The sequence below is a fragment of the Pocillopora damicornis genome, chromosome 1 (genome assembly GCF_964200805.1).
Source record: "Pocillopora damicornis chromosome 1, jaPocDami1.2, whole genome shotgun sequence".
Lineage (NCBI taxonomy): Eukaryota > Metazoa > Cnidaria > Anthozoa > Scleractinia > Pocilloporidae > Pocillopora > Pocillopora damicornis.
Window position 1 is genome coordinate 19,183,950 of NC_142670.1, and position 135,530 is coordinate 19,319,479.

A 135,530-nucleotide genomic window follows, 5' to 3' on the forward strand; every position below is an offset into this window, starting at 1 on the left:
AGCATTACACGAGGGCTTCACGTTGGTTAGTTGATGTGAGGCCGCGTAAGCAAATAATATATAACCCACGTTTTGAGCGCGAAACCAAACTGGTGAGATTGTAGTTGAACAGTAATTCTCAGTATTTTGCAATTTCCAATCAACTCGCAAAACAAGAATACCAGCAGAACTAAAGCTTTGTCAACTGGAGGAAATTGTAATAATTCAAGTTCGTGGAGAGAGGGTTTTGAGTGAAAATAGCCTGGAAAGAAAGAGACAAAGCGACCAAAGAAAGCAAGAAGTAAAAGGCGTGAAGCGAGTCGAGTAAAACGAATATCTAGCGAGGAGAAAATGCGAGAAGGAAATACAAAGACGCTTCAGAAAACAGACTGAAAAGAGGTCATCAACATAGAGAAGCGAACTATAAAAGATCCGACAAAGAAGAGGAGGTAAGTCGTGTCTTCTCTGGGTTTTCTCTTACGCTAAGGACCAGAAAAATTCCAGCCTTTTTTTACCAATCGTCGAATAATACTAGCTTCAGTAAATATATGATTCAAATCACGTTTCGGTAAAACAGTGACTTTGGCATTCATCGCTGTAAAACCTCGCGCCGGTTCATCCCTAGAATAACATTTCAAAGTTTTCCTATTCTTCAAGTTATTTCTTGTCCTATCGTTTGGAATGTTTATACAGTCGTGGTGTTAAGAGAAAAGAATATATCTAACGGATTTTGTTTTGCCTAGAAAGTTTTCAAATAGGAACGAACGGCGTAAGCAAGTCTCTAAAATTGATAGTCATCACATTTTGAAGGAAGCGTCCTAGGTCAGTGATCGTGTAATTAAACAGGTTCCTGGCAATTTGAGTTTACGAAATCGCTTGTAAGCACACGTAATCAATGAGGATTTTCTATGTTTTGGAATGTTTGAACGTATTTTTTTCATTTGTAGCCTTGACCCTAACGCAGTTTACTACTTTTACTTGGGGATTGTCGATCCTTTTATTTTAATTCATTAATTAAGTTGACTTTTCTTGACACTTAAGGGCCATCGTGTTTACATGATAAACAAAGTAATACATGGTTGCTTGTAGATATGTATTATTCTCTATTTATCGCGTTGTCTCATGGTAAATATCTCGGTCAGTGGTGTGGTACGGAACCTTGTTTTTTCTGCTCGGATTTATGACCCTCTTCGTGCTTGGACCATAAATACGAGCAGAAAAACAAAGTCCGTAGCTTGGTGTGCGGACCACTATCAGAGGTGAGAGGTATCTGCATTTGTTTGAAAAACCGATGTTACATTTAAAGTAGCAATTACTAGGAAACCGCAAAAGAAAATACCGTGGCGTACGAAGAATCTGTTAAAGGTCTGATAACCAGTGCAACGCACGTGTTGAGATAATATCAAAATAGTTACGAATTTGCATTTCTTGCAGCTGTACTATCTTGCGAGGCTTTAGGAGTAGAAGATCCAAACATCATACCTGACGTCCAAATCACTGCAAGTTCCAATTACCTCAGCTATTATCCACAAAAAGGACGGCTCAATGGAGACAGCGGTTGGTGTCAGCAGTCTTCTAGAATCACCGATGACTATATACAGGTTGATATTGGAGCAGGACGCACAGTATGCGGAGTCGCCACGCAAGGAAAGGCAAACGGATCGTTTATAAAAAGCTACAGGCTCTCCTTTTCCACCGATGGTACCAGTTGGACTGCATATAAAGAGCAAAACGTCGAAAAGATATGAAACGTGACGGCCAGGTATTTTCTGTGTGCATGCGCAGGCTGAGGGAGGATTTACCGGTTGGGAATAGTTAAAATTGACGTAAGAATAATAAATAACCTTCAGGATAAAGGGTAATCTCGGTTTTCTCTAAAATTTTGAGTTTTTCCGTTTTCTCAAAGTGATAACAGATCTTGTCCTCTTCTCCATCAAAAACATGTGGAAAGGTGGTCCGGTTCTGCTGTGTCCACAGCGACTGAAATATGTCTGTCTATGGAAACACTTGTTAGCCGTTACGTTTCCGCAAAGGAAACAAAGGTTTCGGCAACACTTACGTAACCAGAATTTTGGTTTTTCGTCCAGTGACATCAGCTAAGGGATTCAATGAGATCTTAATACAGATTTAGTAAACAAACTGTATCAGGGAAGGAGCAATCTCTTTGAAGCAGCTTAACTGAGAATAAAGTTCCCCTTATGATTAAGTGGTTTTTTTTTTCATTGCAGATCTTTGAAGCGAATTCAGACTTGAATACCATTATAAAACACACACTGAATAACCCAGTCCAAGCAAGATACCTTCGATTTTATCCGGTAACCTTTTCTCAGTACCCTTGTATGAGGATCGAAGTGTTCGTGCAGTAAATGAGAAAATCAACAACAGGGCAATTTTTCTGCATGAACCCTCCTTAGTCTTGCATAACGGAATGGTAAAAGTGTTGGTGGATGCTTTAAAGAGGCCAGACATGGCCTAACTGTGGAAGTAATGGACTGGTTAGAGTGCCAGAACATGCTGCACCAATCTTAAAATTCTGATTTTAAAATATTGTCTCGGGTCCGTTAAGTTAACGGAACTTTCGTGGAACAGGCCCCTCGACCCGATCCGAATGTGTGCATAAGATAGAAGTCGCGTGTACTTTTCATATTTTTTGTTGTATGTTAATCTTACGTAAACATGAGAATGCCCTTGTCAGCTCAAATAACATATTTTGTATTTGCTTTAAAATTTGTTCACCCAAGCCGGTGATTTCTTACGATTCTTTCGTAAAAATGTATACCCTGGTCGTTTCAAAAAAGGATCAACGAAAATATGTTGGTAAATAGACACAATTCTCAGTTTCAGTGATTAGAACGGGTTAGAAACATAAACATGGTAGGTTTGGACCAATGAATGGTTCTAGTCATGTTCTATTATGTTTTATGCCCTTGAAAATAAATCTATTTTGACTCGCTTTAATGACTGATATTAATCTGTTAAGAAAGTCTCAAAGATGGCCGGCAGTCAAGTGTGTACGAAAGACAGAACGTGTAAGTTTGTCTTACTGCATTTACAATAATCATCATCAAGGCTACCAACTTCTGTATTTTTTTCAAAACAACCCGCTCCTAATCAATTTTAATCATCTGCCGGCGCTATCACTCGCTGTCATGAACCTAAATTATACTGAATAATTGGCGATCCCACCTGAAGGAGTTGGAAAAAATATTTTTAGGCGTAAGAGACAATTCAGCTCTTTGAAATGGAGTAAAAACTAAGGAAAAAGAAAACATGGGATATGCAAAAACCCGGATGACATAGTTGTTCAGAAAGCGATTAACACTGATCTAGGATTGAAAGTTACACTTGACTGTGATCTCCCTTGTGTAACGTCTATATTATGCTAACATTTTCAGAGGTTGCATCTTAGTTGCAACAAAAGTACTTACTTTATTAGGAAGATCAAAAACGCAAGCTGTTGCACAATTTCCCAAGAGGCCATTTCTTTGAAGTCTTGGAAGTCTTTAGTAAACCATGAGATAAAAGATAAATATACTATGTTACATAAGCAAAAAACTGTGTAATGATAGCTACAATAATATACTATGGCCAAAATTAAATAATGCAACTTTAACAGGTTGTGTTCAAAAATTAGTCTGTTCACAAATGTGTTCATGAAACGTTCTGTGTTAATCTTTGGGCGGAGGCAAGCCTTGCACGTAAATTATATTGCTGGGGTTTAGGCTTCGGCAGAGTTTTATTTAACGAATGATGGCTTAGAGCCTTAGCTCCACTAATTTCTTATCCTGCATATGCGTGATATCCTTGACATTCAATGGAACTGAAATATAACGCCGCTTGTAACATGTTTAAAAAGTTCTGCACTGTGTTTAGATCGCTTTTATACGCAACTCTGTACGCGAATTGGCCTCTGCTCAGGTGATCCTCCATGATGAATCTGACATGTGTGTTGTATACAGCCCTTTCAAGAGCTCTAGCAATCACCAGTGTTACATTGATTCCCAGGAAATCACCATTCTTCTTAGGTACGTCAACCTTATGTACTGAATGGCCTGATGTTCGCTCTTTTCCAAGATTCAGGCCAGGAATGAGTTGACAGGGAAAGATTCCACACATAAGAGATAACTGTAGTTAGTAGTTCCGCGTGTTCTTTTAAAAAACCAAAAAGGAATTTCGTCTGGGCCGGTTGCCGTTTTCTTCAGATTAGACAGAGTGCTCTAGACAAGTCCCGCAGGGATTGTTGGAGCCTTGACATCTGGATCAATGTGAACATCAACTGGTTGAATGTAGTTATTGTCATTGCATATATTTTGCCGAAGTACTCGTTTAACTGATTAAGTGACTCATGATCTAAGGTAATAAGGGCTGCATTCCTTCGCTGCGATACCAGATGAACGCCTTTCCACTATTGCCTCGAGCCGATCACACCCTGTTTATGTCGCTTTCTGTTCTCACTGATCACATCCAAAATCCTCTTATTCAACTCTTTCAGCTGAGCTTCATCGGACACCCTCGATTTCGACCTCAACATGGCTTTAACAAAAGGGGTCATCCAGGCAGGGTCACGTGATGACATAGTGACTACCCTTACTGGCATACACCTATCCAAGTGACCCCGTATGGTTACCTCCACTTTGTTCACCGCCTCATTTACATTCTTGGTATCAAGTACCTCTGGCCAGTCCTCTTCAACCTAAGCCATGAACAAATCCTGTTTCCTATGTAGATGTCTGTCCCGGGTGTGAACTTTACGACACACAGGGCAAAGTTTAGATCTTGCTGGCAAAATCACACCTCGATGATCCGATTTTGTTGACACATAAAGAGGATAACACCTTGTAAACAAATCGGGCCGGTGCGTTAAACAGTTATCCAAATGTAAATCGCCAGGCGTCGGGAAATCAACCAGTGCATACCAGCCAGACAATTGTTGTAATCCATCCATGTCCAACTGATTGAAATCTCCGCCCAGAACAATGACGGTTTGTGGGTGGGCGTCAAGTACATTATCCGTGTAGTCAATAAGATAGTTCATTAGATCGTTCTCTGCATAATTATGTTTAGGCGGGTCATAAATTTCACATGAATATTTTCACATGATAATTCATAAAACGCACGAATCAGTTGAGTGAAATTTATTTTTGTACAAAAACGTGAGAGTGTAAAGTTAAGCTTTTTTTTTATAATTTAATTTCAACTAATTTTGCCCCCTGTCAATTTTTTAAGAGTCTTATCTACACAAGAGCTCTCTATGTACAAACATTTATTCGCGATCTTCATTTCTAACGTATTTTATCAATAACATTGTTTAGGAAGAATTTTTTTTTGTCAGTGGCGAAAAGAAGACTAAACATCACATCCTGTATGAGACATTTCCATCGAAACATAAGAGGTAAATTAATTTAGTCTGCTCCTTGTCTTGGTGACGTAGGTTGAGATCCTACGTGGAGGATAGTATTGAAAACCATTGTGACTTGCTTTAATTATTGATTGTGATGTAATTTTAAGAGCAATACAGGATAAACATCATTTCACTCAAGCGAGAACTGCGATGGAGAGAGACTTATCGTTGAGAGAAGAACATGTCGTATGGGGTAAGTTGATGGGAAAAGTACTCGTAGATGTACTAGATATTATCAACTGGGCGCTTGGAAGGCTTCAAACCACATTAACTTCCTTTATCGTTTACTTTCAAGTCATCAAATAAATCGTGTTTGCCTAGTGGCGCTCACATCTCGTCAAGACCTACACTAACTTCTTTTTTTTTTCTTTTTGAGTGGGTCTTTCTTTAAAATCGAAAACTTAACTGTCTCTTGATGCTTTAAAATCTTATGGCACATTTTTAAGCGCTTTCAGTTTTGCAAATGCTAGCGATTATACAATCCCTTGTGTTAATAGTTAATCGTTAAGAGCAGCAGTTTTTACTGTTTCTTGGTTTCAAACGTTAACGCTTGAATTCATACTTCATTAATAAAGTGTAACATCATTTGGTGTCCAAATAAAGCAGAATTGCGCTATGAACTTGGCACTGAAGAAAGTTTTACGTTGTTTTTTACTTATACAATACACAGAGAAAATTAATTTCCAGCGCATTCGTCTCTTTGCTTAAATTTGAAACCAAAACTTGAATTGCGTTTGTATTAGAGCTCTTTCTTCTTTGTCCAATTTGTACCAAAATTTGCACATAACACCACGAGTTTGGCCTCACCTTTTAAAAACTTTATCTTAAAAGCAAATTAAATAATTCTGTTGACCGTACAGCTTTTTCCTTTTCGTCGCATCAGTACCAAAATGTACTCATTACACCTTAAGTTTGATCTCATCCTTCTAAAAATCCTTATTTTGAAAGCAAAATTAGAGAATTCCGTGACATTACAGCTCTTTCCTCTATGTCGAATTTGTGAAAACAATTACACGTTACACGTAAAGGCTGTCTTCAACCTTTTCAATACTTCATTTTGAATCTACAACTAAAGAATTCTGTCTGCAGTAACGTTTTAAGTTCTTTGTGCTATTTGTGACAACATTTACACATTACACATTGACTTTAAGCTTTTGAATTCTTTATTTTGAAACCAAAACCAAATAATTCTGTTGCAGTATAGCTCTTTCTTCTCTGTCCGATTTGTGACCAACTTTACACATTGCACATTGACTCTAAGCTTTTGAATTCTTTATTTTGAAACCAAAACCAAATAATTCTGAACAGCCAAATAGTTCTTTAGAACTCTGGCCATGCGATGCATGACAGATGAACTCAAAACAAATCTGTATTATAAAATTAGCAAACCAGTTTTTAAAAAATTTCTGATCAGGAATATAATTCCTCAGAAGTAGCCCTGTCAACCAAACTTATGCAAATTGATGGATTCCCAACTTCAATAAACTCGCAGCTTTGGCAAAAGACGTTAGTATTTTTTCTGTTAATCTATTTTTTGGAATAACTTCCAGGAAAATTCACCTCCAAATCACTCCAAGTTAGTCTCCTGTAGAGATTCAGAGAGAATAGAATAGAGAGTAGAGATTACATTCAGGACTCAACCTTGAAGGATTCAAGTTTCAGAAATCGTCGCTATAATTCTTTTCAGTAAAAGGTGAATTTGAATCATCAATTCATAGAAAATTGAAATTCTTTTAAGTTAATATTGACCCGAGAAGTTTATAAATCATTCGCCTTTGGCTCGTGAGTTACAAACATTTCTGGTGTTCTCCAAAAATCCTGCGTGGGTCATAACGACGGTAAACGGAGAGAAAGAGCGGTGTATTTTCAAAAGATACTTCAATCGCCGTTCAAGTTGTACTCCAATCGCGTAGAACCTCTCGCCGTATTTGCATTTGTAGTTAGATTACCATAGCAACTTCTGGCAGGAGATCTGGTGAATTCACCAGGGAATAAATCAAACCACAAACAACGTTTTTATTCTCCTAATTTTATTTTTAGATAAGGCTCTTCTCGAAGACGGTAGAATTGACACCAACTGATTCTTGAGCGACTAAATCCTGCCCTTAAACGGACAGTGAAAATTTTGAAGGGGGTAAGTTTCTAAAGAATGTTTCAATGTTATGTTGTATTGTAAGCAATACTATAGTACTGTATTATTTATTGTTAGTATACCTACAGTTGACAATGCAAGTATCATAAGTTTCCCGTTTTGTTATATTGACTTTTTCTTCTGTAAGCATTATGATTGTCTAGTTATGTAGACATTTAAAACAATGTTTAGAACTTGTCAGAACAAGCATAAGAAAATGCCAGAACTTATTGAATGCGATGCATACAATCCATTTTAGGGTGCAAATCGTTTGAGTCTGCCGTACCTGTTTTTAATTTTGTTTTGTTTTGTTTTTTTGTTTTATTATCAAACTTTCTTCTTTGTCAAATTTATTTCATAATCAAAGCCTTCCTCAGTTAAACTTCTTTATAAATCAACTCTCGCTGTTCGCTGGAGAGTATTTTTTTTTGTTTCCAGGTGACACATACCAAGATGCAGGTTCTCACAAAGTTACAAACAGTGTTCGTGATCTTGTGGCTGGCCGATCAATTTTCTAGAATAGCATCTCAGACGTGTAGCGGCGATAACTCTGTTTATGGCTATATGCTGCGTGGAAACATCTTCAAAACCATACAGACGGCACTCCCGTTTGAGTGTTCCCAGGATTGTGAGGGTGACGTCAGATGTCAAAGCTTTAATTACGTCATTTCAAAAAATACATGCGAGTTGAATGATCGTACGAAGAAAGCCAGACCTGCAGACTTTTTGCCGAGTTCTGAACGATACTATTATGAAAAATCAAAAAATAGAGGTAATTTCAAACACTTTAGTGTCAGGCAAGTACCATATTGTTGACTCCTGTGAGGCGCGACTAATACAGGTTATAAGGTAAAACCTCCCTTTCATAATAAACAATTATCCCACTCACGCTTGTTGGATATGAGATCAAAGATAGCCAGCGACGCCGTTAGAGCCGTACAGTCTGTAATTATTTCATATCCAGCAAACGTGGGTGGAATAACTGTTTCATTAGCTAAACATCCCAAGTATAGAAAAATCTTGCCAGATTTATTTTGTGAAAATGAACACAATGTCACAATGTACAAATTATGGTATAAAGGTTCATAACCCTTGATGGCTAAGCCAATGAAAACGCATTTACCTCAATGATCCAGTTTTCAATAAAAAGTTAGTTATAACCTGAGTAAAAAGTAATAACCCAGGACAATAACACACCCTGACATAACCCTTGAACTTGATATGACGCAGATGTTTGTCCCCCATATTGAAAAAAAGAGCAATGGAGAGCGAAGGAATATCAGCTGACGACCATGGATATTCAATGATAAAATATTAAAACAGCCATGAGTATCATTCCTGCCTGACAGACCAATGAAAATTACCCCGGACAACTAAAAATACACGATAAAAATGTTGTCTACTTGCTCGTCTTGCGATGCAAGTTCCCTTATGGAAAGTAAAGTTTAAAAACCATCTCTCTTGGATGAGCTTCACCACATGCTTTTAAGCAAAATTACCTCCTTTCATTTAATCTTATTTTATTTCATCATTTCTACACAGCTGCTCTTGGCTCTATTCCTGAACTTCCTGCTAAAAACTGTAGGGAAATCAAGCTGAGTGAAGGAGAGCAAACCGTTAGCGGCAAATACTGGTATTATAATCCCTGGACGGACACGGCAACGTTTGCCTACTGTTACATGAAAACGGAAGGTAACTTATAGTTTATATAAGCCTCTGATTTCAAATCTTTTTAAAACCTAGACTGGCTAAACTAAAGCTTAATTTATTCAAAGTCTCCTATCTACCACAACGAAATGAAAAACAATAATTTCGAAGAGGAAACTTTGTGGCCACCTGAAATTTTCGAGGGAAAAGGAGAAATTTATTCATCTAGAGCTACGAGAATTTTGTGTGACTAAATTTGTCAAATTTCAGATAGTCTAATACTTGAACAGGCAAACTTTAGAGACTTGATAAGACAACATATTTTAACTGTTTTCTCTTGTTATTTGTTTTTAAGATATATCTCATGTAGCACTAAGACTTCGCCCCCGGTGAAAACCGAGAGCATGGACTCGTCTTTGAATGCATTGAGTATGCGTGCATTTGAAAAAAGGGATAGAATTAGTGAATGGCGGGGTTTCCGCTTTCTACAGTAACATGACGTCACACTTCTCCATCCTTTTCGTACATTCGGTTTTACCTCGGTTATAAAATAAAAGCAACTAAGTGGGGAAAGATACCAATTCAAATACCTTTTAAATTAGCAATACTTACTAAGGAATACGGCCCGCGTCCTTGAATGATCATAGCGCAGATACTAACTGAGATATCTGTACTGAGTATTATTGACATAACATGACTGGTACGTGCTTCGTCCAATACCATGGGATATTTGGTATCTTATGATTATCTTCAATAATATTATCAATAATTTTTTTTTCGCCTTACTTATAAACCATAAAAAGTGACATTTGACGGTAACGGGACGTTACACTTTTTCCCTTTTATATCTTTGGTTTTATCTCGGCTTTACAATAAAGAGCAACTAAGAGCGATACGATATACGGGTACTACATGGTTGAAGAACAAGTACAAAAACATTACCTATTTTAATTATTTTCCGCGTTTTTTAAAAACAATTCACCTCTTTCTAGATGTTGATGAGTGTGAATACGACTTGTACTATTGTGAGGCCAATAGCTACTGCAGCAATACAGTGGGTTCATATATTTGCACAAGTGACCGTAAGTATTGCCTAGAACAGCAGTGAATTCAAGTGAACATGAACCATTGATTTCCCAATTGCTCTGGTACAAAATGATATATTAAGCAGCAACACAAAGACATGAACCCTCGATCTTTTTACCTTTTTTGTTAAAGCTTTCGTTCAATTTCTCACTTAGCCTTCCGCAAATTAGTTAAATCTCGTCTGCCGGATAGGTCAAATGAGAAAGATAGCAGTCAAAGTTATTCATAGATTAGGGGAATGACCAACGAGAAGCTTGGAGGGGTTTGAAATTAATGCATTCGTACAGAATGTTAGATATTTCATATTCTTCCCACTTAAGATCAAGATACGTCTGTGGGGGCCGGTTATTTAAAAAAAGTCGTTGTTCAACAGAACCGCATCCTAATCAATCCTTAACTTCGCTGAACCTTTTATCGGAACGTTTATATTTGTGAACAGTGTCAAAAGGGCCGAGAGCTAAGGGTGGAAGAACATTCATTTCATTGAATCAACCCTCTTATAGGGAAAGCCTTACGCCCACTGATTGCATAACACCGTGGTTTGGGTTAGATCTCGTGTAAAAGACCGGCCTTATAAGTCTTGGCTTCTTAAATAAGTACAGCTTACTTTAATTTCTAGGCGTCAAAAGATGCGGAAAAGGAGTTTTGTCCACCCCTTATAACTACATTGCAGGGAGGATAATTACTACTTAGATTTAGTGCCGTCAGATTATAACGTGGTTTTTTACCAACAGGTGGCCTCGCATCATCGAGCATTCTGAACAACGCACCAAAATACTACATTGGCACTCTTTCGTCTTACCTAGACTCAGTCCTGACTAACCTTTCCTCGAGTAGATTCGTTAGATGTTATCACGCCAAGACAGATGGCTGGGATTCAACAACATTTCATTCGAAATGTGATGGAAAGGGACCCACTGTTTCCATTATTCAAGTCGGTAACTACACATTTGGTGGATATGCCGACGTGTCCTGGCAAAGTATGAATTTCTAGTCAGTTATTAACTATTCACCAAATAGGAGGCGGCTAGATAAACAAAGTTCTCTATTTGGCGCGGAAATATGCACGGATATTTGTCCGCCGACATTATCCGTTCTAAGATGCTCACATTTTCCTTAAAGCGAAACTTGAGAAAGCTGTTAGGTGTGGGGGAAGGGGGGGTTAGAGTCTCCCGTTTCCTGTACCATGTTCTCCCTCCTCCCCTACTTTTGAGCTCCTTTGCCTCCCGACTCCCACCCTTTATTGTGTTACTCCCGTCTTCAGGTGAATGAAGAGGATCAGAAACCCGGGTTAACTTTTAAACTGTACCAAAAATTAACATTCTTGTTCATTTCTGGATAGATATGAGATACCACGACACATGTGTCAAGTGTCGTGCTATCTCATGACCTCTGACGTAATCGAATTCAAGGGATTTCCAAATTTACCAGAAGTAATGCTGTTTTTCCAACCCGAGTCCAAAATTTACGTTTTCTTGCTCCCAAAATTTTCTTTTAAGCATTGGTGGATGTTAAATGGGAATTTTAAAACTTTGCTAGATAAGTGTTTTTAACTGAATGATACCCAGTAATAAACAACAAACTATTGCCTTCTTTATTTCTGCTCTTGCCTCCCGCCCTCATATAGATCCCCAGCTTCCCGCCCCTTGTTCTCCTGCTTCCCGTCCTCTCCCAACCCTTGTTCTCCTGGGTTCCAGCCTCCCTTTCCCTCTCCACTGTGAAAAAAAAACAGATAGTGTCCATGGACAGATATCCGTGCATATTTTCGCGCCAAACAGACGCTATTGTTTTTATTATCCTTCAAGTACTTTGCAACACGCGTAAAAAAAAAATGTTTATGAACTGCTTACTGTTTGCTGCCAATAACGAAATAGGTGTTGTGAGAGGTATGTAGTTTTCCTCCGTTTATAGCGCTAATGAGACGGCGGGCATAGTAAAGTAGTGTCGAATATTGATGGAATCAGAATTTTTTTTTTTTTGTGACAAGCGTACTCGTTCAATCAGCTTAAATCCTTTTAAATAGCTGAAAATGGTGGATGGCACGGCATGGAGTCCGAAAACAAAAGGCCAAGACGAGGCCTGACAGGGAAAAGTAGAGTTTAGCAAATTCTAAATTTAAAGCATTCGGCAGCTTTGGTGGAAACTAAAGTAATTGTCTCTCTGTTACAAAATCATATGGCGAAGAGATTTCCAAAATGCGATTGAAGCAGCTACAGGAACTAAGATTAAAAATATTTGAAGACCTAAAGCACTCTTTAATGGGCCGCTGCAAACAGAGGAAAATTATGCACAGCTTAAAGTAAAAGCGTTGTACAACAAACAATCTTTGAAGAATTAATCTCGAGACCATTACGAAAAAAACGACGGGAAGAAAGCCGGTCCATTTCAAGATAAAAACAAAGTTGTTAGTTACCTACTATTCAGTAAGATGCAATGACCGAGGTTAACGCCCCTGGCAAAGACGAAGGGGGTTGGGGAGGAGGACTATCGCTCTATGAGTAAACTGCAAAGACCCTCAGGAGACACTGTCTACCATCTTACATCACTAAGCTTTCCTCTAAAAAATTTCTCTGGCTGCAGATTCTTCTGGGTACACATCAGCTGCCAAAGCCTTCATTTTCTCGCTTTACAACGCGCATGGTTATAAACCTGTTAAACTAGCTCAGTACCGGTATGCAATCTACCGCTGCAGTAGCTATGGACCAACGTTTGGGGGTTATCAAGGGCGACATGACTTCCAGCTACGAAATAACGCTGGAAACATTCAAAATTCCTTCACCACATGTGGGTCTACTTACGCCGTCCCTACTGGTTACACTGCGTTCGCCAAGTGCGTATTCTTTTCAGGGAGTGAACTATTTACCCCTACTGATCTGGAGGTATTCTACGAGATAACATCTTAGTTGCAAGATTATTAAGAGGATATGATTAGGAAAAAAGGTAAAGAAGGAGTGTTGATAAAAACTCTGTAAATAGCCTTCATAAAACCCAATATAATTGGAGCTATTATAACAACGATTCTCGGTCTGAGCTTTGGAGACCTGTTTCGCCACTATTCTTTGGGTATATTAACGAGAGATATAATTTAAGCCAAGCCAAAAAGGCGGAGCTCGCGATGTAGTAACTCACATGTCTTATCAATGAAATTACTGAGCCCCAACGGAATGGTAGAATTAGGGACGCGCACTTCCTGTAGCAGCTAGATACAAATTGATTCATCCCAGCATTTTTATATCAATGTAAATCTTCAATTATTTAAATAATTCTTGTAGTAACTCACATGTCTTATCAATGAAATTACTGAGCCCCAACAGAATGGTAGAATTAGGGACGCGCACTTCCTGTAGCAGCTAGATACAAATTGATTGATCCCAGCATTTTTATAGCAATGTAAATCTTCAATTATTTAAATAATTCTTGTATGCGCTTTTGGCAAATTTAAACAATGATGCTAAAATGATTTGGAATGTACCTTTATTCTTGTTTAATATGTATTGACTACATGATACCTATTTAGTTTTAATTTGAGTCACGAATATTCGTATTTTCTATCATCCGCCTCACGATTATCTGGACTATTCAACCCAGTAACTGATAACTGAGGTTCGACTGTAGCACCAAATTTTCACTTTGTTTGGATAGTGTTGGTGCATCTAGTATATTAAAGAATCATACGTCGACGTTACGTATTTATCCTTTTATAGTTTTTTTAAACTAGTTTTCAAACAAGGAATAATCTAAGTACTTCAAAAACAAGACTTACTCCTCATATAAACACCCAAGCCTCGCTCATGAACCAGAGAAAATGAAACAAATGTATTGCATAGCTCCTGGAAACGGTAGTTTTTTTTCCAGAAAAAAAATCACTCGAGATGATGCTGTATTCACCGCGCAAACACCTCAACCCTCATACAAGGGAAATTATCAAAGGTGACGGGATGAAAGCGAACCTTGCGTGGACTGGGTTATGCACGGTGTTCAAGTCTGAATTCGCTTGGAAAATCTGCAAGCACAAAATTAAATTCAGACATCACATGTCACGCGTGATGGCCTACACAAAAATTTGGCAGATTTGTTTTATCATACTAATTAAACATCATTTTTCATCTTAAGGGAAGTCAGTCATACATCACCCAGAATCACCCTCCCCTCCCCCTCTACAGCAACTCTCTTAATTTACGCCTCATGAAACCACGGACGTTGAGAGCAGATTCCTTTCGGAGGCAGTCAGTGACGATTTCATCGATATAACTTCTCGTTGAGTTGCTGAGTAATATTTCCAATGTTAGATATCTGAACAAATGGCTTCTCGTTGGTAGAAAGGAAGCACGGCTCTAGGTCACTTTTGCCGTTTTTTTTAAATTTTTTTTTAGATTGTTTGTCATAGAAATTATAGAATGAATACCACTCATCATATCAGTCAGTTAGTGTTTGTGGTATGATTGGTCAAAATAGCGCACCGAATTGCACTAAATTTCCCACTAAATTCTAAAGTTTGTTAGAGTTGATATCTCCCAACCTCCATTTGAACCCAGAAATGTAAAAAAAAATCTTAGTTACCTCCTTTTATTGGTATGTATTGTGACTACTGGAACCTCGTTTTTTCGCACGATCTTATGACCCAAGCGCGAAGCAAGGATGAAAAGACAATTATTATATCTCAGGTTCAAATAGAGGGGAAAGATTTTAATCTAAACAATTTTTAAATTTAGAGGGTTGTACTATTGAATACGGCCCACTTAATTGACTGATCATAGCGCACACACTAACTGAGATATATAACACTGAGTATTATTACCATGATATGACTGATACGTGTTTCGTCCAGTACTGTAGGATTGTAAGTATTTTATAATCATCTTCAATAACATCAACGAGCTTTTTTTCGCGCAATTTATAAACATAAACTGACATGTGACTGTCATAAATTCATCTTCTAAGGATGATTTGCACACCAAACAAATAAATTAAACGGGCCAGAGAAGATTAAAGTAGAATTATTTCAAACCTTGTCAATGTTTTGTTCCTGATATACACTCCAGCTGCTTTCATCATAAGAGAAAGAAGGCTTGTAGCTTTTGACGAATGACCCATTTTTCTTCCCTTGCGTTGCGATTGCGCAGACAGTGTGAAGTGCTCCCATATCAACTTGTATGTAATCGTCGGTGATTGCAGTAGTTTTCTGACACCAACCTTTTACTCCATTAAGCCGTCCCATGAGCGGATAATAACTTAGATAATAAGAACTTGCGGTAATTTGGGCTTCAGGTATCTTGTGTGGATCTTCTGCTCCTACGAGGGCAAAAACTGTTGAGAGATACAAAAAATACGAGGTTTTGACGCATCAAATCTCAGATGGAAACGTAACTGAAGTCTATTAATCTTGCCTATAAGAGCTCACGACTTTCTCTCCCAGTAGTCATAACGAATGAATTTATCCTGACGGTATCATTACAACTTCAAGACACGGCGACGAGAAGAAAGAAAATGATATCAATTTACGGAATATCATCTCAAAGTTTTGACGATATATGTTAACTGTGTAAAAATCGCTAACAACATATTTAAAAGAAGAAATTGATAGCTTTTTGGTGAAAAATCCCTTTTAGCTGTACAGACTTACAGCTTTTTTGTGATGCATCTCTTTCAGCAATTAAGATATACCTCAAGATATTTAGGACCTATAGTTATTTTATCACCCTCACCTTTTAGGGACCTAGAGCTGTTCCGTGGCGTATTGCCTCAAATATACAATATAACACACTCATAGCCATTTGCATGGCCCTTTTCGTGACGCTACAATACCTTTTTAATTGTGTGAAGTGAACTGGTTTAAGTACTGATAAGTGACTACCTCTGATTTTCCACTTTCTCACGTAAAACCTAGTTTCATCTTGGACAAAATCGTCAGGTTTCTCTTTCTTAGTTCTGTCATTCAGCTCACATATTTTACCAGTTATGACGTAAATGTAGCTCTGACATGCGACTTCGTTGTTGCAAAACACCAGACATTCGTACAGGTCTTGCACCCTTTTTGTTTTACAGGTGTGACCCTTAAGAGCCTTTTCACTCACAGATTGCTCAGCTGAGTTTCCATCACTGAGGGATCAGTGATGAGGAAGTAAAAGAAATACAGTGCTGGAAAAACATCTGCCTTGAATTGAGTAATACTGCAATGGTTAAGTAAATCAGTTTCAGGAATTGAGAAGGACTATAGACAATTCTTTGAGAGGAATGATTTTGTTTCACGGAACTGGAGAAAGTGATCCATTGCTACGCTGAAGTTATATACTGCGTAGCTAAGAAAAAAATATCCCTGAGCTGCTGTGGAATTTTTCCCAATTGAGATAACGAGAAAATATCGCTGAAAACTTGCAGTCTTTGCAATAATCGTCAATTATCTCAGTTACCTTAATATTGCACAATACCGCACTACGGACGATTTGATGACTCAGTGATTTTTGATTATAAGTCTTTACTATGAGGAAATTTTTCTGTTCGGATTAATAAATATGTTTACGAAATTCTCAGTAAATTGCCATGTATCGGCATCATAACAATCTACAATACATTAACAGTTAAGAATCATGGATCAATCAAGTTAAAAAAACCTGTTGATTCTCACGAACAGTGGCGAATTGAGCTGACAACTTTGACATGTAAATTCATTGCTGGATCGAAAACCCTTGGTCTTTTCAAGGTACCAGTAGCTTTTAGAAAAACTCGGCCTGCTCTAGAATTTAAACTGAAATAAGAGTATGTAATAAAAGCTTCATCATTTATTCATTTATACCTCCGAGAAATCTTTCAAGAAGGACTGCCCACATCGACAATTACCCTCAGATATTTGTGAAATTGCAACTGTTTAATTATAAAAGTAAAGTTGCTCTGGTAACATAGAAGCTCTGGAATAGCTTGGAAACAATATGCTAAATGGATTCAGAAAAAAAATAAACTTAAACAGCACAAGAAATGCGACTTGCAAAACTAAAATAGTGTTTCAGACACATTTAGATTTGTAGCACTCGGGAGGTAAGCATTACATGTATTCGAGTTACGTTTTTATCTCACAAAATCGAAAAGTTTTGCCAGCCCTAGGTCATCACATGTACGTGTGAGAAGATTTGGTACAGTACAAGGACATATCAGCAATGAAAATAAAACCGGGCAGTCTTCAGAGATTTCTTTTTTAGCTTATCCCCTGCCCTTTCAGCTGGGCTTCTAGAATAATCACCCCCATCAAAATGGGACCTTAGAAAAGTGTCAAATCAATCCACCCTGATAGAAAGTTCTTAAGTTGAGTGTAAATTTTTCCTTTTTCTTCCCCATTATTATCTTTAGAATTCACGCGCACTCAAGGCAGCTTTTTGTACATGCTAAAGGTGGCTCTTGCACTCATCAACTTGCGTTGACATTACGACCAAGTTTTCTGGGCTTAATAAGCTACCAAAGTTATTGCGTTATGGGGCTGTGAAGTCAGCACGCTTCGAGCGTGCTTCGAGCTCCGAAGAGACTATATAAAGCAGTTTCACGTCAGGGCATCGGAAAGAACTTTTATTTATCAATTATAAATGGTGATAATTTTAATGCAGTCTAATTGCATATTATTAGCACGAAATAGCTTCACTTTATAATGGATAGTCTTAATGTATGTAGTAAGTCAAAGAAAAATATCCTACCTAAGCGATAAGTTAGTATCCTTTCGTGATTGTTTTTATTTAGTTTTCACAACAGGGAAGTTTTTTAGTGCTAAAGTACCTGACGCACTTTTTTAATTAGCAGCCTTACATCGCTGTATATTCTACATACTCATGCCGCTACAATTGGCTTAAACTACGAAAATTATCAAAAATTACTGAAATGAGTTTGTCTCAACACAATTTTACTGCAATGTCTTAGGTAGGGGAAAGTTCTGAGTTACCCGTTGCTCCCCCTCTCCACCTCCTCCCGCATGGAGATAGCTTTTCCTCGAGGTAATAACATACAAATCTTATGCTTAAGGTTGGCTTTAGGGCATGAGCCTAAAAGATCTACATGGCATATATCTGTTTCTAGCCAAGGTAGGGCGTCGGAATAATCCATCACATGTACTAGACGTAAGGCGTGCGTTAATATACGTCAGTGAATATCTCCCCCCCTCCCATTCCATTATGAAAATATTGCAAAGCTTATTTACTGATTACACTACGTAAAAATCAATACGCTCTATTACAAAAAAGGTGGCACTACAATTTAATCCAAAACAGTACATCTCTGATAAATAATGACCGCTCTCTAATGAACAAGCTTTTCATAAGGAAAATGAAACAAGCTTTTTCTAATTCATGGAGTTGCTTTGACAATAACAACACCATCGTTTTGCATCTAGTAGAAAAAAAAACACTTCTCATGCATCTATATTTACTGCGCAAACACTTCGATCCTCATGCAAGGGTACTGAACAAAGGTGACAGGAAAGAAGCGAATGTATCTTGCTTGGACTGGACTATTCAGTGTGTGTTGTACAATGGTATTCAAGTCGGAATTCGCTTGGAAGATCTGTAAAATAATGAAACATAATCCCTTCATATCATATGTCAGCTAACTAGTCAAGTCGCCCGAAAGTCATCTCGCCTGAAATATTTAGTCATGTCGCCCGAAGTCCTTTGTCATGTCAGCCTTAGAACTATTTTGGTGTAATAAAAAAAATCGGGCGACATGACTCTGGTTTCGGGCGACTTGACCGTTTGGCCTTAATTCAAACTGTAATGGCTTAGAAAAAGTATTCAAATTGTCTTTTTCCTGTAATTTTTGGGCCTAACAGATTGGTTTTGTCATCAGTTCGAGAAGGGAGGCACAAACAACCCGAAATCACTCTCCCCTCCCTCTTTACCAACTCCCTTAAATTTCTCCTCATTGAGCTCCAACAGAGAAACTTTCATCTATAGTCCGATTTTCATTGTTACGATGATCATGATTTTCATTGCTAGGAAGTTATTAGAAATTGTTTCCTCTCATAGACATCTCAAAATTTTCCAAAATAAGAAGCATTGAAGGCGTAAAACCGAAGAGCACAAAATATTCCGAGGCTATTTCAGTATTATCAATGAAACTTTGTTCGTTCAATTTGCCGTCAAAGCTGACAGCAGGCCAGTGACAGGACACAAATTGATAAATTACAGATAATCACACATATCATCATCACCCATATTAGGAAATATAACTGAATTGAACAGGTAAGGGAAGATTAAAGTGGAACTTTTTCAAACCTTTTCAATCAGTTGATCCTGATATACATTCCAACTGATTTCATCAACAGAAAACGACAACTTGTAGCTTTTAACAAAAGAACCATCTTTCTTCCCTTGCGTCGCCACTGCGCAGACTGTACGAATTGCTCCCATATCAACTTGTATGTAGTCATCAGTGATCGTATTAGTCTTCTGACACCAACCCAGGCTTCCATGGAGCCGTCCCATTTTTGGATAATAATAAAGATAATGGGAACTGGAGGTGATTCGGTCGTCAGGTATTTTGTTTGGGTCTTCCACTCCTACAGCGGCACAAGCAGCTGAGAGATAACAAAAGTAGGGACTTTTGACTCGTTGAAACCTGGGAGAACATGGGTGAAGTCTTCAAAAATAGCCGATAAAAGCTCACCACTTTTTCTCCCAGAGGTCACCAAAAATGAATTCATTTCCATGATCATTACATTTTCAAGTGTATGAGTGACGAGAAGAAATAATTGATATTAAATAGAAAATTTTATATGAACTAACCCCAGATTCTCAAAGCCAAAACGACAAGAAATGAGTAGCAGACACTGTAAAGAACGGACATTTGTTCCAAGTTTTAGAACCTCCAGTTATTTTGTGACGTATCACCTTAAACATATAGCATGAAACTGGTCGAAATTCGCGTCACTCTTCTTTTATGTAGCTGTCCGAATTGGTTAATTTTCAGCAGGTGCCTACCTCTGTTTGTCCACTTTCTCATATAGAATCTGTTTTCATCTTGTACAAAATCCTCAGGTTTTTCTTCCTTTGTTTTGTTATTCAACTCACATATTCGACCAGGTTTGACGTAATTGTAGCTCTGACATGTGAGTTCACTGTCGCAAAACACCAGACATTCGTACGGATCTTGTACCCGTCTCGTTTTATAGGTGTGACCTCTGAGAGCTTTTCCACTCACTGATTGCTCAGCTGGGTCACACTGAGGTACACCAGTAGCCATAATCCGAGCAACGATGAAAAATGTTGTGAAGATGAAGACATAATCTGCTGCATACATCTGGCTTGAGTTGAGTTAAACTACAATTGCCAAGAAAATTGGTTAATGGGGTTGAATATGAAAAGGCAGCTAGCGGGAAGAAATTATTTCTTCTCAGTTACTTACGTTATGATCCAGATACCCTCGTGTGGATTAGTGATTCATCAGCGATATATGGCGAAGCTGAGTGAAAATGAAGTCTCGCTGAGCTGCTACGATATGTCCCAAATATCCTGCAAATATCGTCGTAAACTCGCGATAATTGCTAGCATTGTTATTTTCCGCGATTCTACGTTTAATTAACTGTGTGAAAATTTGTTTTCCATGTTGTTTTAATGACCGTGTCCATGGAAAAGCTCCGTAAATTTCCGTGTCACTACCAAGACTAAGAATTAATCATCAAAGGTAAAACTTTAAGCAGTCTAGAAACATCGAAGCGTATTTGCGACCCTCCATAATCGCTCGAAATAAATTTAAAAAACCCAGTGAAGGCTGGATGGAAATATTTGCCTATGTTTTCCCGTTTACATAAGAGAGCCTTATCGCGGCAGAAACAGCTGCAGCCACAGCACACTTCGCCTTCTTGCAAATACTTCGGCATACAATTTTGTGCAACTCCGTTGTTTCCGAAAACTGAAAGAATATCATTTGATGTCCGTTTGGATAAAACGCAAGAAAATCCCATTTTTTTCCGCATTACGCTGTTCCATACCATTCGAAGCCCGCGTTTATGGCACATTTTCATAACTTTTTTTTTTAACATTTTACTTTAACTACTTAAACAACCACTGCCTTGTAATTCAAGTTAAAACACCATCTATGAATTTCCTTTTTTCATGGAACACGGTTGTTTGCGCTATAAACAGCAGGTTATAACACTCCGACAATTATCCGCGTAGCGTTCAAATGATTTTTTTCCTATCTCTCTCTTAAATGTTGCAATTACCCAATTTGAATTTTTCCGAAATATTGCCCAATTGTTTATCGTTTCTGAAAGCGTTGTTATATTAGGCATTCCATTAACCTTGCCACTTGGTCTGACTCAGGGCTAACGCTCAAAAAGTCAGCTGTGGAAACTCCCTAAGGAGACAGCTTTACATTATCAACTCAGTTGTCATAACCAAACTATCTTGTAATAACCCCCCCGACGCAGCACTACAGTTTTTTTAGAAACTTACCTCCTTTATCCTTAAATTTATTCAGCCGTCTACCAGTTTTGTTTCCAATTACTTCTAATATATTCGAGTTCTTCCCAACCGCGTTTGAAATGTTCCTTTCGGGCGATATCAAACAACTTTTAAAGAGAAGCTTATTTTCAAACCCAAGGATGTTTACATTCTAAATTAAAAATGTCGTTTCACTGGCTTTTACACCCTGCTAATTACGTGAACATAACTACGGTGAATACATTTTGTTGCTAAGGAAAAGGGAAAAAATCAGATACGAGGCTTTCTTCGGGTCGCTCCGAGTAATGTTAGCGCTAACTAATTTTTACTGACAGCGATAAGAGGATTGCACCTAAAATTATGATATCAACACGAAAATATTGGCATAAACACCAAGAATTTTGCACGGTGTGCTGTTTCTATTTACGTCGTAACTTAAACATTATCGATACAAAGCGTGAGGTGAATATAATCAGCCAGACTTTATTAAATGTTATGAATCATTGATGAACTGAATTAAAAAGCGAAGATGGTACACAGCGTTCTGGCTCAAAGCGAATAGCGGAGAAGTTTGGAGAGAAATTCTTGCTTGTGATATTTCTCGCTAAATCGAAAAAGTTTGGCCTTATTGAAATTTATAGTAGCTTTAAAGAAAACTAACCTTTTACTAGAATTGAAATTGGAATAAGAGGAAAATTTTCAAGCTTCACTATTTATTCATCAATGCCTCCGAGCAGGTAGCAGGTTGTCGAGTCAACAATTTTCCGAAAATATTAAAATAGTTTATAATGATTTTTGGAAGGGCTTAGACTGGCAATAAAAGCTACATGCAATTACACGATAATTTGGTTTTATTAACTGAGTTTACAGTATAAATTGGTCACCGCACGGTTAGCCCTTCTTCGTCTTACGCTCTGACGAAGACCTAACGCTTGAAACATCAGCTTAAGAAACTCTCGCGTCAAAGGATTTTGGTTGTGTCACGATGCAATTTACCGAATAGTTCCCCCCTTCATACTCTGTTGGCCACAACTGCTCTCCCCCTGTTGTTCCGCTTGAAAACGCTGTGATACCTCCCCAAAAATTTTCACCCCTTTCTTCTGGGAAGGGGGGGAGGGGGTTAGTGAGTGGAGAATGGTCCTTAAGAAGGAGAGGGGGAGAAGACTGGTCCCTAAAAAGGAGAGGGAGTGGATAATGGTCTCTAAAGAGGAAAACGGGCGAGGAATGGTTCCTAAATGGAAGAATGGGTAGAGGCTGGTCCCTAAAGAGACGAAAATTTCCTTGAACTCGAAATTTACTCTTTTTGGTTATAATATCCTTGACTGAATCTTACCCTTTCTCGCGCTTCCTCCTTTGTTGTAGAAGAGTATTTCATATCTAGTTGTATCACGTTATCGACGTTTAGCTGCGCTATTAGCACAGCCTGTTCGAAATGCGTCGGCAAAAAAATTTCATATGCGTTTATGATGAGCCACGACCGCTATACCAAGTGCGTGCCAATTGTGTAAGTTGTTTCTATACTTTCAGTCAAACCAAAACTATCCTCATCTAGCACTAATACATTGATGAAAAATTGCAACGTAGCTAGAGATGCACTCGGCGACTCAACACGCAACCAGAGAATACTGCCTGCTCTCGGAACCAATAATATCGCAGGATACAAAGAACACCGCCCGCTCACGCACTGAGAAGAAAATATGACCAAAGTATCGTGCTTTAACTTTAGTTGAGATCACAACATGTATTCACGTCATTTCAACGCACTCAGAAAGAAAGGACAGATTTCCTGAAAATTACTTTAAAAATAGTCGCAAGCTTTCCTGAAAACGTGGTGACGAGATATCTCATTGGAACTGTGTTCACCCAACCGAAAATATCTTCCATAATTGAGATGGTTTAAACATTTGTAAACCGGTCGGTAAACGGTCGATTGAGTTAAAAAATTGTAGCTTGCGGTCAACAACCTCATCAGTGCTAAGAACGATCAGTGATACTGATACAGTAAAGGATTTACTGACCAGCAATCTAGCGTTCAGCTTTAGTTAAACTTCAAAATTGTCTCTGGCTGGACAGAATTTAGGGATAGTAATCAAGTTTCATTCTTTAAACTTTGTGGTGTCTTCACCAGCTAGCCTATCCATAACATGACTTTTAACTGACTAATCTGTCCTTTGATACTGTTTTTAACCATGAAAATTTTTCAATTTATCGTCGATTTATCTCGGTATTATGATATTTTACATAGTGAGGTTAATGAAGAGCATCTATTTATTGAAAGATTATTTGGTTTTCTCAATTGAGTTAATAAAACATAATTATCCTTCATCAGCGCGAAAGGCCAATCTCAGTTGATCAAATCAAATTATCTTTCAAAACCTACCCCATTTGTTCATTTATTCATTGCTTTTGGCACAAACAGTTGGCATTTATTTTTTCATGTTCTTCCAATGACGTGACAGAAATCAATTTTATTTTTTTACATCGTTTCAAGAAAAATTAGTTCTTGCTCCTCCCTCTTTTGAAAAAATTTCTTCATGACTCTTTGAAACACCTCTTATTATAAAGTTCATCGCACCACCGCATTAACATTTAAAAAAAGCTCTTTAAACATTACACTTTAATAAGAAAACATTATAGGGTCAAATATTACTCGAGATTGCTTATATCGCGGACTTGGGTATATTTCGACGGTTTGTCATTTAAAAGGCAATTATAGAAAAAATTTGAAGCAAATTAAGGTAAGTTCTTTTATCATTACGACTTGAGTTTGCACAAAATTTGATTTATTAAGGGCAATGTTCTTTGTCATATACATTCATCCTCAACCATAACCTCCGAAAGCAAAGACAAAAAAAATGACTAATGACATTTTTCATCCCAAAAGAACCGTAAAAAATTATTTCATACTCTTTGGAGGTGAGAAGATCAGTCTTCCTTAAACTTTGAATTCCACACGGTCTTAATTTTATTTTCAAATACCGAGGTGGTTGTGAGGTACGTTAATCTGTGTATCCTGGGATTTCGTCATGCGAATCGTTTCATGGAAACTGCAAGAGGACGTATATTTTTATCGAAAAACGCCAGCTTCTTCACATTTTAAAACTTTCCAAAAGAAACTTGCTGATACTTCCATTCTCTTCGAAAGAATTTCCTGAAACATTGACATTTTAAAGTAGGCACAACAAGGAAGACAAATATTATCCACTTGTCATGACCGAGAGAATGCATAATTTCATACAGCTAAAAATTACCTAAAAGTGTTTACCTTTAGTGTTTTTCTTTTATCTTTTATTAAAGAGAAAACAAATGAAAATATTACAGCCTGGAGGAAAGCCGTTAGTTTTGTGTGAAGTATCATGCTGGTTAACGCCGTAACTAAATTTCATTATGTAAATGGAAAAAAAGCAGACGTCTTAGAAAACTTTAACGTCTCAAGCATAAAAACGGCCAATGTTATCATTCTAATTCAATTGAGCTCTTGATAAAAACAATCTAAAACTTGTTTTAGAGCGTTATTTCTCAATAGCTTGACAAATGAATGATTCAGTATCACAAATGAATAATTCAGAGTCCTGAAAAAAAAGTGCATAAACATGGTGAATTTAGCAAGCTCTTCCCTCGACTTTAGTCAAGCACAGAACTTTTCAAAATGAGTTCAAGTCCTTTGATAAACCCCTTATCAGCTACTTCTATATTTCTGGGTAATTGACGAACTGCGATAAACGCAGGACAGCATAAATACGCCGGGAAGGAAGTTTTTTTGTGTTTCTCACTGTTTCATTTACAATTCTAGCATAAGCATAACTTATCGACAAGTTTCTAGCAACTTGATATAGAGAGGTTTTCGATTTGCCACAATGAGTGTTTATCAATATGTCATATTTGCTTACCGAAACTCTTTCACTAGCAATGAACTTGGATGCTGAGAATTGCATGCGCTTTTAATAAAATCATCAATGATTCATGACTGGAAAGAAATTGAGGCTGAGTCACGATTCTTGCAGCTTATGTTTCGCGTCAATATTGCCTAAATTTTGACATGAATAAATGGTTTTCAATTATATTTGACGCAAACTCAGGTTATTTTCGTTCTATATCCTGCCTGAGGACTCATTCTACTGCTTCATGAAGGTTAGTAAAAAGGGGACGTCTGTTTTTGCTTGGGTTCCCCCACCTGCCTCGAAACGAAATTATTTTTGGCTTCATTTACAAAGCGGGGTTTCAAGGCCAATCGAATGAGATTTGTTCAATTAAGAAAGTAAACATCGTAAAACCTGGAAGTTGTGAGGGAAAATCAAACACGAATACTACAAGCTCATACGGTAAGCAAACGTGTCAGAGGTAGCGAAAACTATGAAGAGATGATGTCTGAAGAAATATGAGGTTTATTGCATCTAAGTTGAACATTGCTGAGTCGAAACTACTAGTTATATGATATTTGATATTATCATAAACATTTTGGGATAACCGGCGAGACCAAATTTGCTTGACCAACTTGTCACATACGTAAGACGAGAACGCTGTTTACACCCTGCCACCGTTTGGTCTTTCAGATCATAACGTGGTCATCGTCCGCACTAAAAAGAGGCCATTCCGCGCTGGGCCTAGCAGAAAGTTAATTTCGAGGCGTGACACACGTGCTAGTAGGAAAGCCGAACTGGGACGGTTCTTTTCAGCCGTTGATTGGTCCATTTTGGATTCTGCCCCTAATAGAGACAACTGTGTGACATCATCACCGCAGGTCTGGACGCTATCATGCCCGCAGTGAAATCTAAGGTTCATCTTAATGACCCTCCGTGGACTACTCCTGAATTTAAGACTCTAATCGCCAAGCGTCAGCAAGCTTTTATGTCAGGGGATTTAGCCAGCTTCCGTCACCTTCGAAATACTGTTAACCGGGAGCGGAAAGCTCTTCTTGGGAGGTTTTTTGCTTCTAAAGTTAAACATCTAAAGAACACCAAGTCCTCCCAATGGTGGGGGGAGGTCAAGCGTATCGCTTGGATGACCCCTGCATCAGGTTCTGACAATCTGCGTTCGCTACTCCACGTTGAGGGACTGGATTACCATCTTCCAGACCGTGATGTCGCAAATGCCATCAATTCTGCCTTTCTGGACCAAATGAAGTCTTTCTCGCCACTCGATGCTATTCCACCCTTCGAAGCGAACTCGGCGGTGGTAACCATTTCTGAGGTCGATGTTTTGACCGCAATCAGAAAGTTGAACCCCCGCAAGGCTGCGGGTCCTGATGGGATACCTAGTTGGGTGTTTAGGGAATATGCTGACTTTATAGCTCAGCCAGTGACTTCCATCCTTAATTGTAGCTTTGCTGAGCAACAACTTCCCCCATCTTGGAAGCTGGCGGATGTGGTACCCATTCCTAAACAGAAACCTGTCGAAGTCATCAACAAGCACTTACGACCCATTTCCCTCACACCAATAATTTCCAAATTAGCCGAAGACTTCGTGGTGTCTGCGTTCATCGGTCCGGCTGTGTTGAAAATTATCGATCCCGACCAGTTTGAAGCCTTACCGAAATCCGTAGAACGTCCTGTTCTGGAATACTGCGCACAAATATTCCATCATGCGTTACCTGCGTATCGTAGTGATGACATTGAAAGGGTCCAAAGACGCGCATTATCGATCCATCATTTCACCAGAACTGTCATACCATGACTCTTAAGACAGGCACGGTTTAGCTTCGCTCTATGACAGACGCATGAAATTATGTACGGATCTGTTTTTGTCTTTCTCAAATCCATCTCACAAATTATATAATTTGCAGCCAGATAGGGTTTTTCAGCTCACAATACTAGACACCGGCGCGTTTTTAACATGCCGCGCTTTCGCACTGACCGTTTCAAATTTTCATTTATCCCGGCTATGTGCGTGTGTGCTAACCTAGATTTTTAGCTATTCCACCGCTGTATATTAGCTATATTAGTTATATTAGTAATTTTATTTAGGTCTTAGCATTTTTGTAATAGGTAGTCTTATATAGTCTTATATAATCAATGATTGTGAAAAGCACGCAATTCAGCCTATGGCTGCAATGTATTTTATTTGATAATAAACTATCTATCTATCTCTATCTATCATTTCTCGGTTCATCCAGTGAAGAAAACCTGAGGCACCGACGCGCTGAACGCTACTAATTCTCGTAGGGCAGGTAACCTCGTTGCTTTGAAAACGAGAATCCTTTGAGTTTTTTGATTCAGAATTTTTTTAGTTGTATTTGAAGTTGATAGTATATATTTTTGTATAATTTCTTTAAAAATGCTTCGAAATAAGACAGGATTGTCCATTGTCGGGCGATCACAGCAAAGATATTTCCCCAGGCAGAAAGTTTCAAATACGGAAAAAAAACAAGCTCTCATTGTTCCATGGTATTCCAAGAAGGCAAAAGAGCAGAAGGATCTTGAAAAGTTTTAATAAATAAAAAAACAAGATTTTCGATGGAGTACAGACTTCACTGTCCGTTTACATACTCAAGTTTCCTCATAAATATTCATTCAACGTAACGTTCGATTCCTCATGGCGCTAGGTCGTGGCAGCTTAGGCGTTTTCTCTAAAGCGATGTCAAAAACAGTTCTCACCTAAGTCTGATAGATCTTTCGTTTCCAGTACCATTCGAGCAGGCCTTCATTCTTCGCGCTTGCGCACAAGCATGCGGTCTTTAGCAACGCCAGTCAACGAAGGGTCAGGAACAGGTCTAGCGGCTGACCTCTGGCAAACCTCTCCCCGATTGGTTTCAAATCTCACGGGGAAGGAGAAAACGCGGCTGTTGTAGCGCTACTAATAAGATCCGCCTCTTACGCTATTCACAAGCACTTTAACTGATTTATTTTGGGACAGTTGGATAGTTTTTGGACAATCACAACTAGTTGGTATCGTTAAGTAAAAAAATTTTCAGAAATATAATCAATGTTTAAATTTTCCATGTGACGGTTACACATATTCAGTTACTTTTAGGGAAGAGAGGTTGTGTTGATAAAGAGACAGACAGACAGAGAAAAAAGGGCTTGTTTATAGCTTATTCAAAGATGGCAAGGGTTTTTCGAAATTTTACTGTATTCAAATCTGACTGATTCCGTCAGCGTTGTCTTGGGACCGGGTTGCTGCCTGGATATATTCTCTATACAATCCAAAGCCTCGCAATAATTGAAGTGTAGAGGGGGTAGGGTGGGGGAGTGAGTCTCATCTATTCAACCGGGAAGTTTAAGCCTAATAGGGATTAGAACTTAATGCGATTGGCTCACGGCATTTTCCAAGATGTAATCTCCAGAGCATGCATGTTTAAACATTCGAAAAAACTTATCAGACATAACCTTATGGTGTTCTAGGAATTGTTTGATTCCTAATTGTATTTTACGATTCAATATGGCCACATTGGAGTATTTCTTGTTGAAATGATGCTCGGTTGGTTAATTGAACGATGAAATACGATACAATAAAGGAAGTAATTGTTTTTTCCAAAGTTTCTTTAGGCTCCTACCCGAGATGCCTGCCGAGTACAATACAAAATAATACAAACTTTATTGACACTCCCTAAGAGGGCTTTTCAGTGACAATTAATAATTACAATAATAAAAATGTTTAACCTATAAATCTAAAAATAATTACGAAAATTACAACTAAGAAACTTTAAGAAGGTACGATAAAATGGGTAAGATAAAAACTAAGAAACTTTAAAAAAGGACAATAAAAAAAAAAAATATATATATATATATATGATATGATTAAAAACTTAGACCGAGGAGAAAGAAAAGCAGCAAATAATTTGGCCCTAAGTTTACGCTTAAAATTAGAAGAAGAATTACAAAGTTTAAGATCATTAACTAAACTGTTCCACAGGCTGACAGTGCGATAATAAAAAGTTCTTTGTCCAGATTTAGTTTTGTATAATGGTATGTGGAACAGTTGGAAGCTTCTGGTCGTGCGACCGCTAACATTACCGCGCGTTAGAAACTTCGAAGAGAGGTAAGTAGGAGCGGATCCAGTCATACATTTAAAAGCAAGCACGGCGTCACGGAAGTATAGCTGAGATTTAATAGGTAGCCAATGCAGTTCTTTCAAAAGTGGAGTAACGTGGTCAAATTTTCTGGATCCACAAATAAACCGGGCTGCAAAGTTCTGGATCGCTTGGAGCTTGAGGAGGTTAGTGTCAGCAGCATTGGACCAGACGGAGGAACAATAAAACAACTTACTAAATACTAAAATGTTAATTATAGTAATTAAAGTCGATCTGTCAAATACGTGCTTAACACGATTAATCTGGGCCAAACTTGAGAAACAGGTGGAAACAGTTTTAACAATGTGCTCGTGGAAATTTAGGTTCGAATCAAAAATCACACCTAGGTCTTTAAGAGGGAGAGACGGATGTCGGGGAGGTTTAGTAGCCTTTGTCGACTTCCGTAAACAATGAGTTTGGTTTTATCAGGATTCAAAAGAAGACGATTATTGAAGCACCAGTTTCGAATATGTAAAAGATCGGCGTTTAATCGGTGACAGATTTAGCCCAGTCGTGGACTGGAAAAGAAATGTAAAACGAGTCTTGTGGAGAGATCAAAGCCAGCGAACAAGGGATGGCGGTCAGCGGTAGATATTGGCTGAAACCTAAGGAGACAAAAATTAAATCCAAGAGCTTTCTAGTAACTAAATTATTATTATTAAAATTGGATGGGCAAGTCAGATATGTCTGTGATGACAGCTTATCAAATGATCACAATGTAATAAAGGTGTGAAAGTGTCACCAGAGATCAGCTGCATATCAGCTGTTAAAGCACTATGGCAGTGTGATCTGCTGTAATAATTGTGTTAGACCCAAGGAGCTCTATTCAAAGGGATGTTCAGAGTGTAACCTGAAAAGAGATGTCTAGAACTCAACAAACATAGATATTTTTATTCTTTTGCCAGCCCTTTAAGAATTAGAGGTGAAATATATACAGCAGTAATTGTGTTTGCTACAGCACTATGCTGCAGAAAGTAACCTAATCTGTTCAAGAATTGTCTTCTGCCGAGTCGAAATTTTGGCATTGGGCAGTCTCTGTTGCCCTTCGTGTGATTACTCAAAATAAAAGTACATAAAAAATTCAAAGCAATAAATTAAAACTACTATTGGGACTGTGGAGTTCTCTAACCTCATAGTGTGCATTTTGTTTCTATTTTTCATTTGTCATTTTTAAACCAAAACCAAGACCAAGGTCTAGCTGTTAAACCTTAGTAATATTAGATTAATTAAGGCTCAATCAAAATTATACATTGTGCTGTCCATGACAAGAAAAAGATTACCACGTTCAAATTTGTCCCAGCTGGTCTCCTTTAACAGATACCTACATTAAATCATGGTGCAGTCTTTTCACTCCCAGGATCAGAGAGCTAACTGATCACTCAACTGACAACCCAACTTGTTCTTTTGATGCTTGAGATTGTTTTAATGCTCAACCAAAAATCATTGTCAAGTTGTCTTTTTAAAGCCATGTTTAACTATTGTCAATATCAAGAAGCTCAAACAGAGCAAGCATTGTTTGTTTCTTTAGACTGGAACAACCCTCAAGACTTTGGAGAATCAGAACTACTAGTGTACAAAACTTTGGAGCCTGACAGAGCCTGAGTACCACCTGATTACTGTTCTTAGAGCCAGAGACTTTCTGACAGCAGATGAAAGGTAACACATCAATCTTACCTTTTTTCATTTCTTTCAATAAAATAAAACAAGTGCTGTGGGAGGTAAAGCCTTAATTTTAAGGAGAGTTACTTCCAAGATTATTTCATTTAAGTTGATTGTCATATTTCCAACAATCTGGCGATGAAAAGACTGCCTTACACCTCAAGAGATAGTTGGCATAAAAGTGTTATGAATTGTTCATGATAAGGATTGATTTATTTTCTTTCATTTGTGAGTAAGACATAGCAGGATAAAACAATAGAGCAGTGTACCTTTGTGCAGGAAGCCTCCCCTCATTAATCCTTTGGCCCCTAAGAGTGACCAGCATCTAATCTCTCCTTACTACAATGATCACTCCTGAGTCAAACATGAAAGTCATGAGAATAGAACAGATGATCACCAACTAGAGCAGCTCTTGACTGTTAAGCAAATTCTCCTTGTCAGCCTCTTTAGAAATGTATGGAGAACAGTATGGAGAATATGCATACTGATATTAAGGTGTAAAGACTTACATGTAACTAGCGTTTACTAATCCTTGCCAAATAAAACAAAGTTAAGTAAGTTACCTTTGTGAATATTGTGAACATTATGAAACAACTTTGATATCTTTCCTTTCCCAGCTTGGAAGAAAACAGACAAATTTCTATTTTTTACACTCAATGACTGTGAATGTCAGACTAAAAGTTATGGATATCAGAAAAGGTCAAGGAATGTTATGTTACACTTTCTAAAAAGAAAGCATATTGATACAAGACATAATAATAGCAAGGGGATCAATTTGTGTTGTTATTTGGCCTCCATTGTTGGATAGTTATGTAATAAAATTGAAATAAACAATTGTGAAATTATGGCATTTTTTCTTTCGGAGGTCAAGAGAATAAGAAACGCCCAGTGAGGATATCTTTTTAACATTTATCAATTTACTTTGCAACAAATAATTCTTGAAAGATTAATTCAAGTCTTAAAACTTCCATTTCAAATGAATACTTACACATACTCTTGAATAATCTTTGACAAGGCACTTAACGACTTACTTAGAATTACTTTATTAAGATTTTTGTATCCACAGGTTACTAAAAAACTTGTTTACACAATAAAAGTGGGAACATTTCAATTTATTCTCAAATATGGTCTACATTTAAACCAAGAAGGCAAGTGCTAGTTTTACAACAGAATGTTAACTTACTTAAACCAGAACTGTAAAACTTGATTAAGATTTAAACGTTTGTAAAATTACATATGCAAAATAAATAATATACTATTCAATAAATAATTACTCTGCAACCACAAGACAAAAATATAATTTACATGATCAGTTTAGAAAAAATGTTTTTCACAACACATCTGTTCCTTGATCTTTCAATAAAATACCTTTTTTTAAACACTGACAACTACACGAGTTTCCTGTTGATATTGCAGATGGCGAAGATTTGCATGTACCCTAAAGACCACCTCCTTCAACTGGAGATTTGGTTAAGTGCCAACTGGAAAATTATATATTCTTTTCTTCCATAATGCTATGATTCCACGAAATGTCATGCATCTGTAAACAATTACCAGTAAGTCTATCCTCTCTTTAAGACATTGGAAAAGTGACACCACAGCCTCCTTTAAACACAATTTCACCGTTAAGCTCTGTGCAGTGAAGTTGTGTTAGGTTGGCACACTGTTTTCCTTTACCACTAATTTAAAAAGAATACCTTTTCTTCAAATTGACAACTATTAGATGATGTTTACTGTTTATACAAAACATGAAGAAGATCTACCTGAAGGACCACCCTACACAGGCAGTGATTTGGGTAAATGTCAACTGTAAAGTAATATTTTCTTTTCTTCTATCATGCTATGATTCCACAAAATGTTGCACCTGTAAACAATGAATAGTCTCTCCCCTCTGTACCAAGTTGCAAAAGTGACACCATACCTTCCTGAAGTACAATTTTCCTGTTAAATTCTTAGCAATACAAAATGATATTTTCCCTTGGCCATTTCCAATAAAGCAGATGTTCATAATTTTGCAATGTTACCATCACTTGGTTCAGTGTTGTCACTTCAACAAAATGTTTTCTTACTAATTCAATAAGAGAATTTGTGCAGTATTTTTAATAAACTTGTTCTAACTAAGGATTCTTTTCTCATAAAATAGAGTGGGACAAGAAAAATAATAAAAAAAGAAGGGGTGGAAGAAATGAAATAGTAAAGTAAAGTAAGTTGTAACCTAACAACAGCTGACATTACAACAAACTTGGCTAACATTTGCTTTAAATGTGATTTTTCACAATATTAAGAAAATCTTAAATTTGTCATGCTCATGCAAACTAAATGACATTTTAGAAACAATATGGGGCCCAAGAAATATTTTTCAATTTGTAACAAATAGACATTATAACATAGAAAGTATACACAAATTCCTTCTATTGCATCAAAATTTAAATAAATAAATGGGAGAGCACAGTGAGCTTATGAGTTTTTTAATCAAAGCAAAAAGTGGATGTTCAAGCACTTTCCATGGTATGATGTTTTCATTTAAGACATACTGAGTGTGTTTCTTACTGTCCAACAGAGATTGGTTAGTTAACAACTGTGAAATATTACATTGGTTGTTTAATTAGAGCCACAAATGACAGCATAGTGGCAGTGGCCAGGGCAGTGAACATGGTGGCCATGCCTACTACATCACCATAACTTTGAACTAAAAATATGAAAATGAAATCAACTGTCTCTCATTCATTTTATAAAATTAATGTCATTCTAACAGATGAGTTCAGCTATAACTGCAAATAATAACTTCTTACCAAGCCTGAGGGCCACGCAAGAGAACATTTTCCTGAGGCCCTTCCAAAAATAACTGATGGCCAATATTCCTCAGTAGAACTTGAGCAAGCAAAGTTAGCAAGTGATTCATTATATTGCACTTGGACTGAACCCTTTTAATTCTAAGTTTGATACCTTTCAAAACAAAAATACATGGGTTAGGATCGTTTCAGTGGATACGGTCTGCATGGAAAAGTACAGACCAAGTAAGAACCAAATCAGTGCTGGTGTTTACCTTAAGACTACCTTGCCATAATAGTAATGCGAATTAAAGTTAATCTTCCTAACTGTGGTGGACATTCCACCACATAGGCTGATTTATGCATCGGTGCCACTGACTTGTTGGGTAGCGTTTGTATTACATTGTACTACCCAACAGCACCCATCAAACCAGCTATCTCAGTTTCCACAATAACTTTGTTCCTTATTGAATTGTTGGAAGCCCTAGAGAGAGAAAACATGGAACGATTACGAAAAGACAGTTCCAAGAATTGACATACAAATTAGTGTCGAAGGAAATTCATTTAAATAAGAATTTTGCCATTCGTTAACAGTCTTTATCAATAAGCGTCAGTAACAATAAAAAAAAACAAACAAACAAAGAAAGGAGAGGCGAGAAAGGCTGACTTACCAAAGCAACGACAGGGATAATTTTCATACAACTCCTCGCTGACCAAGCTGCGAACTTCTTTGTACTTACCTCTACTGAATGAGTTAAAGTCGGTCGTAAAGACTTGCAAGAAAAACTCCACCCTACGAAAGGCTAGCTCAAGATCTCCAATACAAAATAGAACTTTCACGGCTACTGGTAGGAGAAGTACAAAACGTTTACGTTTCACATGGAAAAAATTGAATCATGAACTTAGAGCTTTACGATCGTTATGGCATTCTGGGAAAGCTACACGAAAGCTCTGATTGGAGCAATAAAGAGGTGTGACGGAGGTGTGTCTATAACCATGGTTACGAAATTGAAATTTCCAATATGGCAGAATACTGCAGGAGAGAAAATAGTTACTCGTGTATTCGCTTCGCCTGCAACTGATGGTAAACATAAAATGCGGATACATTGCAAGAGTATCACATGGATAAACAGCTCTATCTCTGAAACGAAATTCATTGGCACCACAACGGTAAGTTAATGAAGTATTCACAATTCTTTACCAAGTATTAACCCATCTAAACCAGGTGGCAAAATTGGAGACCTACTTCTCTTCCAAGTTTCTTAAAGCAAAGGAATATTGACATGTGTTGTTTTAGGAAAAATTGAAGTCATCCCATGACAGTCAAGCTGTGAATGGTGTATACATGTATCCTAATACACAGAGCAAGATTGAAAACTAAGGGCAAGGAGTTAGTTGAGATTAGCGATATATGCGACGAATTTTCCAGTTGCAGTCAATATCAATATCTGCTGGAACAACACAATTCAAACTTTATTGAGGTTAAAATATAAAAAAAACTTTATTTTAGGAAATCGATCAAAAGTTACACAGTTTATTGATCATGAATGAGAGTTAACAAAATAAGTACATTGGTTCTAAAACCCTTCATATATAGTGATAGCCTAAAACTTACTGAAATACAATGCGGTTGCTGTCGCATATGTAATCAGAAATTACACTGTAATAAAATGATTAAGAGATTGCTAATGCAGGACTTGCTTTATGAAATGCCTGATACCAAAACCCAAAAAACACCCTGGGATAAAAATATTCCCCAACCAAATGCAGCAGCACAAACTCTGGGGGTCAGAGGAGTAAATTACTGACTGAAATTGTGATCAGTACATTTTCAAAGATTTAGTATTGAGCTAAATACAGTACAACCATTGATTCTTGCATAAAAATCCTTTACAACAACCGCACAATAATTACTGCTCCAATACATATATGTTATCGCTAACTGTAACCAATAAATCTAAACAGACTTTGTAAAAACATATTTTGTTAACTTCCATTTTAACAATGTTGTTGTCTCAAAGTAACACTGATAAGAAGATCTCAAGTATTTCAAACCACTCGATAATTCAATAACGTTTATATCTGATGTATTGGTTTACTAATGCCTGACTAACAGATAATGATATTATCATTTTTAATGGGAGAAGAGAGGGGAAGGGGGGCAACCATAAGAAAGCTTGAACGTATCTATGGATTGTTTTTTAAGTAAATTTCATTATGGATATTACAGTAATAACATGCATTAAATTAAATTATTAAAGCTGACTTTCCGTGCTCATATAGAGTGACAGATGATGGGAAACTAAATGGAATCAATGTTGTTAAATTGAAGAAATTTACAAAGTTTCAGTGCAAAATACAGATTTCATTACAATCCATCATTACCTGAAACTACTTCAAAAATTATGTAAGATGAAAGTGGTGAGTTGTTAATGTCAGCCAAACTTTTGAAACAATCTTCCCTTCAAACAGGTATCACTAGGATTTGGAAATATAAAATGATTATAGGCATGCCCACATTTGTTCATAAAAATTACCCTTTACAAAAACATTTACTACTACACTAAAACAATCACAATTAATAGTGTCTTAAAATTTTTTTCTTAACGTACTAGTTAATGTTATTGTAGGATCATCATTTGACACTGATCCATTACCTAGAGGAGGAATTTGGATTCAGCAAGATAAGCAAATGGAATAATTTAGGAAAGAACAATGCAGCACTAAATTTTAGTCTTTGAGGAATTGTTATCAGACTGTAAAAATGTATTAAACTTAACAATCTCATAATTTTTTCTTACTTTTTTCATTACTCAAATACATTTTCATGCATACAGAATGAATGTTTTTGGACACTGCACCACTACTTCCACTACCAGTGTATGCCATACTAATAATGCATAATCATCTGATATCTTGGTTTTTTTTCTTCTTTCAAGTAGACAGTTAACACTTAATGCAGCTAGTATACCATGGATATATCAAATCCTTCTTTTTTTTTCATTCCTAATGCACTAAGTGGTTAGAATCCATTCCAAAGTGTCTTGTTGCATCTTTACTTAAGTTTGTACATTTGAGCATATACCTGCCAGTATTGCCAACACCATGCTTCATTTTTGGTAAATCATTGTCTTTGGCTGAAGGAGTTTTATTCACAGACAGGAGCAGATTCTGTGATATAAAAGAATTTTTGACAAATGTTGATTTAAACCTGATCGAGCAGCCATAAAATTGCAACATCCAATCCATCCAAGCCTGATATATAACATTAAGTCAACACCAACCCTAAGGTCACTCATGTAGTCTCATTTCAGAATGAATCTTGTAAACTTAACTCTATCCTGACATGAATCCCAGGTTCCAGAACTGACCAAACAAACAAAGGATTTTCTCAATCCTTATTAAATTTTAGATAGAGAACAATGACCGATTCTTTGTTGTGTTCTGTTTAGGTTTGAGTTTTCCTGGTGTCATGGCCATATCTTGTAAAAACATAAACATCCAAAGCCAATCTTAAAAAATCTGACATCTGAAGAATTATAAAAGCTACATGTATGATGAGGAGAATGTCATTGTTCACACTGCACACAAGCAATTTAAAAAATATGTCACTGCCAGTCTCAAACTGGATAAAAATTCTTATCTCAACACCAGGAGAGAAGCACTGGAAGGCAAAACTTGGTTTAATCTTAGTATTTCCCTCTTGATTGCTGTGATCTGTTCCCTTCCATGTAATAAAGTTCAATGTCTCAACACTTTTAAACTTGATGATTCTAAACTGGTTAACTTTTAATTTGTTTGTGGCTATTAATGTTCCTGTTGTTTTCATTGATTTGTAATTGAAATAAGACACTGCAAGAGAAAATGTTCTTAGTAAACAGCCATCTAATGGTAAAAATCTACATTCCAATCATATTTGCATGTCCTTGCAACATCCATGACAATAACAACAACAACAACAACAACAGCATTTATTTAAACACGATAAAAAATTCAGCAAAAGCTGATGTGGTCGTGTACGGACAATAAAACTAAATTCCTAACTAAATCCAATAAAACTAAATTCCTAACTAATTATAAGAAGACTAATGTAAGATTTCTACATATTTTCAACAATAAAAATTCTACATAGTACATCATTATAACATACGTGGCTTAAAAATACACTTGAGTGACTTTTTAAAAGCGTCAACGTCTTGAATTGATCTCATTTGATTTTCCAGAGCGTTCCACCGAGTAATTGACTTGTATGAGCATGATTTCTTGACCATATCGGTCTTAGGTCTAGGTAACTTAAATGTCATTTTCCTCCTGAAGTCGTAGCTACTTACATACTTTTCAAAGTGACGGCTCATAGGACGTGGCAAAAGATTATAATAAGCCTGATGCGCTAAGATTAGTAATCGTTTCTCATACATAATCTCTAAGGTATTCCATTTTACTGTGGCAAGAACCTCCTTGCTTGGAGTACACCAATCCAAGTTAAATATTATTTTCGCCGCTCTAACATGTATAGATTCTAAGCTTGAGAAAAATACTCGACCACAAGAGCCCCAAACTAACATACCATATGTCACAGACGGCAGAATAACCTTAAAATAGAAATCAATTCTTGCCTGTATAGGAAGGAAATACAAGGATTTAAGTAAATTCAACTTCTGCGTATATGACTTAGCTAATTCCGATACATGATGATCCCATTTAAGAGCATTATCTATCTGAACACCTAGGCATCTTGCAGAAACAACCTCCCCGACAACATAATCACCCATCTTAATAGCTTGTTTTGGCCCAGTAAATTTTCCGCGTCCACCAAGCAATATATATTCCGTCTTGGTGGGATGTGGAGTGAGACAGTTCTCGCAACACCATGTATATAGCCTTGCTAGTACTTCATTCAACTTGGAGGCCACCAGATCATAGGTCGGAGCTGAGACATAGACGGTGGTATCGTCTGCGTACATGTGAAGCTGTGGGTCACCATCTATTCCCTCAGTGATATTGGGCAGATCATTACAGAAGATGGAAAACAGGGTAGGGCCCAGCACCGACCCTTGAGGTACACCAAAAGTAACTGGCATAGCTTGAGATTGACACCCATTAATCGTCGTTACTTGCGTTCTTCCAGAGAGGTAATCTCTTATCCAACACCACAAGTCCCCAGCTACACCAAGACTTTGAAGTTTTCGGAGCAGAATGGAGTGGGGAATTGCGTCAAACGCCTTACGAAAGTCTACAAAAACCACGCCTACAACATGTTTCTTGTCGATCGCTTGTCTCCAGTCATCCGTTATTTTCACTAACAACAGCTCGGTGGAATGACCTTTTTTATACGCCCACTGGTGAGGGTTCCCAAGTCCTTGTTCAGTGACATGCGTGGTAATAGTTGACGCCACCATAGACTCCATCAGTTTTCCTGGTACACTTAATAGCGAGATAGGCCTGTAATTTTGCTTAACGGTTTCATCGTCACTTTTATAGAGAGCTGAGATGTTTGCAGCCTTCCAAGTAGCCGGTACACTGTTGCAGGTGGCGCTTATTTGAAAAACAGACAATAAAGATGGAATAATTGAGTCACCGGCAAACTTTAAAAGTTTTGGAGCAACTCTGTCGTGCCCAGAGGCTTTATCGGCTCTCAACTTAGCCATCGAACTAACAATAACCTCCTGCGATAAATTTATGTTCATAACACAAGGCGCGACGGTAGATACATGAACGTTACTTTGTGTCGAGTTGGTATTCGGCAATTCGTTGGCCAGTTTTTCGCCTATAGTTGAGAAATGTTCATTAAGTATGTTCGCTTTGTCCAGATCGGAGGTGACAACTTTTCCATCCGCATTCCTGATCCCTAATATCGGGGTAATCGATTTGCCGTTTGTCGCATTTTTTACCAGTCTCCAGTAGGATTTACAATCCTTCACTTCATTGAACAGTTCCAAATAGTATCTGCTCTTAGAAAGCCTCACTTCCCGTGTCACTCTATTCCGCAACTCCGAATACTCAGCCCACAGGTCTGGATCACCCAGACGTTGTGCCATTTTAAGCATTTTGAAACGTTTATTCATCAAGTGCCGTATTTGCGGTGTTATCCAAGGTACCGAGACGCTCCTAATTTTAACTTCCCTGTAAGGCGCATGCACCTGACAGATATCTTTGAATATGCGTAACCACGCCCAATAGCAATCGTCTGGATCGTTAAACACTGAACATACTGACCACGGGGCACTCTCGATATCCTTCACAAAAGTAGCTTGATCAAATCTTTTGAAGGTGCGGGCCCTGACTATCTTTGGAGGCGGCCTTTTTATTTTGGACCATATTGTAGCAAGAACCAGCTTATGATCTGAGAAAATCATGAAAATTAAAATTAATTTTAGACTATGTTATTGAACTCCACAATCACAAGAGGAATACCTGAAAGAAAACTTACCTTACGCATTAGTTTTTATGTTAATACTGTGGACTTTGAAGGGAATTATGGATTACAATAATAGTTGTTATTATATAGGTCAGGTGGCAGATCGTATTATGTATTAATATCTAAACACCTAGAAGTCATATATATGTTACAAGCTTTAGATCTGTTCATCTCCTAAATAACTTATTACATTATTTAAACATGTGGTTAAAAAGAATTGAGCTACCACATTCCTTTCTGTATGATGATGATATTATTAAGGCTTTCAATATTCAATGTTCCTTTTTGTAAATATTATTAAGACTGCAATGTGTGTCGATCAAAAAAAACCATCACCAAAAAAACCCACTATAGGTATCCATTTGAAGCATTGTTACCATGACTGAAACATAGGAATCTTAATAGTTTATAGATGTCAACCTTAGGAAATCATAAAACTAAAGATATCTGATGTGTTTTGCATCAAATCAATATTTCACTTCAGATATACCATTTTAAAACTTTCCTGAGCTAATTTGCACAAAGTTATGAGCATGACACTTACAAGCAGATACCCTAGTGTTTTACATATTTCAGCACCAATCTGGAAACGAAGAGACAAGAATCAACATCAGTTCATATAACATTTATATAATATTTTGTATCAATGAAATGTGTGATATTTTTAATGACAAGATCTATGCACTCTGTAGTTGTGTATTTAACTTTGTCAACCCAAAACAAACAGAGCATTCATTATATGGATATCACATACATGTACATTGCATTCTATTACAGTACTACTCACCAAAGCCGTGTGAAGCAAACATGTGAGGCAGTGTGTCCATTAAACAAGTACCTCCAAAAATGTACTTTCAGATCATTTCAATATACATACTGCACATCAAAACTGTTGTTAGCACTGGAATTTTTTTAAAGGAAAATGTGTCAGTGACATCTACATATATATTATATATGTGTGTATGTCTAAACAATCAAATTGTTGTATTAAAGGCATCAACAACATAAAAAACAATACAATGTATGGAAATATGGGGTCATACAGAATTTACTTTCAATTGAGGAAAAATTCATGTCTTAAGTATTGTTCAGTGTGGCACCCTTGCATTCATGCTCATTTAGAGTAATATTCTAACTAACTATAATTAAACCATAAATTACAATCAAACTTTCCTTGAAATACTGTGAATTTTCTTGATACATCATATTGTTTGAAATGCAAATGACACAGATGATAAGTCATGAAATCGAGATTACCCATTCCATAATATTTAATCTGTGTGGTTTGTGTGACTGATGGAGTCTTTGTCACATCTCAAAAGATGGATCAGTCCATGATTTGGAGAAGGTGATATAAAAGGGAATATCAATTGATTCCTGTGATTCCAAAAATATCAATTTAAAGGCTTTTGAGAAATAAAAATGAATAGTTTTCATCCTGTTTGTTCATATAGTACCTTGTGATGAGGACATGTTAACTTTTGGCAATAAGTATGAATATTTTTATATTGACTTTTTTCCTTGTTCCTGCAGACATGCTTAAGAATAAAGTTTGTACTGAAATTTATTCCTCGTTGAGTTGCTTAAATCAAAATCATATTCAAAAAACAAATTTCAGAAAGCAAACGATACTCCAATGCTTCTTTAAAACTGGTCAAACCATTATCAACCAAGTGATTTTTACTGAACAGCAGTCAGTTACCATTCAAGGAGAAGAAGTGTCCAGAAAATCACTCTTTACTTTGCACCAACAAAAATTTAATACAAAGATAGAATACTCACTACAGTTTCAGCCTACTAAGCACTTCCTATAAACCACATCAAATCCTCGCCCTAAAATATTGCGTGACGTCATCGAGCTCAACTTTGACGGGGAAACAAACATGGCTGCTGTTAAGAACCGTATCGTATCAAGCCAGAACTAGCCCGCAGAGCGAGTGCTCACTCGTTTTTTTAACGAAAATTACAGCCGCCATCTTGATTTGTATGGCAACGGAAGGCTGGGGAGAGAGTAAAATTTGTACCAGGGGGGCGGGTGACAGTCAAAAATAAGGAGTGGGGTGGGGCTTGGAGAACTACTTTGACTCCAAATCAAACATGGCCTGTCGGAATAGTTTAACGTTAGCTCGCGTTAGCAAAACGCCTGCACTGCAGGCTTAGCCACAACATGTTCCCGAGGAGAAAAAGGTGTCCAAGGACGATAGTGATGCGTCTGAAAGAGTTAGAAGTTTGAAATGATCGACTGCGTTCGTAGTGAACTCAAAGAAACTGCAAGAGAGTGCCTCTGATGTCTCGAACAGCCCGAATCGGAAAACAGGTTTACGGAATTTATTTGATGAACTCTGTTCTTTTCCGCCCTTTCAATATGCATGCAAATAGGTATCAGCTCCGAATTTACGTGATTAAGACTAGATCTGAAGATCCCCGCGGTTGGGAATCGAGCCTTACCAGAATCTGACATGTGTTATAATTCTCTCTTGTCATACCCGTTTTTTTTTTCAAAAAGCGAGCTTTCTAACAACGTGTTGTAAATAAACCTTGAAAGTGGTACAGTTTTCAGCCTCCAATATTCCAAACCAAGCTTTAGAATCATCGACTGTTTCGACACTATTAAATATTACGCTTTAATTATTACCTCACGTGCGAAAATAGTGTTGTGTTGTTTTGCAGATCACGAAGAGTCTTTAATCGTTAGCTTAAATCGGGCTGTTTTGTTAACAGCACCTATACGCTTAGAAATGTATAATTATATTTGCACTGATATTTATCTAACAATCACGAATGCACAAGGCATCCTAAGAAAGAAAGAGAGGGTTATACATCTCAGCTTTGTGATCTGTATTCCATAATGTGCAGCAGTATCATTTTACTTAAACATGTACTCTCAAACCAACTCTTACACTCTCAAATGAGTCAGCTTTAATCAGAATTAATCAGGTTCATCCTTTTATCAGTGGGTACTCAGTGTCCTACAGTGAGAGAGAGATGGGGTTTAACTTTTCATTGTCAAATTGTTAGTGTCCTTTTTTGTTATTTTCCCTCAAATTTTAATAAACAGTCATCAACAAACCAAAACAAGATAAATGAGACTACAGTAAGTCACTAAGAGACAGGACTTTTATACTTTTTCTTCTTAAATTCAAATACCACCTACCTGAAATAATCTAACGATAGTCATTATACCAAAACAAAGTGTTTTATTCCTGATTGGTCTATTTTGAATGAATTGAAAAATAACTTGTTAAGTGCAACACAGGATTTCCATGCTACACATTGGCTTGAAATTAAAGCTTTTAAAGATAACAAAACAGCACTAAACGTTTCAGCAGTTAAAAGATAACATAAAAATTCAATGGGTCCGTTACCCTCTGCATTGAAATTGGTGATCAAATCAAACAATACAATTGTCCTATTTCATTTTCCAACTGGTTGAAACTGTTTTGAGAAATGTGCACCAGGAATGTACAAAGAGCAGTATTTGTATGAAGTTTTGTTTAGAACATATCATACATAAAAACATATCAAACGGCTCTTACATTTCATAATTTATGGTTACTCATTATATGTTTTGAAAGTTTTCCAAACAGCACTCCAATGACTAGTTTATCAACTAAAGCTTTCTAAACATCACTCATGCCTTTGAATTAAGAGATGTACTTGAGCTCATGGGATTTCCCTCACAAAAACATCTGTGATTTAATTAGATTTGTAGAATTGAGCAATAGAAAAAAGGAATGAATTTCATCATATTTGGAAGATGATGCTCATGGAACGGTTATGCTGTCATGCTGTTATATACATTTTCGATCTGCTCCACTGTGCTCACATGTGCTAGTTCCTGCAAGAACACACCAACAGCTAAGGAAATCGCACAAGAACAATGCTATCATAGAATCCCTAATCTATATTCCCTATTGTCTGTTCTTAACCTTTACACTTTAACATAATTATATATGCATATTCTCCATACTTTTCTCTGTGTTCTGACAAAGAGAATTTGCTCAGCAATCAAGAGCTTTTTTTTTGTTAATAATCATTTCCCCTTATTCACATGACCTTCATGTTTAATTAAGGGATGATATTGTAAGGTGAAATTAGTTCCAAGTTACTATTTGGGGTTTGAGTAGTAGAGTGAGTTAATGTTCAAATGATAGAAAACCTAGTGTGCCTGGCCTTTTTTTTACTTGCTAACAAGGTGTTAGTAAAATAGGGATTCTTATCATTAAAAAAATATATCATACTTTTTCAATTTTTTATCTCTCTAAAGTTTTCTTCTTATTTGATGATTTATATTTGTTGCAGGCAAAGAGAATTTAAGTACAGAGACTTGAAAAAGGAGAACTGCACCTATTGCAGCAAAGTTCAGAGACAGAAGTTGTCATGGGGGACCCACTCCCTTTTTGTCTGGGATACTTAAAAAGAATGTATTGGGAGTCTCTGTGCTCGATTTGAATTAGACAATTTTATAGCTTTTTTAATTTGTTTTTATTTTTTAGTTACTTGGAAAAACTAACATCATTGTAGAATTGATGAATTAAAAGCAAATTATGATCAATGTGAAATATGTGACAATTACTCATACTTAGTATAAAGCTTATTCTAAAAGGGTGACCATTTTACAATTCTACTTTTAGTCACCCCAGATATGCAGGTAATGTCATTTCCTTTGTACATTTCCAGTTTTCAAAAAGTGAGATATTATTTTAAAACTGAAGTAGAAGGCAATGTGTTGGGTAGTTCAGAACCCATGAACATGTTCAACCCCAGAAATATCAGGCACTGAAAAGATTACTGGGTATAATGATCATGAAAAAGTCAAGTTTCATCCATTGGTGGCTTGTTTTCAAACTTTTAAATTCTGATCATGACACTTGGTTGTCATCTGAAATCCAATAGCTTTAATGTTTGTGTCTCAGTGTTTCTGTCCTCTGTTGCTGAGATGTCAAAGTGGCAGTTCCACTGTGTGATGCTGATAATGATTTGTTTGTTATCGTGGCTCTCTTTGCTGAGCTTTTGGAAAGAGCATGTTATTAATTAAAAATACCCATGGCTCATATCACCTCAGTTGGTTCTTGTAACAAAAAGGAGTACAAAACCCCACTTACACTCCAACACACCGCAGGAAGCTCAGGCTTGTACAATAAGAGTCTGTCTGTAAATATATAAATACTGTAAACTGCTGCTCATAGGTGCCCTCGCCCCCCTGATAAAAGCCCATCTTTAGCTTTTCTTGTTTTCTTGTTTTTGTAAAATCAAAGTAGGAAAAGCCCTGGTGCTGTGACTGGGACATGGAAATTTCATTGATAGAAGAGCAAAGATGAACTTCAAGAGAAAAGTTTGAACTTAAGTTTTTTTTATGTACCAGTTTTGTTTTTGACTTGCTAGTATTAATTCTGTTCCCAATGTATTGAAATAAATTTGAGTTATTATGACTTTTTAAAGCTGAATTAAAAGCGAGTAAATGGTAAACGTATCTTAATCAGCACACTATAGCCTTTTCTTTTCCAGTTTTGCGACCCCTCTGGTATAAGCCCTTCTGTTTATAAGCCCTCCTAAAACCCCTTACGAAGTGTATAACCCATGAGCTTACAGTATGTTAGGCTTGTGGAACTTTAAGGATTTGCATCAGAAGGGATGGTTGTATTCTCAACTCAAAAGTTTGACTCTGTTCTGATTAAAAACAAAGTTAACACCCTCTTCTTTCGAATTTTCGAGGCTGCTTTGAAGCCAATTAGCTTGCTGTTTAGAGAGGTAAGAGAGGGAATAAAAACTAGTTATACAACCGTAAAGCAGCCCAAAAGAAACTCACAAGATTTAACTGAACAAACAACATAGAGACAAGTGAAGCCTGTTTTTATTCAAAACTATTTCAAATTTCTAGGTTAAAAATGCAACCGGTTCATTCTCGGACAAATCCCCACATTTCGCTCGTCGGCTAAATCGAGGAGGCTCACTGTGCGAACTTGGACTACCTGTGGACCGGTTAGTCACGCATTCAGCGTGCAACTTTAAAACAAGAAAAGGGTAGGATTCCCTTAAATGCTTCATTTATTTTAATGGGTAGGGAGAATGGGGGAGGGGGGGGGGAGGGGCTGATGTTAGCCTTAATTCTTGTCACGCACTTGTTAGATGGAAATATGCAAAAGAGGGATCAGGAAATCGTGACCATGGACTTTAACTCGCCCCGGTCCTTTGCTTATCTCTATTCTTACTTTGGGAAAATTTATCGGTTTAACTTATCTTCGGACAATCATGAAAATGACAACGATCTAACCAAGATAAACGCAAATCAAATTTACTCACTAAATAAATATAGGGATCAGAGGAATGTAAACGTAAATTAAGGCAAAGACCTCAACAAGTGGTCGCGTGACAGTAAGGAAATTTAAATTCCGTTGTCAAGTCATGTGATTATTTGAATTAAGCGAACGTCACGATTACATATTTAAATTCTAGGAATCAAAGGAAGCGATCAATCGAAGGTCATTCGTCTTCCGCCTCTTCTCGATTGTAAAAGTGCTCCACAGTTACCTACAAACCATTTAGTTTTATGCCTTAGTCGAGAGAAAAAAAACTTTAGCTGTGGGTGAATTTTCCTAAGAACTTCGAGTAACGGATTGGTTGAATCCTTACCTCTGCGTTCCAGGTAAGACTAAGTGCAGTAGTATAGAAGATATTTTGATGACGGTCGTTGTTTGCTGGTACCTCCAATTGCAGAGATGTCCTGAACAGCCTGCTTCAGTATAACTATCATCTTGTATACAGTCGTTTGTAATTCTAATAAATACCAAAAGCGAAGCAAGATTAAGTGAGTCGAGTCTGACGATAACGTAAGGGTTCAGGATGTTCGATAAACTTCGAGCGCGAAGTCGTTACCTTTCGTTTTATCAGAAATCTCTATGATAAACTTCTGAGCGCATGAACTATTGTCAAAATCTTTGGAAAGAGACGTACTTGTGAAAAGATCGGCTCGGTAGCTCGCTATGCTGGCATGTAAACCATTTTCAGAACAAACTAAGCGTGTCATGAACTCAAGGAGGCGAGGTGTTGTTATGTTGATCAAGCGGTTGCAATACTTCCGTAGGTTGCTTGTCTTCGCAAATCTATCGCTTTTGTCTCTCTTGCCGGCTGTTAAGCATGTTTAACGCATGTAATGAGTGTGTTTCACGTTGTGTAGGCGTTCATAATTTGATTTGACCGTTTATACACTCACATCGACTCGTATTAAAGAGTTTACAAATTGACTCGGTTTTAAAAATATTTCGCCATGTTTTCTGTAAGAGCTTTAGGTAAGTGGCACCAATAGATATAATCAAAGGACGGGGGGGGAAACTCCTAAATGAGAGTAATCGAGAGGGCATCCCTCTTTCTTTCTCTGGAATATTTATTGTGTTAAATCCACGTCATGACTTTCATTTTCATTTTCACCTAATGAGGGGAAATTCCCTCTGCCTCTGGTCGCTTTCAGCTGGGAATTTTCCCTTTTTATATTTACGGCTATTCAAATTGAGCTGCAGCTAAATTCTTTAATTTGAACTTAAGATTGTCATGTAAAGCATGAAATCACGGAATAAAGCTTATTAGAGATTAAGGTGTGCAAAGAAACCTCCGATTTTTTCTTTTGTATTGTGGCTTGTTCAACTGATAAATTTGGAAAATAAACTGATCGCTGAAGCGCTCGGCGAAGACAAATAATATTTTATTTGTGTTCTTTTTCAGTTAAGGAGGTTCCTCAAAGCAAGAGAGGTCACTATTGTGAACAAGACAGCTCTTCAGGTTTGGAAACACTAAATATGAACATAAGCTCTTCTCTGCAATGAAATCTTTCATGCTTAGAGTAGAGCTACGCTGATTTGCAAATTAACTGTAAATACTGGGAATGACATTAGATTTTGTTTAAAATTAAAATTAGTACAACAACATGAAGATGGAGAGACAAGAAGCTTGTTTATGTTTAAAATATTGCATGGCTTTGAAAGCCATTAACTAGAGCCTAACCGGAAAAAACTGCGAGCTAGTCTGCTGTCATGCATCACTGGACATTAATAGATTTTGTCCCATTCACAACAAAGCATAAGCATGTTTGAAAGCTGTTTTTTCAAACATTTCTTCATACAGGAGCTGCTCTTACCAATGTTTGTCGACTTCAAATGTAGTACATATTGAATCCTACGTAAAATTCAGTTTTTTGGTTATCTCTTTCTTATTTACATTCGATTAAGCCCGGTTTAGAGGAAGTTTATTTTAACGAAGTTTATTTCGCTACGCAAACTTTCTCTGTTACCACTAGAACACAGAAAGTTATTGAAAGACTTGGTATTTATTTCTAATGATAATCGGAGTGAGTGAAGTCCTATACGCCACTTCCGAGGTTCAATGATCTGGTGCCGAAATTACGGCACAAGGACGATGCTAAGGGCAAAGTCGCTCTCATCGTTACTTCTTACCTTCGTTTGGTCCTTCGGGAAAAAAATTCGATGAGAAACACCAGAGCGCTAAAACTGTTGTCAAAACCTTTGGAAAGAGACGTACTCGTGAAAAATTCGGCTCGGGAGTTCGCTATGCTTGCATGTGAACAATTTTCATAACAAACTAAGCGTGTCGTGAACTCAAGGAAGCAAGGTGTGTTGTGTTGATCAAGCGGTTGTAATATTTCCGTAGGTTGCTTGTCTTCATAAATCTTCCGCTTTTATTTCTCTCTCATCCGCTGTTAATCATGTCTAACGCAGGTAAGTGTGTTTCACATCGTGTAGACGTTTATAATTTGATGAGACCGTTTATACAGTCACATCGACTCGCATTAAAGAGTTTACAAATTAACTCGGTTTTTTATTTCGCCATGTTTTCTGTAATAGCTTTAAGTAAGTGGCACCAATAGATATAATCAAAGGACGCTGGGTGAAGCTTCCGAATCACTGTAGTCGAGAGGGCATCCCTCTTTCTTTCTCTTGAATATTGTCTGTGTTAAATTCAAGTCATGAATTTCATTTTCATTTTCACCCAATGAAGGGAAATTCCCTCTGCCCTCCGTCGCTTTCAGCTGTGAATTTTCCCTTTTTATACTTACGCCTATTCAAATTGAGCCGCAGCTAAATTCTTTAATTTGAACTTAAGATTGTCATGTGAGGGGTAAATTATCAGGGAATGAAGCTTATTATAGATTAAGGTGTGCAAAGAAAGCCCCGATGTTTTCATTTGTATCTTGGCTTGTTTAACTTGAACTTCAATTGATAAATTTGGAAAACGAACTGATCGCTGAAACGCTCGGCGAAGACAAATAATATTTTATTTGCGTTCTTTTTCAGCTAAGGAGGTTCCTCAAGGCAAGAGAGATCACGATCGTGAACAAGACAGCTCTCCAGGTTTGGAAACACTTAATATGAACATAAGCTCTTTTCTGCAATGAAATCTTTCACGCTTAGAGTAGAGCTACACTAATTTGCAACTGTAAATACTGATAATGACATTCGATTTTGTTTAAAGACGTTTTATAATTTGATTAGATCGTTCAATGAGCTCTTCAGGTTTGAAAACACTAAATATGAACATAAGCTCTTTTCTGCAATGAAATCTTTCATGCTTAGAGTAGAGCTACACTGATTTGCAACTGTAAATACTGATAATGACATTAGATTTTGTTTAAAGACGTTTATAATTTGATTAGACCGTTTATACAGTCACATCGACTCGTATTAAAGAGTTTACAAATTAACTCGGTTTTTTATTTCGCCATATTTTCTGTAAGAGCTTTAGGTAAGTGGCACCAATAGATACAATCAAAGGTCGCTGGGTGAGGCTTCCAAATCACTGCAATCGAGAGGGTATCCCTCTTTCTCTCTCTGCAATATTGATTGTGTTAAATCCAAGTCATGACTTTCATTTTCATTTTCACTTATCGAAGGGAAATTCCCTCTGCCCTCGGTCGCTATCAGCTGGGAATTTTCCCTTTTTATACTTACGTCTATTTAAATTGAGCTGCAGCTAAATTTTTTCATTATATCATTAAATTGTTGTATAAGGCATAAATTATCGCGGAATAAAGCTTATTAGAGATTAAGGTGTGCAAAAAAATCTCAGGTTTTTTCATTTGTATTGTGGCTTGTTTAACTTGAACTTCAACTGATTAATTCGGAAAATGAATTGATCGTTGAAGCGCTCGGGGAAGACACATAATATTTCCCTTTACGTTCTTTTTCAGCTATGGAGGTTCCTCAACGCAAGAGAGATCGCGATCGTGAACAAGACGGCTCTTCAGGTTTGAATGAATATGAACATTAGCACTTTTCCACAAGCAAATTTCTCATGCCTAGAGTAGAGCTACATATTTGCAAGTTAACTGTAAATATCGATCATAACCTTAAATTTTGTTCGAAAGTAAAATTAGTACAACGACATGAAGATGGAGAAACAAGAAGCTTATTGATGCTGCAAATATTTCATGGCTTTCAGAGCTTTTAGTTGGATAAAAACGGGAAAAAAAACTGCGGGCTAGTCTGCCATCTTTAGGTGGATACTTTCATCTCATTTTGCTTAAAGTGAAGTATCATTAGCATGAAACAGGTTCATACCCCATTCATAACAAAGCTGTAAAATGTTTCAAAGCTGTTTTGTCAAACACAGTTTAAAAATTTTTTCCGCATAGGAGCTGTTCAAACCAATATTTGTGGACTTCAAATTGAACGCTATGAAAAATTCACTATTTCAGTTCTCTATTTCTGATTTACATTCGGTTAAGCCCGGTTTAAAGGAAATCTGTCTAAAACGAGATTTATTTCGCTAGGCAAACTTTAACTGTAACCATTTGAGCATAGAAAGGTATAGGAAAACTTGGTACTTATTTATAATGGTTATGAGACTGAGTAAAGTCCATTAGGCCACTTCCCAGTTCTCGCGGTTCAAAGATCTGGTACTGAAGTTACGGAGCGAGGACGAGGCTAAGTGCAAATTCGCTCTCATTGCTTTAAGGTTTGTCCTTCGGGAAAAAATTCATACGCGTGCTAATTTCTCTTAAATCCTAACAAACTTTACATCGGAGGAAAGCTTAATAACTGCAGTTTATGATAAAAAATAATATATAGATTTAGCCAAGCCTAACAGCGCAGCTCTTTTTAGTTCATTTTCCAGCCCTTCACTATAATAGAGACTGTACTAAAACTCTTCCCTACTGGCTGTCGAAGCGTTTCTCCAAGGGTATTTAAAGACCAATCCGGGCAGTGGAGGGGGGGGGGGGGGAGGGGGAAGAATTGACGGGGGCTGAAGCCGAGGGACGATGTCCTCAACACGCATGTTAATCAGCGGTATTTTTAAGCAGCTGAGTACCCTCGTCAGTGTTCCTGATGGTTTGAGCAAATTTTCTAGATGAGAAATGTTTTTCTCTTCAGATGTAGTGTGATGATGTGAGCATCAGTTGAAATAATACTAAGGTCGATCAATTTGCGAGCTATAGCTCCCAACATGCCTCACGCGCCTGTAACAGACGAAGCTCAAGGACCTCAAAAAGCAACTGTGGAGTATGTCGCGTTTTTCTTAACGACAAGAGGAAGGGCGGCGAGAATTTCTTGCAGTTTTCAGTTTTTGATCAAATTTCTGATGGTTTTTCAGTTTCTAATAGACTACAATGCCCCCCTTTGTTAGTTAATATTTCTCTTTTTATGTATATATTTCATTTCACGTGCTTCTTTTCCTTTAATTTATTCAATATCATTTCGCACGCGCAAGAGAAAAGACGAAAAATGGGGCGAGGAGTAAGAAGGAATCAGGAGTAAAGAAAAATAGAAATACGAGAGCCTTATTATTAGAATTGAAATTCCCCATAAATTAAGCGTTTATGTGACTCTTTAAATAAGCTCTTGTCATTCTCTGTAATCGCTATGTCAGTACTTGCTTCAAATTCAGTGTTTTTTGGCGGCGATGCATGCAGCACGTAGGTGGTAACGCGTGGGCCCGAAATGGACTTGTAGTTTCCCATCCTTCTTGAACGATTTGTAGTCATTAGTAGACGCAATAACATCATTTGGCGGATCAAGAATTTCGCCCAGGACTCGTTGGTGCAAAAGGTGCAAACCCGAGCTTTTCTCAAATTTTTTTTATCTCTCACTTCAATTCGCAGAACACTTTTTTTAATCACGGTTAAAACGACAATGACAACAAATAACACTGAATAATATAGCAGGTAACCTTCGTGTTGTTTCAATTTGATAAACTTCAACATGAAGCAAGTTTAATTTATTGATGAATTAATTCACGATAAAATTAACAGCACCTGTTCTTAGAGTTTTCATACATGGTTCAAGAAATGTATCAAAGAATAGCCCTCACGTTGCTTAAAGCCACGCTCAGTTACAAAAGGTAACTGAGCCCTAAAATCCTAGATCGCTTGCTGACGATCGTGTTTCCTTTCGGGAATCCAGAATAAATGTAACGGTAAATTTTCACAAATTCACCGAATAAAATAAAGAAAGGAACCTGGTGATCCTGGAAATGAGTTCTGAAATCATTCCAAACAGCATTATCTCGTTTATAAGTGCACAATTAAAGCAAATCGTAGGCGTTTTGATCACGACGGGAAAACCAGCGAAATGACGTCCTGAACTTGATGGGGAGAACGGCAACGCTAACACCGAAGGTCGAAATAGATTCAGATTATCCGCGCGCTTTCCTGTTCTTAAATAACGTTCCCGTCCTCTTGCTAAACCACTCTAATAAAGGAAAAGTAGCACGTGAGATGATATCAAAAAAAAAATAATAATAATAATAAGTGACTGATGACAGATACGTACCGCTCGCTTGCCTTCGTCCATGGTGGCACTACGCAACACTACTCTCTCTACACAGCCGTGAAAGTAACTACATGGGGTTTCGGGGGAAAAAAAACCTAGTGGGGTCTCCGCTCCATTGTGTCAGCCGACTTTATTGCGCTTGTCACGCAAAATTTCGAATTTCAATTAATATGATCCGATCTATGATCCGTAATCCGATCCGTGATCCGTGATCTGATTCGTGATCCGATCCGGTTCGATCCAGGTTTTGTTGACGCCGAAGAAAAATGGGTGCTCAGTCTTATTCACAAGGAATCAATCAACAAAACTTTGTCGGGCTATTTCGATATTCTGATTGGTTGTCTAGATAACGACATGTAAAGTTCATAATCTCTAAAAATATGCAAGGCATGTTGCGTAAATGATCGCCACAGATGGCAAAAGAATGGGCAAAGTTCCCCAAAGGAAAGAGAAAACCCGCTTTAAAATGGAAAAACCGGAAAATGTGCTGAGAACCAAGATAACGAGTCGCTAGAGAGCTTTCACAAATACAATTCGGGGCGATTGTTAATGTTTTTGTATCAAGGTCAGTTACTCGCATGAGTAGTAGGAAACCTCGATTTGAACTTTATGTATGGCAAATTTTGTTTTGACGGAACTCCTGTGTTCAAAATGTGGAAGCCAGCGTGGAGCTTCGTTAGTACGAGTCGCTTTCACCGAAGACTTTTTTCTTTTCTTGACAGAATGGTACTCTTTCTTTCTTCATAAGGCCTGCTTTTCTGCTTCTTTTCTTGTTTTTTTTTTTTTACTCAGAAATTTTTCCTGTTTTTGATATTTCCATGAGCAAAGATTTTTCCATAAGCAAAGAGCTTCCACTCGTGATTTTTTCCAGTGCGCGATATAAAGAAAATATGCAAATAACATGAGAAAAGAACCTCGAGATGAGCGGTTGCCGTGAAAATTCCCCCAGGGGAGTCGCTCAGGTACGAGATTATGACACCTTCCTGATTCATTAACCTCGGGTGCTTTTGGAGGATTTTAAAACTTTTTTCTATTCTCGGAAACGTTGGGTAAAATTTTTGAAGTCAGTTAAGTCAAATAAACGAAAAATCGACTTTTTGGGCCTCTGAAGGTTAATTAAGTGCCGTAGTGATGAAGATGAAAGAAATTTATCGAAATTCAGCGTGGGAGAGTGAAAAATTATTTGTGGGAGAGAGGTATTCAGCTAAGTGATGGCGGCACAGGAAAAAAAGCAGAACTGTTTGAATTAAACAAGAAAGCTGCAGCAATGAAATAGATCCAGCTGGCATCTTCTGCCAAAGACCGCAAAAACTGTTAGAGGAGACATTACAAACAAGTGAAGGCAAATTTTCAGTATCAAAAGTTTTGATTGCTCGGACGCACCACTTTTCTAACATTCGAGAGCTCTCCTTCAGCCTCCGCATGCAGCCTTGCCTCAGTTGTTGTGATGTTATCATTTAACTGTTGTTTTATTTCTTGCTGATTCGTATAGTTTGCGAAACGGAACGAAATTGAAAGCTGTAATTTGTGAAATGAACTTAAAATCTGTAATTTGCGAAAAGGAAATCTGAAATTTCCGAGATAGAATTCTTTAGTTTGCGAAATGCAAATATGTTATTTGAAAAACAAGAGGTGCTGGAGACTTATGGCCACCAGCCGTACGAATCAGTCAAAACTTTTTAAAATATTCTTTTTACTATGGGTCTATCCTCACTTGAAACAAATTGCCAACGAACACGAAAAGTATGAATTCATTTCACACATTTAAACGAGTGCTTTTAGTCTTTTATAATTTGAATGCTCTTTTCTATAATCCTCCAAACAGCGGAGTTTATTTAGTTCATATAAATGAGAATGGGAGGGTTATACAGTATAAACTTATTTCTATTGAAAATTCTCATCTTTTTATAAAAACTAAATTAATTTATTTAATTTTTTTTATGTATATCCGTTTGCAACGAATTAGATAAAGTAAAGTTTAACTGAAAATGTTTTGCTCATGTGAATGGGGTATAAGATGTATGAACCTATTCTTAATTAAGTTCGTGCAGTATTATTCCGAGGACGCCTGGGAAAATGAATAGATCCTTGGGTTAGGCCTCCAAGATGACCTGACCACCTTCTGTTTCTTACTGCCTTCATCATTTAAACTTATTTATGGCCCTTGGGTCTACTGAGACCTACGTTAGGATATGCTTGTTTAGGTTATGGTGCTCTGTGGAATGTAGGAGGGGGTGGGGGGACAAAACATTTCGTAGAATGATCATTAAACTGTGAAGGGCGATTTAAATATAATTTTTTCACTTATATACAAAAAAAATGCTTTACATTTGATGGTACGGATATTTTGAATAGGATTCAAAGTGGAAAATTGAATGCAAACGAGAATCTTTATTTCGAATGAATAATGGAACTTTTCGTGCGTTTGTGGTCACTATATTAATTCTATTTTCTTTTGACGAAAACTATTCTTTCTTTTTTTCATCTTCAGGGAGGGTAGGCAACGATTTGCAAAGTAGGAAAAAGTTAAAACCGAATGACAAAGTTGGAAAGGGAGAAACTAATAGAAACCTTGGCATCGCCAATCAGAGCTTTGGCAATTTTCATATGAAAATCAAAAACTACGAGAGTCGTCTAAAAGTTGCAAAAAGAAAGGGGGATAAAGCTGGAGAAGGACAGGCTTATGGAAATCTTGGCAATGCCTATTATAGCATAAGCAATTTTCATAAGGCAATTGAGTACTATGAGCGTGACCTACAAATTGATAAAGAAGTGGGGGATAAAGCTGGAGAAGGATGGGCTTATGGAAATCTTGGCAACGCTTATTACAACTTAGGCGATTTTCATAAGGCAATCAAGTATCATGAGAGTGACCTACAAATTGCAGAAGAAGTGGGGTATAAAGCTGGAGAAGGACGGGCTTATGGAAATCTTGGTGTTGTCTATGATAGCTTAGGCGATTTTCAAAAGGCAATCAAGTACCATCAGCGTCACCTACAAATTGCAAAAGAAGAGGGGGATAAACCTGGAGAAGGAAGGGCTTATGGAAATCTTGGCAATGCATATCAGAGCTTAGGCGATTTTCATAAGGCAATTGAGTACCATGAGAGTGACCTACACATTGCAAAGGAAGTGGGGGATAAAGCTGGAGAAGGAGGGGCTTATGGAAATCTTGGCAATGCCTATTACAGCTTAGGCGATTTCCATACGGCAATCAAATACCAAAAGCTACACCTACAAATTGCAAAGGAAGTGGGGGATAAAGCTGGAGAAGGAGGGGCTTATGGAAATCTTGGCAGTGCCTATCAGAGCTTGGGTTATTTTCAAAAGGCAATTGAGTGCCATGCGCTACATCTACAAATTGCAAAAGAAGTGGGGCGTAAAGTTGAAGAAGGATGGGCTTACGGAAATCTTGGAAATGCCTATCAGAACTTAAGCGGTTATCATAAGGCAATCAAGTACCATGAGCGTCACCTAAAAATTGCAAAAGAAGTAGGGGATAAAGCTGGAGAAGGACGGGCTTATGGAAATCTTGGCAATGCTTGTCAGACCTTAGGCAATTTTCATAAAGCAATCGAGTACTATGAGAGTGACCTGCAAATTGCAAAAGAAGTGGGGAATAAAGCTGGAGAAGGAAAGACTTACGGAAATCTTGGCAATGCATATCAGAGCTTGGGCGATTTTCATAAGGCAATCGAGTACCATAAGAGTGACTTACAAATTGCAAAGGAAGTGGGGGATAAAGCTGGAGAAGGACGGGCTTATGGAAATCTTGGCAATGCCTATCACAGCTTAGGCGATTTCCATACGGCAATCGAGTACCATAAGAGTGACTTACAAATTGCAAAGGAAGTGGGGGATAAAGCTGGAGAAGGACGGGCTTATGGAAATCTTGGCAATGCCTATCATAGCCTAGGCGAATTTCATCCGGTAATCGAGTACCATAAGAGTGACTTACAAATTGCAAAGGAATTGGGGGATAAAGCTGGAGAAGGACGGGCTTATGGAAACCTTGGCAATGCCTGTTATAGCTTAGGCGATTTTCATAAAGCAATCAAATACCATGAATGTCGCCTACAAATTGCAAAGGAAGTGGGGGATAAAGCTGGAGAAGGACGGGCTTATGGAGATCTTGGCAATGCCTATCATGGCTTAGGCGATTTTCATAAGGCAATCGAGTACTATAAGCTACACCTACAAATTGCAAAAGAAGCGGGGGATAATGCTGGAGAAGGATGGGCTTATGGAAATCTTGGTATTGCGTATTTTATATTGAGTGATATGTCTAAAGATCGAGAATTTTTTTTGAGGGCCCTTTTTTGCTGTAATTCCAGTTTGTCAAAGTTGAATAAAATAAGGGCTAATCTCCAGCTAAAAGACGGGTGGAAAATTACCTACCGCAATACGTATAATAATGTATACACAACTTTGTGGCGACTCCATTTAAGCCAAGGTGAAGTTAATGATGCCTTGCACATTGCTGAGGATGGACGGGCACAGGCTCTAAAAGATCTCATGGAAGAAAATTATGGGTGTCACAGGGTATACTCTCTGTCTCATTCCTCAGGAAAGTCAACTGGCTCCTCTTTTAGGTCCATTCCTTCTACAACAGTTTTCACAGCTCTCAATAAACAAGATATCATTTTCTGGGTTATAGAGAAAGATAAAGAGGTCACCTTGAGGAGAAAAGAGGTAGGAGAAGACGCAAGAAATTTTCTTTCGACTTTACACCGTACCGCCTTGGACGAAATCGGTGTAAGTGCTGGCGTCAAAATCGAAAATCGCTCGCTTCATGAGTCGTGTGAGGTGGGGTGTACGACAGGAAGGGCCCCTGTCGGTGTTTCTTGGCCTGTTTTACCGAAGGAGAGCTTAAGGAGCTTTTTTGACCTGGTTATTGCACCTATTGCTGACATGGTTCATGGAAATAATCTCATTCTCGTTCCGGAAGGTCCATTATGTTTGGTACCCTATTCAGCACTGATGAACCCAAAGCATGAGTATCTGTGTGAGTCTCTAAGAATCAGATTGATTCCGTCCCTGACTACTTTGAAATTAGTTACTGATTGTCCAGCTGACTTCCATAATAAGACAGGTGCACTTCTCGTGGGAGATCCGTACCTAGAGGAAGTTCTCTATAAAGGGAGAAAGTTGTGTGAGCTGCCATATGCAAAGAAAGAAGTAGAAATGATTGGGAGAGTACTAGGAACAGTTCCTCTCATTGGAGAAAAGGCGACAAAAGGAGAGGTCTTAAAGCGACTATCCACGGTTGCCTTGGTGCACATCGCCGCTCATGGTGGAATGGAAACAGGAGAAATCATCCTGGCCCCAAACCCTGCTCGGAAATCCCACCGTCCTGTGGAGAAAGACTTTTTGTTGACGATGGCAGATGTGTTGGAAGCTAAGTTGCGGGCAAGGTTGGTTGTGTTGAGTTGTTGTTGTAGTGCTCGTGGAGAAATAAAGGCTGAGGGGGTAGTTGGCATTGCTCGAGCATTTTTAGGTGCTGGAGCTCGTTCCGTTTTAGTGTCCCTCTGGGGGATTAATGACGAGGCTACTTTCCAGTTCATGAAACATTTCTATAAAGAACTAGTGAAAGGAAGGAGGGTCAGTGAAGCTCTTAACCAAGCCAGGAAATGTATGAGAGAGTCTGGAGAGTTCAGGGAAGTAAAGTACTGGGCACCATTTGTTCTCATTGGGGATGATGTCACTTTGGAGTTAAATGGAACTAATTCAGTTTAGTTGCCGCTCAATGTAAATATAACTTGTTTCGATATTTTCCTTTAATGTTCCTAAAAATCTTAAAGTGCCTCTTGACGTCAAGTTTTGCGCACTCCATTCATTTGCATTTTCGGCCGCAATATGGCTTTCTCACGAACCCTACAAAATTTCAATCCATTTCGAGCAACAGAAATCATATGTACGAGATTTCGCGGCCGCCATTATTTGGCTTTCCTCCAGAACTAAATCCGCGATATCATAGGAGTTGGCGTTGGCGAACGCAGAAAACTCGTCTGACTAACTTTAATAAGGTGATAACTGGGATTTGTACTGTATTCTTTACATCATGCTTCCGTCAAGAAGATAACACAACGCAGTTTGTTAGAAACTTTAGACATTGTGGATGGAAATTATTGACTTTCTTAGCTACTGTTTATGCTGCACGAAAAGCATTTAAGCCAACCAAAAGAATTTAATTAAACAAGAAAAAAGTAAAGAGGACAGTCAGAGTTTTTAAACAAACTGTATCATGATTTCCTTTATTTGTTAAAGTACATGAAGTTTTCAATGGTGATGTTCTTTTTCTACGCATAGATGGTTGCTGCTCGAAGAAGATGAATGCAAACTAGAATCGTAGTTGGCCGTCAACTAAGATTTACATTGGAATGGATCTTGTTATGACAAACCCTTTCAATGGGATGGACGGTACTGTTTTTTATTTCAAACAGCATGAAATAAATCAAAATTTAGGAGTTTAGAAATAATCTGGCTCTCTTTGCGTAGCGAAAGATAAATGTTAGTAAGCGGAAACTTTTTTTATCCGCCCACTGTGTACCAAATCGTAACAAACCATAGTCACTGGTTTGATTTTATACGTTGTAACTTATCAAATTTGTAAATCGACTTGATAGCGCACATATACACGATTTAAATGAATAAATATATTGGTATTGAATTGAAGAATAAGTAAGACACGAGTTTTGAGTTTCAAAAATATGGACACTACACAGGCAGCGGAGCAGGGGGGCAGGGGGCCCCCTCACCAAGTAATCTTTTTTAGAGCCCTTTAGTTGCGGTAATAGACTTGATGGAACTTCATTTACCAATTTGGGTTTTTAATTATACTCAAGTCTCTGTAGGAAGCATGCGTAGTCTTGAGGTGTCCCATTTTCAGTAAGGAGATCTGTGAAACCACTGTAGGCCTTGAGTGTGGTTAGTTTCAGTGTCCTGTCCGATACAGAAAGAGAACAGTCCTAGATCGGGGCAGGGAAATATTAGTTAGCATTTTTCAGTCAGAAATAATAAGTAACTTTGAAAGATTCTCCTTCCGCGCAGATGTTGCAGCTCAGCGGATTCGAAAGCAAGTATGGGGAGCCAAACTTTGCTTAGTGTTAAAGAATAAGATCACGGGATCTGTTGAACTAATTTGAGTTAGCATATCATAATTTAATTGCATTGATATTTTGTTTTTGAAGTTGTTTAAGTTTACTTAGAATATTCTTGTATACCGTTTTAATCGGCAGGTGTTGTATAAGGTGACTATTTATATCAAACAAGTAGTTGAATGATTAATCATGTTTATTTTAGAGCGCAAATGTATAAGTATTGTACCACACGAAGTGCCTTGAATTCAAGATTGGCTTTTAGGCATATACGCGTGGAATAACTTATTTAGTTGCAGTAATTTGGGGATCAGTTTCTTGTATGGTTTTAGCGCAAACGGAAATTACCTTCTTCGAATTCATATATATGCTAAAACTGATTTGTTTTTATAGTATAATCTTCTATTCTTGGAGGTGCTTTCAACTGATAGCTGAGTCATTATTTTTCGGTCTTCACCGTGTTGACCTAATACTAATCTTTCACAAGCTATTTCTTCCTAGAATTTTTAGAATCACTGATTTAGCGCCATGACCTGATGTTTTTTTTTCCACTAGCGCTGAAGCCATGCTAAACCAATGTTCTACAGCTAATAATATTTGTGGCTATTTTTCACGGCTTGGAAAGTGTTATTCCACCAGTGTGACTGAATTACGAACTAGTTTCCAGTTAACTTATGGAAAGTAGGCACTACCATCGGTAGGCCCTTCTCCAAATACGAATTGATTACTCTTGTTACATTTACATTTAGACCTTTGACTCCCATGAGTGACCAGGACAAAATTTCTCCTTACAATATCAATACAACATCAAGCAGACAAGTAATGAGTTTAAAGAAAAATATCAATGAGGGGATTGTTAATTGATCCAATACCAAATTTTCCAAAGTAACATCATAAGAATTGATTGACTGAGAGTAAGGAGAATTTCTGATGAGATCTTGGGAGCGAAAGGGTTAAACTGTGTTTCTGGGAACGAATTCATGTAACAGTTAATTAAATTTCGTTAAAGTTGTATCTAGCAATTTTTATATGGCTCACGTTGGATTATTTTGGCCAGGAAACCCGCGTAGGACAACAAAACTTTAACATAAAAAATGTTATGACCATGTGCATCTGAACTTAGGTCCGTATGCTGATCATCTCTTTGCACAAGCGCAGTTTGGTTACGACCTACTATGCAAGGCATTACGTAAGCATAAATTAAGAACAGTTGATAGTTTGATGACCTACTGTCAGTCTCTTGTCAGTTCTAGCCCGGTCACTATAAAAGTACGTGAGCAACAACCTCATAGGCTGTGGAACAGTTACCAGCTGAACAGTTAAGTTGTCAAGTTAAGCCTAACACGTTGTACCACAATCCAAGCCATTAAACAAGTGTGAATTTACAGTTGCAGTTCATTTTGTTTGGTAGTTCAGCTAGTCCCCAACCAAAAGGTTTCTTAACAGTTGGCAATATATGTTTCCCATAATTACCTTCAGTGCTGAGAAACGTTGAATAATTAAGAACTATTCATGTCGGTGTGGGTGGCTAGTGCTGGATATTTAGTGAGCTGAGGTGAATAGCTATCTCAGTATATGTTAAAATAATGAGATAATATAGCACAAAAAGATGAATGCGTGCCCTGATTGGCTACTGAAACGCCGATTATCTTTTGCTATCCACCTCCGAGCAACTCACGCTGGATTTGCCCCTGAACATTTCGTGATCGTTGCCATTTCGGTGAATAGTTCTAGGTGTTTAGGTTTAATTCCCTGAAGTGCTCTTGATTTGACAAAGGAAACAAAAAATCAAAATGACCAAAAAGTGTTTTCAAGAAAAACCACACCTACAATTATTTTTCTGAGCATTGCTCGTAACGATCGTACCCCTGAAAAATTGCCCCATTTGAAAGTTATGTTAAACCTAGAATGAAAGACTAATATCAAAGGCGCGTGAGGTTTGATTTGCTAATTTACTTAATAGAGCATACTACGTAATACTACCGATTTGCAAAGGTTTTTTATCCTTCGGTAAAATAGCGATCACGTGTATTTGCTTTAAATGAATTCTTCAGGACGAATTCATCTTCAGATTCTTTTTTTAATGTTTGTCTTGTTTAGTTTTTTCTCCGGCATGCTACAACTTATGAATACATTAAGTGTAGAATGGGGTGTTTGGCGCACGAACAAACAAGGAAAAAAAAACAAAATTCAAGTGATCAGAAAAAAATCGATGGGCAGGTCAAAATGTCTGCAATGACAGCTTATCAAATAATCACAGTGTGATAAAAGTGCAATGAAAGTGCCACCAGAGATCAGCTGCATGTCAGCTGTTAGAGCACACTACGGTGGTGGGATCTCCTGTTATTAAAATGGATACTTAGAATGTAGCCTGAAAAGAGAAGTCTAGACTCAACAACCAACTATTTTTTGTGAAGTTTTATATGAAATAATTCATATTTGTACTGCGGTTGTAGATGGAAGTGAAATGTGATCATCGCAGTAAATTTTCCAATTTAAGCAATTGGAAAGAAGAAAATTTACTGCGATGATCACATTTCACTTTCATCTACAACCGCAGTACAAATATGAATTATTTCATATAAAACTTCACATCATTTCACTGCACGGGAAGATATGAACTCAATAAATTGACCTCGCTCCCAATGTGTGGCTTCATAGCTCAGTTGGTAGAGCATCGCACCGGTATCGCGGAGGTCACGGGTTCGAATCCCGTTGAAGCCCTGATTTTTTTTCAGGCTTCTTCTTTCCAATTGCTTAAATTGGAAAATTTACTGCGATGATCACATTTCACTTTCAACTATTTTCTATTTTTCTGCCAGCCCTTTATGAAGTAGTGGTGTGAATATAAAGCAGTAAATGTGTTTGCCGCTGCCCTTTGGGATTACAGAGAGTAACATTAAAACTGTTCAAGAATTGTCTTCTGCTGAGTTGAAAATTTGGCAATGGGCATCCTTTTGCTCTTAGTTTGATTTACTGAAAATGAAAATACACAATAAAAAATTTAAAGAAATAAATTCGAAACAATATTGGGACTGTGATGCTCTCTAAACTTGAAGTGTACATTTGTTTGTTTCTATTTTTCATTTGTAATTTTCAAACCAAAATCAAGACCAAAGTTGAGTCACCAAACCCTAGTGATATTAGATTATTTAAGGCTCAATCAAAACTATAAACAGTGCTGTCCATGACAAGTAAAAACTCACCATGTTCAAATTTGTTCCAGCTTGTCTCCTCTAACAGCCAACTACATTATATCATGGTGCTGCCTTGTCACTCCTAGGATCAGAGAGTTGACTGATCACTCAACTGACAACCCTGCAGTTTATTCTTTAGTAGCACTGAGAATATGCTTAAGATTGTTCTGATGCTCAAGCAAAGATCATTGCCAAGTTGCTTCTTTTTTAAAACTACACTAAACTACTTGCCAGTATTGAAAAGCTTAAAGAAAGCAAGAATTCTTTGTTTCTATTGACTGGAATAACCCCTGACATTCTGAAGAATGAACCACTGGTGCACTTGAGTTTGGAGGATTCTTTTTTCTTAAAAGAGATGTGGACAAGTAGAATTAAAGAAAAGCGAAGGGGTGGAAGAAGTGGAATGGTAAGGTAAATTGTAAACTGACATTTCAATAACCTTGGCTAACATTTGTTTTAAATGTCATTTTCCACAGAATTCAGAAAAACTTAAATTTGTAATGCTCATGAAGAAAGGAATCAACTTTAAGAACAATATGGGGCCCAAGAAATATTTTTCAATCAGTAACAAATAGAGATTATTCCATGGAAAGTGTGCACAAATGAGTTTGATTTCATCAACAAATAAAATAAGTAAATGGGTGAGTGCAGTGAGCTGATGAGTTTTCTTCATCAATGCAACAAGTGGATAAAACTGTTCAAGCACTCTCCATGGTATGATGTTTTCATTTCAAACAAACTAAGTTTGTTTCTTACTGTCCAACAGAGATCGGGAGCTAACAACTGTGAAAATATATCGTTCGTTCAGTTAGAGCCACAAATGATACTTCTAAACAGTGTAAATCCCTATTTGTATTCAAGTAAATTCCATTTCTCGAAAATTCTAAAATAGAGGGTTAAGATCATTTCTTAAATATTGAATACAGAGGGAGAAGAAAGGTAATACTTGGATTATTTTTGACTGTTGAAAAAGAAATTGAAATTAAATATAGATAAAATAAAAATCCCTTGAAGGTCCATTGTAGCTGTTTCCAATACATACACACACAACACATATGAGAAGACTATTTTATTTCAATTCCAACAAAAGCTGCAGTATGCAGGCATTGTAGGAAAGATAAAGATCTATGATATTACAAACAGGGATTTTAGGGTAATAAGGTTATAAATATAAAAAGTATAGTTGTCAGTTGAGTATCATCTCCTTGTAAGGGCCTTCAGTTATCACAATTTTTAATTGTTTTTTTCTTTTAATTTTCTCTCAAAGAAATAACAAATGTTTGAACTGCAGAGGGAGAGGCCACTCCTACAAGGAGTATGCCTCTCCCCTCTCCCTGAGGGCCATGCCCACAATATCGCCTTAAATTTTTTTTTAAAATATCAAAATTAAATCAACTGTCTCTTGTTCATTTTAACTGTCATCGCAGCAGATGAATTCCCCTATAACTGCAAATCATAACTTCTAACCAACCTGAGGGCCATACAAGAGAATATTTTACTGAGGCCCTTACAAAAACAACTGACGGCCAATATTCCTCAGTAGAACTTGAGCAAGCAAAGTTAGCAAGTGATTCATTATATTGCACTTGGACTGAACTTTTTAATTTTAAGTTTGGTACCTTTCAAAACAAAAATACATGGGTTATGATCGTTTCAGTGGAAACGGTCTGCATGGAAAAGTACTGAACAAGTAAGAACCAAACCAGTGCTGGTATTTACCTCAAAACTACCTTGCCATATAGTAATGCGAATTGAAGTTAATTTTCCTATCTGTGGTGGACATTCCACCACATGGGCTGATTTATGCTTCGGTGCCACTGACTTGTAAAGTAGCGTTTGTATTACGTTGTACTGCCCAACAGCACCCCTCAAACCAGCTATCTCAGTTTCCACAATAACTTTATTCCTTACTGAATTGTTGGAAGCCCTAGAGAGCGAAAACATGGAACGATTACTAAAAGACAGTTCCAAGAATTAACATACAAATCAGTATCAAAGGAAAATCATTTAAAAAAGGTATTTTGACATCGTCGTTCACAGTCTTTATCAATACGCGTCAGTAACAAAAAAAGGAAGAGAGGCTAACTGACCAGAGCAACGAAAGGAATAATTTTCATACGACTCCTCACTTACCAAGCTGCGAATTACTTTGTACTTACCTCTTCCGAATGAGTTAAAGTCAGTCGTAAAGACTTGCAAGAAAAACCTCACCCTACGAAAGGCTAGCTCAAGATCTCAAAGACAAAATAGAACTTCCACGGTTATTGAAAGGAGAGAAACAAACTTCTGCGTTTCACAAAAAGATTTGATGAGGAGATGAACTAATGGCTTTACGATTGCAGGGGCATTCTGGGAAAGCTAAACGCAAGCTCTGATTGGAGCAATAAAGAGGTGTGACGAAGGTGTGTCCATAACCATGGTTACGAAATTGAACTTTCCAATATGGCAGAATACTGCTGAAGGGAAAATAGTTACTCGTGTATTTGCTTCGCCTGCAACTGATAGATAAACATATAATGCGGATATACTGTAACAGCATCACATGGATAAACATTTTTATCTGCGAAACGTAATTTACTGGCACTATTACGGTAAGTAAATAAAATATTCACAATTCTTTACCAAGTAATAACTCGTCTAAACCAGGTTACAAAACGGGTGAGACCTACTTTTCTTCCTAGTTTCTTAAAGTAAAGGAATATTGACATGTGTTGTTTCAGCAATTATTGAAGTCATCCTATGGCAGCCAGGCTGTGAATGGTGTATACATGTATCTTAATACACAGTGCAAGAATGTAAACCAAGGACAAGGATCTCGAGTTACTCAAGATTATTGGTACATGCGACAGTTGAGCAAACGAAATTTTTCCAGTTGCAGTCAAAATCAATATTAGCTGAGACAACACAATTCAAACTTTTTTGAGGTTAAACAAAAGAACCATAAAGTAAATAGGTCATGAATGAGAGTTAACAAGAGAAGTAGATCGGTTCTAAAACCCTTCATATCCAAAAACTTGCTAATATAATATCCGGACTACAGACTACATTATAACAACAATAATTGACAGACTGCTACTGCAGGACTTACTTTATGCGCTGCCTGATATGAAAACCAAAGCAACACCCAGTGGTAAAAATTGGGAATGTATTTCCCAACCAAAGGCAATGGCACAAACTCTGGGGGTTTGAGGTGTAAATTACTGAGTAAAATTGTGATCAATACATTTTGAAAGATGGAGTAAAATACATTACAACCACTGATCCTTGTGAAAAACCTTTGCGACAACCGCACAATGATTAGGGCTCCAATTCATATATGTTATCACTAACTGTAACCAGTAAATATTAATAGACTTTGTCAAGACCTAATTTGCTAACTTCCAATTTTTACAATATTGTTGTCTCAAAGTAACACTGATGAGGAGATCTCAAGTATTTCATACTAGTAGATAATTTAACACTATATTCGTATCCGATATATTGGTCTACTAATTCCTAAGTAACGGATAATGATATTACCATTTTTTAATGTAAGGAAGGAAGTGTAGGAACACTTGAAAGTATATATGAATTTTTTTTCAGCAAATCTCATCACAGATATTGCAGTAATCACATGCACTAAGTTATTATTAAAGCAGACTTTCTGTGCTCATATAAAGTGACAGATGATTAAAAACTATATAGAATCAATTTTGTTAAATTTAAGAAATTTACAAAGTTTCAGTGCAAAATACAGATTTCATTACAATCTATCATTATCTTAAATTGGTTCAAACATCATGTAAGATAAAAGTGATGAGTTGTATGTCAGCCAAACTTTTGAAACATGATTTTCCCTTCAAACAGGTATCACTAGAATTTGGAAATATAAAATGATAATAGGCATGCCTATATTTATTCATAAAAAACTACCCATTTACTGGTACACTAAGACAATTACAATTAATCAAGAGTCTTACCAATTTTTCCCTAACATACAATTGAATGTAAGCTCATCAATTAACACTAATCTGTTACCTAAAGGAAGAATTTGGATTCAGCGAGATAACCAAATGGAATTAATCATGAAAGGACAATACTGTATGAAAAAGAATCTTTGAAGTATTGTTATCAGTGTAAATACAAAATGTATTAAACATAACAATTGCATAATTTTCTCTTATTATTTTTTTCTTTGACTCAAATACATTTTCATGCACATATTGAATGTTTCTGGACACTGCTTCAACTAGCAGGTAGTTTGAGTATGACTATGGATAATATCAATCCTTCATTTTTGTTTTCCTTCTTGTTGACCTAGGTGGTCAGAATCCATTGTTGCATCTTTTAGTAAGTTTGTACATTTGAGCATGTACCTGCTAGTATTTCCAACACCATGCTTCATTTTTGGTAAATCATTGTCTTTGGCTGAAGGATGTAATTCACAGATGGAAGCAGATTCTGTGATATGACAGAATTTTTGAAAAATGTTGATTTAAACCAGATTGAGCTGCTATAAAATTGCAACATCCAATCCATCCAAGTCTGCTTTATAACATTGAGTCAACACCAAGCCTAAAGTCACTCACGTAGTCTCATCCTAAATCATCATTTTATCATCTCAGGAACATATCTAGAATTGGGAAGTATCTCACTAAAGAAACAGCAGCAGTTGCTGTTCACGCATTTGTCACATTGAAACTAGACTTTTGTAATGCACTATTATATGGCTTGCTTAAGTATCAGTTACAAAGATTGCAATTGGTACAGAACATGGTGGCTAGAGTTGTGTCAAATGAGTAAGTTTCAGCATATCACACCTGTTTTGCAGGAGCTTCACTGGCAACCAATCCAATACCGTGTCATTTTCAAGATTCTGTTTCTAGTGAATAAATCACTGAATGGGGCATTACGTTTTCAAAAATTGCTGACTGCCAGTCCCAAACTGGATAAAAATTCTTACCTCAACACCAGAAGAGAAGCACTGAAAGGCATAACTTGGTTGAATCTTAGCATTTCCCTCTTGAGTGATGTGATCTTTTTCTTTCCATGCGATAAAGTTCAATGTCCCAAATGACTCTAACCAAGTTAATTTTAATTTGTTTGTGGCTATTGATGTTCCTGTTGTTTTCATTGATTTGTAATTGAAATAAGAAACTGTGAGAGAAATATACTAAGGAAACAGTCATCTCACAGTAAAAATCTACATTTCCAATCATATTTGTATGTTCTTGCAACATCCATGACAATAAAGTTAAATTTAATTTTAGACTATGTAACTGAACTCCACAATCATGAGAGAAATACCCAAGAGAAAACTTACCTTACACAAAGTTATTAGTCTTTTAGTTAATACTGTGGAATTTGAATGGAATTATGGATCACAGTAACAGTTGCTACTATACAACTCAGGTGGCATATCTTAGATCTGTTTATCTCCTAAATAACTTATAATTACATTAATTTAACAAGTGGTTAAAAAGAATTAAGTTACCACATTCTTTTCTGTATAGTGATGGTATTATTTGGGCTTTCAATAATCAATGTTCCTTTTTGTACAAGTTATTAAGACTGCTAATTAAAATGTACGTCTTTCAAAAAATACCATCAGTGAAAGAACCCACTTTCGGCATCTATTTGAAGCATTGTTAAAATCAATAATACATATGCATCTTTTATGGATGTCATTATCTTAGGAAATCACAAAGCTACAGATAACTGATTGTGTTTTGCATCAAATCAATATTTTACTTCAACCATACCATTTCGACACTTTCCTGAGCTAATTTACACAAAGTTATGAGCATGATGCTCACAAGCAGATATACTAGTCCTTTGGCATATTTTAGCACCAATCTGGAAACAAAGAGACAAGAATCACTATCAGTTCATACAACATTAATATTTTATACACAGCATTTTGCATCAAAGAAATTTGTAATATCTAAATGACAAGATCTTTGCACTCTGAAGTTGCGTAATTAATTTTGTAAACACAAAACAAACAGAGCATTAATTACATATATATCACATATGTGTACAATGCATTCTAATACTACCCACTGAAACTGAGTGAAGCAGATATGTGAGGTAGTGTGCCATTACACATTCAGTACCTCCAAAAATGTACTTTCAGATCATTTCAATATACAAACTTCACATCAAAACTGTTGCTTGCACTAGAATTTTTTTAAAGAAAATGTGTCAGTGACATCTACATATAATTATGTAAGTCTAAACAATCAAACTGTTGTATTAAAGGCATCATCAACTAGATAAAAAGCAGTTAATAAAATGTATGTGGTCACTTATAGGTTGCTTTCCTGACTGCTTTCTGTACCAATTGTCCTAACTGGCTTTGCTTGAATTCACGTCAGACTCTAAAGTATTGCTGAGTGTGGCACATTAAAACAAATAAAAGACCCCTTGAAGGTTGATTACAATGGTTTCCAATACATACACATATACAAAGACCATTTAATTTCCAATTACATCAAAAGTTGCAGAATGCAATCATTGTAGAAAAGATAAAAATCTATGATAATACAAATGGAGATCTTAAGTATTAGGGTTAATTAGTTAGATCTTGTGAGTATAGTTGTCAGTTGGTTAACATCCTGTAAGAGCATTGTCTTATCACAACTTTTCATTAATTTTTTTTCTTTTCTTTTCTCTCAAAGAAATAAAAAAAATGTTTCAACAGCAGAGAGGCCAAACAGGAGGAAGAGAGGGGCATGGTGGCATTGGCCTGGGCAGTGGATGTGGTGGCCATGCCCACCACGTCACCTTAAATTGTTATTAAAAATATTAAAATAAAATCAACTTTCTCTCAATCATGTTGTAAATGTCATTGCAGCAGATGAATTCAGCTATAACCACAAATAATAACTTCTTCCCAAGCCTGAGGGCCATACTGGAGAACATTTTCCTGAATTCTTACAAAAACAACTGATGGCCAATATTCCTCAGTAGAACTCAAGCAAGCAAAGTTAGCAAGTGATTCATTGTATTGCACTTGAAGTAAACTTTTTAATTTTAAAGTTGGTGCCTTTCAAAACAAAATTACACGGGTTATGATCATTTCAGTGGAAATGGTGTACATGGAAAAGTACCAAACAAGTAAGAACCAAATCAGTGCTGGTATTTACCTCTAAATTACCTTGCCATATAGTAATGCAAATTAAAGTTGATTTTCCTAACTGTTAAAAAATGGTATAGCTCCTAGTAGTGAGGATATAACCTATCATATATATATATATATATATATAACCTATCACCAAACCCAGCATTGTGCAGAATTGTGGGAGTCTTAGAGTAAACAATTGATAACCAATTCAGTCACTTATTCTAAATCTTTCACCTGGAAGGCCTAGCTTGGATAAATCTCGATAGAATTGAAAGCCATCAACCATCATACACATGTCAAGGGAGAATGCCTATGGACATTCCACCACACAGGCTGATTTATGCATCGGTGCCACTGACTTGTGGGGCAGCGTCTGTAGTACATTGTACTGCCTAACTGCACACCTCAAAACGGCTATCTCTCAGTTTCCTCAATAACTTTGTTCCTCATTGAATTGTTGGAGGCCATAGATCGCGAAAACATGGAAGGATTACTAAACGACAGTTCCAGGAACTAACATATAAATTGGTATCAAGGGCAAATCATTTAAATAGCAATTTTTGTCATCGTCATTAACAGTATTTATCAATACGCGTCAGTCACAAAAAAAAAAAGAGAGGCTAACTGACCAGAGCAACGAAAGGAATAATTTTCACACGATTCCTCGCTGACCAAGCGGCGAACTTCTTTGTTCTTACCTCTTCTGAATGAGTTAAAGTCGGTTGTAAAGACTTGCAAGAAAAACTCCACTCTACGAAAGGCTAGCTCAAGATTACGAATACAAAATAGAACTCTTACGGCTACTGGAAGGAGAAAAACGGGGCATCTGTGTTTCACTTGGAATTATGAAGTAGAGATGAACTAATTCATAATTGCAGGGGCATTCTGGGAAAGCTACACGCAAGCTCTGATTGGGGCAATAAAGAGGTGTGACAGAGGTGTGTCCATAACCATGGTTACGACAGTGAAATTTCCATTATGGCAGAATACTGCAGGAGGGAAAATAGTTACTCGTGTATTTGCTTCGCCTGCCACTGATGGATAAACATATAATGCGGATATATTGCGAGAGCATCACATGGATAAACATTTTTATCTCCGAAACGTAATTTATTTGCACCACTACTGTAAGTTAATAAAATATTCACAATTCTTTACCAAGTATTAACTCATCCAAGCTAGGTTCCAAATTCCCTTAAGTAAAGGAATATTGACATGTGTTGTTTCAAGAAATATTGAAGCCTTCCTATGGCAGCCAAGTTGCAAATAGTGTATATATGTATCCTAATTCATAGTGCAAAAAATTAAAAACTAGGGCAAGGATCTGGAGTTAGTTAAGATTATCGATACATGCGACAGTTGAGCAAACGAAATTTTTCCAGTTGCAGTCAATATCAATATCTGCTGAAACAACACAAATCAAACTTTTTTGAGGTTAAACAAAAGAACTATAAAGTAGAACATCAATCAAAAGTTACAGTTTATAGGTCATGAGTGAGAGCTAATGAAAGTAGTACATCGGTTCTAAAAACCCTTCATTTCTAGTGACAGCCAATAACTTACTAAAATAATATGCGGTTGCTGTTGCATATGTAATCAGACTACATTGTAATAAAAATTGTTAACAGACTGCTAATGCAGAACTTACTTTATGTGCTGCCTGATATAAAACCCAAGAAACACCCCGTGGTAAAAATCGGGAATGTATTTCCCAACCAAATACAATGGCACAAACTCTAGGGGTTTGAGGTGAAATTACCAGGAAAAATTGTAATCAATGCATTTTGAGAGATTGAGTATTGAACTAAATACAGTACAACCATTGATCCTTGTGAAAAATCTTTCCAATAACTGCACAATAATTAGGGCTGTAATACATCTATGTTACCACTTATTGTAACCAGTAATATTAATAGACTTTGTATAGACATATTTTGCTAACTTTCATTTTAACAATATTGTTGTCTGAAAGTAACACTGATAAGAAGATCTCAAGTATTTCATACCACTTGATAATATAATAACATTTATATATCATATATTACACTACTAATGCCTGAGTAACAGATAATGATATAACCATTTTTAAATGGGAGAAGGATTGAGGAGGGGGGAAGTAATTGTAGGAAAGCCTGAAAGTATCTATGGATTGTTTTTTTTTAGCACATTTCATTATGGATATTGCAGTAATCACATGCATTAAGTTATTACTAAAGCTGACTTTCTGTGCTCATATAAAGTGACAGATGATGAAAAACTATATGGAATCAATGTTGTTAAATTTAGGAAATTTACAAAGTTTCAGTGCAAAATACAGATTTCATTACAGTCCATCAAAATCTTAAATTACTTTAAACATCAAGTAAGATGAAAGCTGTGAGTTGTATGTTTTTTTCTTTTGAAACATAATTTTCCTGTCAAACAGGTATCATTAGGATTTGGAAATATAAAATGATAATAGGCATGCCTATATTTATTCATGAATAACTACCCTTTACAAAAACACTTAATACTACACTAAAACAATTAAAATTAAATTCGCAACTTCCCAAAAAATGACAAAAGACAACAAACTTTTTTCTTTTGTTTTGTCAACAGCATTTGCACTAGTGAGTAGTTCTGTATCTCATGTGAAAGAGGATGAAATAAGTTTTGCGGAAAAAAATATTTTTCCTTCAAAAATCCATGTATTTTAAATCATGCTAAGAAAATGGCATACAGTTTGCATGAATTATCATGCAACTTTTGACTTTAAAACAGCATTGGCCTGAATAGAATGGATTTACAAGGAAACAATTCAAGATGAAATATTCCCTATCTTATGGTAAAGACATCCAGAGAATCTCGATGAAAAAGAACACACACAGAATTAATTAGCTTATTTTTTCCAAACAGTAACCCAAATCCATAAAAATTTACCCAGATTATTGAAGAATTTTTCCTCACCAAGTATTTACACAAGGGAAGTAAGCTATATCTTACTTGAAACAGCAGTAAATAAGCTTTCCTGAAATGCATGTTTCCTCTTCAAGGAAAAAAACCACCTCAATGAATGCTTTCAAATTAGCATACCATATCATCAAAATTTGAACTTTGAATTAAGTGATACCCAAATGATATAAAGTAATGGGGCAAAAATGAACTAAAAAGGTTCCTTTTTAAATGGGCAACATCTCCATAAAAACTGGTTGGAAAATAACAAATCTGCAATGTGTTACAAAAATCTGTTGAACACTGATTGAAGTTAATAAAATGGAAATTTTTTTTTCTCTCATGTTGTTTTAGTGGTGTGATAAATCTGCAAAGTGTTACAAAAATCTGTTGAACACTGATTGAAGTTAATAAAATGGAATTTTTTTTTCTCTCATGTAGTTTGAGTGGTGTGTATTTACCTTCAAGAAAATGCTGGTATAATAAAAATGGTGTGGGGCACCCTCATCTCACCCTTGCCAACCCTAGGCAGGCCCCACAGCTAAATAATAAAAGGCATTCATCACAACATTTAAAGCATAAGCAATGACAAAACAAAATTTTTTTTACCCCTATTTTCTCCGATCTTGTTTTCCTATGTACATGTAAAACACAACATACACACATGGAGGGTTTCAGAGCAAACAGGAAATCAAGGTTCAAGGATTGGGAAGGTGATACTCTGCACTATGAAATACTGCAAAGCAGTTTCTCTGTTTAGCAACATGCATATACTTTCCCTCACACTGCGGCGCACTGCAGTAGGTTTGTACCTTTACCTCACCCCTACCTTCCCTGTAGCAGACCACACAGTTTCTCCTATGCTCACCCTGAAGTGGAATGTGTTCTGTCACAAATTGGCTGGTTTGGGGAGCTGGTCTTGGGGGTCTGCCTGCAGTGGACACAGGGGGGTTGTCATAATCAAGAAAACCACAAATTCCACGGATAAGCTCCTCCCTGAAGTCACCCAGTGAATACTCTGAGGTCCTTCTGAGGGCAGGATTATCTGGATTGTTCCTCTGGTGCTCTCTGAAAAGAATAAAACTGTTGACAACACCAATGTCAATAAGGTGAAAAATTAAGGTCTTCCACCACCTCATACATTTGCGTTGCACATTGTGGGTGGCCAGAATCTGGTCAGATCGGTCCACTGCATTCATATACTGATTGTACATTGCAAAGACCTGAGGCTGAGGTACATCTAATGAGCTCCACACACCATCAGATTTTATTTTACGATTTATCTGCACAGAGTCATTAGCATTACCAGAAGTACTGATCATAGATACTACTTTATTGTCAACCCACTGCAAGACTAAGCAGGGCGGATCCCTCTGCCACCGCATACTACCCCTGGCTTTGCCCTTTCCCCATTTGCTTCCTTTCTTGAGGTTTGCTGGGAAATCTTTCCTGGTATCCAAAATGGTACCTGTAGCAATGACTCCATGCTGAAATAAATGCTTCATGAGATGAACTGAAGTATAAAAATTGTCAATAAACAAGTGATAACCTTGATCATAGTAGGGGCTAATAAGTCTTACCACAACATCATGCCCAAGCCCAAACTCACTAATCCCTCTTGCAGCATCTTTTCCAATGTAAATGTTGAAGTCTACAGTATAACCATTAGAACTATCAGCGAGTACCCACAGTTTTATTCCCCACTTAGTTGGTTTGTCCTTTGTGTACTGCCTGATGCCAGACCTGTGACGAGACCTGACCATTCGCTCATCGATGGCCACATGTTTTCTGGGCTGATACAAAGCAACACATCTAGATTTAAAATAGTTGACAAGGGACTCTACTTTACGTAACTTGTTACTGGGGGTCTCAGATGCAGGATCTACAACATGCAAGAAGGCCATGAGCCCTTGAAATCGTATTCTGGGCATGATGGATCTTGCCCATAAACCATGGTAGAGGGTCTTGGTACTCCAATACCTGTTTATAGTAATACCTATTTTCACTAAACCAAAATAGATCAGAAGGGCTATCAACCGGTATATCTCCTCTGGTGTTGTGTCTTTCCATGATCCATCTGCTTGAGCATAACTCCTATGGGTACCCTCAGTAATGTGTTGAACAGCATAGCTGTTGGTGTGCTCAACAATATTATTCACCAGTTCTTTAGTAAAAAATAATTTAAAAAACTCAACAGCAGTATTCATCCTACCCCTGAGCAAAGGCTGTTCGAATTGTATCCCAAGAGGACGTGCAGGTGTAAAGGGAGGGGGTGGAAACTGATCACAGGGATTTCCCTCATCCTCATCATGATATGATTTATAAGTATTCTCTGAGGAAGGGTCCTCTGGGGTTGGGGGTGCACGTTTTGTGGCTCTACTACCACCACGATCACTTGTAGAACCTTGAGCTACTAAAGCACAAACTCTAGCACCTCGAACACCATGGGTACCTCGTCTGGCAGGTACCCTATTAGCCCTGAGAGGACAACGTGACCTTGCAGACTTGTAAAACTTACCTGTCAGGGTTCAACATTAACTTTTGAGGTAACTTGCCCCATTGGGCAACTGCCATTTAATTTTTAGTTGCCCCCCAAAAACTGTACTTGCCCTGTTCTAAAAGGTAGTTACCCACTGACATTTTACCCGCCATTTTGAACACATGTGCATTCAAGATCTTTCTGTGCATCCTCTCATGAAGTGTACCGCTGACATGAGTGACGCATTTGCGATCTCACTCCCTGAAGAGCGTTGAAAATCAAGGTGCTTTTACTGTTTAGCTACATACAAAAAAGACAACTTTTCTTGGTTTTCTGTTTTCTTTATTATTTCTAAGTGATTTAAATTATTATTTTTATTATTACTTCCAAGTTCCAGCAGTTGCCCTGCATGGAGGAAGCCAGTTGCCCACTGGGGCAACTGGCCTGAAGATTTCAGTTGCCCAAGCCAAATTTTACATGCCCCGGGCAATAGGACACCCGTTAGTTTCGAACCCTGCCTGTGGCATGGGATGTGGAAGGCACTGGATCAACAGAAACACCAACATCAGTGTCTTCATTCTCCATCTCACCCTCACTCTCAATCTCACTAACCTCTGAAACCTCTCCTTCAATCCAATCAGGATCTTCTTCATGCTCCCTAACCTCTCCCATGTCTCCTTCCGATTCACTGAAGAGATGAAATATTATGTAAATTTCTTTGGTTGATTTCTGAAATTTTGCCTTGAAACAAGGACAAATGAGATAGTCAACCTCAAAATAATAAAGCACAACACATATCAAAAGCCTTTCACTTGTAATTCACCACCAGTATTTTTCAAGAGTAAAACAATTCAGAAATGAAACCCGAAACTGTCACTATATATTACTGCACTCGAACATTTTCACAACGCATATTTTTTTGCATAACTTGTCTGTTTTGTGAATTTCAGCGTGTGACGAGTAGAACCACTTCTAAAAAAAAACACACAGACAAAACATATGAGATAACATACAGGTCCATACATATCTATCCAATTGCTGTTTTCAAATAAAGGATTTGATTGCGCACTGGGTCATTCGATCTGTGATCAGCTTATAATTTAGCGCGTTGCGTTCTAAAATTCCATTGGATAATATTTACTCTGTCGCTTTAAAATCATGTTTGATCACAATACATATTGCTTTACATTCACAAATATAAATCTACAGGTTTGTCTTAACGCAAAGAAACAAGGATTCGAGCGCGAAAAGTAAAAGTAAGTGTGGTTTTACACCGTTTCAAGACCACATGCTTTACCTATTTGAATATCGCAAGAATGTTTACTGATTACTTACCTCGATTCTTCGCTAAGATTTTCCAGTTTTCTGTCTAATTCGGACTCCTCACCACTAGACATACCACCATGCTCACTTCCATCGTCAAAAATCATCTCTGAAGCCTCGGCTACGCTGTATTTCTGACGCTTCGCCTCGGATGCCATCTTCCCACTTTGAAATCGTATGGAATTAATTTTCGGAAGGGGCTCCCAAGGTCACGTTTAATAGTTCGGAGCTAAAACTACCCATGTTATTGGCTTCGAATGTCTACATGCTATAGTCGGAATTTCAGAACGATCGGACGTAAAACAAGCATTTTCGAAAGGTTAACGGTGTCGTACAATTTTGTACGATCGGCCCAAGGGTTGTTGGGAATGATTTTTGTTGCTGGGAAACAATTTAACGTAAGATCATCAATTAACGCTGGCCATTGCCTAACATAGGAATTTGGATTTGGTGAGATAATCAAATGGAATTAGAAAAAGAACAATACAGCGCTAAAGATAGTCTTTGAGGAATCGTTATCAGGGTAAATAAAAAATGTATTAAACTTAATAATTACATAATTTTTTCGCCTTTTTTTTCATAACTCAAATACATTTTCATGCATATATTGAATGTTTCTGGACACTGCACCACTACTTGAACTACAGGTGTATGTTATACTACTAACACATTATCATCTGACATCTTGTTTGTTTGTTTGTTTGTTTGCCTTTCTCTTTTTGTTTTCTCTTTTTTTTTCTTTTTTTGTTGTTGCAGCAAGTAGTGTGAGTATACTACGGAAAAATGAAATTATCAAATTCCTCTTATTTTTTATTTTTTTTTTTCATTCCTAATGATGTGGGTTGTCAGAATCCATTCCAAAGTGTCTTGTTGCATCTTTACTTAAGTTCGTACATTTGAGCATGTACCTGCCAGTATTGCCAACACCATGCTTCATTTTTGTGAAATCGTTGTCTTTGGCTGGAGGAGTTTAATTCACAGACAGAAGCAGATTCTATGATATGACAGAAGTTTTGAAAAATGTTGATTTAAACCAGATTGAGCAGACAGAAAATTGCAACATCCAATCCATCCAAGCCTACTTTATAGCATTAGGTCAACACCAACCCTAAAGTCTCTCATTTAGTCTCAGCTCAGTATGAATCTCTATCCTGACATGAACCCGAGATAGAATTGACCAAATAAACAAAGGATTTTCTCAAACCCCATTAAATTTCAGATTGCGGACATTGACCATTTGTTTATTGTGTTCCGTTTGGGTCTGAATTTTCTTGATGTTATAGCCATATCTTGTAAAAAACATAAACATCCAAAGCCAACATCGAAAAATCTGACATCTGAAGAATTATAAATGCCGGTTACATGTATGATGAGGAGAATGTCATTGTTCACACTGCACACAGGCATTTTCAAAAATAACTGACTGCCAGTCCCAAACTAGATTAAAGTTCTCAACACCAGGAGAGAAGCACTGAAAGGCATAACTTGGTTTAATGTTAATATTTCTTGGTTGATCTAATCTACGTGTGAAATAAAGATAATGGCATAAACCAGCAAGAAGAAAAAACTATAGGGATCTTTACTAACCCTTTGTTCTGTAAGAGTAACTTCTACGTTCAGATCGGGAAAATGAACTGCTGTTTAAAATTAATTTTTATCTGATACAATTTACGTGGAAAAGAAGTCGTGTTCATTTTTATGAAATGCATTATTTTTGGCAATTTTAGAAGCGTCGCTAACGGCGACCAACACAGTGTTCTATTTATAAAGAGTAAGTGGATTATTTGGATCAGCAAAATGGCTGCTGCTACTGAAGGAAATGGATCGGAAATAAAAGAATTTACTTTAATTTATGTCTATTTTTCTGCTCCTTTTTTCATGCATTAGGAGTGACGACCTCTGTCTCTATTAAATAAAATAATTGTAATTTTTAAACATTGTCATGGTACAGAAAGAAGAACGTGCAATGGGACTGTTTTAGGAGCCGTGTCCCATTTACCCGTGCCATATCTCACGCACACCGCCTCGCATTATGCTGTTAATATGAATGCGTGTCATATTTCACGTTGTGTGTGCCGCGTGCCATATGTCATATGTTTGAAACAAAGCCAAGCATTAAGTGCCCTCCATTCGCAATTACCTTCTTCGCCGTGTTTTTGTGGATGACTGCATATTTGTCACTATGCCCATTCAATTTCATTGTTTCATTTCCGGTGAGATTAACCTCAATGGTGGTCAAAGAGTTCTTTTATTTGCCAGTTTTCCTCATCCTATTGGTATTGTTTCATTCAGTAAATACTCAGTATCACCGGGATTCACGCGAAAACTCCTTCTCTGGAGGAGCAATCGGTGATGTATGTTTGCGGGAATCTTATCGTGACGTCAGATGCCAAAGCTTTAACTATGTGTTCATCCAAGAATAGTGTGAGTTGAGCAATCGCATAAAGGAAGCCAGGCCTGAAGATTTTGTACCCAACTCTAAGAGGTATTACTTCAGACGAGATACGTAGAGAGGTGGGCGTTAAGGCAAAATGTTTCGGCTGACTGTCTTAAAGAGGAAGACATCGCGTTTTTCTCTGTACTCTCTCGTTTTCTTATTTTCTAGCTATTCTCGGTGCCATTCCAGAGCTGTCTGCAGACTCGTGCAAGGAAATCAAGGCGAGTGAAGGTTGACAGGTGGTCAGCGGCAAACACAGGCTGAATTTCATCAAACCTGACACTCCTGTGTTGACTCACTGTGAAATGAAAACCGTAGGTGGAGGAAGAAAGTTAAACAGAATGGATATACACTAAAAAGTATTGTACATAGCGTAAAAGGTAGAGGAAGAAAGTTAAACAGAATGGATATACACTAAAAAGTATTCTACATGACGTAAAAGGTAGAGGAAGAAAGTTCAACAGAATGGATATACACTAAAAAGTATTGTACATAGCGTAAAAGGTAGAGGAAGAAAGTTCAACAGAATGGATATACACTAAAAAGTATTGTACATAGCGTAAAAGCTAACGGTAAGCTTTTCTGTCAGGTACAATATTATCTTGTTGTCGATCGTAAGTCTGATCGTTTGGTAGAAACACACATAGTAAGTCTTTTCCTGGTACACCAGGAAAAGACTTACTATATTCAAGAAAAGATAAATTGTTCTTAGTCGTTTAAGATTTCTTCCTCGGAAACTAGTTATGAAGCAGGAAGGAACTCTTTTGTCAGCCCTTACAGAGTATATGGCTGGCTCTTAATCTAACTGCAGGAGACTAAAATTAACTTAAATCGCATCACCCACGAATAAGCGCCCGCGCATTTCGAAACATGGCAGATCTTTTTTTTAATCTTATCTTTTCTCTTATTTATATATTTTATATCTTAATCCATGTACGGCAATAGATGACTGCAAGAATTGCATATTCATAGGAATCTTTTTTTTTTCAAATTAGGATTTGATAAATCTTGACTCGTTTGCATCCTACCAAGTAAGGTGAACTCATTGTTTATGCTTTGCTTCAATTCCCAGCACCAAGCAACGACTCAATATGTTATTGGAATGATATACATAGAAACTCTTGGAAAGCCTGCTCGATAAAGCTGTTTGACACTCACACTCTAGGCCTTTTTTTAATGGTGAATAACTTGATTAAAGAGGATCTGAACAATAATTTGTGCTTCATGATCAATGTATATTGTGGCTCTAAACGCTTTGCATATTCATCTACAGGTGAATGTGATACCTGCGTTAGTGTTTGTGATGTGAACGCTGACTGGGAAAACACTCTGGGATCGTATCGCTGCTCTTGCAGAGCCGGTTTTTCTGGAGATGGACATACCTGCAAAGGTAAGAAAAAAATTTTATCAGAAAAAGTACAGTTCTCATAAAGCAATTGTCGTTGCAAGGTGTTATTTCTCTGAGCTTTCTTCGACCATTACTTCTTTAGATCTGAAATTATTTGCGTCAAAAATTTATTCTTTGATTAAATGTAAAAGTTCGGTGCAAATGTTCTGAAATCTTCGAATTGTTTTCTTTCGATTAGATATTCTTTAATTTTATCCTATTGCAAAGAGTTTATCATGTGTATCAGGGACATGGCGGGACTTTCATGATAAACCCTAGACATCTTATACTTTAATTTCCAAATGTTGACCCTATTCTCGATAGTGTTTGTTAAGTGTGTAGCTCTCTCGGTTCACTGTTCAATTGAAGGTGATAAAATACTGGGAAAAAGAAAAACAACTATGTCAAGACAAAGACCGCAGTATCTGCGTAGAAAGCCGAAAAAGTAACTTGGCTTTAGAACTAGTACTTAAAAGAACAATAATTGAAATCCAAAAAAGGTTAACTGGTACTTATGTGGGTACTTGTTTTAACTCGTACTTGTACGTCGAGACTGACATTAGTGATGTTGGAAATCAAACTTAGATAGTTTTGTGGACAGCAGGTTCTGAAATTAGTTTTCTCTTTCTCAGAAATAGCACATGAAAAGAAGAACTCTAGTAAAACTAAATGTGCGACTAGGATATTAACTAACAAACAAATATTATGGCCGACAATGGCCATCTAGCAGCAACGCATAACAAGTCTATGTAATACCCACTTAAAAAAATGCGAAAATAAATGGCAGATACTGAACATACACCTTCAAAGGTAAAGTCATCCCAGAACTGTTTAGGATTTGAAGAGCAGTTGTATGAGCCCTGATTATTTATGCAAATGAAATTTGGATGGCATTCGTTCCTTTTAATAGCATGAGGTTCTCTGTATTTGTTACTGTCTGAAAAAATAACATGCAAACTACATAAAGATTAAAATGAAACGACTGTCAATTCAAGATAAAGGGAAGTAAACGTCACAAGTTCAATACTCGCAATCTTATGACACAAATGTTAAAAATAAGTATAAAAAAGACAAGATTTTCCGTCAGGAAAATCCCACATCAACGAGAACGTGAAACGATCGGCCGTCCATTCATTCTAATAGGAAGATAAAACAAAAAATCAGTGAACTCCAGACCCTTATCATGGAGCACAATATTACATTTGAGGCTAAATGTGTGTACTTTGTTGCAAAGAAATTCGCTACATTTCTGCTGGTTGTCAATACGAATTAAGTCACTGATTATACGCGTTTTGTTTGAAAAATGCAGAGCATTTTTGTTACCATCCTCATTTTGTTAATTAACACATTTACGAAATTATGGAGTTCTATCATTGTCTGTCACGTATGTGGAATTTCGTTGTAATTGCGGCGTTCGGAGCGAAATTACACCGGGAAAGGATTAAATAGAAATTAGAGAAGATAAACGGAACCGAACTAAACAGCCTGGTAAATAGCCTAAAAATCCAACTCTATGAGAGCGAGGAAAGTATTTTTTCTTAATTCAAAACTTATTCAGATTTTTAATTTAAGAACTAAATTAAATTTATTTTATCCCTCAAATCCTCACTATGCGTTCACTGCTAAACGTAAAGCAGGCATTCCAAGCTCACGTCACGAAAAAGCAAACGATTTTTTCACGAACTAACCAAATTAAGTTGACTTTCACTTCTGACAGGAATAACAGTGGGAAAAGCGAGCTTAAAACGGCAGAGAACGCCAGAAACCACAACGGACACACAAGATTTGAGTAGATTCTACCAATTTTACGCGTAAAATAATATTTCGAAATATATATATCGTTGTTAGTCGACCATATTTCGTTCCCTATAATATATAGATTTAGCCATGCCTAAAAGCGGAGCTCGCTTTTTTTTTTCTCCGCACGTCTCAAGGGCACAACGCCCTGCCCCGGCCAGGACTAGAACACGGGTCGTCCGATTCGGAGCCCAGTGCACTGACCACTCGACTACTGGACAAAGCCGTGGCCTTGGCGTGCCCGCGGTACAGTTGACCACGCATGCTAAAAGTTGCACCTTGTACGGTCGTACGGTCGTACATCCAAATTTTTTCGGCTTGATGGGTTACTAATACTTCGTATAATTATGGGGCTACGCTCTGCGAGCTCCGCTATTATTCCTTACAACGTGTTCAAATTCTCAACGTTCAATTTAACACCGAGTCACACAGCGCATGACGCTTTCATGAATCAATCGCTTGCTTTTTCTCCTGACGTGAGCTTGGAACGCCTAGGCGTAAAGATATTTACATAATTGCTGAGGCGCATCCTGCCAGCTTGGGTTAACTGTACTTAAATCGCTTCTTTCTTCTTCTTCTTCTTCATCTTCCGAGTCTGTTCTCAGGTCGCCCTCAAAATTATTATTCATGTCTAATCCATATCGAAGCATTTTTTAAAATAATTGCAAGTATTAGTTTCCTTTGAAGCCAACGAAAAAAATGGGTTGCTTTCAAATTCGTGTTGTGGAGGTTCCTGACTGCATAGCGAAAATTCAGATAGCGTCCTTTTGTAAAAAATGGTCCTTATGGTTGTTCGGTTGGCTGGTGAAGCTTATTTTCCTCGTGTGACAGGCATGTCACGTCGGCGAACGATAAATTAACGCGCGCAAAATAATGCAAAGGTTTGATAGCGGAAATTTGTTTCCCTTTTCTTTTTTTAATTGTTCTGGCTAGCCAAGAATAAAGACAACGACTTTTTCAGTCTTAATTTCCTAAAGAAGAACATAGGTTACGTTTTTCAGCTAATTGTTGTAACGCGTGACTTAAACGCATCACGCGATTAAAATTATTGTCTTAACTCTGAATTTATTTGAAACAACACTTAACAGCAGCTGTAAAAACCTTTACTCTTCTGTGTATTTATTCTCTGCTGCTTAAGTGGATAAATGTCATCTGGCTCTTTAAGTGTAAAGGGACAATCAATATTCAGGTACTTAATGTAATAGCTTTGTAAGTTTCTCCTTTACCCTTAGTAGTCAATTATTTTATCCTTCTTGCAGCAAAAATTGTTAATTTAAGACGGTGAGCAATTTTTCTGTGTATCGCAAAATAACTTCATTTCCGGCACAAATGTCGATTCTGTTGATAAATACGTGTTTGCTTTGTGCTCTAACGGAATATTTATTCTTCACTATTTATCTCTGGAACGTATAATCTGTTGTTCGGTCCGTCTAGTTTCTTTAGGTTCTGTGATATTACCGAAAAATGAACTTTACAATGAACTTTCTTAGTGGTTTCAAAACAAAGTAAACATGGCACTTCGGTAAAACTGATCAAAATTAATTTTCTCTCTATAAACATTACTACAATGTTGTGTAAACTGCTGACGAGAATCAAAAACAATCAACTTGTTAAAATGTCCAAATGCTTAGCGAAACACATCAAGATTTAGTATTGAGATCTGCGTACTTCAGAATGGAAATATCTGTATGGGAGCGTCCACTTTGAATTGTTGTTTTACATTTAATATATAACAACAACAAAAAAGAGAAAAAACTGGCGATTAGTTTGTAAAACCATAAATTTGAAAGTCAAATGAAAACTGAGTTGGAGACAAGAAGCAGTCAGCTTGTGGATGATGCGGGTTCTAAAAATTACTAATATTCCATTTTATTTTTATCGACATTAACATTTCTTTCATCAGCATCAATGGAAATAAAAGGAAATTTAAAAAAATAGAAAAAAGAAAAACACACTTTGTCCACATGTTCTTTAGGAAGACGTAATATAAATAACTTCTCTAGTCTATAACTGTTTACTTCCAAACAATAAACTCTTTATTCTCTAAACCATACCGGCGCTTTCTCAGGAAAGAGGGTTGTGGGAAAAACGCGATTCATCAAATCCCTTGTTCCTTTTTCAACGAGTGATGATAAGAATGCTCGTCCACTGGCTAGGTATTAAAAATGTCACCGTCTCTGTATTCTTGTTGAAGTCGATTTTAAAGGTTAAAAAGGCTACGAGACTGACGGCTTGTAACATCACTGTTAGATCACGTGGACCTCCTCATTTGTTTTATCAAAATGTATCTGTTCGTGGTCTCAAAAGAGCATGAGCCACGCCCAAACTGATTGCCGATGGTGCAAAATTTTGAATTATTGTGGCAAAGTCAAAGTGTGAGATTGAAGACTGCAATTAAACTGCACAGCTTCTATCGTTGTCTGTGCTTACTTAAACAAATTCAAAACACTTTAATCCCACGTTAATTCAATAGAGATAACCAGCGATCATCACGAAAACAAGCATGGATCAACAATATGAATTAAGAGGAAGTTATTGGTTGTTTCTTGTGAATTGAGACTGGTAACAGCAGTCCCATTTGTTGCGGTTCACAACATAAGCATATAGATTTTGACTTAACATTTTTTGAATTACTCAAATCCGTAATCTTCTTGTACGTGCCTTTTAGTGAAAATTATGTGAAATTGTCCGGTTACCGGGCAAAGGGACATTTTATGAGCTAACAAATTTTCTCCTGAAATTTTTCCTTTTCGGATTTTGCTTTTTTCTTGGATTTTAGTGCAATTGAGCAAAGTAAATTGATGTTGAATAAAGGAAACTGGAGACTTCATATAAGTAGAGAGTACAAACCTTTTAATACATTCCCCCAAAGAATAGGATCATGGTATTTCATACGCTTAAGCTTAACATCCTAAGATTTAATAAACACCATTACGAGGTTAATAATTTAAAGGGAACTGTCAAATGAGTTCCATCGATTAATTATTCCATTATAGAAAGTTTTTTGATCAGTGAAAGGATGCTTGACAGTAGGCACAGTCGTCTAGTAATTTACTGTATAGCAAAATAAAGAAATTAGAGAAAGCGACGGAGAAACAAATCGAAAATTTTGAAAACCTACTTGAAGAGCGCAAAATATTACAAAACCAAAATGTCATGCCGGTATAACGTTACCCTCAGTCAAGCTCTGTTGACGTGTAGCGGTGGTTGTCAGTAAATACGCGCACGAGTGGGAGACATTCCACTATTACCTTCTAATGTCATAGATTCTGTAATGTTGTCCGCTCAGATGGTTCTTATGTTTTTTCGGTTAGCTTGTGAGGTTTATTTTCCCCGTGTGAGAGGCATGTCACGCCGGCAGGGGATAAATCAATGCACAAAAATTAATGCAAAGGTTTGATAGTGGAGATTTGTCTCCTTTTTGTTAATAAATTGTTCTAGCTAGCGAAGAGTTAATACCTCAACTTTTTAAATATTAAATTCCCACAAAACAACATAGGTTATGTTTTGCACCTAATGGGCAATTTTTTTATGCATTAATACTCGGTAAGCTGCAGATAATAACATAAGTAGTAAATGATAATGAAAATGGTAATGATAATTATTCAAACTTCGTCCACCTTTGTTTCAACTTTTTGTTTCCTAGAGGAGAGTAACTGATGTAGGAAAAATATTTCAACTATAGGACAACATTATATAATTTTTGAGATCCGGTTTCCAAGAATTAACATAAAAATCGTCTTTTATATACACGGCGAAACAGAAATTGGCATGGCATCATCTGCATTTATAGGTTGAATGTTGGTGCGAACTAACGAAAACGTCAGTTGCTGAACGATAGTTACCTTTAATATGATCAGGGATCAAATTTGGGTCAGAAAGTCTTCATTTTGCTGCAGCCTCATTTAGATTAAAGGGAAAATGACCATTTTAATTTCATTTCGATTTCTTTTGCCATAGCTCAGAAGGTCAGTTGTTATGAAATGCAAATTATTAGCTAAAAACTGATGCCTTCATGCTCACTAAGGTAATGCTTGATATAGAATTAGCTCAGTTGTATATGAAAGTATCCATTTTTGATAATTCAGGATACGTGCACAATTCATTTCTCTGTTTTCCATTAGTTTTGTCCTTTGGTGAATAATATGCACTAAATGTTGAAAAAAAATATATCAGTGTGCAAGATGCATGAACGAATTGAAATTTTTCGGGAGTTAAACTTACTTTAAAGTTTGAAGTGAAGTTGAATATCCTGTTTATAATTTTAGAATAAACCAAGATCTTTATCACAATATTCAAATGTCCAACGAAGTACGAACCATAGTTATCGAAAAGACAAAGTAACTCCTTTCCTTTTACAAGGTTTCAACATACATTGCCATTTTTAGAGTGCGTAAATTTTAACTGTGTATCACTGAACAATAGGCAAAGAATTAATTGGTTGCTGAATGGCTGTATTTATTAGTTTACACGTGATTTTTTTTCTCATGAGCTCATTTTCAGCAGAGTTAAACAACGACTATCGTTCAACTTTCCGGCCGCTAAGAAAGTCTTTGAGGTTTTTCCGTTTCATTTCGAAGGACACGTTTGTTCTATAGCCGAAGGAGACAAATTCATTAAAACCTCAAGATTTTTACTCCAGAAACTTGTGTATAAAACATCAAGCTGCTTCGAAAAGATTCAATCTACTGACCTCTTTTGATGAAAAAATGAAAGAGACAAATTGAGACTTTATGACTGTTAACTTTTCTTCTGCAGAAAACAAACTGAAACACATCATGATGGTACCCTCAGTGGCTAAGTGGAGTTTCATCCTCCTTTTCTGTAAGCCCTTCAGTTGTTCACAACTGTTGTCGAAAGTGTTTATTAAAACGATGAATAATTGTATTTGTTGACATTTGGGAGGGAATGGGAGCCCATCATGGGTAATGTGGGAGGAGATGAAGGGAGGAGAGTGCAAGGTTAACTGGATGAATAGAGCGAGGAGAAAAACTACGAAGTTGGCATGAGGATCTGTTGGCAATTGTTATGTCCGGCTTTCTTGAACTGCAATATGCACCAGTGCTTAAATGTAATGTACTAATCATATGGGGTGAAAACTTCTTATACCCGCGTGTAATATGCCATGCCTACTTCTAGGCATGCAACATGTGGTGCATGCTTGTTCGATGGTAGAGGAAAGTGGTCCGAAACGTTTACCTAGTCCCACTTTGAGCTCAAGACTGAACCTATCAAAGACATTGCTACTGCATTTACCTTGTACAATCAAACTTCAAAGTAAAGTGCTAGAATAAGATGACGTCAATAAATTATTCCTCTAATTCATTAATAAACCACTTTCCTTTATGAAACACTTTTCTCAATGAAACTTACTACAAATGTAAAGCGTTAGTAAGTTTTTGGTTGGAATGGAAGACTCAGTTTTGTAATAGCTAGCTCCGAATGAGAATTTATTTTGCAGTCGTGCGATAGATGTTTTAAAGCTTATTGATCTGATATCTGATTAGTGGACTGGTGACACTTGTAAGACAGAGATCAGCTGAGGTCTAAAATGGTGGCCCTTGTTATGTAAAACTGCAGACTTTTTCTTTCTCTTGGTATATACCATTAAGCCTTAACCTACGATATCTATCAAATTTTGCCTTTTATATAAGCAAAGTAATTAACTTGTTGCATTTGCTGTAGTTTTGTTGGAATATCCTCACCAAGTGAAAGGATGGAGGAGAGTTCCTCGGTTTCAAAGTACATATGTTCTCTCAGCTCCAAAAGGACACTACGTGGAACTAAACTTTACCATGTACAGCTACTTGTCGTTTCCACGACCATGTCTACGGGATAACTATCTTGAGATTCGTGACGGCAATAATCGGTCAGCCAACTTTCTTGGTGTATTCTGTGGGGATCTAAAAACTGCTTTAGTGCGATCCAGTGGACGGTACTTGTGGTTAAGCTTTTTCCCGGATGGGAGATATTATTTGAGTGCAGAGTATTCGGAAAAATCCTTCAATCAAACAGGCACGATATTTCTTGCTAAGTTAGCCATTGTTAAGGCACTTAGTTAAAATCTTTCGATTCAACTGTAATTTCATGAGATAACAATTTATATTCAGGACACATAACGTTGGCTTACATCACTATTACGTTTTATTGCTCATGTAACAGTATTTATTCCCTTTTTAAGTAGCTTTTTATCTGATATACAAACAGACAGACGAACAGCCACAGATAGAGACAGAGAGAAACAGACAAAGAAAGAGACCGACAGAAGTTCTCCGCGACTTTGGAGTAAAAAATGGTTGTCCATACACAATGTATTTACTTCAAATATTATGCCTGCGGTTTGCTTGTTCTGTATGATAAAAAATTCATTTTGTTTCTTTGTTTTTTCGTTTTTTATCAATTGCCAAATGTAGCCACACCCACCATGACCCAAGTACCCAAGACACAGATTGTATTTTTGAACAGAACCTCCAACCTGTGGTGCCCGGTGGAAGGTGCGCCAGCTCCATACATTGTGTGGAGAAAAAATGGTATTGTTGTTCAAAATAGTACCAGCGTAAGATATCAGCTTGCAGCGGCAGAAAAAAATGTGAATTACAGCTGTGAGGTACGAAGAGATAAAGAGATATCAAAGAGGGAAATCAGCCTCAACATTAAAAGTGAGTTTTATTTCTTACACCATTGTAATGGAACTATATAACTTTTTCAATTGAAGTACCTACATTTTTACTATTTGATTAATTTCTTAGCATCTTGTTGAATTTCTTAGTATCTCTCCTCCACGACTCGCCGCCCTCGATGTAGTCGCTCTCGTAATTTGCCCCGTTCTGCTAAACTAAGATAAATTATCAATATGCTAGACAGTTCTACGTTTAGATTAGGCTTTCTTTGATTAGATACATCAATATAACAATCTTGGTTTGGGAAGAGGCAAATTTGGCCCAGTGGTTATGGTGCAACGATTGTAATCTAGTGGTCTGGGGTCAAGCTATCCACCCTGCTACTCACTGGATTTGTTTTTTGGTTTCCCCCCTTTGTAAATTGCCAAATGGGCTGCCTCCGACCAATAAGGATTTTTGCACGATGTTTATTTAACAAAGTTTGTTTCAATTAACTCATTCATTTCCAAGATCTCATTAGTAATTCTCTTTACTGACTGTGGTACAATTCTTATGATCTTAGTTCTGAGAATTTGTTACTGGATCAACTGATAATCCCTTTATTGATATTTCTCTTTATTCTCATCACTTGTCTGCTTGAAATTGTATGGATATTGTGGGGAAAAATTCTCTCTCGGTCACTCGTGAGAGTTAAAGAGATCATTTGTTTTGATTAGTTTTGGTAATTTTAGTTTTCAATTTTTTGAACTAATTTTTCTTGATTAATTGTGTCATACCGTTTGTAAACTTCATTTCATCATATCCACTTTTTAATTCGCGCAATAGAAACATTAATCTTTTCTCACGTATGAACCTGAGACCAATTATTTAGTTATTCTGATTATTTAGCGTCGTTCAGCCTCTCAGAAGGAAACTCTCCCCACTGCTATATTTTGATGATTTTTTTTGTTTTAGCTTAAAATCTTGCTTCTCTAACTGCTGACAATGATAAGAGTATGTTAGTCATGAGTTCAAAGAAGGGACACTAAATTTGAAAAATTTCGCAAATTAAAAATGCCTAAGTTTAAAAGTTCATCTCGTGCATTCCTTTGTAAACTATCATCTAAAGCTACTTTCTTTTTTTTCCTCAATACAATAAAATAAGTTGGTTTTCTCTTTGAAAGGCAAACTTAGTGGTGACATATTAATCATTATTTAGCGATTTAACTATATGAACAATATTTACTGTCTAATTTTCAGAGTGCCCAAGCCCTTGTGAGTGCCATATGTTGAAGGGAACATACAATCTGTTGCGTGTGAACTGTGCAGGAAAAGAATTCATGTCGTTTCCGTGGAAAATTCCCCTCATCACAGCAGCGTTTTGAGTATTAACGAGAGATCAATTGTTGAGGTACTATTTAAGTTGCAGACTAAACTGCAGATTACTAAGCAAATGAATGTTATTCTTAACTGAGTAAGAGCGACTTCTAAATCAATCTTACACCAATCGTGGTGCCATCGATGACAATGACTGGAAATTCTTCAATATTGAATTTTTTGAAAGTAGGTTTTCTACAGGGGTCATTCTTAACCTGAACTACTATCTCCCGAGTCTCTCGAGCCATGTAAAAGGAAAACTGTACCTTGTAAACTCAAAGCTGTAACCTCGTGGCTACACTAAAAAATATCTTAACGTCCACGTCAGCAGGGTCACAAAACAAGAACAAAGCTAAACAATGAGGCAGTACTTCGTGACTTCGTGAAGGCAAAGTGGAATCGCAAAACGAACATATTTTGTTGTGTGTGAACAATAACGGCGGAGTATGCTTTCTGTTTCTATTAGAAATACCGGTACTTTATGCATAAGAAGCCTTAGAAATTGAAATATCAAGCAAATCATGAGAACTTCAAAAAACGTAGATATATATCAATGTATTCAACTGTTTTAATTATATTCAGAACTATTTTAGGTGTTACATGACTGCTTAAATGTAGCCGTAAAAGTCAAACATAATTGTGAAAACGTAGTTCTAACGGTATGAATAGCATGGCTAGAACAATAGTGCAATTTATCCATTTCTGGTGTACAACGGACGACTTTGAGTAAAACTGTTCGGTGCGTACATCTAGAAGAGTTTACTACTGAATGCCGCTCTTCTTAAGTTGTTGTTTTGTTATTATTAATATTGAAATATGCAACAAGGCCTTTGTGACATTTCCAAGTCGCTGCGTTCTGCTCTATGTCGTTTACCGCCAAGTTATTTCGAACAAAAAATGATTTAAGATCATTGGTTCATAATCTATGCAATCATACACGTGGAAACTTGTCTACTTAATCACAGTTGAATCGTACTCCCATTTTTTTTCATCCTCATTGGTTTGATAACTTGATCTACACAGTACATTTAAACAATGGGCTGTTGAAGCGAAAATATCGTGCGAAGGTGAAAAAAAGAGTTTGGAAAGAAATAGAAGCGGTTTAGAATCTCTTGATAAAAGTATCTGTCATCAGTTTTTAAAACCGTATGTATTTAACACAGTTGTATCGATTTTTTCTAACAGGGACCTGAGTAACAACCAGCTGAACGACTTGCCACAAGACCGAAAAACAAAGTGTATTTTCCTTTAGATACTTATGACAATCTTATCTACATGAAAACGGAAAAAGCCTTCGAATGCAAATGTGCGCTCAACATTTATGGCAATTCCGTTTGCTGTCCGCGATTTCAATTTCCACTTGATAGTTTTTGCCAAGTTTATGCAATCTAAACACTTACTGCAAATTTTTATGATGACTCCGTGGCAGCTTTAATTTAAGCTGAGGCAGCACAAACAAACCTTTTTTTTAAAGGAAAATAGTGTACCGCGAATAAATAAAATAGTAAATGAAATTCTCTAACGTAAAGCGAGTTTGGTCAAATGACGTCAAAAGCTACATTGATCAGCCTCAGAATTTTTCTTTCAGTCCATGAAAGACCCCGTTTCTTCAAATGCCTTTTGCTAAAGTCAGACAATCACATGGCCAAGTTAATTTAAAGTGAGAAATAAGTTAAAGATATGTAGAGTAATGGCACATGATGTTAAAACAGAAGGATATGGGTGTGTGTGCGTGTGCGTGTGTGTGTGTGTGTGTGTGTGTGTGTGTGTGTGTGTGTGTGTGTGTGTGTGTGTGTGTGTGTGTGTGTGTGTGTGTGGGGGGGGGGGGTCAAAGAGTACATCTCACGCACCACTCACTCCCCCCCCCCTCCCCGGCCTCAATTTTTAAGAAGTCAGAACATTTCTCTCTCGTGACTAGTTTTGATTGGAGCTGACAAATTGTTGCCCTGAGCTGCTGCTATTCCCACAAGTGCGGAAAGCATTAGACGCGTTCCTTACACATGAACAAAGGTTCCAAACTTACAGCAACTCCATCTGGGTATAGTTACTGAAAATGCCTGATGGTAATTGGTTCAACTGGTTATTGTTCAACAGCCTATCAAAAATAAGTAAATGTGGTGTAAATTGTATGGTATTCGACAACAAAGTTCAAGGAATGAGTATGCTCGAAAGAAATGTTTTTTTCTTCTCGTACCCTATACAAGAGCCTAAAATATACATGGAAATATTGATTTGCTAAAAATATCACTTTTCCATTCTCTTTCCTACACTCATTACCACATGGAACAACGTGGAAAAGAACACCTTCAACTCTATTCGTCTAACCTGACCCTGTTTTGAACTGTCGCATGGTAACCATAGATGCTTTGCAATATCACGTGACTGTAATTTTTCAGGAAATTGCTTTCTTTTAAAGATGCATCATGCGGCATTTCTCTGTTCTTTTGGAAACTTATCACCGAAATACTTGTGAATGGCGAAATTAACCAGTGTTGTTGACTTGGTAAAGCGACTATTCAAGAAAGGAGGGTCTGAGGTAGAGCCACCCCAGCATTGCTTTCTTTACATTGTGATTTCTCTGATAATGTATGTAACGAACAACAAATCTTCCCTTCCCTGTTGATCAAGCTTTATTGTTTTGTGTTAATGTTACAATTGACGACCATACTCGCCGAGTGAAACTCGGTTACAGGTGGCCCAAGTTCTCTATGAGAAATAAGCCTTTACGAGAGTTTTAGCTCCGCTCTCTAACTTTCCAGCGAGAATTCTAAATGACCAGCCACTTTAAAGTCCTGCGAACCCGCGGCAAGAACGTCTTGTTAAACCCGGGGACCGTTAGGAAATGGTCGGCCGAGACACGACTCGAATTTCTCCCCAAAGATCAGCCCATAGTCTAATATACTAGACCAAGAATGACATTCAGCCACCCGAGGAAAGAAATATTTATTTTAAAAAAAGCTTTGTGTCGGATTCGCCCTTTAAGACTGTAGAAAGTAGGCAACATGTGAACGATGCTTTCCGTAGTGGAATTCCCGCGCTTAAAAGGTGTCCAAATATTTGGCAGAAGTTCTATGGAATACATTTAAATAAAATTGGGGAAAACTATTTGGCTCTCGTGCGGCAGAGCATCCAAAAATTATCGTTATCTACGGAGTTACAGAGACGGGCGGAAACTCCCCTACAAAGTTTTATAACATAAGCCTCCACTGATTTAGGTTATAAATGAGCGGTGGTAACTTACAGTGCCTTCAGCTTGGTATAGTTACTGAAAATGTCCTGCGGTAACTTTTTAAGCTTGTTTTGGCCCAAGTTCCTATCATAAAATCGTTGCGTTAGAAAAAAAAATTAGAAATATGTATACAAGGAAAAAAAATAATACAAATAAAAACTTTTGAGCAAGCCCTGCTGTATCGCCATTTATCTAACTTTTCTTTGACATCTGCAACCATTTTGATGCCTTCTCCAGGTTGGATGGACTCCTTGTTTTACGCCAGGTTGGGAAGGAATACATCGATGAATCAGTAATCGAAGTGTGCTATTATTAACAATATCAATTAACTTAAGGGTTTAGAAATTCGTAATTCTTTGCAAAAACTAACTTTTTTCAAAATATTATAATGTTTTGCCTTTTTAGATTCCAGCCTCCAATTCATTGAGCTGAAGGTATGCCTAACAGAAAGCTTTGCAGCCGGTTGTTTACTCAACTCCACCTCAAGACATTTTTCCCACCATTTTTAACATAAACGGGCTATAATGCTGATAAAATATGCATTCATCAGGACCCAGTTGTTCGAATGCCGATAAGCGCTAACTCAAGGTTACATTTTAATCTGGGTTTCTTTTTGCTCCGTTATTCAAAAGCCTCTTTGAGATAATTTTCTATATCGCTTTCAGAGCATCCAATTATCACATTCCAGAAAAAAAGAATTCTGATCTGAAATCAGATTTTACACACACTAATCCTGGGTTATCTTAACCCAGCTTTAAACAACCCCGCCCAGTAGATTAGGGAAAGGTCTTACTTGACAACCAAAGTTGGTTATTGCTCCTGGAAACTTTCTGTGGCCAATCTCTTAGTTGATTCAAACCCAAGTCCCACTTAAGATGTTACTTCATATGTTTTGAATAGGAGCGGTTTGTAATGCGAATAAACGAAGCTGTTAATTAATCAATGGAATATGCAAACGAATGTTAGCACAAAGCCATTCCAGATGAGAATCGTTATTGTGTTAAATACGCATGGTTTGCAAAGCGCGGTTAGTGACGAATACTTTTATTTATGATCGAAATATCATCGTCAGTCCCTGTTAAGATATCGCTGACCTTTTAAAGTGAAATGTAAACATTATAGATCTGTTTAATTTAGCTTACAGCCAACTCAGGTGAGTATTGTTGCTGAAAATGTCTCGAGAGAAATTATAAAAACCCTCACACAGTCAAAATCAAGTTTACACTTACCTTTGCGTAAATTAAAATATGTTTGAAACAATCTCAGTGAACGTTTTCACGATATGCATGTCTAACTTTAACCTTGTGAACAGGGGAAAGTTACAGATGGTTCTGTTACAATCACTTTTACGAATAACAACAGTTATGAAACTGATGGTGAATACCAATTGCAAAGAATTATCAGTTCAATTGCTTTGTTAGATGATAGCGCGTGATGATGTGAAGAGCGTTATCTTTTTGTGAAGAGTTTATGACTCATGTCGGTTAAGAACCATGCCAATTATCGTTTTCTAAAACAAATACAGCAGACTTGCAGACTTATTTGTTCTTCGCATAAGGGAATCAATTTTAAGTTTACTGGATTCTATTTTAATATCTGATCGTTTGAACTGTAAAGTTGTAGGGGCTAATTTCAATGCAATGCAAAATGTGCAGTGAACATAATAAACTGACCATCGTGCATCTAATCCGATTATGGCGGACATTTCGATCGACTTAGCAACCACTACTCTGTAACGAGGTTAGTAAGGATTACCTCAGTTCTCATATATCCTCAGAGGGCGTAGATACACTTTCTTGTCTAAAAGATAGTCAATTAAAAATTGGTTCATACATCAGCGTGCGTTCATCGAGATTTATAAAATAATTCAAATAGTGCGCGCGCTCTGATTGGCCATAAAACCATTTTACATGAGCGTATGTAAACACGGTTTTCGTTCCTCTTTCATTCGATATTTTATAAAAGAAATGCAGAAGAAATGTAAAATGGTTTCCGTGTTTACATAGTCTCCCAACCTCCCGCGTGTTTACATCAGGCTATGTAAACACGGAAAGCATTTTACATTTCTTCAATGTAGCACGCGAGAAGTTTGGAGAGCACGAAAGATGCGTAAGAGTTACTCGAGGCGTAGCCGAGAGCAACTCCAGCTTCTTGAGTGGAAAATGCTTTTTCTCGAGGGATTTGTTTGCTGACGTCATGAGCGCGCACAATGGCAATATAAAGCACGCTCGCGCAATTGAATTTGATTAGACAAATTTACTGGCTATGTTATAATACTGAGTTGGAATATAATTGATGTTCCGCGCACCGAAAAGATAAACATAGGCATGCGTAGATGAGATAGGACACTTTGGATTCTTAACGTTTTCAGTCTTGAAACAGGAAAAGAGCATAACTTTTCAAGTAACCAGAATTGTGTGGAGAATTCATTATCAGTAGCATCTAGTCCCATGTGATATTTTTTCAGTGGTGTTGGATAATGCGCTTCGAATAGGTGATAAAAGGCAGGTTGTTTCCAAAGAAACGACAATTGGAATATTATTCAAGTAAGAAAACGCGGAACAGGATATTGAAATATTGTGTAACAGCTTTTTCAGCTATTAGGGAAAAGTCTACAGAATATGTTTCATTCTCTAGTATTTTGGTGTGTAGTTTTCGAAAAACATCCTACAGCCCTATCTAAGCAATAATCACACAAGAAGTCTGCCAAAGACGAATAAAATGCTAAAGAAACAATAGGAGCTTTCTGTATAACTAATAAAAAATCGAGTGCGTTTAAGAGTTTTGAACGTTATTAGCGGCCATTTTGTTACTCTCCTTTCCGCTCGCAGTTTTGCCCTCGCAGTGTAATAGTAAGGCAATTTTTTTGTATGATGTGGTCTTGATTAACATTTTTCTTTCAAGATTCCTCAATATCTTCAGTAACTTCGTCGCCTTTACTATCACCCAGAATAGACCTTGCAACCTCACCATCACCATCAGCATCGCCATCGTCGTCCCTGTCGCCGTCGCCACGACCATCGCCACGACCATCGCCACGACCATCGCCATTCCCCTCGCCATCGCCGTCGCCGTCGCCGTCTCAATCGCCATCGCCATCGCCATCGCCATCGCCATCGCCATCGCCATCGCCATCGCCATCGCCATCGCCATCGCCATCGCCATCGCCATCGCCATCGCCATCGCCATCGCCATCGCCATCGCCATCGCCATCGCCATCGCCATCGCCATCGCCATCGCCATCGCCATCGCCATCGCCATCGCCATCACCAGTTGAACAGCTAGTATGTTCTCTAAAAAGTCATTTACCGTTTTTATGCATGTCGTTTTTCAAGATCTCTTCTGTTTACAAACGTGAGAGATAATATTTTTAATTTTAGGCAAAGGAGTATGTATCAAAATTTGGCGGAATAAATATTACCAGAAGGACTTCCCTACAGGTATCTAATTCTATATGATTTAAAGGCTTTTTAACTTTAGTATATGTTTTGAAACGATAAAAAAGTAAATACCTGACCTTTAAGGATAAACCACCATTAAGCCATATGAGGTAAAAATGGTGAAGCTTAAAAAGGCCCCCAAAAGAGTTCTCTGGCCAATGAATACCCTGGACACCATTTGGATCTTTAGCATGAATTGTATATACAGTATGAGACTGCCTGTTTAATGACCTGGAAATATTTTACGTAATTGTAGGAGGCTGTTACTGTGTTTGAAGATTTCACCTTAAAAATCAAGAACGTCACGAAAGACAAGGCCAGCCTAGAAGAGGTTAAAACACTGAAAACATCCATCTTTGAGGTGGCAGAGGCCATCGAGAAATTTGCTCTTAATTACGGCAACCGACACCTGAGAGGAATGAGGCTTTCAGAAAGGATCGTTTCCCCCAAAATGGGTGAGTTTGCGGCCTTCAATCCTGTTTTGTTTCAAAGTCTATTCCTCTGTTACTTACTAACTTGCTGACTGTCCCACTGAGTTGTCTAATTTCCTATGGCATGATGTAAGAACTCAGCTATTAACCCAACTTATCAGAAATGTTATTGTTGGATGTCATCGATTCATCTGTTTTTTTTTTTAATTTGTTTGATACTTTGATTTTTCGCGGTGGAGAAGGAAATTGAACGTTCTCTTAAACAATCAACAAGAGAGAATAGGAATCCTTCAAATTGTGAAACCGTTCTTCTCGATCTGTTTATTGAAGCTTTTCTTAAATAATAGATTGGTAACACTTTACTAACTAAAACTGTCAAATCTTAGAGATACTTTCCGCTTACTTCATACCGTACACTGAGCTCAAAATTGGCCAATCGTCTGCGATGCACATAAATGCAAGATTTTTAACCGTACTCGTAAAAATTTCCTAATGAACTCTATAGTTCTCTAACGAAACGGTTCGAGGAACGAATTGAGTTTTCACAATTTTAGTCCGTGCAGTACTACGCACTTTTTCATCAGTTTTACATTGAAAAAACGTTGTAAAATGGTTGAATTCGTCGAATAGTCGTTGAAGGGCAAATAGGATACAAACAATACACTTCCATCCAATAAGATTATGAAATATTTGTGTACACCGCAAAACGCATGTTTGTGTAGGTGTGCTATTGCAAATTTCACCGTAGGTGCTTTCATTTGTCATTTTTTTCTCTCCGACAGTTTTGGTCATTCAAAAAGCCTATCACTTGAATGCAAGTGGCTTCGACTTTGAGGAACAACAATGGCGAGCGAGAATCGATATCGCTTCTTCAAATTTTGAGGAAAATGGTTCGTATTAACTACTGTGGTAACTTTACAACTTTTAGTATTACCTTAATTTCTCCAATAGCAATTTCTTTATTGAAATAAAGCTTCATGTAAAGGCGCTTCCTTAGTTTACATAGTCTATCTTCTTCAATCATTCGCCTTCCCTAAAATGTGACATACCTCAGAGCCTGATAAACTTTTCAATATTGTTCTTTTGTTGTTGTTTAAAAACATTTTTTGTTGGTTCTTGGGGCGTTTAAAGGATCAATGGTAGTTGCGTTTTTGTACAAGGATCTGCATGACCTACTTCTGACAGATCAAGCCATAAGGAGTGAAACAGACAACCAAAGGTGACGTTATTTTCATATTACTCCATGTCGTTTACCTCTAAAAACACATAACACGGAAACACATAAGATCTAAGTTCAACTAAACTGAACTGACACACTTTCCAAAAACCCTAACTAGGGTTGGAAGACTCCCTGCTTGTCTCTGACCATTCCACCTTCGTGAAAAATTGGCTAATTGAATCTACCAAAAATATGTAATATTGCTTCCGTGGTTCTGGTCCATTTTTAAATACAATTTCTTCATAGGTATATCAACTCCAGGATAATGGCCGTAACTATGGACCCCAAGCCAGAGAAATTGCGAGAAAATGTCATCCTAAACTTCAAAAACCTAAAGGTAACATGAAAATTAGCTGCTCTGCGTTGTTTTGATTTATTCTGACAAGCTAAAATCTATTTTCAGGTCTTGACAGCAGAGAAGCGCTGTATGTTTTGGAGTAGCCGCAGCAAAAGGTACAAAAAAACTACAATATATTATTGCAAAGTATTTATTCCTTCTTAAATAAAATTGAGTATGTAGGACAATGAATGAACTTTCTCAGATGTTTTTGCGCAGATTAACACTTTCCTGGAAGCCAACATGTTGTCGTTTTTAGAGAATGGAAGTCTGATTGAAATGTTCTCGCAAATATGACTACAGTGGAAGAAAATCTTAGCGCAAAATTCTCCAACATCACCTTTTACCCAAACGATGAATAATTTTTTAACTTTACTCTTTTTTCATGTGTGACAGCTTTTCAGAGGAAGGTTGTCTTGTAGTTACGTCAAAAAGTAACTCAGAAGAAACAGTTTGCAGTTGCAATCATTTGACGCATTTTGCTGTCTTACTGGACTACGACGGTAGCACAAAGGTAATAAAGTTATTTTTGCCTTACTTAATAGTTTTATGGGCTCAATGAACTAACTCAATGTTGTCCTTTAATTTTTCTTTTCTTGACACAGCTCACCGAGGAGGACGAAACAATTCTGAAAGTTGCCACCTACGTGGGACTGAGCCTTTCCATAATCGGGATACTTTTAACATTAATACTTTATTCTTGCCTCACGTAAGCAATGCACTCGATTAATAATGAGGTAGATTCTTAACTCCCCTCAACAAGGCTGGTGATAAAAGAGATCTCAATGTCAGTCTCCATGCAAACAAGAACAGTCATGTCGGATAATTCACAAACTCAAGCTACATTTCATGCCCCATCACGAACTTTTGAACAACTAATGGTTTCACTTTTTATGAATTTTTTAGGCTTTAGACATTTTCTTCGCAATATTTTCTTTTTTGTCCTCTCTGGAGCTATTTACTGACTTTCTTCTTTCCTTCGCTGTCAAGATTTAGTTAATTTATTGCCATTTTTTCCTGTGTGTTGTTGCTTTTGTCTCATTCATTCTTCTTGTTTTTAATATTATTTTACCAGAGATGTTCGTAAACCTCTCTCTCAAATTCGACTGAGTGTTTCTATTTCCCTTGGAGCTGGACAGATCATCTTCCTCGCTGGAATAAACGCCACAGGAAACAAAGTCAGTAGCCTCTCCTTCTATCCATAGAATGAGTTTACTCTTTGCACCGTAAATATCTTGTCGAAAGGAGCACATTAAGAATTATATGAAAACTCGTCCTTTCCACAGGCTGCCTGTGTTACAATAGCAGCTCTGATGCAATATTTCTTTATGGCCGCTTTCTGTTGGATGCTGATCGAGGGAATTTATCTCTACTTCTTCGTCGTGAGAGTTTACAACATTAACACCAAAATGTACATGTATCACGTCATCTCGTGGGGTAAGTTTATTATTTTAAAACATGCACTGTTAACTGTAACCATGCTTTCGGATCGCCAAGTCTGGTGTTTTCATGCAGTAAAATGTTTTGATTTCCTTTCTTTCTTTATGGGTAGGTCTTCCAGTGATCATGGTGGCCATTTCACTTGGCATCGCTGCTGGAAAAGAAGGGTTACAAAGCTATACGAGTGATAGATAGTGAGAAAAAAATTCAAGGGTTTCTTCTTACTCTTCTCCTTTTAATTTGTTTTATTTAAGTCTTTGTTTTGTTTTTGGATATAGTTTGAAATAGGTATCATTTTATTTTCTGACAATTTGTGTTTCTTTCTTGTGTTTCACTTCCTCGAGTTTAGTTGCTGGCTTTCCTCAACTAACAACCTGATCTGGATATTCGTCGCCTTTGTGGCTTTTATTGAAGTTGTGAGTTAATGATTAGTGTTAGTGATTGTGATCGGTATACCTGGACTAATTGCTGCTAAAGATTTTTTCCTCTGCTCTTTAAAACGAATTAAATATTTATGATATGACCCAAGACAATATATATCATTTTCTTTTCCCTATTTACTCACAAAAAGCTTTGAACGTAGCCGCTGTTTGCGGGGATGCTGGTCAATTTTAACCTACTGATGGTCTTCAATAGCGAGAAAAACCTGTGGAGACAATGTCCTCATAGGCATAAGATAGCTTCATAAATTCTCCAACTTTTACTACACAGTATGAAAAAAAAACTTCTCCCCCTTCCTTCAACACAAAAATAACTCATGAAAAAAAAAATAACACAAAAAAAAAATGAAAAATGTGAAAGGAGCAGGAAGAGTACGATATATTTATGTAATTTCTATAATTTAACATAAGGCTTTACTTGGCGTGGTTCTTTCAGTTTAGACACTTTTGTGCGCGATTTCTTTTGCTCATTGGCAGAGGATCGAAGCTGCTAATCTTGGTCCCCTAGTTGGGGGATCTATTCCCTGTAAATTACTCTTCATCCCACGCTTGTTACCGAATTAATAACTTCCTTGGCAAAGATCCTCCCCTGCTTTGGCTATTCGACATCCATATCTAAATAATCACCTTTTTTTGTATACTTTAGATCAACATTTTGATACTCCTACGTGTAATAAAGGAGATGACCAATCTGTTGCAGCCAACAGAGGCAGACCACCATTTTCAGCAAATACGGTGAGAATCACATCATAAAACTAAAACCAAATAGTGGAAGAGATTGCCATGCCCCCCTGTGGAGCTATATTTGCCTAGCCTCTTTATTCCGTAATCAGTAAGGCATCACAATTTTTAACAATGAAAATTCATTGTCAGAGGAAAGTAAAAGAATGTTTTTTTCTAACTCCTAGTCTTGGCATCAAAACATGCGTGGTGATGATTCCCCAGCTGGGTGTCACGTGGCTATTCGGTCTCCTCTCGCCTGTACATAAAGCTTTCGCTTACATCTTCACCATACTTAACTCTACTCAGGTCAGTATTCGATGGTAACTGTAAAAAGACATTAATCTCTTTCTGACCAAGTGAGACACCATTAGGATGGTCAGATTACATTTCTTTGGAATTTTTAAGACAAATAGGTGTCAACTATGCAAGAGAAGGCAGACTTCTTTTTCAATTATAAGATGTGCAATTTTCCTTCCTTCTTGGAAATCTTAATAGATATTTTACTAATTTGTTTGCATATTGTAGAAATTAATGATCTTGAAATCATTTTTATGCTGCAGGGTTTCCTGATTTTCGCTCTACACTGTATGCGAAACACTCAGGTAAGAAAAAACATTGAACTGATTATTAACTTTATATCATCAAGTTTTAATGTTTCAATAAATATTCGAGTGCTAAGAACCATATTTCGTGTTGCTCGTCTATCTGCAGATCAGAGAGCGATTCAAAAGAAAGATGAACATCGTTTTTCCATCTTCTATAAAGGACAACTCCTCAAGGAAGAGCCCACAGGTCAATCCAAATGAGGTTGGGAATGTATGGGCAATTTAATTGCAGTCATGTGCTGAATTTGAATCGAAATTGTACTTAAGTTAAATAACTTGATTCAGCCAATCGGAAATAACAACCAAATACTTAGAACAATCACTTAGTTAACAGCAATAAGTCGCTTACGATCGGTCTGAGTTACGATCTGCAGGTAAAAAGAGGTCTGTGTCTGCATTATTGTTAAGCATTCAACTTGATGTCTTTGTAACCTATCATTTTTATGATAATAAGTTTATTTTCTAGGCGATCATATATTTGCAGGCAAGAATCATCGAAATAAACCAATCTATAAATTTAAATTCCTAATGGCTCCGCATGCTGATGACTGCTTTGTTTCACTTACTTAGTTTATAAACTTCTTATCAAACACTGTTATTACTTTTAACTATAAGCTATGGATAGTCACTGAAATTATCAGTTTCTAGAAATTTCTAGAATACGTAGTCATGTTGACATGCACACGAAGGAACTTTCTGCAAATTTTTATTAGGTTGCGTAGCTATGGTGTAACACCACCAAAATGGTTTTTGTAAGCTTCTGGAATTATCTGGAACACTTTGTACAAAAGGACTCAATCGTGCAGCAGTAGTTGTTGTTGTTGTCGGGAGTGACTGATTTTTTAGAGAGTTATAACGAAAGAGAGCTACTGTGGAAGATTGTTAATTTCGAGGAACTTGGGAGACAACTGTGAGATTGTGTCAGTGGTGAGCTAAGATGTAATTTGTAGTGGGCTTATATAAGTTTATTTAGCATAAAAGTGTACTTCCTTTAAGAGTCGCTCCTTAGTAAGAATATTAAACTTGTTTAATAGTGTTCTTTCTGTTGGTTAAATTGTACCGTAACAAAAAAATGCCCATAGTAGTAGCAGCTAAAGTTGACGTTCAAAGCCATATCATGGTTCAACCAGGAAAATGACACCGACATTACACTTTCAAATAAACAAATAACTTTTAACGACATCCCCCGTTTAACTCACCTAACCGATTTCCCAAGACACAGACTACACCTTTTCATTATTATTCTAATTATTCTAATCAAATCTATTTTATCTAATTAATCTAATTATTCATTTACCCTTGAAAATGTTTCGACAAGAAACCAAACATGCAGGAATTTAAAGAAGCTCATCCCTAATTCACAGATTTTCCCGCCAAGCCTTTTTTTCCTGATTTAACCAGCCAATTTAAACAGACACACTAAATCAAAGCCCAAAATCTTATCTTTTCTTTCTACCAACACTGTCTCTAAATTTACTTTGTAGTGTTCGTAGAAGGTAATTAAGGTGCCGTTTCGTAAAGTACTTAAGTAATTATAGGTAGGCAAGTGAGCTTAATTAGCGAATTGCGAGTTTTGTATTGTAATGTATTGTAAGTCATGTTCTGTTTAGTAACGTTATGTAAGTAACATGACGCTGTAAGTGACTGTTACTAAGTGACTGTTAGTATAAATAAGAAATAAGTAAAAGTGACTTATCCAATAAGTACAGTAATGTAATAAGTAGAGTGGTGTCGAGTAATGTAAGTAGAGTAATGTAATGTAAGTTTAGTTTTGTACAAATGTTTCTTTAATAAATGTTTATTAAATTAAAAAAAAAATAAAAAAAATAAAGTTGACATTCAAAGTTGTTGCTTAATGAACAAATAGATGAATACGCAAATGGTTGAATAAATAAACAGCTAATTTAAAAGGACAGAAAGTTGACATTCAAAGTTGTTGGTTAATGAACAAATAGATGAATACGCAAATGGTTGAATAAATAAACAGCTAATTTAAAAGGACAGAAAGTTGACATTCAAAGTTGTTGGTTAATGAACAAATAGATGAATACGCAAATGGTTGAATAAATAAACAGCTAATTTAAAAGGACAGAAAGTTGACATTCAAAGTTGTTGGTTAATGAACAAATAGATGAATACGCAAATGGTTGAATAAATAAACAGCTAAATTAAAAGGACAGAAAAACCCGCATGATTGGATCGTTTTTGATCAGTTATATTTGCCAGTTTTATTCTTTTTTCTTTTTTTTCGCATCCCTAAGATAAGAAGTCGCATTTTGAATCGAAAATACATCGAATAATCTGGAATTCAATTGGGGCGATGCTAGCCGTAAATGGCATTAACCAAGAGATTATATTCTCTTGCGCAAACTTCATTAAACAGCGATTAAAGAAATTTTACACAGAGTACACAATTTAACGGGAAAAAGCTCAGCGATAGAAATGCGGAAAATTTCCAAGGGCCTGGCTTTTAAATATCACTACAACGGAGAGGCTAGCATTGAAGAGGAATTTCAATCAGCGAAAGAAGGAGTTGAACATGTAGATGTGTCTAACTCGGTTTACAACAGCCTAAACTACGTTACACCTCTTTATAAATCAGCATGGATGAAGAAGCGTACGATTTAGGCGGAAGAAGTGATATCTCAAAACGTTTCAAGCTTCGATTGGCTAACTTTATTGCAGCTAAGGCTACTTCATATTTTGACCCCCCCCCCCCCCGCTCCTTCTAAAATGTTGGAATTCAAACATCTGGACACAAAAGTAATGGTCTGCATGACGCTTTTGTATGGGAGAGTTGTTTTGTAGGCTGAACGCTAAACTATGGCCGTTGGCCTCCGTTGGTTTTTTGATCAATTAACGATCAACTTTACGTAAACTCACATCGAGTTCACGGTCTAAGAAAATCGAGAAGGAAACCTTTGACTCGGAGTTTGCCGTGCTGTAAAAATATTAATACATGTTATTAACACATGAGGGAGTTAATCCACCAAAGTTGAAGGTCAGCGAAATAATTACCACCACCCACCAACTGAAACGGCAGCATAAACAATAATCATTTCCGTTTATGCATACGAACAGATGGCGTGCTAGCTTTAGCTGCCGTTTGACAAAACAGAAGTTGATTTAAGAAAACTTTCATTTAGCGGAGCTGATAAAGAGATAATCATTCTTAACATCAATTATTTTATTTTTGAGCTGCTTCTTTATAAAATTGGAATTATAAAGAGTATTTTAATTCCGTGAAGTTTTCCGATTATATTAAGAAAAACAATGCTTCACATCTGGTGCAAGCTGCCTTTTATCTATTGCTGCGTCTTTGACGGGAAAAAAATGGAGACAAACGTCGGGAACAAGCTATTAGAGATCATAATTTGCATTAAACTCTGTCTCGTGCAAAAGGGTTTTATAAGATGCCGTATATCCGCAACTCTCAAGCTGGGAGAATCAAATATTAGTGTAACGATACCTTTTAACAGCAACCTTTGCATATCTTAGCCATGATGAAGTGGATGATGAATGGAACTGAATCCGGAAAAATTTTCAAAACTCTATTAACATGTTGTGTGGTGGGTAAGTACGACGCTAGTTATTCCTGTTTGTTGTGGGGTAGCTATCAAATTGCGCGATGAGTACAACTGAATCCTACAAAGAGAGCAAAACCTTTTTTAAAAGTTGTGCGCTAGTATAGTAGCCACCTAATTATATCTTGATTTTCCTTTTGCAAAACATTTATATCGATTTTTGAACGTCCTGTGAAGTTTGGCCGAAAGAAAATGTCAGTTGGCGGATATTGGCACTGTTGATTAAAACAAAACAAACCAGATTCTAAAGGTGAAACAGAGAATTAACTCTGAAGTGTAAATTAAAGTGCTATTTAAACCCATGAATAACCCATTGGGCGTTAGCCCTAATAAAGGGAAACAGGGAACCACACGAGGCAAAGAAAAAATCTTTTGACCTCGGTGGGAATCGAACCCACGACCTCCGGATTAGATCTACCGTTACTCTGCCGACTGAGCTACGAGGTCGCACAGAGAAAGTCGGGGACGATTTAGGATGGTGAATCGTGGCGAAGAGAAAGTAAGGGTACATATGAATGTTTACCCTTACTTTCTCTTCGCCACGATTCACCATCCTAAATCGTCCCCGACTTTCTCTGTGCGACCTCGTAGCTCAGTCGGCAGAGTAACGGTAGATCTAATCCGGAGGTCGTGGGTTCGATTCCCACCGAGGTCAAAAGATTTTTTCTTTGCCTCGTGTGGTTCCCTGTTTCCCTTTATTAGGGCTAACGCCCAATGGGTTATTCATGGGTTTAAAGAGAGAAAGAGGGAACATAGAGAAGAAGAGGAGAAGGAACATACCGGTAGTAAACTTGAAAGGAAAAGGAAAAAGAAGGACAGAAGAACAACAGCAAAAAGAAAAAAGGAAAAGGAGGACAGTTGTTAAAAAAAGGATTTTAAAGGGACCCTGGTCAGCCGCACTTTTGTTTTTGTTTACCTTTGGATTTTCAATTTTTCAGAAACTGATGTACAAGTTGTTACTTTTATGCAGTAATAGTTATGATTTGAAATTAAAAGTAAACCCTTTAACTCCAGATCAAATTTGTTATTCTATTCACTGTCAACCATACAATTCTTGTAATGTTAGTTCAGAGAATTTAGTATTGGATCTACTAATTATCCCCCAATTGATCTTTTTCTTTATTCTCATCACTTATCTTGTTACTATCGTAAGGAAAAATTCTGTCTTGGTCACTCATGGGAGTTATAGGGTTAGTGTTGCACATGCAGTATGGCCTGGTTTACTTGTGTCAGCTATTACTATTTCTTGTATGTTGTGATATACCCTCCTCGTTTGAAGGACTTTGTCCTCTCTCTTGGAGGTTTTGTTGTTGTTGTTGTTGTTGTTTTTATTTTTTTGAGGAAAAAATCTCACTTTGAGGAAACTGTTCACATTGAGACTTAGGGGTGTTAAGCTTCCTGAAAATTAGCCACAAATACCATGTAGTCAAAGGAGCTCTTTAGTTCCTTAACTGTTTATCACACTTAATCTAAGTCTCTTATCCCCTTTACCTGTATGGATCATATTACATTTTCCTTTACTCTGCATTAACAGATATTAATAATGGTAATTGAACTGAGTGGAGGGCAATTTGGGCTGAAATCATACGCGTGATTTCATCCATTTTGAAATCGCCCAAGTACAGGACTTGGTCAGTTCAATGCAGTACTGAGCTGGTTTGAAATAAAATTCATCCATTTTTGGGGGGAAAAGATAAGAGTTTTGGACACAAAAGTTGCAAAATTTGCCTCATGATACTCATTGTCTCTCATTTTCCTGCAATTTGATTGGTTGTTTTCAGTAGACCTTGAAATCTGATTGGTTGTTTTGTTTTTAGTGAAGCCTCCTCACTGGCTGGGAAAAAGATGTGATTTAAAGAAAAAAATGGTGTGATTTAAGAATAAATCGCACCAATTAGAGCCAATCAGATTACAGGGACTAACAGTGATTTCAAAATGGGTGTAATAAATAATGGTGATTGAACTGAGCAGAGTGCAATTTGGGCTGAAATCATACACGTGATTTCAAAATCGAATGAGTGTGCAGCGCAAGTTCGATTTGAAATCACTAGTATGATTTCAGACCAAAATTGCACGACACGAGGTTCAATCACCACTCTATTGTATCCATTTTTGAAATCGCCCAAATACAGGACTTGGTCAGTTCAAACATTTTATTGATGCAGTACTGAGTGGGTCTGAAATTAAATTCATCCACTTTTTGGGGAGGAAAAGTAAGAGTTTTGGAAACAAAAGTTGCAAAATTTGCCACATCATACTCTGTCTTTCATTTTCCTGCAATTTGATCAGTTACTTTAAACAAGCCTTGAAATCTGATTGGTCGTTTCGTTTTTAGTGTAGCCTCCCCATTGCCTGGGAAAAAGGTGCGATTTAAAGCAAAAAATGGTGCAATTCGTAAATAAATCACATCAATTAGAGCCAATCAGATTACAGGCACCACCAGTGATTTCAAAATGGGTGTAATAAAGCCTAAAACAAGTAATGAATACAGTTACACATTTCTTTTAAATGGCACGTATGGTTGTGTAACATAAGAAGTGTCCTCATTGTACAAAGAGTTTTATCCCAGGGTGTTCTATTTGTTCCATCAATGTGTTAGATTTAACCTCTCAATCAAAATAATTTTACCATCAGATATGATTTGTGACTCTATCTTTGGTCCAAAAAAGGGAAGTTTCATTTTGTCTGTAGCATTCTGCTCAAGAATAACCATAGTAAATTTTTACAGCCATACTTTCAAATTCAAACTTATTCTAATGTTTACAATTTTTTTTTAATTTGAATACATTGATGACCAGAGCATATTATGAAAACATACAAAGAAAATAAAACTTTTTGAAGTAAATAATAATTCAAAGATAACTTTCTTTTACATGGACACAAAAGAGACCATATATTGGAATAGGAAAATTTGGAAGACTTTCACAAGAGTATCAAAATTTAAGCTTACATCAAACTCAATACCTTACTTACAGTCATGCCTACTTTGTTGAAAGGGTGGAATTAGCTTCCTTGAGTGATAGCTCCGTGATTCAATAGAGCAGGGACCCTTTGTCTTAATTGTTGCTTTGCACTGAACAATAAGAACATTTAGAAGTATATTATACAGTAATTGTTCATTTATCTTTGCCTGAATGAAGCGAAGCGTAATGAAACAAAAGATAAATGGTTTCTTGAATTCCCGAGCACGAGTGCATTTGTCGGCAGTGTGTTTTAAGTGCCGGCGAGAGATTATGGGAAAGAAGTGTGATATGTAAACTAGCAAGTATATATTCGCTGAACAGTAAACAAGTTTCATTGTGGATTTTTACAAGCGGACAGTTAAATTCTTAGCTCGTTCTTCCTATCTCGTCCATATGGCGCGGGGCCGTCGTGGTCGCCCTGCTTCAGTTCGTTCTCATGCTTCGAGAGTCAACCCGGACATTGAAGTCCCTGTTGTCCGGCCGTCCAGGTCAAGAGAACTTCGAAGTTCAGGCCATCGTAGTTCTCGCTCACATGTTGCAGCTTCAAGCGGTTCTGGTCTTAGTGCTTCGCCTTCGCGAAGGAGTGTCCGCGAGCGTTCGCACCGTAGAAGTCGCTCGGCTTCTCGCAGCCCTGAGCCCCCAACGTGGGCGAAGGAAATCTTAAAGGCCTTGGAGACGAAAACGCAAGAGGTCAAGGTTGTCAGAGAACAGCTCGACTCATTAAAACGTAAGTCTGTGGAGGAGGAGCCCGAGTTCAAATATAAGAGTAACAAGAAACAGTTCAAGTTCAACTCTGACGTCAAGGATAAGTTCAACCAGATTTTAGAGAGGGCTGGGGCGGATGACGCCATCACTAAGATTGCCAACGAAGGTATGTCACTCCTTGATAACAGAAATAAGCTTATTTCTGTTGCTGACCGGGATGGCTGGGACGTGGTAGAATATTTTGAGGCGGATCCCCTCGCTAAAAATGACGAAGAGGAAAAGAAACTTCGTGTCGCGCGCAAGGAAGCAGAGAGGTCTCGGGAGAAACGAAATCGAAAAAATAGTCTGAGAAGCAAAATGGGAACTCGTTTTAAGTCTCAGTCTACGTCTTCCAAAAGCGGCCCCGGTGCTAACTTTGGCCCATCACATAGAATCGTGGATTTCCGCCCAGATGTCGGTCAGCTTTTGGTTAATCCTCTACCGGAGAAAAAAGCTTCTGTTTATCGCTGCTTTGGTTGTGGCAAAGCGGGCCATTTTATCAAGGATTGTAAAGTGTCCTCTTCCGCTAAGTGACTAGCTGACTCTGATTTTGACGAATTTTCGGATCGCGGCGAGGCTGAACTTGACACGGGCGTTTCCTCAGTATTTTGGATTCGAGGCCGCTTGCGCAAGTTTTTGCATGTTTGGCGTTCTATTGGGGCCTCTTCTTTTGTTCTTGGTGTTATTGAAAGCGGTTATAAGTTACCATTTGTTTCAATTCCATTGAGGTATTTCTTTAGTAATCATAAAAGCGCTGTTGATAATAGAGCTTTTGTTTGTGAAGCTATCGAGCTATTGTTGTTGGCGGGTAGTGCGGTGGAAGTCAAGCGTGACCAAGTTCATGTTTGCAGTCCCTTAGGTGTAGTTCCTAAAAAGAATGGCAAACGTCGATTGATTCTCGACCTTCGCTTTCTTAACAAGCACCTAGCCAAGCGTAAGTTTAAGTTCGAAGACCTTCGAGTCGTAGCGGAAATTCTTCAGCCAGGTGATTGGTTTTTTACTTTCGATCTTCGTAATGGCTACCATCATGTTGGCATTTTTCAAGAGCATTGGAAGTATTTGGCTTTTTCGTTTACTTTCGATGGTAAGCCACGCTATTTTTTGTTTTGTTCGCTTCCTTTTGGTTTAAGTACGTCTCCTTACGTTTTCACCAAATTGTTAAGACCAGTTGTTTCACACGGGCGGTCACAAGGCATTAGGATTTCTGTCTATTTGGACGACGGTATCGGCACCGATTCAAGTAAGGATTCGTGTTCTCAGGAAGCGCAACTTGTGCGAGGCGATCTTTATCGCCTTGGCCCGCTAGTGAATGAGGAGAAGAGCAATTTTGAACCGCGCCAAAAAGGGGAGCACTTGGGCTTTATTTTGGACCTTACCAAAGGAGAATTTAGTATCCCACCAGGCAGAATTGATCACCTGTTTAATCTGATTTCACTGCTTCTTGACGATGTTTCACCCACGGCTAGGGATGTGTCTCGTATTACGGGTACCCTTATTTCCATGGAGCTCGCTTTAGGTCCAATTGTGCGTTTGCGCACCCGAGCCTTGTATGCAGTCCTTAATAGCGTTCATTGCCTTAGCTGCAAGGTGGCTTTAACGCGTGAAGCTGTAGAGGAACTTTATTTTTGGAGAGATAATTTCTTTCGTTTGTGCGGCAAACTAATCTGGAGGCCCTCCCCGAAGATAGAGCTTTTGTCTTATTCGGATGCCAGCAATGTGGGTTGGGCGGGATTTATTGTTCAATTCGGTACGCACATCGCTAGAGGGAACTGGTTGGGTTCCGAGGCCCTATGCAGCTCTTCTTTCCGCGAGATTCGTGCAATTAGATTTGTTCTTCAGTCGTTTTCCGGTCTTTTGGCGAGTAAGGAGTGCAAGCATAGATCTGACAACCAGAGCGTCTGCAGTATTTTGTCCGTCGGCAGTAGTAAGCCTCATTTGCAAAAAGAAGCCGTTGCCATTTACAGTTTGTGCCATGAAGCCGGTATTCGCTTTTCTGCGGAGTGGATACCTCGCTACTTTAATTTCAGAGCTGATTATTGGTCGAAAGTTGTCGACACCGATGATTGGATGCTCAACCCTGTCCATTTTCGCCAGTTGGATATTCTGTGGGGACCCCACACTGTAGATCGTTTTGCGAGTCATAATTCTTTCCAGTTGCCCAGGTTTTGTTCTCGGTGGTGGTGTCCTGGGACCGAAACTGTTGATGCTTTTACCGTCAGCTGGGGAGGGGAAGACAATTGGTTGGTCCCCCCAGTGTTCCTTATTCCCAGGGTTATCAATCACATGAAGCTGGGTAGAGAGCAGGGCACTCTCATTATCCCCTTTTGGCAGTCTGCTCATTGGTGGCCGTTGGTGTCTCCACGCCCCGGGGTTTTCCACCCTTTTGTTCTTGACTGGCAGGAGATTCCTTTACATGAATCTACTTTTCTCCCTGGTTCCGCAGCCGCGGATCTTTTCGGGCATGGTATTCCCTCGTGTAGAGTATTTGCTTTGAGAATTGTGTTTCCTTAGCTTTGCTGTAGAACGTTTTTTTTCGGGTATTAGATGAGTACCTTGAACGAGTTGTTCATCCTAATTATTTGATTTTGTTCTATCTGAGCCTCTTTGGCCTAGGTGTGGGCCTTTGCTTTTTGCAAGTCAGTGGACTTGGAACTGTACTAGTACGCACGAGTTGTGCAGCTGAAGCAAGCCGAGAGGGCACTGCCGACACAGTAGTGTGTTCGTTTTTAGAGTCAAGTGGACTCCTCTATCCTTTGTGTGGATTTGCTTACCAGTTGACGCCGAGTGGGCCAAGCCTCCTTGTGCTGGAGTGTGTGCTGGTGCTGTGTTTACTTGACATGTGGGCAGTTTCTCGTTGCAGACGATGTGTTTCTTGCGCGTTTAGTGTTCTGTAGCGATTGGATGCTGTTCCTGTCTTTAAAATGCCATGTTTTGGACATTGTTGATTTTCATTTTATTTTTATTTTTTTATTTATTTTTTTTTTAAATTACAAACACAATGCTTACAATACAATATGAAACACCACTTACACTAATTACAATGCTTATTTACATTACTCTACTTACAGTCACTAATAATTACACTACTTACAGTCACTAATAATTACACTACTTACAGTATCCAGCTCTATCAACAACACAATCTACTAATTATGCCATTACATACAAAAAGTACTATTTTCTTTTAACATTGCACAGTGACACATACCGGCGATGGCGACGCCCAGTTAATTCTCTAACAAAAATAAACTACAATAAACTAATAAACAAAGAAGAATATGAGATCTAAGTTTATGCATTGGTCTTCCATTCTTTTCCTTAAAAAAAGGGCAAACACAAAATTATATGAGAAATTCCCATCGAATTTGAAAATCGCGAAGCTTTCTGTTTCTTATAGCAATTATTTTTTCAACTTGTTTTTTAACTTCAACCTTGTGCAAAAACAATCTAAATATTGGAGAGGTGTTATTTTTTCTACATTCCCAAATAGTCAATTTTCCTAAAATTATCAAATAATTTAACAGATCTTTCCTCTGAAGTAAGCCAACCATAATATCTTTTAAAGACAAAATTAAATATTCGCCACTAAGATCAAACCACCAGACTGTAAATACGTTCCAAAAAGCTTGCACAAAGGAGCAGTTAAAGAAGAGGTGGTACAGATCTTCCGTATAGGTTCCACAAAAAGAACACTTGTCCGAATCACTTAACCCTATTTTGAACAATTTATCGTTTGTAAACAAAATGAAATTCAATACTCTGTATTGAAACGACCAAACATACGTTTCGCTCGCAACAAGATAAGGAATAGAGAAAACTTCCTGCGCATTTGAAAGCTCAAAATCTGCTGTCAACTTTTTAAAGCCATTCGGGATTCTCGCTTTACTTGTTATCATCGTAGAATAAAACTGTTTACACTTTGCAGTATATGCATTAAAAGATTTAGACTTATAATCAAAATTCATAGGATCGAGATTACCCGCTGTGGGGATGGGGCAAGAGCTTTTTGATTTCATATTAATAATAGAAGATCTCAAGGCTGTCCAAGTTAGGAAATTAGTGTTAAGTCCTTTTTGCTTAAAGAATTCATAAGAACGCACATTGTCAACATCGAACTGTAAATCATTCAAATAAGTTATGCCCTTGTCAAAGTATGTTTTATAAAAAACAGGTTTATTATTAATTCGTATATCCTTATTATTCCAAATTACATTTTGAGAATAATTCACATCAGAAAAGGAGCATCTAAAATCCGCCCACCATCTTAGAAGCTGTAAGTAAAACTTACTAAGACTTAAGTCAAGATCATTTACATCATAGTTAAATCTAAAAAGAAAACATCCTCCGTATTTTTTTAAGTTGTATTTGAGATAAGAAATCCAGGGCCCTTCCTTCTCATCTATGAGACGCGGAATCCAGGACAATCTTAATGCTTTAATATGTAGCTTAAGGTCTGTGAGATTCAGTCCACCATTCTCTCAAAAATTTGTAGATCATTTTCTCCATCTGTTTAATAATTTCGGGTGGGGTTTCTATTATTGAGGAAACATATAATAATTTTGGGATTAGGAAAGATTTAATCATTGTTACTTTGCCAAATAGGGAGAGACCTCTGAGTTTCCATAAATTAATCATTTTTTGAACTTCATTTAATTTATCCTGGAAATTTTGTTGTATAACTTGTTCTTGATCACAGGAGAAGTGAATACCTAGGGTCTTAACACCTGTACACCACTCAAGGCCCAGAGGTGTTTCTAAAGAATTTTTGTTTTTTCCAACCCACATAGCTTTGGTTTTAGAAAGGTTCATTTTTAAGCCAGAACATTTTTCGAAGTCATTAAGGATTTGTATTACTTTTTCGGCTGATGAAATATTTGCTAGAGTAGCTGTCATGTCGTCGGCGTACAACAGAGACCTAGTTTCATCTTCCCCGATTTTTATGCCTTCAATATTCTCATTTGTTCTTATAGATATCGCCATAATTTCAATGGCAATTAAAAATAAATAAGGCGACAGAGGGTCTCCCTGCCTAACACCCCTTTCTAGTTGAAAAGGAGAGGAGAAAAAACCATTATTAAGAACACAACCTGAGAGGTTATTGTAAAACGTTTGAATCCACTTTATGAAGGAGGGTCCGAAATTAAAACACTCTAATGCTTTATAAAGAAATTCATGTTCTATAGAGTCAAAAGCTTTTTCAAAATCAATAAACAGTAAAACACCTGGTAACTGTAGTGATTCAGTATGAGCGATAATGTCTAAGATTGAACGAGCTGTTTCCCCAATAAACCTACCCTTCATAAAACCGGATTGATTTGCATGGATTACAGAGGGAAGAACATTTTTTATTCTATTTGCGATGACCTTAGTTGCGATTTTTGAGTCGACATTAATCAACGAGATTGGTCTCCAATTTTCCAAAAACATCCTGTCCCTTCCTTTTTTGTCGATCAAGGTGATGATCGCCTGCTTTTGAGAATTTGACATTTTGATTAAAAACTTCAGTCATTAATTCACCAACAGAATTCCAGAAAATTTTATAAAATTCAAAAGGAATTCCATCATTTCCAGGCGTCTTCCCCATGGGTGAGAGCGCAGTGATTAAATAGAGCAGAGACCCTTTGGCTAATTCTTGCCATGCACTGAACAGAAAGCAAAGTTAGAAGTACATTACAATATATATATATATATATATATATATATATATATATATATATCTATATAGATATATATATATATATATCTATATAGATACACTTATGGCAACAAGCTAACACTTGTTTATATTTTTGATGATGACCAATAAGCACGGAACCCAAAAAATTCAGTAACTGATGTATACGTTGTTAGTGTTATGCAGTACTAGTTATCATTTGAAATTAAAAGTTAATGTTGCACATGCAGTATGGCCTGGTTTACTTGTGTCAACTATTACTGTTTCTCGTATGTAATGATATACGCTCCCCGTGTGAAGGACTTTGTTCTCTCTCTTGAACATTTTCTTGTCGTTGTTGGGTTTTTTTTTTTAGGAAAATTCTAATTTTAAAGAAACTGTTCAACTTGAGACTTCTGGGTGTTAAGCTCACTGAAGATTAACCACACATACCATGTAATTAAAGGAGCACTTTAGTTCCTTAACTGTTTATCAGACTGAATTTAAGACTCTCATCCTCTCTGCTTCTATGGGTCGTACTACATTTTCCTTTGCTCTGCATTGACCGATGTTAAGCCTAGTACAAGTACCTAAAACAATTGAATACAGTAAATAATATAAGCTTAACCGCTTTGTACCTTTGATGTACACTCCATTTTCGGCGGGTAAAACTTTTGGAAACCAAGAAACGAAAATTATCCTCTGTGCTTTCTCGCATTCCATCTATTCATCTCCCATTCACAACTTGCTGGCGGTTTCTTTTGGCATGAAATCACAGAAGCGCCTAATGCAGCTTTCCTACTACCTTCTGTTTTGTTCAATCGCTGAGCAATCAATGCGCCTGCAATCATTTGCTCAGTGGATTCTACCCATACCGATACAACCCTTCCGGGACCCTGGGCCCTCTCGAATAAGTAAATTACGCTTGCCGCCTGGTGCATTCCTTCCTTCCTTCCTTTCTCTCTATTTTTTCTCCCTACTTACCTCTCCTCTGTCCTTTTTTCTTTTCTTTTCTCGATACGAGCCTCGATTAAAGAAACGAGGCTCGATTGGAAAATCGAGGCTCGATTGGAAAATCGAAGCTCGATTGAAAAATGGAGGCTCGATTGGAAAATCGAGGCTCGATTGCGTAATCGAGCCTCGTTTGTCGCAGAGTGGCAAAACGAGGTATCGTGGTCGTTTTAGATCGAGAGTTTTTGGTCTGGTTTACCAGAAACCTTTAGTGATCCCCAAGGTTCTTTGGGAGCCGCGACACTTGGGGCAGACTGACTGGTTCTTGGGACAAGGCTCTCCCTAAGCAGCAATACTTGGTGCAGACTTACTTGACTGGTCCTCTTGTGGGCATACATTGCACTAGGTCGCTATGACCACCACTGATGTCACCCATGTGATTTTAAGCAATATCCACATGAAATTATAAGCCACTGTTCATGCCATGTGTATCTTAATGAGGAAAACATATCTGTTGAGCGTGATCTACAGAATATTAACTGGAATATTGATGTACATATTTGTCATGGTGACTCGGTGTTAGCAAAAAGGCTGTTTTAGTAGAGTGCAGCGTGCTTTTAGTAATAAAAATAACCTTAAGAATCATTGATAGTCACCTTATCACATCAGGTATGTTGTCACCTTTGAGGATCACTATGACCATGCTCCTCCTGTCGGACCTGGCCTGGTGACACATCTAGATGCACAAATTTTATAGATTAAAGTAGAATAAAATTTAACATATAGCCTTAACATGTCAAATTTTACATTGACTTGTCATTTCTTTTGTATAATGGCACGACACAGTGCATTTTAATAATGCATAGAATAGGATTATATGTCAGATAGAGAAATTAAAGTTGATCAGTTTAAGAAAAACAGTAACTTAAGTATATTTTTCCAAAAGGGTCTGTTCCAACATAATGACCAATTTAAATTCACAAAAGTTTACAGGCTAATTTTTTTTTCAAATGTGATTGTCAATACATGTTACTTGTCAGTAATTTAACACATTGACACATGGGTATGCTAACTGTATTTACTATAAACATTTTACCTAAAAATTGCAAGCTATATGGGCAAACATATAACAGGAACTAAATTGACTGCCATGACACCCTTTAACTCCCATGAGTGACCTAGACAGAATTTATCCTTACAATATCAACACAGCATCAACCAGATAAGTGATGAGAATAAAGAAAAATATCAATTTGGGAATAATTAGTTGATCCAATACTAAATTCCCTGAAATAACATGACAAGGATTGTATGGTTGACAGTAAGGGGAATTACAAATTTGGTCTGAGAGTTAAAGAGTTAACACAAACCTCCTCATATGTCAAGGTCAAAAAGATTGGCAGAAGAATGTCCTCGTGGGTTGATGCTGCCTCCATGAGCACATGTTCACAGGAAAGCACTTCCTTTGTTCTGTCCATATCATTCAATGGCACTACAAAATTATTATGAGTGTGGTTTTCAAACAGTAATGGTATTCAATTGAACTGTCATCCATTAAGGATGTTTGTGCCAGAATCTTCCCCCCAGCTTTTCTTTTTTTAAACTTTTGTTGTAGTTTGCTTATGGCCAACTAATGCCAAGAGTGTGTGAATGAAAGTAAAGGTATCTATTTCTCCTTTTTTCTTTTCACTAATAGTAAAATGCAATTGCACATGTTACTCATTAAAAGATAATCACCGTTTATATTGGTTTTGTTTTGTTTTGTTTTGTTTTGTTTTTCCTTTTACCTAATGAAGGGCAAAAAAATTTTAGTTTTGGATTTGAATTCCTGTTTTGTCTGTACTTAAACAGTTAATCTACCAGTGCTTATAGTCTACAGTGAAATGTAAACTGGGGATTAATAAAAGCTTTTTCAAAATATGTTTAGCTGAAAATATGAAACAGATAGCAACATAAGATATAAGGAAGCCTCAGTCATGCATTTTAAGCTAGAATGCTGCTTTTGGCAAGATATTATTTTGTATCTAGTGGAAATTTTTCTATTGTCATCATCCAGGGAGAGCCGTGCATTAAAGTGCATTGAATTATTGACAATATTTCCAACATACCTTGAGCATTCTGATTGAGAATTCCCAAAGAACTTTTGTCTTCTTTTACAATCCCAGCTGAAATGAAGTGGCATAAAATTAAGTGAATATCAAGACATTAGTTATTGTGCATTCCTTTATGCCATGAAACTGAATGAGTGAGTCAATCTGTCAGTCTATATCACACCATACTGTAGCATAGTAGAATGTTCTATTCTCCATTTACATGAGACACAGTTGTTCATCTCTTGAATTTTGATTAACACATTAAGTAATTAAAATTATGTTGAAGTTAATTCAACATTTGTTTTTCAAAGTGTATGTGTTTTATAATCCATTTTATAGAAACGTACCTTTTTGCCACTGATGTATGCCAGTTAAATGACATGCTATGTTGAAAGGGAAAAAAATCATGGAGTAAAAATTTTGTTTTTTTTTTAAATTTAATTTCTTTCATTTCTCACATAAATTTGGTCGATTTACTTCACACCTCATGTGTAAACTTGGCTTGGCCTAGGGTGCACAATTAAGTTGCCTCTTAAATGGTAATTTATGATACAATCGGAAATCATCCATGTAAACTACTTGCAGTAATAAACTAGATTTCTAGCATAATATACATGCAGTTTTCAGAAAATATCCATTGCCACCCTAGGGATTAATCCAAATCAGGATTGGGGTTGGGGTCTGCAAAAAAACGAGCATTTAAATGTTCTTTAATCAGTCATCATCATATTACCTGAGTCAACATTTACTGGGTTACTAGCTAAATAGCTTCTATCGAGTTCATTGTCATTGACATCATCTAAAGCAATGACACCATCTGTTCAAAAAACAACACAACACAGTTTCAGGTGTATCACACGATAATTATCTACGACAGATGGGTCAACTGCTTCCACACAAGATGCAAATACAGGATTAAAATATAAATCATTAATAAACTTAATAACTAATGTGCCAATCAATTAAGCACTTACATTCACTTGTAGGCAATGTCAAGTCCACCGGACCAACAACACCACTTGCCGCACTTGTTGCACCACTTGTTGCACCACTGGAAGTCTCTGGCTGGATGACTGAATTGGTCACACTTGTTTGAGATTGGCTGGGATTTTGGTGAGTGGTAGATTGTCGAGAAGGCAAGGGAGGGTTGGAATTAGGTTGAGCAGGGGGAAGGGAGGGTTGGAAATGGTTTGTGGAGGGCGGGTTGGAATTGGGCTGAGCAGAGGGGAGGGAGGGTTGGGATTGGTTTGTGGAGGGTGGGTTGGAATCAGGCTGAACAGGGGGAAGGGAAGGTTGGGATTGGTTTGTGGAGGGTGGGTTGGAATTGGGCTGAGCAGGAGGAGGGGAGAGTTGGGATTGGCTTGTTGAGGGATGGAGGGAAGCAACATCAAAATTAGGATTTGTTTGAAGAGATGGAGAAGGTTGGTTGGGATTGCTTACTCCTGGTGTTGGTATAGACTGAGGGTTAGTGTTAGATCCTGAGATAAAAAAGGAAACAAATAATTTTTAATTAGTGTTTTGAATTATTAGTGAAATAGTGGAAATATGAGCTTATTGCAAGTTTTCCTTTGATAAATCTATGACATAAATATTGAAAATTTTGAAAGGCAAAGAACCTTCCTAAACTTGTAGTGCAATCCATGGTAATAAAAATAAAAAAGGATTAATATTTAAAAGTCATAATATCAAGATTTAAATTTCTCAGCAGAATAATTGGGTTATGTTGTTGCATATGTCTGCCAAAGAATATTTTCTTTTTTTAAGTGTGGTGAAAATGCATTCCCACTTTCAGGAGGCTATTATTTCCAAAATGTACATGTTCCACTTTTTTTGTATAAGTGTGTAATTGAAATTCTAACAGATATTTTTCGATCACTTTCGATTCGTTATTTTCAATTATTCAAATGAATGTCATTCGTTGACTATAAATTTTTTGTACTAAGTACAAGTTTCTGCAGGCCAAGGAGGAGAGACAAAGCCTGAGACTAAAGAAGGTAAATAGAATGATTTTTTTCTTGAACTGTACATTGTGCGACATAAGTTTCCTTTATTTCCGCATATAGTGGAAGTCACCTTTTCTTGAACTTATCTGCCATCTGGGCCAATTTCCTGGCTTACTCACAAAGTGACAGTGAGGGCAAGTCTATTGCTTTATATGCGTCAGTCTTAAGGTCCTTATACTTCATCATAATTAATAACTTTGCTATCACACAGCTAAAAAACCTGTGGAGCAGGTGGAGAGTGAAGAGATTCCAAGGGAAAGTGACAAAGGTAAAGGAGAGGGTAGCTTTAATTGGTCACTCAAGAGATTAAGAAGGTTATGGAAACATATCTTTCACCTTAGAAGTCACTGAAAAAAAGAAACCAAAAAAATATTTCATGAAATGCTTCAGTAAAAACAAGATTGAATGGCTGAGTACTAATGCATCTTTTATCAAACACATTGTCTTCTGGAGAAGACGGAAGAGGGCACCAGCTTTGTCTCGTTCAATTTCGGCTCTCTGCGTCAGTCGAGCTAAATTTCAAGGGCATTTACGTGTAGGCGTTGTATACGCACTTATTCAGTATCTGAAGCAACAGAGACAAAAGTGATTGATGAATTGGTGGCAAACGTTGACCTTCGTCAATTGCAATACCTCAAATGAACATCATTTAAGAGGTAGAATATGTTCTAATTCAATTTCTTCAGAAGGAGAAAAAAAGCTTGACACAGAAGAGCTAACTAAGGAAGGTAAATACAACGATTCATTTTTTTTTTTAAGAACTATACATTATTTACCAAAACTTTCACCTAGTTATTTTTGCATACTATACAAGCTTTATTATTATTATCATTAATGTATTTTTTATAAATTTAAAGCTAACTGGGCCAATTTACTAATTTAATAGAAGAGCCATGGGCCGAGTTTACCATCTAGACAACTTTATATATTAATGTACTTTACCTCATTCTAATAAATAACTTTGCTATCACACAGCTGGAAAATCTGAGGAGAAAGTGGAGAGTGAAGAAATTCTAATACCTAGTGATGAAGGTAAAGGAGAGGGAGGGTTTTTTGTTTCTCACTCAAGAGGTTAAGGCACCAGATTAGTTATTGAGGCATATCTTTCATCTTGGTAGCCAATGAAAAATGAATGATTCGTAAACATGCTGAAGTAAAGGAAAAAGAAATAAATTGAAAGACTGAGTTCTAATTCACTTTTTGTTCAATTAATCATCTTTTATAAAAGCTCAAAAGGCAGAAGAAGAAGAAAAGAAGCGGCTTGAGCCTGACATGGAGGACACAGAGAAAGGTAGAATTCTTTATAAATCAGCCAACATAGACTCGAAGTGGTCATGAATTAACACATAATCTGTCCACGCTATTGTCTGAGGAAAGTTGAAACACGGCGGTCCACATCAGAAGTGATTGAATTAAGAGAAAAGAGGAATACTCGAGTAAATTGTACTTCGTCACAGTGAACGGCCTGACTTGCAATACTGACACTAAATATGGCACCTTTGAATCTTCCAGAGCTCTCTCACTTTTTGTAACATTTCTTAGCTATAAAGATGTTTGCTTAGATGGAGGAAACATAGCTGCCACGTGGTAAAGCTAATTAATTAGAAGCGAGGCTTATGACGTCGTGAACCTCAACTTTTAAAACTCTTTAACACAGACAAGTTAGAATTGTGTTAGCAATAATAACTTCTGATTAAGTAGCTTAATATATATATTTTTCTCTTTTCGTGTTCCAAGAAGGGGAAGAAGAGGTTTTTGATACCAGACTTTAGTTCTTGCTTTTCGAACCAAGGTAAATGTTTGTTCTGTCTTCTTCAATAGTAACTACCACTGACTGAAGGGTGCGGAAAACCTTTAAAAAAATTGGGCATTTTTTGATATCTTATCAAACTTATGAAACCAATTTCAGATTTGAGATGAAGGGTGAAATTTTCGTAATTTTGCTCTGATGCATTTCTGTGTACATGCATGGGCTGTTGACTCCTAATTTCTTGAACCTTCAGTTCAGTTGAACCTCTTCATAATCTGAATAATACTGTCTGGTCAACGGACCAACTGGTGAGCTGGCCACTACGCCGTCAGATTACATTAACTGATTAAGCTGACAGACAGATGGTATAACTATCTGCTTGACTTTCTGCCTGACTGTCTGCCTGACTGTTTCCCTTGCTGTGGGCATGGCAATAAGCTGATTCATTTTCAGGCGGCCCGGCTTGGTCAGCAGCCTAAAGCGATTGGTCGACTGACTGTTGGTTGATCAAGCAGGAAAATGATTGATTGATACGTTTTGCAATAATAAATCAAGGTGCTTTTACCTTTTCCATTACTAAACAGACGGTGAGGGCTCAAGAAGGGAACTGAGGAATTCAATAAAAAAAAGCCATTCTACTAGTCATTACGTAGTGTCTGTGGAAGTATCTTAGTCGAAACAATCTGCCTCTTTATTTATTTTCACTTGAATAAAATAACAACATAAGTTAGTTAGCTGAACTATAGATTGCATAACATGCTATAGAACATATTGGGCGCTATCTCTGAATGGGCGTGTAATGGCACTTCTGTCTTCATTTCCGTTTCATTTTGTCTGTTTTATTCTTTCTGTTTATTTTTCGTTTGTTTATTTTATTTCATTTGTTTTTTTTGCATGTGTATGTGTGTTGTATTTGACAAGTTTAACTACCTAATTTTGCTAGTCTGCTGCTTTTAGCATATTTCAAAATTGCATACTTTTAGTTTTTAATAGCTAATTTCTAGGGTCTTTAATCTAAGAGATAACAAAGCATTTACGGTTTAACATTTCATATGGTTGATACTTAGCAATATCCTGATGATCTGAATAGTTAATTTCATAAAAATGTTTTACTCGTTTACAAGAAATTTAGTCAGTAGGAGCTACAGTGATGGTTATTTGGGGCTAAAGATTATGTCAAAGAACTCAGAAAATTTTACGGTCTAGGCCTCAGCTCTGGGAGATCTGGCATTATCATAACAACTATTTAAATACCCCAGTTCGACAGCAAAGTATCGGTATCTTTTTTTTTTCTGGTTTTTTGTTTTTTTCTATTTCATCGGTATCTCTTAAAGATGAATAAATAAAAATGAAACGAAAGAAAAGTTAACATTTTATTCGATAAAAAATCATTACTTAGTTCTTTGGTAGTTTATTAAGCTACCCAAGTAGTAATCTAAATAGTTCATTTTCAGAATTTTTTAACTCTTTTTCGAGCATTACAGTAGACCCTGAATGTAAAGTGACGTCCATTTTCTTAGTTTTAGAACGTTTATCGTTAGTGCAGACTTATCAAATAACTTAGAGAAACGTTTAGGTATGCCAGGAAGTTTAGTGGCTCAATAAAAATTATAGATGTTTATTTTCACAACTCGCTTGAGAGAATTTTGCACCCAGACTCCACTTCTAATTATTTAATTACATTGGTATCTCTTGTTGAATAATAGATTAATGAATAAGACCGTTGATAGCATAACAAAAAACAAACAAAATAAATACATAGGGTAAGACATCGCTTATTAGAGGTTTTGTAGTTTAACAATAATCTAGGTAACCCATTTATTAGAATTTTCATAACTTCTTTACGAGCATTATAATCAGTAGGACTTAAAGTGATGTCCATATATATCATGCTTATATTACTGACAATTCATTCAAAATAAAAAAAAATAACGAAAAGGTCTAAGAATATTACAAAATTAGAAATTTGGTAGTGAGTTTAAGTCTAATTTGTAGTTAATTTCTAGATTGTTTAACTCATTTTGAGAATTCTAGTTCATTGTAGTACGTGGTATTCAAATTATTTCGTGATGTAGCCTAAACATGATCCTCATACATGGATTTACAGTAAGATTTGAACACGACATGGTACAGAGTATAGAAAATTGTATCAAGGGAAAAAGTTTTCAATAAGCGTGTCATGTTTACTGTAAGTGAGAGCCTTCAATAAAACACCTTTTAGACCTTATGCTTGATTCTGATGTCGATAAACCCAAGAAGAGTTGTTAAGTCTCGCTTGAGTTTCATCGGCAGCGTTGTTGATTAGTGATTGGTCATAATTGCCCTTCCTTCTCTCCAGAAACGAGACATTAACTTATATATTTAAGTTGTCCACTGGAAAGAGACCTCATTATCCTGGAAATTAATTTTGAGATCACTCCAAACAGTATTATCTCGTGTACAAGTGCACAATTTACATAATTCTTAGAAGTTTTGATCGCGACGGGAAAACCAGCGAAATGACGTCTAGAACTTATTGGCGAGAATTGCAACACCAACAACGGAAGTCGAAAATGAGTTGCGTCCAGGTTATCCGTGCGCTCTCCCGTTCTGAAAAGAAGACCCTTCCTCTTACTAAATCAACTATTTTATCGAACGTGGTCCTTATGGTGTCCTGTAATGAGTTAAATAATGAGTTAAACAAACTTCTCATACAAATGAAATTCTTCCAATTTTCTTCCATCGTTCCAGTTGGGTTTATTATGTCTCTCAGCAAGCTTTCTCAGAAAATTGGATCAGGTGCTAAAGGCTGGATCAAGAGGTCAAGGAGGAGATATGAATAGCGGTAATAATGGGGGCCCTGCACCAGGAGCAGTAAGCGGCTTTGGTGGTGGGGGAAGTGGATCAGAGGATAATGGTGCATCAGGCAGAAATGGTGGGTATTCTGGGGGAGGTAATGGTACCCATGCGAAACAAGGCGGAGGTGGAGGAGGCTCTTAATATAATGAAGCAGATTGACCTGGTTTGACAGGTGGGAACTCAAATGATGATGGCGTTGTGCAAATTTTCGAATTTATGAGCTGATTTCGAAAATTTTTTTTAAATTAATTCATTTGTTTTTTTTAACAGATTCTTTCTGTACCAACAAAAAACTGTTTAAGTTGTGATTGGAACATTTTTATCTATATTTCAGTCTAGCTTTTAGCTTAAATTTCCTTCTGATTTCAAATCTCATTGATTTAAACCCTACTTTTGCAGAGGAAAAATAAAACAGACGAATCTCTATTCCCATTTCTCGATCGCTTTTAGGCCTCTCGAGAAAGATTACGAGGGTAATCAGAAGTCTAGTTTTTGAAATATTAACAGCACCACTATTTGGTTGCACAATAATGAACAGTAAATGTTATAATGAACACCTTGACATGGTCACTGATGCACTGCACGTTACGAGATATTCTGGATAATTCGGACTCGGACCTGAAAACTATAGTTTATTTATTAAAGACATCGAGGTTCTGTCCATCAATTATTTGGAGAAAGGACCCTCGCAGTTTTATCTTCTCGTAGGTTATTATCAACAGGACGGGCGTTACCACCAAGTTAGCTATGAGAAAACACATTGGGAATGAGACCAATCCTGGATAATTTCTTTACCTGAAAGGTGAGCCCTCCTATGGTTATAACTTTTTACACGGTAGTGTTCTGTAAATGCACTTAAAACAACTTCAACTTTTCAGGATTGGCACAGGACGAATAAACAGTTTGAAAGCTGTTATTGAAAGAATATTGCAAACACAATTACTCAGCTGGGAATAGATGCATTTTAATCCTAGACCTTGCTATTCCGAATTAGAATTCCTTACGGGCATATCACATACAAACAATAAATATGACACTGGGCCAATTAAGGGAGTGTGCTTCTAACTGATTTTTTGTTTGTTTTTTATTTATTTGATTTCCCCTTTTTAAGTTTACGAATTCGCTTCAAGGTTTCCTTAATTTCATAATCCAACGACAGGTTAGCAGTATTGAACAGTTCATGTAGTTTTCCTGGTTTATTAAACGACGCCACACCCTGTGGTTTACGCAGCGATTATCCAGGCCAAGTTGAAGTTCTCGCTTTAAGAAATTGTACAAGGGACATATCGATGCACTGCGAGCTGTATGGATTAAAAGCAGATACAGCACTTGACACTGAATGGAAACTGCTGTTAGCAAGAGCAGGTAAATCTTATGTACTGTCTTACTGTCTTACGTAACTGCTAATAGTGGTGTACATCTCCATCATCTCTTTATCACAGACCTCACGATGGTCATGTTATTCTAGGAAAATCTTCGGGTGCTTTCCATTCAGCCCAAAATACCGGAAGTTTCGGTTAGAAATCAAATGAAATGGACCATTTCGGTTCAGTCCTACCAGAATATTTGGGAACGCCTTTGAAGCTGGTCCACTTTGACCGGTCAGGTTATTTCGGTCGGTCGAACCGAAATGCCGCCTTCCATTTGACAAAATTATTGTCCCCAGTACTTGTGTACCGCTCTTTTGTATCTGGCTTGCAAGAACAATAAGCAAATGAGTTCATCTCTTTGAAAATCGCAGGCTTTTATCCGCGGCGTTAATATTTTGCAACCCTAACGCTTACGATAGCAAAAAAGATCTCTATTCACCACACCCACCCCCCCCCTCCGCTCCGCCACCCACGCACACACACACCTGTTACTGATACACAGACTTTAAAGACTTTTTATGAAAACGCGACCTTGAGATCTCCTAGCACAGGAGCCTCTCAACTCGGTCGTGATGTATGCAATGGATAATTTTCCCTTTGCCTTTGTTTAGGGGTATTTGCGGTGGAAGAGTTGCACTTGTCATTGACAATATGCCCTCGATGGCCTTTTAACGAGGTTAACATTTATTTTTGCCACAGCTCTTTGCAGAATGTGCAAGCAACATTTCGCGAAGACAAACCAATAACAGAAGGTGACACCCGCACCAATGATTGAAGTTACTCCATGCGTAGAACTAGAGACTTCAGAAGCAAACGTAAGTAAGTAAACGGTAACCTTGGATACAGACAGTTATGCCAACATAACAAATGTCGAAATTCCGAAAGGGCTGGGTAACTGTGAATAACTGTAAACTTTGAAAATGACTCTGAAAATGATTTTAAGACGAATAGGTCACTGTTCGTTTCTTTAAATTCCTTTCGGTCTGGCCGGAGCGGAATTATTGATAATAATAGTGGTATGCGTGTAAATTCATATTTTCTTTTTTAAAATGATGTATAATTTAAGTTTCGAACTATAATTAAAAAAAACTAATGCCTGGTGACAAAATAAACAGAAATATTGGAGTAACATTGATGTCTGAACGTCTTTTTTGTATGCTACAGAACAGCTCAACAGCTCTCCAGTCAATCTGTTGAAGAGTTCGCAGAAAGCCTTGGACGTCTTACAATCACTGATGACACCTTTCTGTCACCAGACACAATAAGCACATCTTCCACTCAGAGTGACGAGCCCACACCTGCGATCTTACCTGAGCCGCGCGAAAAGCTGAGTGAGTTTCTGGTAGCATGCAAACTTGAACCGCTTGGAAAGCCATGGCTTTCTTGGAGTGATTCCTCTGAACGAGCAAGACAGCGTCAGACAAGGAGAGCCACAGAAATAGTAGCAACTGTGCTAAAGAGCGTCACCCCTAATAATGCTGGTGAACTCTGGCGACGTTTAGCCTCTTCTACGGCTATGAACAAGGCACTAGGTGTAAGCGAGTTGTCACATTCAGAGCATTTGTATTTAGAGGCCCCAGCAGAAGCGTACCAAAACGCAACCAGCTGGGATACCCGTAAACAAGTGCTTTCGATTATGGCAGGGGTTGGAACTTTAAACGACATTTCCCATTATATCCCGGGGTTGAAGAGATACCGATACTCCATAGCTAATCTTCATCGATCACAGTCTGGCCGAGGCGCTTAAGTTACACATCAGCCTACCACACGAATACGAGTAGACTTGGGGCAGCTTGGCCACTTTCTTGGATTCACTACGAGCCCGCATCTTGTTCAGTCTGGTGAGGTTATTCAAGTGCCTAACACAATCCGTATGATGATACCCGAGCGAGTGGTACAACAGTACACTCAGTACTGTTTGGAGACCAACTTCAAACCATTCAGGGAAACTACTATGAGACGAGTACTCTCTGAGTGCAGTGCCTCTGTAAGAAAATCACTGCAGGGCTTAGATTATTTTGCAGCTGAAGGTGCTCGTGCATTTGATGATCTCGTGGCATGGTCCTCATACGCCAAATAGGGGAAATAGGTTCCGGAAAAGAGTGGGAGACTACAGTTGTGCAAGTTCTTATGACAAGCAAGCAGTATTTGAAGGGGACTATAAGGTAATGTGAATTCTAACTCCAGAAAGACAGCTTGAATAAAACTAAAAATAAGTACAAAACAACAAAATCATTCCGTAAAAAAATATATATTTTGTTCTCTTTTTCTTCTCTAAATGGTGCACGTTTAACTAGCTTACATAAATTCTCGAGATTAACAATGCGCGCACGAGGATAGTGGTCTTTTCTAAGGTTAAGGTTAAAAGTTATTCGCCCCCCTTACGTTAATAATATTTGTTAGATTAAAAAAATCATTTGATTAAATATTATATTGAAGTATAAGCACAGACAAACAGCAATCTCAACTTTGTTTTGTCAATAGGTTCATGTCACTAGCACCTCTAACGTAGCAGACCAATGTGTTTTGTTTGCTCTTAGCGACAGTAGTGATGCAGATTACCAGCAACAATGCAGTCACCAACACACTCGTCTTTGTGGCCGTTGTCAAAGTCTTCAGGAAACTCTGGAAACAATTTCGAGTTTAAAGACGAAATTCTCGTAGCTTGGCGCGCTTATGGTATGGGAAAGGGAAAAGAGATCCCATTGGAAACAACATCAGAAGGTTAGTCTAATGAAAATTCACAATTTTATCCTTCTTTAAATTTATGTCATCGCGCAAACTTTTTTTTATAGTTTGAGTAAAACGGTGTACGTTTATCGTTTGTTATAGCCTTCAGACGCATGAAAGGCATCCATTTACCACCCTGGTGCGCAGGAAGAGCGGGTGTCTACCACCCCGAGGGGTTTTGCTTTGTAAAAGACTTAAGCCCCTTCGCCCCTTTATAAATTTATAGCCCTTGATTTGTTCTACAAAATTTTTAAAACGAACATCGCAGAATATAGCGGTTCTGAAGAAAATGTCGTCATAAGATGTAAAAAGCAAACGTTTCATCTGTTCGCGCAGTAAAGTGGACCAAAGGGGCACTCTTCACACGCCTTAACCAAAACTAGAGGGATTATCTAAATGCGAGGTTTACAATTGATCAAACCAGCGGCAGAAAACTAGACGGTGATATCGTATCACGTGAAATGAGACGTGCAAAAGGACCTGATGGTGTTCGTTTGTTCAAAGTATCCGAGTTTCTTACCCCGCAGCAGTGCACTTCATATCTCTCACGTCTTGCAGCGAAGGTCCGACGGCAAACATCCGACGATGCTGAAATCCAAGCTGTAGTAGAAGAGGAAAACTTTACCATGGCAAGAGAAACAATCCTATCCATCACGCTACAGCACCCCATCACTTACGATCAGCACGATATCTGTGCCATGGCCAAGGGAGGATTTCTGGAGTGACGTAAACTTAGAATGTTTCCAAAAATTTGTCAGCAACTAGAATTAGAAGTACCACCCAAGCCCGTTCGCCGCAAAGCGCTCGACGTTGACCTGCTGAAAAAAACCGTCATTAATTTTACTTGCCAGCTCTGTGGGCAAAATATGAAGAAACAGAAAGTACTACCCTGCTCACAGACGTTTTTCTCTTTTGGGAATTTGGTGCGCGCTAAGATAAGCGATTGCTCGTGAGAGAGGGCGGAACGCGCCTTTTTTTTATACGTGCACTCGAAGATATCTAAAATGAAGAGAGTCTGTGAACAGGCTAGTAAAGTACACAAATTGTAGAGTTTTGCCCAAACGGTGTTCTCACTTCTCCTCAGAGGCTTGCTTCCAGGAGTGAAGTTTGTTTATGTTTAAAAGAGCGTTCCTTTTCGGAAAGTGAGATCATTTCTCGTTTGTCAGGGTGAGTCCTTGTTACAAATCAGTCAGTTACCTTTCAGCTCGCGACTATTTGCACGTGATAAATGTCTCTTCCCGCTCTAACAAATCAATGACACCTTATCTTATAAATGTGAAGAGGTATTTTAGCCTGCATAACAGCTGCTTCATGAGCCAAGCGAGGCGAACGCGGCATTTGCTCGAAGCACGAAACGAGTGCGAAGCGCGAGACGAGGGATGGAGAAAAATAAAGCTTTATTTTTCTACTCCCCTCTTCGCTTCTCGCACTTCGCACAAAATGCGACTTTTGCCTCGCTTGGCTCATAAAGCGCCTGTTATGCAAGCTGGAGGTATTTCTGCAAGTTCTCTGAGTTAACCAAAAATAGCTTTGTTTATCGTCGCTAAACACTTCTAGAGGTCTCTAGAGAAAGCGTTACAAGCGAGAATGTGGAATTTTATAGCACTCCACATCGCGTATTCAGCCCTGCAGAGTGGTTCTCTTTTCCTCGCGCTCGCGGCGTGAATTGGTCTTAGTTAACTCAAAGATTATTATTAGCCTCAATAGGATTTTCAACAATTTTGAAGAGGTCTGGAAGGTTTTAAGGATGCGATAAGCACAAGCAAGTTTGAAGTTGTATTGTGGACAAGCTCTAAATGAAACTAAGAATTTCTAGTCACCTGGCTAGGGTTTCCTGGTTTAGGAGGAAAAATCATTAAAAAAAATTAAAATTTTTTCAGAACATATGTGAATTGAATAATGGAACCCCGGGAAAACAGTCCCACAAATTTAATTTCTAACATTCAAAGATATTACATAGGCCGAAAAACTTTGAAAAACAAGAATTACGGGCCTTTCTGAGAGCTAAAATATAGTTTGACTTAAAATTGCTGGAATTTCATGTCTAATATTAATTATATATAAAACCTGGGATATTTCCTGTTAAAATTTAACTCGACTAAAACAGAATAGTAATATTGCAGAGTGTATATGCGTTGTTTACTAAAACACACTGTAACGTATTTTAACATATTTGCGCGTCCCTTTAGCTACGCATCATCTCTATAACGACGAGAATGCAAAATTCTACTCGCTAATTTTTAATTTCTCCACGTTGTGTGTGGTTGGTAACCTGATACAACAATCAAGTTTATGCAACGATTTAGGACAACTCAGGATCTTTTCCAATTGTCATTAAAAATTAAAGCCCTTCGTGTAGGAGGTAAATGAAATAAGTTTAAACGGTCAAAAAGATGTCTTGGTTGATTTTCAGAATTTTGCAAATGCGCTCTGACACTAGCTCATTGGAGGAAACACATTGGTTTGCCTTGTTTTCAAGACGTTGGTAGATGAAAGCTATTTGCTATCAGAAGCCTAAATGGTGTAAAAACTTTCCACTGATATGCTTTTCTAGCCCGATTTACGCGTACATTTAAGAATTCTTTTGTACACATTGTTGGATTTTTGATCTGCAAATTATGTTCAAAGAGATGGTCTGCTCTGATCAGGCTGGTATGAATAAGATTTCATGTAAAGTTTCCATATTTTATTTACACTCTGACTGAATAAATCCCGCAACTTGAAGAAAGAGGAAAATCCGTGAGCTATATTATTGCAGTCGCAGTAATCTAGCCAAAATATCAATTTTAGCTTGTAAAAACCCATAAAAAAGAGAACTCAAGAACAACCAAACTATCTCTGAGACATATGTCTTAAACCGTTTTTTATGTCCAAAAAAAGGAAACCTTTTTTTCGACGGGAAGTCGAGAAGCACTCTCCTAGCGAGAACGCCATTGAAAAACAGAGTTTGCTTCCGTGAAGCCATGTTTTCTAAAAATATGCTCTAAAATCTCCCAGAAAATTTGGTCCGAATACCACAGAGTTAGCAATTTGAAATTTTAGCAAAACAGATTTGTAGGCTTTTTTTTGTGTGCGCTTGCATTTTTACTGAGTTAAACTACTATTTTCTTTTCTTTTGATGCTGCCTATAATTATTGATACGTACACAAGAAGGCTCCCTTAGAATAGCGAGTGAAAAATGGAAATAACTGCCTGTGGAGAAAATTAACAAAATTATCTATTTTAGTACACATCATTTAATCTAACAGCCTCTCTGTGACGGGGTGTTATACATCTTTCATATGTCCAATTGTGATTGGCTATCATGTTTCAAGGAAGTTTAGCGTTAAATCGCTGATACATCGCCGTCAACAAACTGCTGTTAAGCTTCTCGATTCTTTCAACAGCCACAAAACATCGAAAGGATTTCTTTTCAGCTGGTTTTTTAGAATATGGGAGTTTTTCTCCACTTGTTCTTCACTTCTGTGGTGCTCTCCCACGGACAAGTTCTATCCTGCCCAGATGGTAGGTTTCAAATCTTGCATTTGTTGATAAAAAGCCTTTATTTTTCTCCTTTAAAATTTTCAGCTATACAGTTTACCATGTTAAAAATGGAAACACGAATTCTCAAGAACTGAAATACTTAAATTGTCGTATATACACATAGGGGCATAAACTAACAAAATGGCTACAAAATTCATAATCCAATTGAATGCATTGTTATCTTTTATTCATTCGAAAATATCCTTGATTCCTTGGCACTATATGCGAACGTATGTTTGCAAAGTATTTTTAGTTACGACCGAACAATCTTCGGAATTTCTTAACTGCTCATATTTTTCTCATTTTTTTCTGCTTATAGTCTTGAATTCTTTTGAAACACTCATATAAAAATAAACTTAAGTTTTATCGAGGCCGTCTAAAATTAATGACAAAATTTTCGCAAGAAAGATCCCACAGTTATGAAGAGTCCTGTACTTAAGGAAAGACAAATTGATGTCTTAACTAATGGAAATGAAATGTTTTCCATTCTCCTATTTTTAGATTCTCTTGTGAAATAAGAATCTTTCTTTGGGTACATAATTATTCGCTTGTGTCATAAAAATTTTAAAATTGTTGAAATGCAGGGAAAGCAGTTATGTTTTCAATAATGCAAACGGAGTACTAAGTGCAGAAAAGCGGGCACATTAAAACTTGTCACTCGACAGGTGGCTAATTGGTATGAATGATGGAAAAACAAAACAGAACAAAAAGCAAAAATTAAAATCGCAATGTAAAATTAAGCATAGTTTGTTCTTAGCGTGTGCTTATGGAGAAATTGATGCTCGAGGGCAGTTTTGAAAGCACAAAAGAAGTGAGTTTCTCGAGCTGAAGCCAACAGCAATTTTAGCTTCTTGATATACGATATACACTCGCGAAGAGCACGAACCAATTTTCTTATAACATGGCGCATACGACTTGTGCACAAAGATAAATTTCTACCACAGTTGAGTCGTGTTTACCCGGTAATCGCTTACCACCCAAAAACTATCGATAAAAGGCAAGGTGTATACGATCAATAAATATTTAGAGACCAAAGCTTAGTTCAAAGAAGTGCCAAGTTTACTGCTTAGAAACGGAGAACAAAAGAACTCCTTACATTTACGAGACCCGCTTAATCGATTCAGCGTACTGGAATCTTAATTTTTTACTAGAATTCACGGCCAGAATGTTTGGCTTTGCGTTGACAATTTGAAGATTCTGAACTGTAAGACTTTGAAGCATAACCTTCGATTCCACAATACTTTTAATCGCCTCGAATAAAATTTACTGTTCTAAAGAATCTTGAGAGTATTAATACCACTCGAATAGGGTAGACGCGAACTTACTTGCTGAAGTAAATTGCAAAACTCCTATTATGTATGCGCCATGCCTACTTCGAGACACCATGCTGGCTCATTAGGAGTTTAGAAGGACTTGCAAACGCACGCTTTGTTATAATAACTTTGATAATAAATTATGACTTGAAATAAAGTACAAAAGGTCATGATTCATGGCTCGATAAAAACCTTATCCGATGTTACTGTTAATACAACTTGATTTCCGATAACTCAGTGAATATGTTGTAATTATGGATATACGTACCACGTGCATTGAACTGTGAGATTAACATCTGAGACCCTCAGAATTGATGACTCATTTCGCTTTTTAACTCTTAATGATTTGAATTTTTAGATCAATGCCGTATACTGGCATTTCCATCCACTTTGTTCTTCGTGGGAGAACGTCTTGTTAACCATACCATAGCAAACATCAGTGTAATTGACAGGGACACGTGTGAATATCGTTGTTACTTGGACCACAACTGCGTCAGTGTTAACTTTTATTTTGGAGAAAAAGGAGCAAAATCACACAACTGTGAACTGAATAACTCAACGGGTAAAGAGTATGAAAAGAATCTAGTGAAAGCAGCGAACTATGTATACCACGGAACTAAGGTACCAGTCGTTAAATGTCAATTGCGCAACTCTCTCTTTTTCAATTCATTAGAGCTAGAGGGTTACCCTTTATATTCATGTCTGTGAAACGCCACTTATTCAATATTAATTATTTTTACATAAATTTTAGACAAATGCTGATGTCGTTACGGATCTTTTGTAGATAAGCACTTACAAAAAGCAAAAGTCCCATGAGTGCCTTGAGGACACCCAACTCTATAAACGAAAGCATGTAATTTTATTAGTTATTTCAGAACGTTGGTCACCGGCTTAGAATAGACAATTGATCGCTGTTTTTCTTGCAATAAAGAATGCACGACTACGAACCACTCATGTTCATTCATCTTAAATATTTTTCGTGGCCAAGAATAAATTGAATGGCCTTTCGAATGCATTTTTTCAAAAGGTAATTGAATTCAATTGGTTTTCAGGCATGAATGTACCAGGTTAAATTATCGAAATATTTAGATACATCTCATGGCTAAAGAGCACGTACGACTATGGCT

General features: G+C 37.2%; 6 protein-coding genes and 6 long non-coding RNA genes across 22 annotated transcripts; 6 read left to right on the forward strand and 6 right to left on the reverse strand.

Annotated features, from left to right (window-relative positions):
* The first annotated feature begins 4,797 nt into the window (after positions 1-4,797).
* On the forward strand, positions 4,798-13,262 carry LOC149052531 (uncharacterized). The gene is made up of 7 exons (XM_089205229.1): positions 4,798-5,573; positions 7,421-7,514; positions 7,950-8,283; positions 9,054-9,203; positions 10,151-10,240; positions 10,979-11,224; positions 12,825-13,262. The coding sequence occupies exons 3-7, from the start codon at positions 7,965-7,967 to the stop codon at positions 13,145-13,147; spliced, it is 1,128 nt and encodes a 375-aa protein (XP_089061355.1). The 5' UTR covers positions 4,798-5,573; positions 7,421-7,514; positions 7,950-7,964; the 3' UTR covers positions 13,148-13,262.
* Positions 13,263-13,701: 439 nt separating this feature from the next.
* On the reverse strand, positions 13,702-17,287 carry LOC149052532 (lactadherin-like). Its single transcript, XM_089204978.1, has 2 exons — positions 15,253-17,287; positions 13,702-14,247 (listed from the first exon to the last, which is right to left on the reverse strand). Exons 1-2 carry the CDS (start codon positions 15,460-15,462, stop codon positions 14,152-14,154), a joined length of 306 nt encoding a protein of 101 aa, XP_089061104.1. The 5' UTR covers positions 15,463-17,287; the 3' UTR covers positions 13,702-14,151.
* A 498-nt stretch (positions 17,288-17,785) lies between these two features.
* On the reverse strand, positions 17,786-21,990 carry LOC149052533 (lactadherin-like). Of its 2 annotated transcripts, none has more exons than XM_089204541.1 (4): positions 21,674-21,990; positions 20,198-20,536; positions 19,493-19,794; positions 17,786-18,782 (listed from the first exon to the last, which is right to left on the reverse strand). In XM_089204541.1, the coding sequence occupies exons 2-4, from the start codon at positions 20,514-20,516 to the stop codon at positions 18,645-18,647; spliced, it is 759 nt and encodes a 252-aa protein (XP_089060667.1). In that variant the 5' UTR covers positions 20,517-20,536; positions 21,674-21,990; the 3' UTR covers positions 17,786-18,644. The 2 variants fall into 2 exon arrangements, with proteins under 2 accessions (XP_089060667.1, XP_089060671.1); XM_089204545.1 differs by lacking the exon at positions 21,674-21,990 and adding an exon at positions 20,622-21,122.
* Positions 21,991-28,987: 6,997 nt separating this feature from the next.
* Positions 28,988-34,994, reverse strand: LOC149052534 (uncharacterized). 2 transcript variants are annotated; one of them, XR_016186274.1, is made up of 3 exons: positions 34,840-34,994; positions 34,375-34,583; positions 28,988-30,274 (listed from the first exon to the last, which is right to left on the reverse strand). It is a non-coding gene; the product is annotated as an uncharacterized LOC149052534 (long non-coding RNA). The 2 variants fall into 2 exon arrangements; XR_016186273.1 differs by having other exon boundaries at positions 31,598-34,583; positions 34,840-34,993.
* A 35-nt stretch (positions 34,995-35,029) lies between these two features.
* On the forward strand, positions 35,030-35,864 carry LOC113670540 (uncharacterized). The gene is made up of 2 exons (XR_003446168.2): positions 35,030-35,269; positions 35,397-35,864. It is a non-coding gene; the product is annotated as an uncharacterized LOC113670540 (long non-coding RNA).
* On the reverse strand, positions 35,572-42,616 carry LOC149052535 (uncharacterized). 3 transcript variants are annotated; one of them, XR_016186306.1, is made up of 4 exons: positions 42,300-42,616; positions 41,305-41,418; positions 41,062-41,100; positions 35,572-37,951 (listed from the first exon to the last, which is right to left on the reverse strand). It is a non-coding gene; the product is annotated as an uncharacterized LOC149052535 (long non-coding RNA). The 3 variants fall into 3 exon arrangements; XR_016186307.1 differs by lacking the exon at positions 41,062-41,100; XR_016186304.1 differs by having other exon boundaries at positions 41,062-41,418.
* On the forward strand, positions 42,580-45,079 carry LOC149052536 (uncharacterized). The gene is made up of 2 exons (XR_016186309.1): positions 42,580-42,834; positions 44,820-45,079. It is a non-coding gene; the product is annotated as an uncharacterized LOC149052536 (long non-coding RNA).
* A 1,878-nt stretch (positions 45,080-46,957) lies between these two features.
* LOC149052537 (uncharacterized) lies at positions 46,958-62,090 on the forward strand. 5 transcript variants are annotated; one of them, XM_089203636.1, is made up of 6 exons: positions 46,958-47,163; positions 48,237-48,293; positions 49,179-49,246; positions 49,823-49,879; positions 50,716-50,772; positions 55,788-62,090. In XM_089203636.1, exons 3-6 carry the CDS (start codon positions 49,234-49,236, stop codon positions 59,030-59,032), a joined length of 3,372 nt encoding a protein of 1,123 aa, XP_089059762.1. In that variant the 5' UTR covers positions 46,958-47,163; positions 48,237-48,293; positions 49,179-49,233; the 3' UTR covers positions 59,033-62,090. The 5 variants fall into 5 exon arrangements, with proteins under 5 accessions (XP_089059762.1, XP_089059768.1, XP_089059764.1 ...); XM_089203642.1 differs by lacking the exon at positions 50,716-50,772; XM_089203638.1 differs by lacking the exons at positions 46,958-47,163; positions 48,237-48,293 and having other exon boundaries at positions 48,528-49,246.
* A 1,110-nt stretch (positions 62,091-63,200) lies between these two features.
* Positions 63,201-71,552, reverse strand: LOC149052538 (uncharacterized). 3 transcript variants are annotated; one of them, XR_016186272.1, is made up of 5 exons: positions 70,840-71,387; positions 69,633-70,809; positions 69,332-69,425; positions 65,750-68,690; positions 63,201-65,517 (listed from the first exon to the last, which is right to left on the reverse strand). It is a non-coding gene; the product is annotated as an uncharacterized LOC149052538 (long non-coding RNA). The 3 variants fall into 3 exon arrangements; XR_016186271.1 differs by having other exon boundaries at positions 65,750-68,030; positions 68,390-69,425; XR_016186269.1 differs by lacking the exons at positions 69,633-70,809; positions 70,840-71,387 and adding an exon at positions 71,394-71,552 and having other exon boundaries at positions 65,750-69,425.
* A 25,591-nt stretch (positions 71,553-97,143) lies between these two features.
* LOC149052539 (adhesion G protein-coupled receptor E3-like) lies at positions 97,144-104,727 on the forward strand. Its single transcript, XM_089204042.1, has 17 exons — positions 97,144-97,538; positions 97,635-97,694; positions 97,951-98,149; positions 98,908-99,015; positions 99,257-99,344; positions 99,591-99,681; positions 99,748-99,797; positions 100,078-100,195; positions 100,287-100,390; positions 100,757-100,859; positions 100,968-101,118; positions 101,234-101,315; positions 101,471-101,537; positions 102,208-102,296; positions 102,470-102,590; positions 102,845-102,886; positions 102,996-104,727. The coding sequence occupies exons 3-17, from the start codon at positions 98,113-98,115 to the stop codon at positions 103,113-103,115; spliced, it is 1,371 nt and encodes a 456-aa protein (XP_089060168.1). The 5' UTR covers positions 97,144-97,538; positions 97,635-97,694; positions 97,951-98,112; the 3' UTR covers positions 103,116-104,727.
* A 12,607-nt stretch (positions 104,728-117,334) lies between these two features.
* Positions 117,335-120,676, reverse strand: LOC149052540 (uncharacterized). Its single transcript, XR_016186231.1, has 5 exons — positions 119,611-120,676; positions 119,225-119,260; positions 118,893-118,949; positions 118,155-118,276; positions 117,335-117,520 (listed from the first exon to the last, which is right to left on the reverse strand). It is a non-coding gene; the product is annotated as an uncharacterized LOC149052540 (long non-coding RNA).
* A 12,261-nt stretch (positions 120,677-132,937) lies between these two features.
* Positions 132,938-135,111, forward strand: LOC149052541 (uncharacterized). Its single transcript, XM_089181187.1, has 2 exons — positions 132,938-133,072; positions 134,762-135,111. The coding sequence occupies exons 1-2, from the start codon at positions 133,000-133,002 to the stop codon at positions 135,109-135,111; spliced, it is 423 nt and encodes a 140-aa protein (XP_089037313.1). The 5' UTR covers positions 132,938-132,999.
* Positions 135,112-135,530: the final 419 nt, after the last annotated feature.

Excerpts from the sequence above, each read along its gene's own strand:
- LOC149052531 (XM_089205229.1), top strand. The coding sequence starts at position 7,965 with ATGCAGGTTCTCACAAAGTTACAAACAGTGTTCGTGATCTTGTGGCTG. Across the intron at positions 10,241-10,978 it reads ATATATTTGCACAAGTGACC|GTGGCCTCGCATCATCGAGC; the intron begins GTAAGTATTGCC and ends TTTTACCAACAG. Across the intron at positions 11,225-12,824 it reads TGCCGACGTGTCCTGGCAAA|ATTCTTCTGGGTACACATCA; the intron begins GTATGAATTTCT and ends CTCTGGCTGCAG.
- LOC149052532 (XM_089204978.1), bottom strand. The coding sequence starts at position 15,462 with ATGGGACGGCTTAATGGAGTAAAAGGTTGGTGTCAGAAAACTACTGCA. Across the intron at positions 14,248-15,252 it reads AGGAACAAAACATTGACAAG|ATTTTCCAAGCGAATTCAGA; the intron begins GTTTGAAATAAT and ends TTGTGCTTGCAG.
- LOC149052533 (XM_089204541.1), bottom strand. The coding sequence starts at position 20,516 with ATGTATGCAGCAGATTATGTCTTCATCTTCACAACATTTTTCATCGTT. Across the intron at positions 19,795-20,197 it reads GAGAAAGTGGACAAACAGAG|CTGCTTGTGCCGCTGTAGGA; the intron begins GTAGGCACCTGC and ends GTTATCTCTCAG. Across the intron at positions 18,783-19,492 it reads AGGATCAACTGATTGAAAAG|ATCTTCCAAGCGAATTCCGA; the intron begins GTTTGAAAAAGT and ends ATTATTTTACAG.
- LOC149052537 (XM_089203636.1), top strand. Across the intron at positions 49,880-50,715 it reads TGAACAAGACAGCTCTCCAG|CTATGGAGGTTCCTCAACGC; the intron begins GTTTGGAAACAC and ends GTTCTTTTTCAG. Across the intron at positions 50,773-55,787 it reads TGAACAAGACGGCTCTTCAG|GGAGGGTAGGCAACGATTTG; the intron begins GTTTGAATGAAT and ends TTTCATCTTCAG.
- LOC149052539 (XM_089204042.1), top strand. The coding sequence starts at position 98,113 with ATGAGGCTTTCAGAAAGGATCGTTTCCCCCAAAATGG. Across the intron at positions 100,391-100,756 it reads ATACTTTATTCTTGCCTCAC|AGATGTTCGTAAACCTCTCT; the intron begins GTAAGCAATGCA and ends TTATTTTACCAG. Across the intron at positions 100,860-100,967 it reads TAAACGCCACAGGAAACAAA|GCTGCCTGTGTTACAATAGC; the intron begins GTCAGTAGCCTC and ends TCCTTTCCACAG.
- LOC149052541 (XM_089181187.1), top strand. The coding sequence starts at position 133,000 with ATGGGAGTTTTTCTCCACTTGTTCTTCACTTCTGTGGTGCTCTCCCAC. Across the intron at positions 133,073-134,761 it reads AGTTCTATCCTGCCCAGATG|ATCAATGCCGTATACTGGCA; the intron begins GTAGGTTTCAAA and ends TTGAATTTTTAG.